Raw genomic sequence first — 122,406 nt, 5'->3', positions numbered from 1 at the left:
TGGATTTCTGGTAGTGTCCAAGGCCAGGCTGGATCACGCTGGGATAGGGGAAGGTGTCCCTGCCCATAGCAGAGGGTGAGAACAGGATGAGCTTTAAGATCCCTTCCCACCAACCATTCCCTGCGTCCATGACTTTGTGATTATCCTGCCGGGAAAGCCGCTCTGGGCACTCCGTCTGCTCTCCCGTGGGCACAGCGAGGGATTTCCTGCTTTCCTGTTCCTTTGCCAGCAGGTCCCGTCCCGTCCTGCAGCTTTCCCTGTCACCCCACTCTTCTCCCACAAACCCGAGGCGTTTCCCGGTGCTGTGGGGCAGCATTCCCGCAGGGATGGGGCTCCGGTGCCCAAGCCTTCCTTCTCCCAGTGCCCCTGGGAGCGCTCGGAGCCTGCTCCGATCCGTCCCGTTATACAACCAGCTTTTCACTATGCAAATGAATTCAGCTCTGCCCTCGCTCACCCTCCTGCTTTCCTTCAGCTGCTTTTTTGGAAATCCAGCACTTCCTGTGGGAGTGCAGCCCGAGTCCCTGAAGCCATCTGGAGCCCTCCCAGCCTCGGCTCCGCGGGCAGGGTGAAGCTGGCACCGAATCCCTGCAGCCCCGAGCCTGCCCGGGCAGCGAGTCCACCCTCGCCATGGACCACCAGGGCATCCCAGCATGGGACATCCCACGGCTCCAGGGTCCGGGAGCACAATCCCTGCCAGGAGCAGCAACAAGGGTGGCTCCAGTATCACCTGTGTCACTGTGTGTCCCAGCCATGGCATCGACCCTAACCCTGATCCTGATCCTGAACCTGACCCTAAACCTAATCCTTCCCGAATCCTATCCCTAATCCCAATCCTAATCCCAATCCTAATCCCAATCCCAATCCCAATACCAATCCTAATCCTAATCCTAATCCTAATCCTAATCCTAATCCCGATCCTAATCCTAATCCTAATCCCAATCCTAATCCTAATCCTAATCCCAATCCCAATCCTAATCCCAATCCCAATCCCAATCCCAATCCCCATCCCGATCCCAATCCCAATCCCAATCCTAATACCAATCCTAATCCCGATCTTAATCTTAATCTTAATCTTAATCTTAATCTTAATCTTAATCTTAATCTTAATCTTAATCTTAATCTTAATCCTGATCCCGATCCCGATCCCGATCCCGATCCCGATCCTAATCCTAATCTTAATCCTAATACTAATCCTAATCCTAATCCCACAGCCGTGTGATCCTGCTTGTGTTTGGTGGTCCAGGGCGACCTGCATGGGGGGTTCTGAGCCAGAGCCCCCCAGTGTGCAGAACTCACCTGAGCTCATGCTGGGCTGGCAAACACCTACGGGGAAAGACATGGGGCACACGTGGAGTACGTATGGGGCACACGTGGGGTGCATGTGGGGCACAAATGGCACACCACAGTCTTCACCCATGACCCCATCCCCCAGCCCAGGGACCCCTGGGACCCCATCCGGCAGCAGAACTGAGGGACAGGTCAGGTGTCAATGTCCCCCAGGCCACCAGAGCCCCACGTGCTGGCCAGCAGGGTCCCAGCTGTCCTGAGCAGGAGGTGTCTGTCCCTCTGGGGCTCTCCTGGGGCTGGCTGTTGCTGCCCACAGCCCCTGTCCCGGGGTCTCTGCCAGCTGCCCCTCAGGGCACTCTGCAGCCCAGCTGGGCACAGGCTCCACGTGTCCCTGTCTGTGGCCAGTGCCTCTGCATGCACGGCGCAGTGCCAAGGGGTAGTGCCAAGGCTCCTGGGCACACCCAGAGCCCCTCCCCCTGGGAGAGCTCTGCAGGCCAAAAGAAATCTCAACACAGCCGGAGTTGAGACAGCAGGAGTTTAACCAAGAACCCACCCAGCTACTCACATCGGACTGTCACCGTGGTGCCACATGGAGGGGCATGAGGAGTAAAGTCCCACAGATTCCCAGCACCCTCCTGTGCCAGGTTCAGTGTCAGTGGTGCCGGGGCTGTGTCAGTGGTGCCAGGTTTGGTGTCGGTGATGCCAGGTTCAGTGTCAGTGATACCAGGCTCGGTGTCAGTGGTGCTGGGTTTGGTGTCAGTGGTGCTGGGTTTGGTGTCAGTGGTGGCGGGATCAGTGTCAGTGGTACCAGGGCAGTGTCAGTGGTGCCCAGTTCGGTGTCAGTGGTGCCAAGATTGGTGTCAGTGGTGCCGGGATCAGTGTCAGTGGTACCAGGGCAGTGTCAGTGGTGCCCAGTTTGGTGTCAGTGGTGCTGGGTTTGGTGTCAGTGGTGCTGGGTTTGGTGTCAGTGGTGGCGGGATCAGTGTCAGTGGTACCAGGGCAGTGTCAGTGGTGCCCGGTTCGGTGTCAGTGGTGCCAGGTTCGGTGTCAGTGGTGGCGGGATTAGTGTCAGTGGTACCAGGGCAGTGTCAGTGGTGCCCAGTTCGGTGTCAGTGGTGCTGGGGCTGTGTCAGTGGTGCCGGGATCGGTGTCAGTGGTGCTGGGGCTGTGTCAGTGGTGCCGGGATTGGTGTCAGTGGTGCCGGGATCAGTGTCAGTGGTACCAGGGCAGTGTCAGTGGTGCCCGGTTCGGTGTCAGTGGTGCCCGGTTCGGTGTCAGTGGTGCTGGGATTGGTGTCAGTGGTGCCGGGATCGGTGTCAGTGGTGCCCGGTTCGGTGTCAGTGGTGCTGGGATTGGTGTCAGTGGTGCCGGGATCGGTGTCAGTGGTACCAGGGCAGTGTCAGTGGTGCCCGGTTCGGTGTCAGTGGTGCCCGGTTCGGTGTCAGTGGTGCTGGGATTGGTGTCAGTGGTGCCGGGATCAGAGTCAGTGGTGCCCGGTTCGGTGTCAGCGGTGCCCGGTTCAGTGTCAGTGGCGCCGGGGCTGTGTCAGTGGTGCCAGGTTTGGTGTCGGTGATGCCAGGTTCAGTGTCAGTGATACCAGGCTCGGTGTCAGTGGTGCCAGGTTCGGTGTCAGTGGTGCTGGGTTTGGTGTCAGTGGTGCCGGGATCGGAGTCAGTGGTGCTGGGATTGGTGTCAGTGGTGCCGGGATCGGTGTCAGTGGTACCAGGGCAGTGTCAGTGGTGCCCGGTTCGGTGTCAGCGGTGCCCGGTTCAGTGTCAGTGGCGCCGGGGCTGTGTCAGTGGTGCCAGGTTTGGTGTCGGTGATGCCAGGTTCAGTGTCAGTGATACCAGGCTCGGTGTCAGTGGTGCCAGGTTCGGTGTCAGTGGTGGCGGGATCAGTGTCAGTGGTACCAGGGCAGTGTCAGTGATACCAGGCTCGGTGTCAGTGGTGCCAGGTTCGGTGTCAGTGGTGCTGGGGCTGTGTCAGTGGTGCCGGGATTGGTGTCAGTGGTGCCAGGTTCGGTGTCAGTGGTGCTGGGATCGGTGTCAGCGGTGCCCGGTTCAGTGTCAGTGGTGCCGGGGCTGTGTCAGTGGTGCTGGGGCCGGGTCTTCTCCAGCTGGGGGCCAGTGCTGATGGTGGTGGTGATGGTGATCCTGTTCACCGTCAGTCCTCCCGAGGGGTAGGTGTCCAGACACGCCTCCCGCCTGTACTCGGAGACCTGCCGGGAGGACAGCAGCTCCCACACCGACACCCTGCGCTCCTGGCACGGCCCGAACGTGATGTAGGAGCCCTCGGAGCGCAGGAGATCCATGGTGTGCTCGGGAAGAGCCCTGAAGTGCTTCTCGAGGCTGTCACTGGCCAGGCTACTGGTGGTGCTGAGCAGCTTCTGGATGGGCAGTGTCCCCCCACGGTACAGCTCCAGCAGCTCCTGCCGCTTCTCCTCGGGGATGTAGCGGGAGAAGAGCAGGTCCCACAGGGACACCTGCCTGCCCTGGAACTCCCCCACTGACACCTCGGTTCTGGTGGCCTTCAGGGTCTCTTCCCAGGCCCTATCCCCGTGCAGGGGGCTGGGCTCAGCCTCTGTGGCCACTGGCTCTGTCCTGAGGTCACTCACAGGCACTGCTGGCTCTGTCCTGGGACCACTCACAGGCACTGCTGGCTCTGCCCTCGCTGCTGCTGCTGCTGCTGCTGCCCTGGTCACAATGGTGCTCACCACAGTCTTGACCTGCTCCAGGGTCAGCTCACCTGCCTGATACAGCTCCAGCAGCTCCCTCCTGTTCTCCTCAGGGATGTACCGGGAGTGGAGCAGGTCCCAGAGTGAGACTTTGTGGCCCCGAAACTCTGCAGCCTCTACATCGACCATTGTGGTTTTTAAGGTTGTTTCCCATGGTTCTTCTTTGGGGGGGTTGTCACCCTCCTGTCCAGCTGTCACAGCGTCCTGGTTGGAGCTCTTGACTGCAATGTGGAATTTCCTTCCTGTTGATTCTTTTTTCTTAATGAGAGTGCTGACAACAAGTATTAACTGCTCCAAGGGCAGTGTCCCCCCACGGTACAGCTCCAGCAGCTCCTGCTGCTTCTCCTCGGGGATGTAGCGGGAGAAGAGCAGGTCCCACAGGGACACCTGCCTGCCCTGGAACTCCCCCACTGACACCTCGGTTCTGGTGGCCTTCAGGGTCTCTTCCCAGGCCCTATCCCCGTGCAGGGGGCTGGGCTCAGCCTCTGTGGCCACTGGCTCTGTCCTGGGACCACTCACAGGCACTGCTGGCTCTGCCCTCGCTGCTGCTGCTGCTGCCCTGGTCACAATGGTGCTCACCACAGTCTTGACCTGCTCCAGGGTCAGCTCACCTGCCTGATACAGCTCCAGCAGCTCCCTCCTGTTCTCCTCAGGGATGTACCGGGAGTGGAGCAGGTCCCAGAGTGAGACTTTGTGGCCCCGAAACTCTGCAGCCTCTACATCGACCATTGTGGTTTTTAAGGTTGTTTCCCATGGTTCTTCTTTGGGGGGGTTGTCACCCTCCTGTCCAGCTGTCACAGCGTCCTGGTTGGAGCTCTTGACTGCAATGTGGAATTTCCTGCCTGTTGATTCTTTTTTCTTAATGAGAGTGCTGACAACAGTTGTCATCATCTCCAGAGTTAATAACCTCTCACGGTACAGCTCCAGCAGCTCCTGCCGCTTCTCCTCGGGGATGTAGCGGGAGAAGAGCAGGTCCCACAGGGACACCTGCCTGCCCTGCAGCTCCCCAGCTGGCACATCCATGGTTGTGGACTTCAAGGCATCATCCAGGTGTGCTGAACCATCCTCCTCATCCTCCCCTGCCGCCGCCTCTACCCTGTGGGGGCTCCTGGCATTGGCCACGAGCGCAGTGTTGGCAGCCTCTGTTCGGTTCACCATGGTGGTGAGCACAGTGGCCACCTGCTCTGTGCTCAGTATCCCTGCCCTGTACAGCTCCAGCAGCTCCTGACGCTTCCCCTGAGGGACGTACCTGGAGAAGAGCAGGTCCAGCACAGAGATGTTTTGTCCCTGGAACTCCCCAGCAGTGACACGGACGCTTGCAGACTTTAAGGATTTTCTCAGCTGCTGCTCCTGGGCCTGCATGTCCTGGGCTGGGGGTGATGCCCTCACCTCCTTGCAGGGTTTGGCTGTGGATGAGCCCAGAGCCCCATTCTCCCTTTCTGCCCCCACGATGGTGGCCGTGAGGAGGTTCATCATCTGCTGGACAGTCACTGCCCCCGCCTTGAATTTCCTCAGCAGCTCCTGGCGCTGGTGCTCAGGGATGTAGCGGGAGAAGAGGAGCTCCCAGACGGTGACGCTCTGGCCCTGGAAGAGCCCCGGAGCCAGCGTGGTGCGGGCGGCCTGCAGGGCTTTGCGGGCATCCTCGGTCAGCTGGTAGAGCACGGAGCCCTTGTCCATCAGCTGCAGCATGAGCAGCCCCGTGTCGGGGTCAGGCACGCAGCGGCGCAGCAGCTGCAGGTACGTCAGGTTCTCGTGGGTGTTGGGGTCGAAGCAGGTCCTCGTTTGGTTCTCGGGGTTCGAAAGGAACTGGCTCATCTCCTGGTCAAAGTAGCCACGCTCATAGGCCACCTCCACGGGCACACGGTGGCCATGCTCGGGGTCGATGATGCCGCCGGTGGCGATCTGGGCCTGGAGCAGGCGGATGCCGTGGTCCCTGACAAGGAATTCCTTCCTCATGGCCTGGAACAGGGAGATCCTGTGCCCGGTGTAGGGCTCTGTGTACCCTGCCACGGCTCCCTCTGCTGAGAGCAGCTTCTCGTAGAAGTCCCGGCCGATGAGTCCCCGGGCCAGTGCCTCCTTCACCGAGAGCTGCTCGTTCCTCACGGGGTCCGTGAGCAGCCCCGAGGCAGCCTGTGCCTCCAGCAGCACCAGCGCCGTGCCCGGACTCAGCAGCCCCCTCATCATGGCCTCGTAGATGCTCAATTTCTTGTTCTTGGCCTGGATGAAGACTCCGGCGATGAAGGTACCCCCAGCCCCACCCATCCCTTTGTGTTCACCTGCAGCCAGGTGACTCCCTGAGGATTTGCTGTTCTGGGACCATCCACTCATCTTCTCCGTCGTCTCTGGGGAAGAATCCTGCTCCTGTGGGGCGCTGAGTGTGTCTGAGGAGGGAGGAACAAACAAAGCCAGTGGTAAGACACGAATCCGTGTGCGGTTTTCCCGGTGGGTGTGGGGGAAGCCTCTCCCTGGATGTGAAGCAGGGAGTGGCATCTGGAGCTTTGCTGCTCCCTCAGAGCAATCCCAGGGCCAGGGTGCCGCTGTGGGGACGCAGATCTCCAAGGGCAGGTGACAGGTTAGTGACAGCACGGACACCTTGGCCTCCCGGACCCCCAGGACCCGCCTGCTCCCTCAGACCCTGACACTGCCTCAGACCTGTGGCCTCAACCACTTCTTTCGTCTTCTGCCCCTGGCTGACGCAATCACCACTTTTTTACTTTTGGACTGATGCCACGGGGTGCCAGCATGAGACACGACCGCTGCTCCTGATGCCTGAAGCTGCAACTTTCATATTTTTCAGATTCTGTGCTGCATTAGGGTATAACCCTGAATTTCGTAGAGTGTCAGCAAGTTCTCCTCACAGCTCAGTCACACAAAATAAACCTTTTCCAGCCCCAGAACAAAGACACCGTCCCAGCTTCAAGCCCCAGATAATATAAACAACAGCAAATTGAGGAGACCAGTCTGGGAGGATGGGACTGCATGGACTGGAGCTGGAATTGGACAAATGACCCCAATACAGAAATGGGACAAAACTTATAAAAATGTGAAAACTTGTGACTCAGAGTCCATTTTAGGTCTATTTTGGGTCCTTGGGTGTAGCCTCAGCCGGACTCTTGGCACTGTCAAAGGTGAATCCTTTGAAGGCCTTTTAATAAATCCCTGCTTAATTCTTTAACATTGTCCAGCCTCTCTTCCAGGGAGCCTCTCCAGGCATCATCCCCTCACCCCCTGCTGCTCACCCCCTACTCCCTCCCTGCTCAACCCCTGCTCCCTCCCTGCTCCATCCCTGCTCCCTCCTTGCTCCAATCCTGCTCCATCCCACCCTGCTCCCTCCCTGCCCCATCCCTGCTCCAAATCCCTGCTCCAATCCCTGCTCCAAATCCCTGCTCCATCCCTGCTCCAATCCCTGCTCCATCCCTGCTCCCTCCCTGCCCCATCCCTGCTCCAAATCCCTGCTCCAATTTTTGCTCCATCCCTGCTCCCTCCCTGCCCCATCCCTGCTCCAAATCCCTGCTCCAATCTTTGCTCCATCCCCTGTTCCATCCCTGCTCCCTCCTCCCTGCTCCATCCCTGCTCCAATCCTGCTCCATCCCACCCTGTTCCATCCCTGCCCCATCCCTACTCCAAATCCCTGCTCCAATCCCTGCTCCAAATCCCTGCTCCAATCCCTGCTCCAAATCCCTGCTCCAATCCCTGCTCCAATCTTTGCTCCATCCCCTGCTCCATCCCTGCTCCCTCCTCCCTGCTCCATCCCTGCTCCCTCCCTGCTCCATCCCTCCTCCATCCCTGCTCCCTCCCTGCTCCCTCCCTCCTCCATCCCTGCTTCCTCCCTGCTCCAATCCCTGCTCCATCCACTGCTCCATCCCTGCTCCCTCCCTGCTCCCTCCCTCCTCCATCCCTGCTCCCTCCCTGCTCCAATCCCTGCTCCAATCCCTGCTCCAATCCCTGCTCCATCCACTGCTCCATCCCTACTCCCCGGACCTGTCCTGGGACACCCGGTTTTCTCTGGTGACCTCTTCCCAAGCTCAGGTCATGCCAAGAGGCAGCAGCATCCTCCCGACACGACACCACAGTTTCACAGAGCTGCTGCCTGGTGCTGCCTGTGATTTTCTGCCCTCTGAGATGGTCACCCTGGCTGACCCTGTGCTGGTCACAGACTGGCCGTGAGCATGGTGGGACACAGGGTGACAGGCACAGCATGTGGCTGTCTGTGTGACCCCACAGAACCCTGGCAGTCCACAGGACACGGGAATGGTTTCGGGGATGGAGGAGTGGTTGTTCAGATCCAGGGGCAGCAGAGAGATGAGCTTTCCTTTCCTCCAGCTGTGGTGCTGCTGCAGCTGGGGTGGGTTTCTGGGTGCTCTGGGTTGTTCTGAGGTCACTGGGTGGGCAGAGACCCCAAACCCTGTCCCTGTCACCCTCCTGTCCTGCAAAACTGGGCTCTGGATTGTTTAATATACTAATCACAGATGCATCATGGAATCTCAGGATAGTTTGGGTGGGACGAGACCTTAAAACTCATCTCGTTCCAACCCCTGCCACAGGCAGGGATGCCACCCACTCCCAGGATGTCTCACGTTGTCACCTGGTCCCCTTGGGAAGCCCTGTAAACAAACTTTCAGCATCTCCAGCATTGTGCAGCGATGAGGCCACAGTCTTGTAAAAGCAGCAGAATAGAAACCCAGAGCATCTCCTTGGGAACTCCCATCTCCCGTAATCTCCGGTGACTGGCACTAATGACACCTTTAACTCATTATCAGGGACAGAGCTTCAGTCTCCGGCTGTTTACTTAACAGAAAGACTCTGAGTCATTGCTTTTGATCCATTTAAATATCGGATTGATGCTGCTGCAGATATATCACGATAGGGAAGAGATTTATCGCAGCACTCCCAGCCCAGCCCCTGCTCCCCGGGGACCCTGCCCGTGCCTCTGTCCCATCTTGTGCCTCCAGCCCCTGGCAGCAGCTTCTGTCTGGATGCAGCCGGGAGGTGCTGGGCTGGTTGTGCTGCCTGCTGGGGTGGCACCGGAGCGCGGTGTCACACCCTGGAGCCAGCGACAGCTTTGTAGGACACGGATGTCGTGTGAACACCCAGCACTGCGAAGCCGTTTCCCAACTGCAGCCTGTCATTAGCCGGTCTCTAATCAACCTCCTGATGCCGGGGCTGGGCTGCACATGCAGCTCCCGGGGCAGGGGGTGGCTCTGCGGGCTGTGGCAGCAGCCCAGCCCAGGAGGTTCCAGTAGAAGCGATTTTCCAGCTGGAGCGAGCCGGGGTGGTCCCGCAGCGAGGGGGACCCCAGCCCTGCCCACGCCCCGGGGTGGGAAATCACACCAAATTTCCCGGGGAAGGAAATCACTCCAAATTTCCTGGGATGGGAAATCACACCAGTGCCCTCAGCCCAGCCACCGCTCGCAGCCTCCTGCCCGGGCTCCTGGCCAAGCCCCAGGGCTCCAGCCACGGACCCTGGTCCCGCAGACCCAGCGAGCTCCACCGCGCTAGCCACAGCCTCACCGTGATAGCCACAGGCCCTGGATCCCAGCGATCCCCACCTCTCCATCCCCTGATCCCAGCGATCCCCACCGCTCCATCCCCTGATCCCAGCGATCCCCACCGCTCCATCCCCTGATCCCAGCGATCCCCACCGCTCCATCCCCTATTCCCAGCGATCCCCACCGCTCCATCCCCTGTTCCCAGCGATCCCCACCTCTCCATCCCCTGATCCCAGCGATCCCCACCGCTCCATCCCCTGTTCCCAGCGATCCCCACCGCTCCATCCCCTGTTCCCAGCGATCCCCACCGCTCCATCCCCTGTTCCCAGCGATCTCCACCGCTCCAGCCGATCCCCATCGCTCCAGCCCCGCCTGCCGGAGGGCTCAGGCGGGTCCCGCAGCTCCGGCTCTTTCCCTCCCGCATCCCCGTTCACCTGAAGTACTGGCGGCACAAAACATCCTACACAGAGCAGCAGCCCCGGTCAGCCCTGGTGCTCCTCGGTCACTTTGTCCCTTCCCAAGAATGGCCAGGTTCTGCCTGGACATCTCCCACTCACCAGTCCCGGGAGTTTCAACAGTCTCCCCCTCCCCACGCTGGAGTTTGGGATAGAAGTGAGGTCCCCGTTTCCCCTGCAGGTCCCCTGTGGTGGCCTCGGTGACCCGCAGGTGGGCCCTGCCTACCTCCTGGACGTATATCCAGAGCGGCTGGATGGCCGGCAGGCTCCGATCCTCTTCCTCCCCTCTTCCTCCTCCTCCTGCCGCCGACTCCCAGCCAGGTGAGCAGAGGTGCCCAATTTAAATCCTTACTTCCCCCGCCCCTGGGGACAGCAGGGAGGCCCTGCCCTGCTCTGGCACACGGGAGCACACCTGGAGTACCTGGAGTGAGTGCGGAACCCAAGCCCAGGAGCCCCGGGGCGATCGGGAGCAGCCCAAGGGCAAGACCTGGGACTCGTCTCTCACCATGAGGACTCGGCCACCACTTTTTGGGGTGGCACAGCTGCCTGTGGGACAGCGCTGCCCTGGGTCCCAGCTGCCACGGGGGTCTACATGAATCTGGGTTTGTTGGGTCTGCCATTGAGAGCTGCAGCCACCCCCTGCAGCCACCACCCCACAGCTGTCCCTGCACCCGGCCAGGACAGAGACTAAGCCTGGCCAAGTGGCCATCCCTGGGCCAGTGCTGGCCATGGGTCTGCATGGGGACATGTGAGACAGTGTCAGTTGTCACTGTCAACTGTGACAATGTCAACAATGCTCCTGTCAGCCTGCACAGGTGTCTGTGCCTCGGTGTGTGTGTGACAGCGTGGGCTCCTGTGGGACTGTGTGTGCCTGGAACCGTGTGGGGTCCTGTGTGACTTTGTGTGACTGTGTGTGTGACTGTGTGTGACTACGTGTGTGATTGTGTGTGATTGTGTGTGGGTTCCTGAGTGTCTCTGTGTCACTGTGTGGTCTCTGGTGTGATCCCCGTGTCCTACACACACGGGACAATTCGTGTGCAGGGTGTGGTTGACTCCTGTGAGTGGAGACCTGTGTGACACGTGGAAAGATGTGCCACAGCCAGGTGTGTGACTGTGTCCTGAGGGTGACTCGGTGCCCACAGCCAGGTGTGTGACCGTGTCCCATGGGTCACTCGGTGCCCACATCCAGGTGTGTGACCGTGTCCCGAGGGTCACTCGGTGCCCACATCCAGGTGTGTGACCGTGTCCTAAGGGTCACTCGGTGCCCACATCCAGGTGTGTGACCGTGTCCCGAGGGTCACTCGGTGCCCACAGCCAGGTGTGTGACCATGTCCCATGGGTCACTCAGTGCCCCGTGTGCAGGAGGGGCTGCCTGCCCCAGCCCTGCCTGTCCCAGCCCTGCCCACCCCGGCCCTGCCTTTCCTGGATGTCCTGCTCTGGGAGCACATTCCTGCTCTGCTGGCGTGGGCGCTGCCAGACTGGCTGATCTGCACACCCAGAGCTTTTCCCTCTGACTCATCGTGGGGGTTTGGCTCCAGGGGCACACCTGGGCAGGAGGTCCCCTGTCCTTGGGGCAGAGGTGGCTGCATGACCCAGTCCTGGTGTCTCTGCTCCCTTCTCAAACCCTTCACTGCCTGTTCTGCTCTCAACCTGCCTGATGCTGTGCTTGGTGATTGCCGCATAACTGGAACTTCACTAATTGCATTTCTCTTTTCATGGGAAGAGAATGACAGGACAAGGGGTGGAGTGGGGGGAGGAAGGGAGCAGGTTTTGACTGAAACAGGGGGGATTTATTTAGAGGTGGTGTTGGGAAGAAATCCTTCCTTGTGAGGGTGGTGGTGAGGCCCTGGCACAGGGTGCCAGGGAAGCTGTGGCTGCCTCTGGATCCCTGGAAGTGTCCGAGGCCAGGTTGGACAGGGTTTAGCAGAAGGAGTCCCCCCCATGGCAGGGCTGGGACTGGATGAGCTGTGGGGACACTTCAGCCCAAACCACTCTGTGAGTCTGTGGTGATTTTGTGATTTCACTGCAGGTTCAGGGCTGCAGCAATGCTTCCTCCTAGGTCCCAGCCTCAGCAGGACAGAGTCTAAGGGGTGCAGGGGTTCCCTGGCCTTCTTGGGCAGGAGGATTCCCCCTCTCTGCTCACTCAGCTCTGCTCAGTTCAGCCCAGGCTCTGTGCACAGACAGGGCACAACAAGAGCAGCACCACCGAGTCACTCAAGTCAGTCTCTTCTCCTTGGACACGGCCACAACCATGCAGGACACTCCTCCAAAGTGTGCCAAGGCCCTGGAGCACCCTCTGGAGTGGGCACAGCTCATTTAGATGCCTCTGAATTGGCAGCATTTGGCAGCTTCCCTCGGAGGTTTCTTTGGCCCTGACAGATGAGCTGTGGTTTGTGTCCCCCAGAGCTGTCCCATGGCACCGGAGCCCTGGTCCCCTCACAGCTGTGACACCCTCCAGAGCCCAGGGCACAACTCCTCTGACCACTGCCACATGTGGCATGTGTCGGGTGCCCGAAGCAGCTGGGGGGACACCCGCAGTGAGTCGGTGTGAGCGTCACCTCCATAACCTCGGAGCAGGCCCACCACCCTCACAGGCACCTGGGGCTTCGAATAGAGCTGGGCTATGTGGAAATTCTGCTGCCCCTCCCAGATCATCCCCTCTTCCATGGAGAACCAAACAAACCCTTCCCTGAGGACTGAGGGATTAATCCTGAGTTTCTGGAAAGAGCTTGGATGGGTTGTCAGCTGTGCAGTCCAGAGCTCCTAGAAAGCTTGGAGAACCAAGGAGGATGGGCTGTCAGCTGGTCATCCCGTGTGCAAGCGGCTCCTTAGGCTGCTCCCACTCTGTGCCAGGTCATGGAGGATTCCTGAGGAGAGATGGGGCAGGGGTGCCAAGGAAGGCTGTGCTGATGTGGATGATGATATGGATGATGTGAATGATGATGGTGATGATGTGGATGATGATGGTGATGATGATGATGATGGTGATGGTGATGTGGATGATGATGTGGTGGATGATGATGATGATGATGATGATGATGATGATGATGTGGATGATGATCATGATGTGGATGATGATGATGATGATGTGGATGATGATGTGGATGATGATGATGATGATGTGGCTGGGGCAGCAGCTGCTGTTTGGGTTTTCCAACACATTTGACTTTCCTGGAAGTGCCAGGATTGGGATATTAGCATGGACACAAACACACTGTCCTGGGCTGTCTCCAGGAGAACACTGATTTATCACTTTGCTCCAGGCATGGGGGGGTCATGGACCTGCAGAGGCTCCAGCTCTCCCCTTCCCGGGGCATCTGGCCATCCCCAGAGACATCCTGGGGCTTCCCAGGGCCCTGTGGCTCTGTGCGAGGTGGCACCACAGTGACCACACGTCCTGTGCTCAGCAGGAGGCAGGGAGGGGACAGCATCACAGCTGGGGACAGCTCAGGTCACTTCAGGAGGGACCTTCTCGCTCTCCACAGGAGGGTTCAGCCAGATGGAGGCTGGGCTCTGCTCCCAGGAAACAATGGACAGGAGAGGACAAAATGGCCTGAAGTTATTAGGAATTATTAATCTATAGAACACATTATTACTATTATTATTATTATTGTTGTTGTTGTTGTTCAATATACTATCTATTATACTATATACTATATACTATATACTATATACTATATACTATATAATATATAATATATTATACATTGTATATTATATATTATGATATTATGATTGCTATTCTTAAATATTATATATAATATTTCTATTCTATTCTATATATTATAGTATATTATGTCATACATATTATATATTTTATAAAGATATTATTGTTGTTGTTATTGTTATATATTATATACAATATATATTATTATTAATAATAATAATAATAATAATAATAATAATAATAATAATAATAATAATAATAATAATTTGAGGTTTTGGGAAAATACCTTTCTGGAAAAGGGCTCTCCAGCCCTGGCACGGCTGCCCAGGGCAGCGGTAGAGTCCCCACCCCGGGAGGATTTAACTGTGACGTGGATGTGGCACTTGGGGACACGGGACGGGGTGGCCTTGGCAGCGCTGGGCTCGGGGGTGATTCCAGGGATCGCCGATGCTGCCCCGCCCCCCTCACCTGTGCCCAAGCGGGCTCGAAGCTCTCAGCTGTTCAAAGGGGCCGACGATTTTTATACTGAAATGCAGCAGCAGGTGAGGGCAGGGCTGGGGGAGCCTCTGGAACATTTGTGTGCTGCCCCCACGCCTGCAGCCGCTCCTCACTGCAGCTCCGTGGGGCACGGAGAGGGGCACGGACCCCCGGGATGCCCCTCAGTGCAGTTCCATGGGCCACGGACCCCCGGGATGCCCCTCAGCGCAGTTCCATGGGCCACGGACCCCCGGGATGCCCCTCAGTGCAGTTCCATGGGGCACAGATCCCCGGGATGCCCCCCCAGTGCAGTTCCATGGGGCACAGATCCCCGGGATGCCCCTCAGTGCAGTTCCATGGGCCACAGCCCCCCGGGATGCCCCTCAGTGCAGTTCCATGGGGCACGGACCCCCGGGATGCCCCTCAGTGCAGTTCCATGGGGCACAGATCCCCGGGATGCCCCCCCAGTGCAGTTCCATGGGGCACAGATCCCCGGGATGCCCCCCCAGTGCAGTTCCATGGGGCACAGATCCCCGGGATGCCCCTCAGTGCAGTTCCATGGGCCACAGCCCCCCGGGATGCCCCTCAGTGCAGTTCCATGGGGCACGGACCCCCGGGATGCCCCTCAGTGCAGTTCCATGGGGCACAGACCCCCGGGATGCCCCTGCTGGTCCTGCAGCTCCCCGGGGAGCCTGGCACGGACACACCTGAGCTCAGGCATCCCCAGCCCTGCGGCCTCACCTGCCGGAAGGTGTGGGAGTCTGGGCTGAACCACATCACAGGGTGGGAGATGCCTTTCCCAGGGAGGTTTCAGAGCTGGGGTGTTTGGGGAGGGTTTTCCTTCAGGGATTGGTTTGGGAAATCTCAAGTGCTGACACCGGTCCCGGCTCCCTTCCAGCTGGTCCTGGGGGTGTTTGTCCCTGAACCCCTGGAGCTGCGGCTGCTGGGGATGAAAGGAAAGGAAAGGAAAGGAAAGGAAAGGAAAGGAAAGGAAAGGAAAGGAAAGGAAAGGAAAGGAAAGGAAAGGAAAGGAAAGGAAAGGAAAGGAAAGGAAAGGAAAGGAAAGGAAAGGAAAGGAAAGGAAAGGAAAAAGATAAAATGAAAGGAAGAAAGAAAGAAAGAAAATGGAAGAAAGAAATGGAAGAAAGGAAGGAATAAAGGAAGAAAAGATAAAAGTAGCTAATGAGAGGAAAGGTGTCAGCACGCGCTACCCATCCATGGGGGGTGGGGGCCCACAAAACCAGAATCCAGAGGGTTAATTTACATTCAGAGCCAGGAGGGGTGTCCGGGTATTCTCCTCATTTTACAGTGCGGGATGCAGCGCTCTGAATCCTGCACCATCATCCTCTGGAGGAAGGCTCCAAAATGAACCGGGGGATGTCTCGGGACTCTTTGGGGGTCTCTGATGGTTCCTGGCCTCCTCTATTGCCGTGATTCTGCTTTCCCTGCTCCTCGTGCTCGTCCTTCAGTCGGCGGTGCCTCATCAGAAGGAATCTTTACCCGAGGATCTGCTCCTGAGCGGCGTTTTCCCTTTCTGTCCAAAATCAGCTGGATTGAGGCAGCAGCCGCACGGGATGGGGGGAACCCGGAGCGCAGGGCTCGGCCAGTTTGTCCCACGGACTTCGATCTGTTTGACACCGCTGAGCGGAGAAATCCGGCAGCGCCCGGTGCCCCCGTGCCTGGCCCGACCCACGGTGGAGCTCGTGTGCCGAAAATGCCGGGCACGGAGCAGCTCCGTGTGCCGAAAATGCCGGGCAGGGAGCAGCTCCGTGTGCCGAAAATCCCGGGCACGGAGCAGTTTCATGTGCCGAAAATCCCGGGCAAGGAGCAGCTCCAGTGCCGGGAGTAGGCTCGGGAACTGCGGGGGGACTTGGAATAATGCCTTGGGTTTTAGCTTTTACATTTTTCAGACTCTCTGCTGCTTGGTGTGTAACTCTGAAACTTCATGTTAGGTGTTAGTGAGTTCTCTTTACGGGGTAGTTAGACAAAACAATTTTTTCTAGCTAGAGAATCAAGGACAACTGGTACTCCAAAACCAGAAACAGCAGCGAGGGAAAGGGAAAAGCCAGGCGGCTGACAATGGGAAAAGCCTGGGGCTCTGGGTGGATAATTTACCCCAATATATAGATGAACCAAAACTTATAAAACTCGTGACCAGGATCCACCTTGGATTTGATTTGGGTGTAGCCCCGGCAGTGCTCTTGCACTGCCCAAGGTATTTCCTTTCAATAAATTCCTGTTTTATCCCATTTACTCTGCCTAGTCTCGGTTCCAGCTCAGCCTTTCCAGGCAACACCTGCAGGGCTGCGGGAGCCAGCAGAGCTGGAGCCGAGGGGGAACATCCACCTGGAAGTGTGGGACCCTGGAAGTGTGGGACCCTGGAAGCATGAAACCCTGGAATTCTGGGACCCTGGAATTGTGGAACCCCAGAATTATGGGACTCTGGAAGTGTGGCCCTCTGGAAGTGTGGGACCCTGGAATTGTGGGACTAAGGAAGTGTGGGACCCTGGGCAGTGAGGGGTCCCTCTCTGGAAGAGAGATGAACCTTCTGCTGTCTGGATATCTGATTCCTATTGTTTAGTTTTGGTTTTGCCCCGTTATTTCTGACTTGTGTGTTCTCCCTGAACCATCAGTAAATATCGTGACAGCCTTTAGGGGCACTTTCCTTAATAACGGGTTTTTCCCTGAAATTTAATTTTTGTTACAACAACCTGTGGCTTGGAAAATGAATAGAACAAGCATCTTAACAGTGCAATTTGTAAATATTTTGATTTTTTTGAAGCCAAATCAGAATACCCTTTCTTTAAATGCGGATAAATCACAGTAACATTTTGATTTGCTATGCAAACAATCTTACTCCGGCTGTGATTATAATCTGATTATAATCTATGATATCTATAGATTGTATAGATTATATTGATTATAATCCGACCCGTCATTTCCATGGCTGTGAATATTGTTTTTGAGGACCTGTAAAATAAAAAAAAGATCCGTTCAATGCGGGCAGGGAGGGCCCCTCCGCGGCGCTCCTGTCACCTGCCCGGCAGGTACCGCCACCCCTGCTCCGCCTCTCCCCGCCCAGGGCTGGCGCCTCGGCAGGAAAAAATAACAAAAATGTTCCCTCTCAAAAGCCGCAGGGAGCCAGTCCAGCCCCGCGCCCGGGGGACGGGCACGGGCAGACACGGACACGGACAAAAATGCTCTTTATTCTGCCTGGGAGAGATTGCACAACCGATCTCTGTGGGAAAGGGACTATCAAGTATCTACCACTTGTACTCGTGATTCCTGGGAAAAAGGGATGGGCCAGGCTTTTCCTGGTGTTCAGGGCACCTGGCCAGCGGCAGGGTCCGGGAGGGGGATAATCTGGGGGTGCTGGGGTGGTGCCAGGGGTGCCAGGGTGGTGCCAGAACTGCAGGGATGGTGCCAGGGTCTCTGGGGTGGTGCCAGGGGTGCACCACAGCTGCAACTGTTCCCCACACTCCTCCCAGGGAACTTTTTTATCATTTTGGCTTCCTGGCAGCCGAGTTTCCCTCGTCAGCTCTGGAGAAGGATCACTGGCCCAAAGCTGTCTCAGATTGCCTCCAGACAATTCCTGGTGTCCCCTGAGGCACACTGGGACAGGGCACAGGTATGGACAGAGCTCTACTCGTTCAGTGCCTGCTCCAGGGGAGCCCCAAACCTCCGGGCTTGCCAGAGCCTCAGCCGTGGAGGCATCTCCAGAGCTCTCCTTGGCCACTGCAGGAAGTGCGGATCAGACTGGAGCTGGTGGGTTCTGCCCAGCTGGCCAAAGCTGGAACTCCACCGTCCTTCTCCGAGGGTCAGGGTCTGCCATCTGTGCCACCCCCCAGTCCCAGGACACAGGGAACAGGTGACTGGTGCAGGGAGAACACCCTGCTGGGAGCAGGCAGGGGAAATTTTGCCCCAGAGATCATCACTTGATAGCTGCCCCCCTCACCCCCATAACGTGGCTGCTGTGCCCGGGGTGGCTGAGCCTTCGTGGTGGCCCATGGGGTGCCTGGCCACCAACACCTTCAGGAGGACAGTGCCACACACGTGGCCACTGTGGCCAGGCCAGATGTGGGCAGTGGCCTCTGGGGACCTGCAGCCCTGTGCCAATTGTGGCAGCTCGTGGTGCTTGGCCAAGCACTCTCAAAATGTGCCCTCGAGGGCTGCACACAGAGCAAAGGCAGCAAAAGCACAGAGCCTCTGCCAGGAGTTCAGGAGTCAGGGAATCAGGGAATGGTTGGGATGGGAAGGAAATTTAAAGCTCATCCGGTTCCAACCTCCAATGCCAGGGGCAGGGACATCTTCTGCTAACTCAGGTTGCTCCAAGCTCCATCCAGCCTGGCCTTGGACACTTCCAGGGATCCGGGGGCAGCCACAGCTTCTCTGGGCACCTTGTGCCAGGGCCTCACCAGCCTCACAGGGAGGAATCCCTTCCCAATAGCCAGGAATGCAGGAAGTGCTCTGGAACACAGGGTTTGCTGTGCTGTGGAGAGCTGGAGCACAGGATATTCCAACTGCACCCCAGTAAAAGGGACCAGGGCTGAGCTTTGGACTGCAGGGAGTGGGAGAGCTGAGCCACTCTCTGTGCCTCAGCACTGCCTTCAGTTCTTGTGTTTTCAGCCTTGCCAGCAGCTGATCCTCAAATGTGCCCCCGGGCACAGAGGGGCTGTGGGTTGGATCAGGTCTAGTGGGGTTACAAAATCCCAGACTCACAGAATCCCAGGATGGGTCAGGCTGGAAGGACCCACGGTCCTCAGGAAGGGTCATCACAGAGCACATGGCACAGGATTGTGTCCAGAGGGCTCTGGAATATCTCTGGTGAAGGACACTCCACACCCTCTCTGCTCTCTGTTCCAGTGCTCATTCACTGCACAGGGAAAAAGTTCTTCCTCATGTTCAGGTGGAACTTGCTGGGCATCACCTCCTGCCTGTTGCCTCATGTCCTAGTGGTTGGCAGCAGGGAGCAAAACCTGGTTTGACACCTCCCTTCACTGCTCAGCTCTCCTCTCAGTTCTCTCCTCAGAGCTGCCCAGCCCAGCTCCCCCAGCCCATCCCTCAGAGATGCTCCAGTCTCTCACCTCCCCAGCCCCAGCGCTGCCAGGGATGGGAATGGAGCTGGGAAAGGGTCTGGAGCCCCAGGAAAGGCTCAGAGAGCTGGGAAAAAAGGCTCGGCCTGGAGAAACGGGGGATCAGGGGGACCTTGTGGCTCTGCACAACTCCCTGACAGGAGGGGACAGTCAGAGGGGTCAGGCTCTGCTCCCAGGGAACATGGACAGGAGGAGAGGGAACAGCCCCATGCTGGGCTAGGGGAAGTTTAGAAGGGATCTTGTGAAAATTCCTCCTGGAAAGGCCTGTCCAGCCCTGGCCCAGCTGCCCTGGGCAGTGGTGGAGTCCCCACACCTGGCAGAGTTCAATAAACACATGGATGTGACTTTTGGGGACACGGGTTATAAGTGGCCTTGCTTGTGCTGGGGGAGCAGTTGGGCCTTCCCAACCCAAACCATTCCATGACTGTCAGGCTTGGGAAGGAAGGAAGGAAGGAAGGAAGGAAGGAAGGAAGGAAGGAAGGTGAGGGGGCAAGGGAGGAGGCAGTGGCACAGAGGACAAAGTCCACGGGCCCCACAGGCAGCCAGGGGCTGGCACTCCTGCCTGGGACCAGTGTTTAATATCCTGGAGGCCTCTGCTCAGCACCAGCTCTGGGTGCTGCCAGAGCCCAGGGTGGCTCGTGCCCTGCCCTGGAGAGTGTCCCAAAGTGTGTCCCAGTGCAGCAGCTGCAGGACCACCGTGCTGGCACAGTACAGTGGGATGGTACAGACACAGCCAAGTGACCCCACACTGGCTGCTCCTGTTTGCCTCTGTGGAAGGGAGAATTGGATTTCTAGGATGAGAAGACTCTTGGGAGTTGTTGTGGCTTTCCAGTAGCTAAAGGGGGCTATAAGGGAGCTGGAGAGGGATTTGGGACAAAGGCCTGCAGTGACAGGACAAGGGGGAATGGCTTCAAATTGGAAGGTGTAGCTTAGATATTGGAAGGAATTGTTCCCTGGGAGGGTGGGCATAGACCCTGGCACAGGGTGCCCAGAGAAGCTGTGGCTGCTCCTGGATCCCTGGAAGTGTCCAAGGCCAGGTTGGAGGGGGCTTAGAGCAACCTGGGATAGGGGAAGTTGTCCCTGTCCATGGCAGGAGGTGGGAGGAGAAGGCCCCTTCCCACCCAAACCATTCCCTGATTCTGTGACTTCTCTCCCATTAATTTCTCCCATCACTTTCTGAGCCCGTGCCATTCTCTGGGCTCCATGGCTGCTCACGCTGAGGAGTCCCATAGCTCCTCTACATCTGCTCCCAAAAGTCCATTTTCCAGGACATTACCGGGTTAATTAAGGCAAACAGCCCAAGGCAACACATTTAAGAGGGGTAAGGTGCCTTCCATTAAATAGCAGTAGAATTATTCATCCCTGAGTGGCTCCCTCCGGGGCTGTTCCTCTCCTGGAGCGTGGCACGTGGGTTGAGTCAGCTCGGGACACGAGAGGGCAGAAGGAGCAGGAGGGAACGGAGGCTGCACTGTGGATGGAGAGACTGAAAGTACAGGAGAGCCCTGTCCACTCCTAATCCTGGGAGGATCCATCCCCACAGAGGCTTTGTGGAGGGAGGGAAAGCACAAGGAGAGACCCAACCGCCCTGGGCTGACGCTGTTTTAACTCTAGACTTCCAGGAAAAGCAGGACAGGCTGGGGCATGGAAAGCAAACACAGATGATGCATCCCACGCCAGTGACACCCAGCTCCAGCCTGGAATCCAGCCCACGTGGGAATCTGCTCTCCACAGGCTTGAAAACCTGCAACCTGAATATCGGCCTGCTAAGCTTCTGGGGAAAATAGCTGGCATATGCAAGAAAACGGAGGCAGAGAATAAAAATACCAGTCACAACAACACCCATACGGAACAAAGAACTGCACTTAAAAGTGTGAGAGAAAAATGAGGAAAATAAGGATGACACACTTCACCAGAATGACCTGACATAACCGAGGCTGGCTCCTCTGCTCCTGAAAGGTGAACAAAGAAACAGGAACAATGCAATGAAAAAAAACTGCTAAGGGAAGGCACTTCAAACCTGCATCTGATGAGGGTGGGTGGAGGCAAAGAAGACAGACCATGAAAGAAATTCACTGTCGGGGATAATAAATGGCAAAAAACTATTTAGAAAAAGAAAGACAACACCAGGAGCAAAGGAATTATCCACAATAGCAACATTTGTTCCCAAGGCAAAAAAAAAAAAAGAAGGAAAAAAGCAAAAGATTTTACAACTATTTTCTGAAAATATTAAGGAAATAAAGCCCCGTGTCGGGGTCAGGCACGCAGCGGCGCAGCAGCTGCAGGTACGTCAGGTTCTCGTGGGTGTTGGGGTCGAAGAAGCCCTTGGTGTCATCGCTGGGGTTGGACAGTGTCTGGCTCATCTCCTGGTCAAAGTAGCCACGCTTGTAGGCCACCTCCACGGGCAGGCGGTGGCTGTGCACGGGGTCGATGATGCCGCCGGTGGCGATCTGGGCCTCGAGCAGGCGGATGCCGTGGTCCCTGACGATCAGCTCCTTCTTCATGGCCTGGAACAGGGAGATTTTGTCGCCCGTGTAGGGGTCAGAGTAGCCCGTCACGGCCCGCTCGGCCGACAGCAGCTTCTCATGCAGCTCGCTGCCCACCAGGCCGGAGGACACGGCCTCGTCCACGGAGAGCTTCTGGTTCTTGACGGGGTCGATGATGAAGCCGGTGGCCGCCTGCGCCTCCAGCAGCACCAGCGCCGTGCCCTGCCTCAGGATGCCCTTCCACATGGCCTGGTAGATGCTCATCTTCTCCGTCCTGCCAGGCTCAGCCTTGGAGGGCACCAGCACGCCAGCGATGACACCCGTGCCGTCCAGGTAGCGCTTGACCGAGGCCATTTGCGTCACCTCCTGCACCGTCCTGGAGCCCTGCACCAGCTCGGCCAGCGTGCCCGTGTCGATGATGCCCGAGTCCAGCAGGTCCGAGGCGCTCACCTGCCTCCTGAGGCCCGTGAATTTCACGCTGCTGCTGCGCTGCGCCGCCTCCTCCACCAGCAGGGTGAGGAGCGTGGCCAGCTCGGCCAGCGCCAGGCTCCCGGTCCGCAACTGCCCCAGCAGCTCCCCACGCTTGGCCTCTGACACGAACTTGGAGAAGAGCAGCTCCCACAGGGACACCTTCCTGCCGTGGAAGCCGCCTGCCGAGACCTCGACCGTGTGGGACTTGAGGGACCGCTCCAGCTCCAGCTCCCGCTCCTGCTCCTGCTTCTTTTCCAGTTCCTTCTGGGAGTTTGAGGCACTGTTGTTCTGCATGGGGTCAGGCAGGTCCTCCCTCTCGGCGGCCTTGGGGGCCACATTGGCACTGTGGCCGTGGGCCTCGGCCCTGGTGATGATGGCCGTGAGGAGCTCGATCAGCTGTGCAATGGTGACCGTCCCCGCCTTGTACTGGCGCAGGAGCTCCTGGCGCCGGTGCTCAGGGATGTAGCGGGAGAAGAGGAGCTCCCAGACGGTGACGCTCTGGCCCTGGAAGAGCCCCGGAGCCAGCGTGGTGCGGGCGGCCTGCAGGGCTTTGCGGGCATCCTCGGTCAGCTGGTAGAGCACGGAGCCCTTGTCCATCAGCTGCAGCATGAGCAGCCCCGTGTCGGGGTCAGGCACGCAGCGGCGCAGCAGCTGCAGGTACGTCAGGTTCTCGTGGGTGTTGGGGTCGAAGAAGCCCTTGGTGTCATCGCTGGGGTTGGACAGTGTCTGGCTCATCTCCTGGTCAAAGTAGCCACGCTTGTAGGCCACCTCCACGGGCAGGCGGTGGCTGTGCACGGGGTCGATGATGCCGCCGGTGGCGATCTGGGCCTCGAGCAGGCGGATGCCGTGGTCCCTGACGATCAGCTCCTTCTTCATGGCCTGGAACAGGGAGATTTTGTCGCCCGTGTAGGGGTCAGAGTAGCCCGTCACGGCCCGCTCGGCCGACAGCAGCTTCTCATGCAGCTCGCTGCCCACCAGGCCGGAGGACACGGCCTCGTCCACGGAGAGCTTCTGGTTCTTGACGGGGTCGATGATGAAGCCGGTGGCCGCCTGCGCCTCCAGCAGCACCAGCGCCGTGCCCTGCCTCAGGATGCCCTTCCACATGGCCTGGTAGATGCTCATCTTCTCCGTCCTGCCAGGCTCAGCCTTGGAGGGCACCAGCACGCCAGCGATGACACCCGTGCCGTCCAGGTAGCGCTTGACCGAGGCCATTTGCGTCACCTCCTGCACCGTCCTGGAGCCCTGCACCAGCTCGGCCAGCGTGCCCGTGTCGATGATGCCCGAGTCCAGCAGGTCCGAGGCGCTCACCTGCCTCCTGAGGCCCGTGAATTTCACGCTGCTGCTGCGCTGCGCCGCCTCCTCCACCAGCAGGGTGAGGAGCGTGGCCAGCTCGACCAGCGCCAGGCTCCCGGTCCGCAACTGCCCCAGCAGCTCCCCACGCTTGGCCTCTGACACGAACTTGGAGAAGAGCAGCTCCCACAGGGACACCTTCCTGCCGTGGAAGCCGCCTGCCGAGACCTCGACCGTGTGGGACTTGAGGGACCGCTCCAGCTCCAGCTCCCGCTCCTGCTCCTGCTTCTTTTCCAGTTCCTTCTGGGAGTTTGAGGCACTGTTGTTCTGCATGGGGTCAGGCAGGTCCTCCCTCTCGGTGGCCTTGGGGGCCACATTGGCACTGTGGCCGTGGGCCTCGGCCCTGGTGATGATGGCCGTGAGGAGCTCGATCAGCTGTGCAATGGTGACCGTCCCCGCCTTGTACTGGCGCAGGAGCTCCTGGCGCCGGTGCTCAGGGATGTAGCGGGAGAAGAGGAGCTCCCAGACGGTGACGCTCTGGCCCTGGAAGAGCCCCGGAGCCAGCGTGGTGCGGGCGGCCTGCAGGGCTTTGCGGGCATCCTCGGTCAGCTGGTAGAGCACGGAGCCCTTGTCCATCAGCTGCAGCATGAGCAGCCCCGTGTCGGGGTCAGGCACGCAGCGGCGCAGCAGCTGCAGGTACGTCAGGTTCTCGTGGGTGTTGGGGTCGAAGAAGCCCTTGGTGTCATCGCTGGGGTCGGACAGGATCTGGCTCATCTCCTGGTCAAAGTAGCCACGCTTGTAGGCCACCTCCACGGGCAGGCGGTGGCTGTGCACGGGGTCGATGATGCCGCCGGTGGCGATCTGGGCCTCGAGCAGGCGGATGCCGTGGTCCCTGACGATCAGCTCCTTCTTCATGGCCTGGAACAGGGAGATTTTGTCGCCCGTGTAGGGGTCAGAGTAGCCCGTCACGGCCCGCTCGGCCGACAGCAGCTTCTCATGCAGCTCGCTGCCCACCAGGCCGGAGGACACGGCCTCGTCCACGGAGAGCTTCTGGTTCTTGACGGGGTCGATGATGAAGCCGGTGGCCGCCTGCGCCTCCAGCAGCACCAGCGCCGTGCCCTGCCTCAGGATGCCCTTCCACATGGCCTGGTAGATGCTCATCTTCTCCGTCCTGCCAGGCTCAGCCTTGGAGGGCACCAGCACGCCAGCGATGACACCCGTGCCGTCCAGGTAGCGCTTGACCGAGGCCATTTGCGTCACCTCCTGCACCGTCCTGGAGCCCTGCACCAGCTCGGCCAGCGTGCCCGTGTCGATGATGCCCGAGTCCAGCAGGTCCGAGGCGCTCACCTGCCTCCTGAGGCCCGTGAATTTCACGCTGCTGCTGCGCTGCGCCGCCTCCTCCACCAGCAGGGTGAGGAGCGTGGCCAGCTCGGCCAGCGCCAGGCTCCCGGTCCGCAACTGCCCCAGCAGCTCCCCACGCTTGGCCTCTGACACGAACTTGGAGAAGAGCAGCTCCCACAGGGACACCTTCCTGCCGTGGAAGCCGCCTGCCGAGACCTCGACCGTGTGGGACTTGAGGGACCGCTCCAGCTCCAGCTCCCGCTCCTGCTCCTGCTTCTTTTCCAGTTCCTTCTGGGAGTTTGAGGCACTGTTGTTCTGCATGGGGTCAGGCAGGTCCTCCCTCTCGGTGGCCTTGGGGGCCACATTGGCACTGTGTCCGTGGGCCTCGGCCCTGGTGACGATGGCCGTGAGGAGCTCGATCAGCTGTGCAATGGTGACCGTCCCCGCCTTGTACTGGCGCAGGAGCTCCTGGCGCCGGTGCTCAGGGATGTAGCGGGAGAAGAGGAGCTCCCAGACGGTGACGCTCTGGCCCTGGAAGAGCCCCGGAGCCAGCGTGGTGCGGGCGGCCTGCAGGGCTTTGCGGGCATCCTCGGTCAGCTGGTAGAGCACGGAGCCCTTGTCCATCAGCTGCAGCATGAGCAGCCCCGTGTCGGGGTCAGGCACGCAGCGGCGCAGCAGCTGCAGGTACGTCAGGTTCTCGTGGGTGTTGGGGTCGAAGAAGCCCTTGGTGTCATCGCTGGGGTTGGACAGTGTCTGGCTCATCTCCTGGTCAAAGTAGCCACGCTTGTAGGCCACCTCCACGGGCAGGCGGTGGCTGTGCACGGGGTCGATGATGCCGCCGGTGGCGATCTGGGCCTCGAGCAGGCGGATGCCGTGGTCCCTGACGATCAGCTCCTTCTTCATGGCCTGGAACAGGGAGATTTTGTCGCCCGTGTAGGGGTCAGAGTAGCCCGTCACGGCCCGCTCGGCCGACAGCAGCTTCTCATGCAGCTCGCTGCCCACCAGGCCGGAGGACACGGCCTCGTCCACGGAGAGCTTCTGGTTCTTGACGGGGTCGATGATGAAGCCGGTGGCCGCCTGCGCCTCCAGCAGCACCAGCGCCGTGCCCTGCCTCAGGATGCCCTTCCACATGGCCTGGTAGATGCTCATCTTCTCCGTCCTGCCAGGCTCAGCCTTGGAGGGCACCAGCACGCCAGCGATGACACCCGTGCCGTCCAGGTAGCGCTTGACCGAGGCCATTTGTGTCACCTCCTGCACCGTCCTGGAGCCCTGCACCAGCTCGGCCAGCGTGCCCGTGTCGATGATGCCCGAGTCCAGCAGGTCCGAGGCGCTCACCTGCCTCCTGAGGCCCGTGAATTTCACGCTGCTGCTGCGCTGCGCCGCCTCCTCCACCAGCAGGGTGAGGAGCGTGGCCAGCTCGGCCAGCGCCAGGCTCCCGGTCCGCAACTGCCCCAGCAGCTCCCCACGCTTGGCCTCTGACACGAACTTGGAGAAGAGCAGCTCCCACAGGGACACCTTCCTGCCGTGGAAGCCGCCTGCCGAGACCTCGACCGTGTGGGACTTGAGGGACCGCTCCAGCTCCAGCTCCCGCTCCTGCTCCTGCTTCTTTTCCAGTTCCTTCTGGGAGTTTGAGGCACTGTTGTTCTGCATGGGGTCAGGCAGGTCCTCCCTCTCGGTGGCCTTGGGGGCCACATTGGCACTGTGTCCGTGGGCCTCGGCCCTGGTGACGATGGCCGTGAGGAGCTCGATCAGCTGTGCAATGGTGACCGTCCCCGCCTTGTACTGGCGCAGGAGCTCCTGGCGCCGGTGCTCAGGGATGTAGCGGGAGAAGAGGAGCTCCCAGACGGTGACGCTCTGGCCCTGGAAGAGCCCCGGAGCCAGCGTGGTGCGGGCGGCCTGCAGGGCTTTGCGGGCATCCTCGGTCAGCTGGTAGAGCACGGAGCCCTTGTCCATCAGCTGCAGCATGAGCAGCCCCGTGTCGGGGTCAGGCACGCAGCGGCGCAGCAGCTGCAGGTATGTCAGGTTCTCGTGTGTGTTGGGGTCGAAGAAGCCCTTGGTGTCATCGCTGGGGTTGGACAGTGTCTGGCTCATCTCCTGGTCAAAGTAGCCACGCTTGTAGGCCACCTCCACGGGCAGGCGGTGGCTGTGCACGGGGTCGATGATGCCGCCGGTGGCGATCTGGGCCTCGAGCAGGCGGATGCCGTGGTCCCTGACGATCAGCTCCTTCTTCATGGCCTGGAACAGGGACATTTTTTGTCCTGTGTAGGGGTGGTTGTAGCCTGTAACAGCTCTCTCGGCACTGAGAAGTTTGTTTTTTAGTTCACTGCCCACCAGGCCGGAGGACACGGCCTCGTCCACGGAGAGCTTCTGGTTCTTGACGGGGTCGATGATGAAGCCGGTGGCCGCCTGCGCCTCCAGCAGCACCAGCGCCGTGCCCTGCCTCAGGATGCCCTTCCACATGGCCTGGTAGATGCTCATTTTCTCCATCTTGCCGGACTGGGCCTTGGAGGGCACCAGCACGCCAGCAATGCTTCCCGTTCCCTCTAGGTACCTCCTCACACTCTCCAGTTGTGCTATTCCTTGGGCTGTCTCTTTTCCTTCTTGAAGTTTTTCCATTGTTTCCTCTGTAATTATTTGTGCACTGAGCAGCTCCGATGCTGTAATTTGCTGTCGGATTCCCTGGAACCAGACATCACTTCTGTCCTCTTCTTTTTCTCTAATGATCTTTAGTATTGTCTCAATGATTCCTTGCACAATGTGTTGGGACTCCACTTTGTATTTTTTCACCAGTTCTTTTCTTTTCTCCTCTGTGATGTACTCAGAGCAGAGAAGTTCCCACAACGATAACACTTGTCCCTTGTATTTTCCCACAGGCACCTGGACCTTTGTACACAGCAGGGCGTTTTTTGTTTGCTCATCGATGTAGAAATATTCGCCCTCCTTCTCCAGGACCTGCAGCAGGTACAAGCCGCTCTCCCTGTCCTTGGCACACCTCTGCTGGAGCTGGCTGTAACTGATCTTCTCATGAGTGTTTGGATCTATAAATCCCTTGCTGCCGTGGTCTGGATCTGAAAGCAGCAGGAACATGCTCTCATCCAGGTGTCCACGCTTGTAGGCCACCTCCACAGGCAGACGGTGGCCATGGTCGGGGTCGATGATGCCACCAGTGGCAAGCTGCGCCTCGAGCAGGCGGAGGCCATGATCCCTGACTATTATCTTCTGTCTTACAGCCTGGAAGAGAGATATTTTACTTCCTGTTTGAGGGTCTGTGTATCCCTTCACGGCTTTCTCTGCCAACAGCAGTGGCTCACGGAGCTCGCTGCCCACCAGCCCAGACAAGAGGGCCTCGTCCACAGAGAGCTTCTGGTTGTTCTGGGGGTCAAGGAGGAATCCGGTGGCTGCCTGTGCCTCCAGCAGCCCCAGTGCACACTGCTCTGTGAGGAGCCCTTTCTTCAGTGCCTGGTAGATGCTCATCACCTCTTTCCTCAGCGGGAGGAGAACCCCAGAGATGCACCCAGTGCCGTCCAGGTACCTTTGGATGGTTTCCCTCTTCATGAGGCTGGCAAGTGTGAGACTCCCATCTTGCAGCTGATCCAGAGTTTTCTTGTCAATTATCTCAGAGTTGAACAATTCTGACACTGACACCTCCCCTCGCAGTCCTTTGACCTTGAGGGCTTCTCCTCTTTGCTCTGTGTCCTTGATAATTTTTAAGATGAGGGATATCAGGTCTTCCAGCATTAGGGTTTTGCTTTTGTACTGCATCACCAGCTCTTTCCTCTTCTGCTCTGAGATGTAGTGAGAGCAGAGTACTTCCCAGACAGAAACTGTTTGGTCCTTAAACTTCCCAACTCTCACCTGGAGGGGCTTTGAGCGCAGAATCTGCTTTGTGGACTCATCAATATAGAAGTACTTCCCTCCCTCCTTTACAACTTGCAGCATGTACAACCCAGTCTCTGGGTCTTGGACACATCTTTCCAGTAGTTGCATGTATGTCAGGTTCTCGTGGGTGTTGGGGTCAAAGAAGCCCTTGGTGTCATCAGTGGGGTCAGACAGGATCTGGTTCATCTCCTGGTTGAAGTAGCCACGCTTGTAGGCCACCTCCACGGGCAGGCGGTGGCTGTGCACGGGGTCGATGATGCCGCCGGTGGCGATCTGGGCCTCGAGCAGGCGGATGCCATGGCTCTTCACAATCAGCCCTTGATTCATGGCTTCAAACAGGGACATTGGGGCTTTGGTGTAGGGGTCAGTGTAGCCCGTCACAGCTCTCTCTGCAGAGAGCAGCTTCTCAAAAATCTCCCCTCCAATCAGCCCCACCTCTAACGCTTCCTCCACTGAAAACTTCTTGTTTTTCTCAGGGTCGATGATATAGCCAGTGGCTGCCTGTGCCTCCAGCAGCACCAGGGCAGTCCCTGGCCTCAGGATGCCCTTCCACATGGCTTGGTAGATGCTCATCTTCTCATTGCTTGGCTGGATAAGGACGCCTGCTATGAAATTGCTGCCCTCCAGGTACCTGCGGACAGACTCCATTTCAGTAACTTCTTTGACGGTTTTCTTCCCTTGGTTGAGCTCGTCGAGGGTTTTTTTGTCTATCAGCTGGGACTGGAAGAGGTCACTGGCGGACACTCTTTTCCGCAGGCCCTTGAATGCAAACTTCTTGCCTTGTGCCTCGGTCTCTTGGATGATTGTGGTGATAACTGTTGTGATTTCCTGTAGCACTTCAGCCTTCTCATCTTTGTACTTCTGCACCAGCTCTCTTCTCTTGCTGTCTGAGAAGTATTCAGAGTTGAGGAGGTCCCAGACAGATACAGTCTGTCCTTTGAACCGCCCCACATTGACACAAACAGTCACAGATTTCAGCACCTTCATGGTCTGCTCATCCACACAGAACATTGCGTTTTCTGACAGAGGCAGGAGCCACAGACCCGACTCAGCCTCACGAACGCACCGGTCTTTCAGCTGCTGGTAGGTCACGTTGTCCTTGGTGTTTGGGTCAAAAAAGATCTTGGTGTTGTCATCGAGCTGAGAGAGGGTTTGGTTCAGGTCCTCGTCGTAGAAGCCATACCTGCAGGCAGCCTGGAGCGGCAGGTGAAGGTGGTGGATAGGATCCACAACCCCTCCCGTGGCCAGCTGGGCCTCCAGCAAGGGCACAGCCTCTGCCAGGGGGATGAGCTCTTTCCTGAGCGCTTGGCACAGGGAGATGGAGCTCCCGGTGTAGGGGTCTGTGTAGCCTGTGACAGCCCTCTCGGCCAGGAGGAGTTTCTCAGTAAGCTCTTCTCCAACAAGAGCCGCTCTCACAGCGTCCCTCACACTGAGCCTCCGGTTTGTAGCAGGGTCAGTCAGGTATCCTGTGGCTGCCTGGGCCTCAAGCAGCCTCAGAGCAGCCCCAGGAAGGAGCAGATTGTTTTTCATGGCGTCATAGAAGCTCATCTTCTGTTTGGATGCCTCTATGAAGACCCCAGCAATGCTGCCTGTGCCCTTCAAGTACCTCTTTACGCTCTCCATTGCAGCTACTTCTTCAGGAGTTCTCACACCCTGAGCCAGTTCTTCAAATGTCTTCTCAGAAATTATGCCCGTGTCCAGCAGCCAGACCACTGGGACACTACCCCTCAGGCCTTCCAGGGAGATCTGGGTCTTGGCTTTCATCTCCATCTCTCCCACCAGCCTGAGCACAAGAGCAACCAGCTGCTCCAGTGACAGCTCCTCTGAGCGGAACCTCTCCGTGAAGCTGCTCCTCTGCTCCTCAGTGAAATACCCCAAGTGCACGAGCTCCCAGAGGGAGACTCCTTTTTCCTTCACTATAGTTTCCTTGAAGATCCGTTGGATTTGATCATCGGTGTAGGCAGGAGTGGCTGTCTGTGCCAGAGGCAGCAAGTGGAAGCCAGAGGCGTCATCTTTCTGGCAGCGCTGGATGAGCTCAGCATAGGTCAAACTCTCTTTGCTCTCCGGGAGGCAGAAGACTCTGTGGTCGTCACTGGGCTTGGAAAGGGCCTTGCTTGTGTCCTCATCCAGGCAGCCTCTCTGCTGGGCCGACTCAAGCGGGATATAGTGGCCACACGTTGGGTCAATGATTCCTCCCGTGGCCATCTGCACCTCCATGAGCTGCATGGCCTGCTTATCTGTGATCAGGCCCTTCTTCATCGCCTGGAAAAGGGGGATCTTCTTGCCTGTGAAAGGGTCTTTGTAGCCTGTCACAGCCCCTTCGGCGTGCTGCAGCTTCTCGTGGACATCTGGCCCAATGACTCCCTCCTTGACGGCCTCATCCACGCGGAGCTTCTGGTTGTTCACAGGGTCAATAATGAAGCCTGTAGCAGCCTGGGCCTCCAACAGGGGCAGGGCTACTCCTGGCACCATGATGTTCTGCTTCATGGCCTCATAAATGCTCATCCTCCGGTTGGATGGCTGGAGCACAATGCCCCCGATGCTGCCCGAGCCATAGAGGTACTTCCTGACTGAGTCCATGTGCAGGACTTGTTCTGGGCTGACGGATCCCTCCAGCACCTGCTCAAACAGGGCCCTGTTGATGACACCGGTTTCCATCAGGTGATAAGCACTGACATTGCCTCTCATGGCCGGGAACTTGATGGGAACCCATTTCTTCACTTCCTCCTCCAACATGAGTCGGATTTGCTCCAGGCTGATCTTCTTCAGCTGGAAGTGGTTGAAAATCTCCCGGCGCCTCCCCTCGCTGAAGTACTCGGAGTTCAGCAGGTCCCACATGGAGACCTTCTCCCCACGTAAGCGCCCAAACCTGACAGGCAGCCAGGAGTTCCTGAACACCTGCCTGGTGGCCTCATCGATGAACTGCCGCTTCCTGCTGTTCAGGGGGAGGAGGCAGAGCCCAGTGGAGGGCTCGGTGATGCATTTCTCCTTTAGCTGCAGGTATGTCAGGTTCTCGTGTGTGTTGGGGTCGAAGAAGCCCTTGGTGTCATCGCTGGGGTCAGAGAGGACCAAATTCATCTTCTTGTCGAAGTAGCCACGCTTGTAGGCCACCTCCACAGGGATGCGGTGGCTGTTGACGGGGTCGATGATGCCGCCGGTGGCGATCTGGGCCTCGAGCAGGCGGATGCCGTGGTCCCTGACGATCAGCTCCTTCTGCATGGCCTGGAATAGGGAGATCTTCCCCCCTGAGTAAGGATCTCTGTAGCCAGTGACAGATTTCTCCGCAGCCAGCAGCTTGTCGTAAACGTCCGGGCCGATAACATTTGCTCGTAAAGCCTCATCCACGGAATACCTCTTGTTGGCAGCTGGGTCGATGACAAACCCTGTGGCAGCCTGGGCCTCCAGGAGAATCAGAGATGTTCCTGGCCTTAGAAGTCCCTTCCGCTTTGCCTGGTAGATGCTGATCTTCTCCTGGGAGTCGGGCAGCAGCAGGCCCCCAATGCTCCCTGTGCCCTGCAGGTACTTCCTGACAGTGTCCATGCTGACGACTTCTTTGGCTGATGTTTCTCCCTCCTTGAGCTTCTTAAACAAGTCTTTATTGATAATTTCTGAGCTCAGGAGCTGGTCAGCTGTCACCTGGTCCCTCAGGCCCTTGAAGGTGACATTAGCAGTGGCAGCCTTTTCCTCAACAGCGACTCTGACGGCCTCTCCCAGTCCTTGCAGGGAGAGCATTCCTGCCAGGAGCTGCTGGGCGAGCTCAGCTCTTTGCTCACCCTGGATGTAGTCAGAGAAGAGCAGTTTCCAGAGAGACACCGACTTGCCCTTGAATTTGCCTGAAGCAATAGGCACCTCTGTGTTCTCCAGAGCTGTCTGCATCCTGTGGTCAAAGAAGCTGAGTGTTCCCTGGGAACCTTCCCTGCTGTCCCCAGCGAGGGGCAGCAGCAGGAGCCCTGTGCTGGGATTGGTGACGCAGCGCTGGAGGAGCTCTGCATAGCTCAGCTTCTCATTGGAGCCAGGGTGGAAGAACCCCTTCGTGTCATCAGGGGGGCTGGAGAGGAGCTGCCTGGTGGCCTCATCCAGGTACCCCCACTCACAGGCTGTCTCCATGGGGACACGGAGGTGCCTGCCAGGGGCAATGACACCTCCCGTGGCCACCTGAGCTTCCAGAAGGCAAAGGCCGTGATCCCTGGGAACAAAGCCCTTGCTGATGGCTTGGAACAGGGAGAGCATTTCCCCAGTGGAGGGATCCCTGTACCCAGTGATGGCTTTCTCAGCTGAAGACAGTTTCTCATAAAGCTCTGGGCCAACAAGACCGACCCTGACAGCCTCATCCACTGAGTAGCTTTGGTTCTTGAGAGGGTCTGTCAGGCTGCCGGTGGAGGCCTGGACTTGCAGGAGCATGAGAGCAGTGCCAGGCACCAGGAGATGCTCCCTCAGTGCCTGGTAAAGGCTTTTCTGCTCCCCGGAGGGCAGAACAACACCAGCCACGCTCCTGGTACCATGCAGAAAGTTTTGAACGATGTCATTCTCTGCCACCTCCTGGGCAGAAATCTTTCCCTCTTCAAGGCCTCGGAACACATCGGGGCTGATGATACCAGAGTCCATCAGGTCCCTGCTGCTCACCCTCCCTCCCAGCCCTGGGAATGTGATTTGCAGCGGCAGGAGGAGGAAGCCTGAGGCTGGATCCACGACACACCTCTTCCTGAGCTCCGAGTAAGTGACCTTCTCCATGGTGCTAGGGTCAAGGAATGCCCTGCTGTCCTCATTGCTGGGGTCAGAGATGAGCTGGCTCATCTCTTCATCCAAATATCCTCTCTCACAGGCCACACCTGGTGGGAGCCGGCCACCAGTGGTTGGGTCGATGACGCCTCCAGTTGCTATCTGGGCCTGGAGCAGGCGGATGCCTTGCTCCCTCCCCACCAGCTCCTTCTGGATCGCCTGGTACAGGGAGATTTTCTCCTCTGTATATGGGTCCACAAAGCCAGTAGCAGCTCTGTCTGCCGAGAGCAGCCTCTCCTTCAGCTCCAGCCCCACCAGCCCCATCCGCACAGCTTCTGCCACGGACACACGACGGTTCCCCACCGGATCGGGGATGGAGCCTGTGGCTGCCTGGGCCTCCAGGAGGCATAGGGCGGAATCCAGGCTCAGCAGATGCTCTCTGGTGGCCTCATAAAAGCTCATGATCCTCTTTGAAGCCTCTACGAACACTCCTGCAATGCTGCCCGCTGTGTCCGGGGGCTCCCTGGGAGCACCCACGTTCCCACCAGCTGCTCTCTGATGCTTGCACGGCATCATGTCCTGGCACAGGTGGTTTGTCCCTGACATGTCCTCCCCAGGAGAGCAGGGAACAGCGTGGCCATTCACTGCTGGCTGGCTCTCCATCCTCCCACTGCACGCCTTGCACAGCTCCCAGGACTCTGGAGAGAGAGGGGAAAGCTCGGTGAGAAATCGACTCTTTCATGGTTTGCATGTCAAATATAGGGAAATCAGGAACATAAATATTCTCAGGCAGGAGGAAGTGGCAGCCAAAGGCTGAGCGTGTCTCAACCTGATGTGCCACCCTGAGGAATCTGGTCAAACTCAAGGAGTCAGTGGATGAGAAACTCCACATGCCCTGTCCACATGCACTGGAACTCCCAAAACCCCTGTGCTGGGCTGATCCCCCAGAGTAGGCAGCAGGGCACGGGGGATTCTGCCCCTGTGCTCAGATGAGACCCCACCTGCAGAGCTGCCCCAGCCCTGGGCTCCAGCAGCACAAGGAGCTGGAGCTGCTGGAGAGAGCCCAGAGGAACCACGGAGCTGCTGCAGGGCTGGACCCACTCTGGAGCCAGGCTGGGAGAGCTGGGGGTGCTCACCTGGAGAGGAAGAAGCTCTGGAGAGAGCTCAGAGCCCCTTGCAGGGCCTGAAGGGGCTCCAGGAGAGCTGGAGAGGCACTGGGGACAAGGCATGAGGGGACAGGACACAGAAAATGGCTTCCCATTGACAAAGTGCAGGATTAGATGAGATTTTGGGACAAAATCCTTCCCTGTGAGGGTGGTGAGGCCCTGGCACAGGGTGCCCAGAGAAGCTGTGGCTGCCCTGTGCCTGGAAGTTTTCCAGGCCAGGCTGGATGGGGTTTGGAGAAACCTGGTCCCATGGAGAAAAGGAGACTCAGAGGTGACCGTATCACTCTCTACATCTCCCTGAAAGGTGGTGGTGGTCAGGTGGGGTTGGTGTCCTCTCAGGCAGCATTGACAGAACCAGAGGACACAGACTCAAGCTGTGTTGGATATTAGGAGAATATCCAGGTTGGATATTAGGAGAAAGTTTTCCATGGAAAGAATAATAAACTATTGGAATGTTTTGCCTGGGGAGGTGGTGGAGTCACCATCACTGGATGTGTTTAAAAAAAGCCTGGATGTCTAGTTGAGGTGTTGGGCTGGGTTGGACTTGATGGTCTTGGAGGTCTCTTCCAACCTGGTGACTCTGTGATTCTGTGAGATTCTGTGTGATTCTGTGTGATTCTGTGATTATCTGTGTGATTCTGTGATTCTGTATTTCTATGTTGTTCTGGTGGTGTCCCTGCTCACATCACAGGGTGGGACCGGATGGGCTTTAAGGTCCCTCTCCACCCAAACCATTCCATGATTCTGTGGTTTCAGGGCTGCTGCAGGTTGATGTACTCCCACACACCTGTTGCAGGAACCTCCCCATCCTTCCCTTCTCACCCTGCCCAAGCCATGCAGGAAGGCAGAGGCTCCATCCCAGTGAGCAGTGGCCACCAGGGAAAGAGCCCCCAGGACTACCTCAGGGTGAGCTTGCACCCAACCCAAACCTTCCCTCCTGCTTGCAAGGCTGCCGGGTGCACTTGTGTCAGGGACTGAAATAGGTTTTTGCCTCAAACATCAATATAAAATTCTGCTCATTGAAGCCCACCCCTCCTTAAAGAATGCCTGACTGGAACTTTGGACTGAAATTCCAACTGCTGAGATTAGATAAAGGGAAATCCATTCTCCAGGGGAGAAGTAAACAAGTAAACAAGGAAAGGAATGTGAGCCAGACCCAGCAGCCGTGCTAAGAATCATCTCTGGCTGGCTTCAGCGGGCCAGGCCGTAGCCCCCAGACGCATTTGCTGGGAGTAGGTTTGCACAGATTTCCCAGGGTGTGGGGAGGAATTTTGGCTGTGTTGTAACCTCTGGTTGCCTGGGAACCCACCTTCCCCTACACAAACTGCCCATGGAACTCCCAGTCCCAGGGAACATTCACCCACATCCAGGGGACATTCACTGAGGGGCAGCTGAGGGGGTGCCCTCATCCATCAGGCACCCCCGGGTGTCCCACAGAGTCATTCCTGCAGCCTGGCCCCTCAGGACTGCGTGTGACAAACCTGGAATCTGTGGTAGGAGACCATGACAAGCACCCCCACGCCCCCGGGGGTGTTTCCTACCTGGCTGAGCCCATATTAACCCATCCCATTTCCAGGGGGACCTTCACCACCAAGACCAGCTGGAGAGGGGATCAGTGGAGCATCCTTGGGGCCCACACACGTTGATATTTTCTCTATTCTATCTATGCCACTCTTCTTCTGTCCCCCACCCCTGTTTTCTTTCTCCCTCTCTCTCACATGTTTACCATCAAATAAAACCCATATAATTTTGCATATGGTCTCGTTTGCACCTTAATTCGGGCAGAGGAATTCCTAATAACTCAAATAACTGGATCCTGGCCACTTGGACCTGCCACAGCCGCGGCACCGGGCCGTGAACGCTGCGAGGCTGAAGGCTGCTTGCGATGCCGCAGGGGCGTGCCGGGCTCCGGGAGCAGCGGTCAGCCACGGCCTCCGGGCTGTGGCCACGGGGCTCTCCCTGCCCGCAGCCACCGCAGCTTCTGTGACAGCACCCTTCGGGAGAACGTCCTGGAGCAGGAGGCTGCGGGGCTGGAGCAGGTTTGAGGAGCGACGGGGCAGCTCCGGTGGTTTATTCCCTTGTGAACGCCATCCCCTAAGGCGGAGCCCCAGCTCCGGGGACGAGCGGGGCTGTCAGGGCTGTGCTGGCCCTGCAGGGGCGGGTGAGGCCACGGGCCAAGCACGAAGGGCTCTGGAGGATCGAGGAGATGAGCCTGCCCGAGCAGGGGGGGTCACGGCGCTGCCCACCGCGATCTCCGGGAGCCGGACACAGCCCGGACAGGGACCAGAGGACAGAGAGAGCCCCAGGGAGAGCCGGTGCCGCAGTGACCCTCCCGCAGAGGAGTGCGGACAGCCCGGGGCAGCTCCGTGCCACTGCCTGCGGCTCACAGACCCATCTCCTCCCCGGCTCCACCCGTGCAAACAAGGGCTGGCAGCGAGAAGCTCCCTGGCGATGCCGGTGCTGTGCCCACCCCAGGAACAGCCTCTCCGTGCCCCTCGCCCTCGTCCCCACGTGTCCCCCCTGCTCATTCCGTGCCCCTCGGCCACGCCAGCTCCTTTTCCTTTCGCTCTGAACTCCATCCCAGCCCTGCCCTGGATCTCACCGGGGCCAGCTCCCTCCGCCCGGTGATGTCAGCGCGGCTCGGGTCTGCCCAGGCAATGTTGTTTGTGTTTGCACGATCGCGATCGCGCCCGGCCCCGGCGCCGAGAGGTGTGGACGGGCGGGAGGCCCCGGGGCTGCGCCTGCCGCTGGGAAGGAGCGGGATAGGGGAGGAGAACTCGGGGGTCTCTGCCTGCGGGGAAGGGGGAGTCCAGCTGCTGGCTGAGAGCCGGGACAGCTGCTCTGTGAGCGGGCAGCGAGGGGTTTCCGCACCTCGCAGGGCTGTCTCCTCTATCCCACGGGCTCACGGCGGCTGCCCACGCCCGCACGGGCATCCCTGTACCATACACATGCAAAACACCTGCGGGGCTGGCAGCACCTCCCTCCAGCTCTGCCCGCCCCACTCCTGGGGCCGGGAGAGCTGCTGCAGGTCCCGCAGCCCTTTACTGGACGAGGGAGAGGTGCCGGGCAGGACGGCACCGGCTGTGCTGCCCTCGGAACGAGCTGGGCTCGGCCCAGCCCTGACGTGAGCCACCGGTGTGGCTGCGGTGTCTGGAGAACCCCAGGCAGGTCCCCGCATGTCCCAGGGCTGAGACGGCCCCGGACACCAGCACCGGTGCGACTGCAGTGCCCGGACAGCTCCAGGCAGGTCCCCACACGTTCCCAAAACCAAAGGGCACCGGATGGAATTTGGGCATCGCTGCCCATAACTGTGGAAGTTTGAAAGCCTGGGCGGCGGGGGAATCAATCAGAGGGTCGAGGTGTTGCCCTCCGCCCCTCCCCGGGCAGCACGGGGAGGGCTCCGCTCCCTTTCGTCAGGAGGCGTCAGCCCTGTCGGAAACTTTGAGTAAGCGCCTTTGCCGACGAAGGCAGGGAATTCCTGGCAGAGGTGTTGGCACCTGCCACCCTCCCCGGGGCCACGGTCTCTCCCCGACGCGGGCATCGCTCCCTGGCAGCCGCAACCGCTGCTCTGCGGCTTTGGCTCCCGGCTGCGCCACCGAAGGCACCGGCACCCACCGGAGCCCCTGGCACCCACGGGAGTCCTCGCAGGGCCCTTCCTCGCCCACTCGCCGCTGCCCCACGTCCCGCGGGACAATCCGCACGTCTGCACCCGCAGGGAGCACCTGAGGACTGGCACCGGCTGGGGAGGGAGAGGCCGCCGGGGGCCCTGGGGAGGGACCGGGAGAAGGGACAGGTTTTACTGGCAGAGTGCGGGACACGGTGTCGGGAGAGGGTGGCGGAGGAGTTGTTTGCTGGGGCAGGGACTGCAGGGAGAGGCTGGGGGTGGGGGTGGGAACTTGGCGGGGCCGGGGAGATCTGCAGGGTGGTGTCTCGTGGGACAGGCTGGGGCGGGCGGCGTTTCGGGGGAGGGAGAGCAATAGGGAATTTTTTGGGGGCACCGATGGGAACACGGAGGGCAGCTGGGGCGCGTTTTGGGGGGCTGTGCTCTGAGCGGGCTGGGGGCAGCTCAGAACCCCTTCCTAGGCAGTGCTGCCCTGCCCGGTGCCCAAAGGGGACTGCTGTCCACAGGGACACCCCCCGCACCCTGGAGCCACCTCACCGGGTACTGCGAGGGTGCTGCCAGTCCCCCGCCCGCCCCGTCCCGCTGCTCGCCCACCCTCCGAGCCCGCCCGTGCCACCGGAGCCTCGAGGCACCACGGGCATTTCCCGGGAGCCATCCTGCCCGGGCAACCATCACCTCCTGTCCTGCTCCGGGGAGGTGCCGGGTTCAGGGACCGCCATCCTCGCACTGTGCTCCAGGACGTGCCCAGGGTGCCACGGCCCCGTGCGGCCGCTGCCCTTCGCCCGCGGTCCCGCCCCGGCCCCGGCAGCGCTGCTGCCGCATTCCTCTCGTACCGGGGGTGGCGAGGGCGCTTCTGTGCCTGCAGCCCGGCTCGCAGTGCCCAGCCAGGCTCCTGTCCTCCCGAGCTCTCCTACCTGCGCACGGCACTCACACCACGGGCTCCCCTGGCAGGTGCCCGGAGATCCACGGCTCTGCCGCTGCTTCCTGCCCGGGACCAGAGCGCGTTTAAATCCTGGGCCTTCCCCGCCCCTGGGGATGACACACCGGCCCAGCCCTTGCAGAAACTCGCGGGCCAACCCTCGCCAAGGCTCCCTCTGGGAGTTGGGGTCCCTCCTTGCAGAGGGGCACTGATCCCAAAGTGGCTACAGTGCAGGAGGGACCTAATCCTAACCCTGTCCCGTTGGGCTGTGTCCTCCACAGAGGAGGTGAGAGCAAAGGGCAGAGACCTTCCTCCCCAAGGTCAGCACTGCCTTTGTCCCCAGCAGCTCCTCATCCCTCTCTCCATCACTCCCCAAACCCTCCCCACTGCCAGCAGTGCCCCTGTGCCTCGCTGCAATGCCCAGACCCCAGGCTGCAGGTGCAGGGCTGACAGAACCCCAGTGTGGGCCTAACCCTGACACTACAGCAGCCGGGGTGTAGAGGGGGCCCCTTCCCTGCTCGCCCCAGCCTTGCCCACACCCCTGGATGTGTTTGAAGCCTGAATTGCCCAAAACATGCCCAAACCATCCTGTTGCTGCTTGAGTCACCCAAACACCCCTGCCCTGCCTCCGTCACCAGCTCCACACCCTCTCTCCAGACCCTGCAGCCAGCCCCACAACCTGCTCCTGCTCCCCCCTAAGCACCCTGAGCCCTCTCCCCAGTGCCACAGGTACTTGGTGGGCCCAGTAAGAGCAGTAGGTATCACACAGGCCAAAGAGGGCCCCTGGGGCAGGGGGGTCGTGCCACAGCCTCCTCTGCCACCAGCCAGCAGGGCGAGGTGCAGGGGGAAGGATGCGGCGCTTGGGCAAGGTGTTTATGGTGTGTGGGAGTGTGTTGTCTGGAGAGGTGCCGGTATCCAGGCAGGCTGGGTGAGCCCACGGTGCAGCACGACACGGGCCAGTGCCCTGGTGCCTGCTGTGGGTGCAGGCAGTGATGGAGGGGCATTCCTGCTGGAATGGCACTGCCAAACACCTGGGCATGGTGGCCCCCCGGGCAGTGCCAAGCTGGTGGTCCAGAAGGGCAGAGGAACCTGGGCAGGGTCATCTGGAGCACCCAGAGCTGCAGAACCAAGAGAGGCACTGGCTGGTCCTGGGCTTGTGGGGTGATGTCTGAGCAGGGCCAGCACCAGTGGGGCCAGTGAGAGGGGAAGGGGCTGCCTCTGTATCCATCCCTGCTCCTGCAGCCCGTGGAGAGGCAGCTGTGCCCCAGAAACCAGCACAAGTTTCTGACAGCTGCCCAGGAGTCACGGGAGGTGCTGAGAGACTAAATCCACGAGCAAACAGGGATGGGTTTTTGGTGACACCGCTGAGGGCTCAGCTCCAGCACCACCGAAGTCCCTGCTGTGAGGAGCTGACCTGTTCATCCTCCAGCAGGGTGGGGGCCAGCAGAGCCTCCCTGCAGCTCCCCTGTGACCCACACTGGAAGTTCAGACAGTCCCAGGGCTGCAGTGGCACCAGGTGTGGGCATGGTGGCCCCTGACTGGACAGATGGGCACAGTCAGTGGGGGCACAGCTCACCAGGGACTGGCAGGAGGGGTCTCAGGTCCCTGTCAGGGCAGCACAGCTGTGCACACAGGATCCAGTGCACTGTGCTGAGCTGAACTGGGTTGTTCTGGGCCATACTGGGCTGGGCTGAGCCCTGCCACACTCCCCCTGCCAGTGCTGCTGCTGCTGCCCGCAGGGCAGGAAGGGGCCGTGGTGTTAATTAGCCCTAATGAGCAGCTGCAATTTGGGCAAATCCAACCAAAGCACGCGTGGCTTCAACAAAGCTCCTCAGCTGCCGACAGGGAGAGACCAGCCCGGGCACCTCTCCCCTGCCCGTGGGCAGCTGCGGCTCAGGAACCCCGGTGACAGCCCTGCTGTGCCAGCCGAGCCACGGGGCCACTGGGTGTGGGGCAGGGGAGCCCTGGGGCACTGCGGTACGGTCACTCTGAGTTGGAGGTGTTGTCCTACAGCAGAAACCCCTCGTGGGTGGGCTGGTGGCCGTCCAATCTGGGTGCCATGGGTGCACTGGCAGAGTTGCCGTGCCCGGCTGCTGGCAGGGGCCGTGGGGAGGGCGCTGGGTCTGAGCAGGAGCTCGGGCTGAGCTGGCAGAGCCAAGAGGGGTGCCAGCATCAGCCACCCCCCCCCAGTACAAAGAGCTTCCACTGGCTGAGCTCCCACATGTGGGGACATCCTCTCCAGTGCCACCAGTGCAGCCCTTGGCGCTCGTCCTCGCTGCCCGGCAGGCAGCACATGTCCCCTGTGCTGTGTCTGTCTGTCCCAGCTGCTGTCAGTCCAGGCTCATGGGCAGCCCAAGGGCACAGGCCTCAGCTCTGGGGGGGCTGCTGGTGGCACTGGGCTGGGCTGGCTTGGCTGTGAGTAGCCACACGTCCCATCCCTGAGGGAGGTTACTGGGGAAGGGCCGAGGCAGAACAGGAGCGCAGCCAGCACCGGGGCTGGGGTCAGACACTGAGCTCAGCACTGGGAGGTGTCCACTGGGGCTCTGCTGCCCAGGATGGTGCCCGCAGCCTTGCGCACAGGTAAGCTCAGGTGTTCACGCCAGTGGCTCCGTGCTCATGTGCCTGTGCTTGGGCACGTGCTGGCCCCAGCCGGGGATCAGAGCTGGTGTCGATGCCGATCCACGCAGCATTGAGGCCTCCAGCCCTGCCAGCCTCCATTGTGGATGTGACACTGTCCCAGCCCTGTGCCCGCATGGGGGACCTGAGGGCTCCAGCCTGTGGCTCTTGTCTCTTCTTGTCCCCAAGACCCAGACCACCAAGGTGCTGGGCAAAGGCTCCAGCCAGGACGTGGGTGACAGTGGCAGGCAGGAGAGCCCAGGGCCTGTGGGTGGGAGATGGAGCAGCTGGGATACAGCTGTGCTGAGGGCAGGAAAGCCAGGAGCAGAGGCAGTTCTCTTCACACCCCAGAGAGAGGACAGGAGGTGTCTGGGCAGGCCTGAGCACTCTCCCCTTTGCCAGTCCCCAGCCCTGGGGCATGGCCACCCACCCCAAGCTCCACTGGGTGGGAGGAAGCAAGGGGCTCCAGCCAGCTCTGGGGGGGGCTGTGTGGGGTCAGGCAGGCCACGTTCCCCTCCCAGGGCTCCCACAGCCAGGGTGAGTGCTGGAGTGGGTTGGGCAAGAGGGCAGCACTCAACTCTGGCTTCTGTGGTGGGGTCAGCCAGCTCTGGGACAGCTGCCCTGACCCATGAACGGGGCTGTGGGACAAGGGGGGGTCTCAGACTGATGGGGCTGATGGTCCTACCTGGGTCCAAGCCAGCAGCCCCACTCCCCACTGCTGCCACCTGCTCACCTGCTGCCCTGGCAGGGTGATCCCTCAAACTCCAACCACGCACAGCCACAGGGGCTCTGCCAGGGCATCCCTGCTCCCCACCTCATCTCCCTGAGGCCGGTGAAGTTCCTGTGTGCCCATTCCTGTGCCCTGTGTGGATGTGTCTGTCCCTTGTTCCACTGCCAGCCTTGCTGCATCCCCGGGGCTGCGCCGCAGCAAAAATACAGAACACTTTGGTGTGGGCCCAGCTTGCTGTCTGTGCTTCCCAAGCCAGCGCCGTTGCCTGGGGCTCAGGAAGCAGCTGACACAAGCCGTGGTGCTGGTGATGCCAGTGGTGCCGGGCACGTTGCCCCAGCTGGGAGTGGTAGGTGAGATTTCCATGGGCACAGGAATGTGCGGTGCAATCTTACCAGCTCTTCCAGCCTGTGCTGAGATGGGCTGGCAGATGTGCCACAGAGAGCCAGGCCCAGCCCTGCTCTTGGCAAGGGCTCCTGACCTGTGCCAGGGCATTCGTGGGGCTTCTTCTGGGTCAGGGATGTGCCCAGCATAGGCACATTTCTGGACCCTTTGGGTCTGTGCTTATTCAGAGAAGAAATTAGTGGAGAGAGGGTTTTAGGGTGAAACAGTGCAAAAACAGAACTGGAAGCCACAAGGTGACCAAGAGGGCCAGGACTGGGAGGGGACAGCAGGCAGTGGTGGGGGTGGGTCAAAGGGAACAGCCACGGCCCTGGTGTGTGGGATTTGGGACAGCCCCAAGGCAGGGAGGTGCCGGGCAAGGGTTGAGGTGCTGCAGGGCCTGAGGACAGTCCCCATGGTCCAGGTGTCCCCCAGCTCTGGGGGTGGGGACACACCCAGTGCTTCCAGATACCCCATCCCATCCTGGCAGGCAGCTGGGCCCATCCCATGGGACGAGACATGCAGATGATGGATGCACAGCTGCCAGGACCGTGCTGGCTGGGCACCACAGAGACATTCCTGGTGCCCTCAGGGCTGAGGGGTGCCCAAAAAGCAGCCAGCATCCAGGGACGGGGATGTGGCCTCTCCCCTGCTGACCACCCTGGGTGCTGGTGCTGGGAACAGCAGGAATGCCAGCAATGCCTTCCTTGGAAGGGAGGGGATGCGGCACTGTGCCTGCTGGCACCGCTGCAGCGCCTGGGGCTCGCCAGGCTGCGGCGCCAGGCGGCTCTGCTGGTGGCACCGGCTGGGGCACACCCAGCCGTGCCCAGCCACCTGTGTCACCGCGCTGGTGGGCACCTGCCCCGGTGATGTGACATCCTGTGCCCTGACAGCACAGTGAGGGGAGGGACAGAGCGACAGACTGACGGAGAGATGCCCTTTGTCCTGAGCACAGACTGATGGACTGACAGACTGACTGCAGCCCCTTGTCCTGAGTACAGACTGACAGATTGACGGACTGCAGCCCCTTGTCCTGAGTCCAGACTGACAGACTGATGGACTGGCAGACTGATGGACTGCAGCCCCTTGTCCTGAGCAGATGGACAGAATGATACCCCTTATCATGAGCAGAAAGACAGACCAACGGACTGATGGACTGTAGCCCCTTGTCCTGAGCACTGACTGACAGACTGAGACCCCTTGTCCTGAGCAGACAGACAGAATGACACCCCTCATCCTGAGCAGAAAGACAGACTGACGGACTGACAGACTGACAGACTGCAGCTCCCCATCCTGACCATGGGGTGAGCACACTGACAGACAGAGTGCAGCCTCCTGCCCCGAGCAGACAGACAGACAGACAGACCGACAGACCCCTGCTTCGGCAGAGGGGCGAGCAGGCCGATGGAGGGATCAAGCCCCTCGCCGGGCAGACAGACAGACGGATGGACAGACTGGGTGCTTGTAGGAAAAGGAACCTCACTACAGTTTATTGTGGCGGCGGGTGGGCCCAGCCAGGGTTACATTCAGCTCTACTGCTGTCCGGTTAGCAGGGTGGCACGGCATGGTGGCACGGCACGGTGGCACGGCACGGCGGCATGGCAGCATGGTGGCATGGCGGCACGGTGGCACGAGCATGCGTCAGCAGGGCGGGGGTCCCGCTGCCCACCAGCGCCGCCGGCAGGAGGAGGGGTACAGCCCCACGGACCCCCGCCCGTGGCAGGGAGGGGGCGGCCGGAGCTGGAGGGGGGGCCCGTGCACACACACCGAAGGCTGAGGGGTGAGGGTTAGCACCAGAAACGGGGGCTCGGCATCTGGCCGGGGGTGCCGGTGCCCAGGTACCAAGCCCGGCCACCTCCCAGCAAGATGGGGAGCCCCATCAGCAACGCCAGATGCTGGGGGCACTGCGGCCACCCTGAGCTGAGGGCACGGGACAAGGGCAGGGCCCGGCTGGTCCCACAGCCCCGGGCACTCGGAACGGGGCACCGGGCCTCGGAGAGCCCCGCGCTGCCCGCTGGAGCTGTGGGGAGGGAGAGCAGAACCCGGGGGCTCGGTGAGAGTCGGGAGATGTTTGCATATCCTCTGGAACGGGCCCCGGGGTCAGACGGACAGACAGCTCAGCCCCACTCGGGGGGCGCAGCGCCAGGCCCGAGACCCGCGGGGGGCGCGGCCGCGGCTTCGCCGCCCTCCAGCCTCGTGGAGGAGGGTCCTGAGTGGGGCCGGCCGAGGGTGTTGGGCGCAGGGTGGGCTCGGGGGTCAGCGGCAGGGGCTGCAGCGCTCCGGCGGGGACCCTTCGGGCGGCTCTGCGAGGGGCACGGAGGGGCTTAAGCCGGGAGCTCTCCTGTCCCCCTGGGATGGGGTGACAGCCCCGCTGCCCTACCCGCAGCACACACCGACCCCGGCCCCCCTGAGCCCCCCAGCTCTCACCTGGCGGTGCCACAGGCAGGCTCTCCTCAGCCGAACTGAACTGCAGCTCGGCTCCGTCGGGCAGCCCCGAGCCCCGGGAGCGCGGACAGCGGTCCCCGGAGCGCGTCCTCCGCAACACAGACTGGGGAGGGTTAGGGATACTCAGTGTCTGCGTCTGGTGGCTTGGGGGATTTCGGGGGGGCTCCGTGGCCCTTACCTTCCTGGCCAGGGGGCTGCTGGGGGCCGAGGCGCTGCTGTAGAGGCTGAGGCTGGAGTTGGAGCGGCTCGGGGACAGCACTTTGGAGGACGCGGCCGACTGGGTCCCAGCACACCTGGTGGCAGCGGCGGCGGCTCCGAAGACGTCTGAGGACAGGTACTTCTCGTTGATCTTCAGATTGGTCCTGCCCTTCACTGGGGACAAGGGAGGCAGCGAGGGGGCGAGTGATGGGGGTCCTACGGCCCCCACTGACCCACAAGGCCCCATACCAAGCACCGGGAGCCCACGGCAGCAGTGCCCGGTGTGAGACCCCCACACCCACCTCTGCAGGGGTCATTCTTCACCAGGAACTCGTCCAGGGCAATCCAGCCCCCACCCACCCGCACCATGAGGGTGCTGCGCAGGATCCTCACCATCCGCAGCTGCTGTGACTCCCCGAACTGCAGCGAGAGGGACATTGGGGCGAGGGGTGGGCTTTGGCAGGGCTGGGCTTTGGGAAGGGGTGCCAGAGCAGGTGGCAGCACCCAGACCCACCCCACCCTCCAGCCCCATTGGCACTGCCCTCCCACAGGGACCAGGGCTCCTCAGAGTTCCTCCAGAGATGTGCCCCCTCCCCACCCTGGCACACAGGCACGGCAGGACCCCTGCCCAGGCGTCAGAGCGAGCCCGGTGCCCGCGGCAGTGCCAGGGCTCGGCACTTACCCGGTACCTGTTGGCGCTGATCTGCTCCACCTGGAAGCGCTTGGCGCAGTTGCACTGGGCCACTTGCCTGTTCACCTGTGGGGACACGCTCAGCTCAGCCCTGAGACCCCCACCCTTCCAGACACCCCCTTGCCACTCTCCCACCCCACACCTCGTCCTGGATCTGGTCAGCATCGGCGGAACGACGCAGCGGGTCCCGATTGGGGTGCAGGGCACTGACGAACTCGTAGTAGTCAATGAAGCCGTCGCCGTTCATGTCAAAGATGGTGGCCACGGCATTCATCTCCAGGACGTTGGTGGGGAATTCTGTGGGGGGACGGGGACCCTTAGCCCCCCCAGTGCCAGCCCCCTCAGCCTACTCCAGTCCCCCCAGCACCCACTGGAGGCGAGGACGCTCTCAATGAATTCCCGCTGCGTGATACGCCCGTCCTGGTCCCTGTCGATGCCGCGAAAAACGTCCAGGACTCGGGATTTCATCTGGCTGATCCACTGCATGTAGCGCTTCCTCCAGACCCCGAAGTCAAAGTGTGCGAACTCCTCCAGCTGGGAGGGGCACACAGAGTGATTAACACGACAGCAGGACCCCCTCATGCCCCCCACACTGACCACGCTGTGCCCACGTTCAGTCTCAGCTTGGCTGCTCCCAGCCCTGGCCTTGCCAAGGCTGCAAAGGGAGAGGGGGTGTCTCTGCCCAGGACCCCCGACTCTGTGGTCCACAGGGGGGCCTTGGGCTCCAGCAGCCACCGGGGGATGTCAAAGAGCACACATGGGGTGTCAGGGCAGGGTCTGGGACTGCTGCTGACCCCATCTGCATCCCCCTGGGTCGGGGAGGGTCTCTGGGTAGAAGATGAGAGGAGCTACTCAGGACCTCCAGGGCAGTGGGGGGGTCCCTGGGGTGCCCCTACCTCCCGCAGGCGCTGCAGGGCGGTCTCCAGCCGGTACTGCCGGTCCAGGGCCAGCAGCCAGAGCTGCTGCCAGCGGTGCAGGAGCTGGGCCATGAGCGGGGTCTGGGGCTCCAGCCCCCCAAGCGGCACCGCTGCCGTGCCCTGTGCCTTCCCGCTGCTGCGGCGACCTGTCGAGAGGGGGGTCAGGGGCAAACGGGGATCCGGCCAGTGCTGGGGGGGCCATGACGGGGGTCCTTACGTGTGGCCAGTCGCCGGGTGGCCGGGGGTCCCAGATCCACCGCCAGCTTCCGCTTGCAGCTCTTGGTGACCTTCTCCACGTCGGGCTGCTTGAGGTTCAGCTCCTCCATGAACACCTGTGGTGGAGCGCAGGCGCTGAGCCCCCCAGTGCTCCACAGGACCCCCCCAGTGCTCCACAGGACCCCCCAGTGCTCCCCAGGATCCCCCAATGCTCCACAGCCACTCCAGTGCTCCACAGCCCCACCATCCTCCTCAGCCCCCGCCATGCTCCACAGCCCCGGGGACTGCAGGCTGCCCCCCACGTCCCCCTCCCGGGACCCTCCCAGGACCCTCCCGAAGCAGCAGCAGTGCACATGGTGGGCTCACACAAAAGCGAGCACCGGTCATGAGCCCAGCCCAGTGCTCCCCAAAGCTCCCAAGTGCCTGGCCAGAGCTGGACAGGGTGTGAGGGTCCCCAGGGAGAGGTGGGTTTGGGGTCCCTCACCGCGTGCTGGGCACTGAGCTCCTCCAGCTGCTCGACCTCCTCCGGCAGCGGCTCCTGGTCCCGCAGCCCCAGCGCCTCCTCGGCCGCCGTGATCCAGTCCAGCAGCCTCGCAGTCTCCTCCCGCTCGGCCGCCAGCGCGGCCGCCTGTGCCCGCAGCCGCTCGCCCTGCTGCTGTGCCCAGCTCAGCACCTGCAGGGCAGCCGGGCCCGGTGGGGCACGGGGGGATCAGTGGTGCCACCCCACTGCCCACCCCAAGGCCTCCCGTTGGGACCAGATGGCACCAGGCCATCGCTTTGGGGACAAAAAGGTGGCATCGGGAGCCATGGCCAACTCCGGCTGTTGGACAGGGTCAAGGACCCCCAGAACTGCCCCAGGAATGGGGGAAGCCCACAGCCCACCATGACTGTGGGGCAGGGACAGGTACCCCTGGGCAGCAGCTGTAGGAAATGTAGGGCAGGGACGTGGGGACAGGGACATGGGGACAGGGATGTGGGAATGGGGACATGGGGACAGGGACATGGGGACAGGACCTGGCTCCTGCTGGGAGCTGGGGCAGGGCTGGGGGTGCTGCCCCCAGTGTGCTGAGGGTCCCCAGGTCAGTGCTGTGGGGATGTGCCGGCTGCCCTCCCATTTTGGGGTGAATAGGGTAAGTGGGGCAGCCCCAGGGCAGATCCAGAGCAGATCCCGCAGGTCTCTGCTCAATGAGGGCTTTGTGTGGGATTGGCTGAACTTGCCAGACCAGTCCCAGGAGTGCCAGGAGACTCTTACCTGCAAACCCACAGCCCAGGGAGGCTCTGGGCTGCTGTGGGAGCACGGTCTGGGCTGAGGGTCCCCAGGACACCGCTCCCAGGTTTTCCTGCCTCAGCTGTGGGGTGGCTGCCATTGCACAGGGCTGAGCCACCACCATCCAAGGGGGCTGCGGGGCCCCAGGTGACCCCATGAGGCCACAGGATGGGGGAGCATGGGGTGACACTGGCAAGGCCAAGACCCTCTGGGGCTGAGCACCCCCAGATCTCTGCAATCCCCCTGCATCCCAAGGGGGATGCACCAAGCAGTGGGAAGGAGGACAGGTATGGGGCTGTGCTTTCCCCAGGTGTGGGATTGTGGGAGAGGTGTGGTCTTGTGGGACAGGTATGGGGTGGTGGGGCAAGTGTGGGGCCATGCTTTCCCCAGGTGTGGGGCTATGGGACAGGTGTGTGGCCCTGCTTTCCCCAGGTGTGGGGCTGTGGGACATGTGTGAGGCTGTGCTTTCCCCAGGTTGGGGCTGTAGGACAGGTGTGAGGTTGTGGGACAGATGTGGGGTTGTAGCACAGGTATGGGGCCTGCTTTCCCCTGGTGTGGGGCTGTGGGACAGGTATGGGGCTGTGCTCTCCCCAGGTGTGGAGCTGTGCTTTCCCCAGGTGTGGGGCTGTGGTTTCCCTACATGTGGGTGCCACTCTACTCCCCCGGGCAGGGATGGGAACGGGGCACCTCTCTCACCTCCTGGAAGCGGCTCTTGGCGACCGTGACCCAGGATTTGATGGTGATGATGGAGTCGGGATGGCAGGTGCTGAGGATCTCCTCCCCTAGAGAGGTGATGCACTCCAGCTCCAGCTGCTGGCACTGCAGGGACTGCATCAGCTCCTGGGGGCACAGGGACCACGGTTCTGTCAGGGCTCAGCCCTCCAGACACCAGCCCTGGCACCACGAGGATGGGTGGGTTGGGCTGGGGGTGCCCAAACCTCCCCACCCCAGCGCATTTGGAGCCCCAAACCCCGCGTTCTTGATGTGCTGGGACTGAACATCCCACATCTGCCACCCAAACATCCTGTGCCTTGCTGTGGGGATTCCACAGCCCAGCAGGGTCTGCCTGACCCCAGTGATGGGGGTCCTGGGGCGAAGCTGGAGCCAGGCTGAGGCTGCTGGGGGTGCTGGGGGCTGGCACCCACCTGCAGCTGGGCCTGGCACTCCTGCACAGCCGCCTCCTCCTCGGGGAACACTCCATACTTGAGGGTCTTCTCCGACTCGGTCAGGCGCCCCAGGAAGGAGTGCACCAGGGTGTGGAACTCCTCTGCCTGCCACGACAGTGGGGGACCTGCTCAGCAGCCACCCTGCAGCCCCTGAATCCCCTGGACAGACCCTGAGCCCTGTGCTGGATGGACAAACCCCTGGCACAGGCACTGGCAGCGCGCTGTGCCGAGGGAGAGCTGCTGCCAACATCTCCAACCCCGCAGAGGGATCGAGGGGACACCCTGCACACAGCTCCACACCTGGACACAATTTCCTCTGACCCCACAGTGGGACTGAGGGACCCCCTGCACACAGCTCCACACCTGGACACAATTTCCTCTGACCCCCCAATGGGATTGAGGGACCCCCTGCACACAGCTCCACACCTGGACACAATTTCCTCTGACCACCCAGTACCTCCCTGTGCCACCCAGCCACCTGCCCCAGGCCCTGTACACACATTCACACCTGGAACAGGTACCCCAGGCTGGCACCTGGCCATGGCACCTTGCAACACAGCACCTCACAGCCCCACGCAGCGCCACACACTGAGCCCATGAATCCCACAGAGAGCCCCAAAAGGCACAGCCCCCACACCACCCAGGTAGTCACAAAGATTGCCCCAAATGCACAGCCACCCACCAAGCCTGGGCACCCCACACCCCCCAAAGCAGCACCCTGCACCCCACACCCCACAGAGCATGCCCAAATCACCACCCCAGCACCCCACACCCCCCAAATCACCATCCCAGCACCCCACACCACCCAAATCACCACCCCAGCACCCCACACCCCACAGAGCACCCCCAAATCACCACTCCACACCCCCAGCACCCCACAGTCCACAGAGCACTCCCAAAACGCCACCCCCAAATCACCACCCAGCACTCCACAGCCCCCGAAGCACGACTCCAGATCCCCCAAAACACCACCCTACCCCCCCACCCCCATCCCAGCCTTCCCACGTGGGTGCAGCAGCCACAGACCCCAACTTAAGGGGGTTCCCCTGCTGCCCCCCCAGCCCGGGGGACTTCTCCTGCTGTCCCCCCGACCTGGGGGTTTCTGCAGACCCCAGCAGAGGGGTGTTCCCCGGCTGCCCCCAACTCCACCCCAGGGGTATTCCCCCTTCCCCTGTGACCCCCACCCCAGGGGGGGTTCCCTGTGCCCCCCCACTCCAGGGGGGTTCCCTGTGCCCCCCCTCACCTGCCGCAGCGCCGCCTCCAGCCGGGCCTGCTTGCCCAGGGACATTTTGCAGACCAGGTCCCAGCGGGTGCTGAGCTCCTCCACCTGCTGCTGCAGCCACTGCGAGTCCACGCTGCTGCTGCCGCGCGTCAGGTCCCGCACCGAGCGCTTCAGAGTCTTGATGCAGCTGGCACGTTTGCCCAGCTCCTTCTGGAACACCTGCAGGAAGGGTGGGAGGGTGGGATGGGGGCTCACCTGGACCCCACTGCTGTGCAGGGCTCCCCTGAACCCCCACATCCTCATAGCAGTGGGCACGGGGCTCTCCTGCACCCCAAACCCTCACAGCAATGGGCACAGGGCTCTCCTGCACCCCAAAATCTTATCAGCTCTGGGGTACATGTGGGGCATAAGCAGAGGTCAAGCCGGTGCCACTGCAGTAGCCAATGTCCCATCCAGGGGCCAATGTCCCATCCAGTGGCCAATGCCCCCTCCCATGGGCAATGCCCCATTTCATGCCTGGCTCTGGTCCTCTCCCAGATGGACCTGGGCACACCCTGGTGGCCAGCACTGGCCAGGGCCCCCCTGCTTGCCCCCAGCCACTCACCTTGTGCTTGTCCATGAGGTCCCCAACCAGGTCGCGGTCGCCACCGACGGGTGCGTCCTCGCAGAGCTGCGGCTCGGCGCGGTACAGCCAGTCCATGAGGGCCTGCAGCGCATCCGTGAACTTGCCCGAGAACAGCAGGCTCTCCTCCAGCTTGTGCTGCCTGCCGGGGGGCATGGGGGCACGGGGGTCATGAGGGGCACAGGGGGCACTGAGCTGCTGGGGGCACGGGGCTGGAGGGAATGGGGTTGGAGGCACATGGATGGGGGTGCATGGGGCTGGGGGGCACCCCGTGGAGCCACCCCTCAGGACTGGCAGTGCTGTTATGGACAGGACAGGTCCTGGCAGCACCTTTATGGATAGGGATGGGTCCTGGCAGTGCCCTTGTGGGCAGGGACAAGTCCTGGCAGTGTCATTATGAATATTTTCATCCCATACCATTTCCATCCCTATTCCTATTCCTATTCCATCCCACGGATCCCATCCCAAATCCCACCTCTCCGTGGCCTGGCTGTACATCCCATCCCATCCCATCCCATCCCATCCCATCCCATCCCATCCCATCCCATCCCATCCCATCCCATCCCATCCCATCCCATCCCATCCCATCCCATCCCATCCCATCCCATCCCATCTCCCATCCCATCTCCCATCCCATCTCCCATCCCATCTCCCATCCCATCTCCCATCCCATCTCCCATCCCATGGATCCCATCCCATTCCCACCTCTCCGCGGCCTGGCTGCACAGTGCATCCCAGCGCTCCTTCAGCTCCCCCAGCAGCTCCTCCAGGGGCTGCAGGTCCTGGGGGAGCCGTGCCCCCTCCCTCAGCGCCCGCCCGCTCCGCAGCGTGGCCTCGTACACCGGGCGCTTGGCCCGCAGAACCTTCTGGAATGCCTGCAGGGCCCCCCACACCCCACAGGTGGGTGTTGGGTCCCCCAGATGGGGTGGGGGGAGAGGAGGCTCCCTCCTCCCCCAAAAGCTCTGGGGGGCTTGGGATGCCAACACCCTTTGGCCCAGGTCTGCCACCCAGATCTCCCAGCTCTGCAGAATGGACCTGGGGCATCCATTCCCTGTCCAACCCCCTCTGGAGCTGGGGATGCCCCCATCTGCAGCCCCCAGAACCCCAGTTCTGCACTCCCTGCACCAAGGAGCCAAGCCCCACCTTGTGCTCAGCCAGCTGGCACTTGATCTCCTCCTGGCCGGTGGCCGCGTCCTGCGGCACTTCCAGGGTCTGCTCCACCTCATCCATCCAGTCCAGAAGCAGCCGCCGGGACTCGCTGAACTGCAGGGGAGAGAGGGGAGAGCTGAGGGGGCGGTGGGGGCTGCAGGGAGCTGTGGGGGGACACACAGGGGCAAAGCGGATCTGGGGCAACCCAAACAGGAGCTGTGGAGCAACACAAGGGAGCGGCACAACCTGGGCACCACCATGGGGCAATCCATGGGCCAGTACAGCCCAGTGACGGCACAGCAGGGCCCAGGTCATGGAATCAACAGTCCTGGGATGGTTTGGGTTGGAAGGACCTTAAAGCCCATCCAAATCCACCCCTGCCATGGCAGGGACACCACTGTCCCAGGCTGCCCCAACCCCTGTCCAATCTGGTCTTGGACACTTGCAGGGATGGGGCAGCCACAGTGTCTCCAGGAAACCACCTTCATAGGGAAGAATTCCTTCCCAAAATCCGGCAGTGGGAAGCCATTCGCAGCGTCCTGTCCCTCCAGGCCTGTGTCCAAAGCCAGCCAAGGGGCAGAGCCCCCTCCCCAGCCTGTAGCTATGTCCTGGTGTACTGGATTGTGCCCTGGTGTACTGGGCAGTGTCCCAGTACCTGCTTGCTGCGTTTTCGGGCCTCCTCCAGCACAGCCCCGCGCTCAGCTGCCCGCTGCAGGACCTTGCCCAGGCGCTCCCGGGCTGCCAGCACCAGGTTCTGGATGACAGCCCCGTCCTGCTTCCGACTGAAATCCTTGAGGCGCGCAGCCACGGACTCCAGGCTGGCCAGCTTCTCCCCGTGGGCATTTGCCTCCTTCACCAGGGCCTGCGGGGAGGGGGTAGCTGAAGGCAGGGGGTCCTGGGACAGGTGAGGAACCCCCAGGCACAGCCCTTGCCAGGATGGGACAGGGAGAACTGGGAACCCGTGCCAGGATGGGACAGGGAGCACCAGGCACATGCCGGGCATGGCACAGAGCACAGTCTCTCCCCTGCTGTGGGGACAGAATTCCCACTTCCAGAAACCCCGGGGTGATCCCTGCAGGTGCCACTCAGCACCCCATGGGCAGATCCAGGCACCGTGCCCGCCCTTGCCTTGTGCTCCTGGATCTGGGCGGTGACGGTGTCCAGGACGAAGCTGGGGGGCGCGGGGGACCCCAGCATCTCCTCGGCCTGGGCCACCCAGCGCAGCAGCTCCTGTGCCGAGCCGTGGAACTCGGTGCTGACCGTCAGCCCCTCGGCCAGGCGCTCCTGCGGGCAGGGCCAGGTGCTGCTGGGGATGGGCTCACGCCGCTCCCGAGCCCCTCCGGTCACGGAGAGCCCCCCGGGGGTCACAGCCCCCCCATCCCGCACACCTTCCTCTCCTGGGCCTCGGCCTGGACGCTCTCCCATTTCTGCTCCAGCAGGCGCAGGCTGTGCTCGGTGCTGCAGGGCCGGCCGGCACAGCACGAGTCCAGCAGGCGCTGCAGCCGCTCCCGCAGACCCCGGTATGGAACGGCCCGAGCCTCCAGCTCCCGGCACAGCTCCTGGGGGACACAGGGACAGTGGGACACAGGGACAGAGAGAGAGTGAGACAAAGGGACAGCTCCCGCCATCACCGCCATCAGCATCCGGACACGGAGTGGGAGAAGGAACGGACAGGGATTGGAACGGGGATGGGAACAGGGGTGGGAACAGCGATGGGGATGTGGAGGGGTCAGGTAAAGTAGCCAGGGGACAGGGATGGGGACAAGGGAGACAGCCACAGTGAACAGTGAGAAGGGATGAAGACAGCGATGCGGGTGGGGACAGGAACAGGTTCAGGGCAAGGAACAAGGACAAAGACATGTCCTGCTCTGTCTTACAGAGCTAGAGCAGATGAGGGAGGGGTAGCAGGCTCTGCCTGGCTGGGGAGAGGAGGCAGCAGAGGCCCAGCAGTGTGGAGAAGGGCGGATCTGGGGCACACATCCCCCCAAGAGATCAACAGGTCCTGCAGCAGGGCCCAGGCTGGCACTGGCTCTCACCAGGTGTGCGTTGAGCTTCTCTTTGGTGGCATCTGGGTGGCCCCAGGCCGGCTTGGAGCAGAAGAGCTGCAGCTCCACCTGCTCCAGCCACTGCAGCAGCTCGGTGATCTCCAGGGTGATGTCCTGCACCTGGGGGCGAGGCGGGGTTCAGCGCCGGCCCCGCGGTTCTGCAGCCCCGCGGCTGCCTCGGCCGTACCTGGCTGAGGTTGTTCTCCAGCTCCAGCTGCCGGCTCTCAGTCTCGCTGAGCACCAGCTCCCAGTGCTGCCCCAGCTGCTGCAGGCTGCGCTGCAGCCCCTCCACGCTGTCCCCCAGGCTGGAGAGCAGCAGCCCCTGCCCGGCCTCGGTCACCGACTGCACCGTGCGGGCGTGGGACATCACATCGGTCCGCAGCACCTGGGGTGGAGGGGGGGGTCACGGCGGAGAACCCACACCCCACACCCCACGGTGTGCACCATGCAGAGCTCCTCACCCCAAGACACCTCTGCTGCCCGCAGCACCCCTGGCACCGCAGCACTGGGGATTTGGGGTGTCCCCCTGGGCAAGGATGGAACCCGTGAGTGCCCCCAGCTGGGGGACACCCAGCAGACGCGTGGCCTGGACAGCCACAGAGGGGACAGGTAGCCCTTGCACGGCCCCCCCTTGCCCGGCCCTCGCAGCCTCGCCCGCATCAGGCACGTCAGGAGCGTGCCCGGGCAAGGGGCTGTGGCACAACTCATTCCTGCCGTGATGGCACCGCGGGAGGAGACGCATCCCCGAGCTGCAGCCTGCCCAGCCCGGCTGCCGCAGCACCCGAGGAGGGGCCGGGCAGTGCCCTGTGGCCAGCGCACCCACCCTAGGGTGCCACCACAGCCAGAACCCCCGGCACACCCACCCAGGGGTGTCACCACAGCCAGAGGGACAATGTTGGGGAGGGGTGGGGGAGGGGCAATAAGGGGGGTGGGGGAGGGGCTAGTGGTCAGTGGTCACTCAGGGTCACTCAGGGGTCATTCAGTGGTCACTGGTCACTCATTGGTCACTCAGGGTTCAGTGGTCATTCAGGGTCACTCAGTGGTCACTCAGGGGTCATTTGGGGTCACTCGGGGGTCATTCAGGGGCCACTCAGGGTCACTCAGTGGTCAGTACTCTGGACCACCCAGCACACCCCCCCGTCAGCGTGGCTGTGGCCATGGCCCTGTGGCCACTCGGGGCCCCCTCACCCTGTGCTTGGCCAGCTCGATCTCGCAGCTCTGCAGGTCGGGCCGCAGCGGGGCCGGCTCCTGCAGCTGCTCCGCGGTTCGGCGCAGCCACTGCAGCAGCTCCCGGAGCTGGTGCTGGAACTGCCCCAGCCCCAGCAGCGCCGCCTCCAGCTGGTGCTGTCGGGAGAGAGAGGAGAGACCCAGCTGTGAGCTCAGAGAGTGCCCAGTGCCATCCCAGTACACTTCCAGTACCACCCAGTGCCATCCCAATGGAACTGCCCCAGCCCCGGCAGCGCCGCCTCCAGCTGGTGCTGCCCGGAGAGAGAGGAGAGACCCGGCTGTGAGCTCAGAGAGTGTCCAGTGCCATCCCAGTACACTCCCTGTGCCATCCCAATGTCATCCCAGTGCTATCCCAGTGTTCAGAGAGCACGCAGTGTCCACCCAGTGCCATCCCAGTACCAGCCCAATGCTCAGAGAGCACCCAGTGCCACCCAGTGCCATCCCAGTGCTCACCCAGTGCCCACACGGTCCTGGGAACTCCCCCAGCACCCCCCCAGTGCCCACATGGCCTTGTGTACCCATCCAATGCCCGCCCAGAACCCACCCAGTGCCCATGCCGCACCCTCCCAGTGCCCACCCAGTGCCCTCCCAGTGCCCACTCAATGCCCACAGCCCTGGGAACCCACCCAGCACCCCTCCAATGCCCACCCAGCACCCACCTAGCACCCTCCCACCACCTTCCCAGTGCTCACTCAGTGCCCTCCCAGTGCCCACACGGCCATGGGAACCTACCCAACACTCCCCAGTGCCCACCCAGAATCCCTCACGTTGAGCCAGCACCCCCAGGACATGCCCACCCAGCACCATCACATGTGCTGCCAGCTGTGCCCTGTGCCCACGTGCCCCCTCCCCACCTGTCGGCTGACGATCTCCTCCTCGAGGTGGTCCCAGCGCTGGCGGAAGTCGCTGAGCGTGCCCGGGGGGTCCCCGTGCCCCGTACCCCCTTGGTGCCGCAGGCTCTCCACATCCACCTTGCACTGGTACAGCTCCCGCTTGAACTCCTGGGTGGTGCCACCGCTTGGTGACCCTGGCCCCACACACCAGGACGGGGTCTGCCTGACCCCACGGCCACCCCCATGGCACCCCATGGCCACCCTATGGTAACACGTGGCACCACATGGCCACCCCATCACACCCCACAGCACCCCTAGACACTCCATGGCACCCCACAGCACCCCATGGCACCTCTTGGCACTCCATGGCACCCCTTGGAACCCCATGGCACCCCTAGACATCCCTTGGCACTCCATGGCACCCCACAGCACCCCTTGGCACCCCACGGGGCCCCATGGAGCCCCACGGCCCCACCTGACACCCCATGGCACCCCTTGGCACCCCATAGCCTCCCCTGACACCCCACGGCACTGGGCCCTGAGCTGCTCCTGTGGGGGTGCCCAACCCACCCAGGGACTTGTGCGGGACAGGACTTGGCCACCCAGCACCCAGCACTTGGCCACCTTCCACAGCACTGGGGCACTGGCACTGCCCAACCTCCATCCCACCTGTGCCTGGAGCCCTCCCTGCCCCTGCCAACCCCCAGAGACAGGGGCAGGACGTGGCACAGCCAGCGTGGCACACCGTGGCACCTTGAGCTCCGCCAGCTGCTGCTGCACCATGTCCAGGTCCCCTCCGAGCAGGAACTCCTCGGCCATTCGCAGCTCGGCCGCATCCAGCCACTCCAGCAGCCTCTGGGGACAGGGAGGACAGGGGGGTTGGGGACCCCATGTGGCCCCATGGTCCCTCACACCCCGGAGCGGGCACAGGAAGATGGCACAGCTCCCTCCATGGGGGATGTGCCCGATGCACCCACCTGCATGGTGTCCTGGTAGCTGAGGGCAGCCTGGAGCTGCTCCTCGAGGCGCCCGTTCCGCTCCGTCCACACCCGGCTCAGGCTGTGCCAGGACGAGTAGAGCTGCAGGTACAGCGGTCAGTGGTGCCACGGCAGGGCCAGGGCATGGGGGGACACGATGTGGGGGTCAGGGTGGGCAGGGGGTCAGCAGTGCCATGGGGGTGCAGGGTGTGGGGGGCACTAGGGCCAGGGAGGTGGCTGGGGCACAGGGGTGGCACCGCATGGACCTGGGTGTCAGAGACACTGTGTCAGTGCCTGGGCACAGGGGTGGCACTGCAGGGACATCCAGAGATGGGGATCAGGGACACCCTGGGAGTGTCTGGGCAAAAGGGTGCCACAGGGGTGGCACTGTGGCAGTGCCGGGGCACAGGAACAGTGCAGTTGTGTGGGGTCAGTGGCTCTGCTGGGCACTGGGGACACGCCAACCCCTCAAGCAGCACCTCCAGGACCCTGCCCCTGTCTGAAGCCAGCCCAGGGTCACTCACATCGTCCAGGCTCTTGGTGACATCCGGCTTGTCGGGATCACCGCAGGAGGCCATTAGCTCCACGCCCAGGCTGCCCAGCGTGTCCAGCTCGCCCTGCAGCGCGTCGATGTCCTCCCGCAGCGCCTGGGCAGGGCAGGGGGCTCAGGGCACTGCCCACCCCAGGGGCTGTCCATACCAGGGCACTGCCCACCAAGCCCCTGCACAGCCGTACCTGCATGGTGCGCAGCCGCGTGCGGATGGCCTCGGGCTCGCCACCGGTCTCCTCCAGCCCCAGCACCAGCTGCTGGGTGTCACTGAGTGCCACGGCCAGCTCAGACAGGCCATGCCAGAAGCGCTCGGCCAGTGCCAGCAGCTCCCGGAGCCATCGTTCCCGCTCCTGGCAGCGGCCACGCAGGCAGTCCCACTGTGACAGCAGCTGTGCCGTGCGCTCCTGGATCCCTGCGGGGCGCAGCGGGCCTGGGGTCAGGGTGCTCATGAGGGTACCAAGGGCCCTGGCACCCATACACAGCCCCACAGGGACATGGATCTCCTGCCAGTCAGGCCGTGCCCACCCCTCCATGCCAGTACCTCTGGCTGCGGCGTCAGAGCTGACCGCCTGCATGGTGGCCAGCAGCTCCTCGCCCTGTGCACGGATGCCCTCCAGGGCCACCCCGAGCTTCTCCAGCTCAGCCAGGGCCAGGCTGTTCTCCCGGATCTGTTCCCTCAAGTGCGCTGCGTCACCACGGACGGGGGGCTGGCTCTGCAGCCGGCTCTGCAGCCGCTCCAGGCACTCCAGCAGCAGATCCATGCGTTCCGACAGCTGAGGAGCAGCCCAGTGACTCGAGGGCACGGCCCTGGGGATGTGCCCCAGCCGGGCAGTGCCAGCCCCGTACCTGGCTGTACCGCGGCAGGGCGTCCTCCAGCAGAGCTGCGGCCTGGCGCACGCGCTCACGGATGTGGCCGTACTGCTCCTCCAGCTCCTGCCAGCGCCGCTGGAACGGGGCTCCCTGCTCCGGGCTCAGCTCCAGCAGCTGTCCTGACACACGCTGCAGCTTCCCCACCAGTGGTCGGTGCTCGGCAATGGCCTCGCGCAGGCTCTGGTGGCAAGGAGGAGCCGTGGGGGTGCATTGGGGTGGGATGTCCCCCATGGGGGGCACCCACAGGGATGCATCCCAGATGATTCCCGTTTGTTGGGTGCCCCAGCCCAGTGGTCCCTGTGATGATACCACCCTTGTCCCATCACCTCTCCACTTCCAACCTGTGGGGTGACCGAGCGAGTCCCTCTTGCCCCTGCCCTGCCCACACCTGCAGCAGCGCCTGCTGCTCCTTGAAGGCCTCGTAGCTGATGGCGTTGGGGGAGAGCTGCACCCCCAGGGCCTGCGTCTCCTCCAGCCAGGGCAGCAGCTCCTCAAGGGCCTCGGAGAACTGGGTGAGCAGGGACTGGGCGTGCTCCAGCTGCACGGCACAGGCACCACTGCGCAGGGACAGCTGCTCCGTGTGCTCCCTCAGCGCCTGCACCGATGGCTGCGGAGAGCAGGAGTCACCGCGTGGGCGGGGGACACTGGGCACGGCCATCCCTGGGTGCTGGCCGTGTCCCCCCAGCTCCCTTCCAGCTCACCTGGAGGCGCTGCCGCAGGGGCTCAGGGCAGCAGCGCAGCAGCGGCTCCGAGAATCCCAGCAGGCGCTCAGCCAGGCCCCGGCAGTGCAGGATCTCGGCGGAGAGCAGCTGAAATGGAGCAGCAGGTGGATGCCAGGTCCTGGCAGGAGCTGGCAGGATGGGGATGCCAAGCCAGCGCCCCCGGGACCCCTGGGCAGTGCTGCAGACCCACCTTCTGCTCAGAGAGCTGCGAGCGGAGAGCCTCGGCATCCAGCTGCACGCGGCCGATCTCCTCCAGCCGCTCACCCAGCCCAGCCACACGGGCGAGCTGGGACTCAAGCACCTGCTCAAACTGCAGCAGAGGGACAGGCGTGAGCCAGGGAGGCTGTGAATGCACCGGGACAGCTGCCTGGGTATGTGCAGCACATGCCACGGGACTGTGCCACAACCCGGCCTGTCCCATCCAGACCGAACTGCCCCAGACAGCGGTGCTGGGAATGGGGAGGGGCTCAGCGTCCCACACCTTCTCCCTGTCACTGGCAGTGACTGAGGGCTCCTGGCCATCCTGCTGGCTCTCCAGCTCGCCCAGTTCCTTCTCCATGCGGCTCAGCCACAGTGCCAGGTCCTCAGGGGCCGTGCCCAGGCGAGATGAGGCCTCCAGGGTCTGCCCCAGCCGGTGTGCAGTGTCAGCGCTGCTCTGGCCCACGATCAGGTACCGCATCCTCAGTGACTCCATCTTCTCCTGCGTCAGCTGGGCCTCCTCCCCTGTGGCAGCGTGACACTGGCATCACTGCCACCGCACTGGCATCCCTGGACATGGAACTGAGCACACCGACAGCTTCCAAACACGTGACCATCACTCTGTCCTGACCTTTCCCCTCTGCTACCCCTACTGCTGCTGCTCCCAGGCCCAGCTCTGGCCAGTGACACCCAGCTCTGGCCAGTGACACCTAGCTCCCCAGCTGCACCTCACCACCACTGAAGCGTGTCCCACCCTGGCCCCTCTGCATCCCATGGGGTGCTGTCTGCCCCCTCACATCAGGCCACGGCTCCTGCTGGGGAGCAGCACACCCCAAGGACACCCAGGGGTCCCCTTGTTGGCTGCTGGCCACTGTCTGTGCTCATCCCATCCCAAGTCCCACGGTCCTGACCCTGTGGCCACCACTCCCAGCCGTTGCCACTCGCCTGTCACCATCTCCAGGACCCGCTGCCCGCTCTCCAGGGCGCCATCCAGCTCTCCCAGCCGCCCACGGATCTCCTCACAGAGGGCCTGTAGCAGTGACCAGCGATGACACGGATGCCCGTGCCACCCTGTGCCCACCTCATACCCAACCTGTGCCCACCTGGGTCTTCTGGTGGGCATCCTGCACACGGCCCACACAGCCGTCAGCGCGCCAGAGCTGGGCCAGCTGCCGCTCTGTGGCACCGAGCCACTCCTGGAAGGTGTCTACGGCCTCCTGGAAGCCCTGGGCTGCGGGCAGGATGCGCTCCAGGCAGCCGTACCTGCACCAGGAGGGCTGAGTGAGGTGGGCACCAACAGTCCCCGAGACAGACGTGCCAGCCAGCAAAGCCCCTCTGCCCCACACCAGGGTGCTCATGCCCCCAAACTGCCGTGAAGGGACGCAGCAAGGCCGATGTCCCCACAGAAGGGCTGGACCCTGTGCAGCCCTGAGCCCGCTGCTCCTGTGCAGCCCCAGCGATGCCATGGGGATGATCCCTCCATCGGGATGGCTCCAGTGGCAGAGGGGCAGAGCACAGGGAGATCAGGGTGTCGCAGGGACTCCATGTGGGGGACATCAGCGGGCAGAAGTTGTGCCAGCAGGACGGGGATGCCAGCCTGGCGATGAGGGCCTGGCCCCTGACCCACCTGGCTTCAGCCTCCTGCATCAGCTTGTCCCACCTCTCCCCGAGGCTGAAGAGGCCGGCGCTGCCCTCGGGGGTCACCGTGCCAGAGCCCTGTGCCGTCAGTCTGTCCTGCAGGACGAGCTCCACACGCGGCCTCCGTTCCTCCAGCAGGCGTTTCAGGAGCTGCAGGGACGGGGACACCGCGCTGTGCTGGGGACTCCAGTGCCCCCCTCCCACCTCGGCACAGCCCTGGGCTGTGGCCACTTGAATCCCGGCCCCCTAATCCCCTGCCAGGGCACGTGTGGGCAGGACATGCCCTGCTGACCTTCTGCTCCTCCAGCTGCGCCTTCACCACCTTGGCCTCCGCTGATGGCGGCTTCTGGTTGCTCACCAGCTCCTCCATATCGGCCACCCAGGCCAGCAGCCTCTCCAGCGTCTCCTGGCCCCGGTCCGTTGCCTCCTCTGGGAGAGGGACAGCTCGTGAGGACACCTGTGGGGAGAAGTGGCTGAGCCACGCCTGTGCCTGTGTGGGCAGCCATGGGGCTGGGCAGCAGCCCCCACACCATCATGCCCTCTCCCTGAGGTGACACCGGCGACTGTGGGACCCTGTCCAGCTTGCAGGGTCCTCCCTGGCATCCTTCAGGGGGCTCCCCAAAGCAGGGGCTGCACACGTTGTGCCATTGGTAATCCCTCCAGGCCCATGGCCCCCACCAGCCAAAGCTGAGGGGAGGGAGCTGGGTGCCAGGGAACCAGGCTGGGTGCCCGGCACGAGGGGTGCCACCAGCCCAGCCCACACCAGGGCATGGACGGTGACTCCACACGAGCCCTGGCCAAGGCACGTGAAGGTTAAGACTCGCTGTGGAGAAAACCATGCTGGAGGGCAGCCCTGTGGCACAGGGACTGACACGGTGTCCTCTCAGCAAGGGTCTCTGCCCGGCGGTCACCTCAGTGGCATCCATGTGTCCGGCACAGCCAGCAGCAGCGAGCTCCCCCACGCACTCCGTCAGCACGGTGACCGTCCGGGTGACCACGGGCTCGCCACCCTTCTCACCCGCCGGGTACTCTGTCACCTCCACAATCTCCGTCACGATGGTCTCCGTCACCTCCGTCACCTCCGTCACCTCCCGCGTGGTGACAGGTTTCCAGGACCAGGTGCTGCGGGGAGCGCTGGCTCTGGGAGGGGTCCAGGCTGCGCCCCCCACCTGCCCCCTCACCGGAACTCCAGCTGCACCCCCGTTCTGCACCGCCACCTCGGACTGGCTGCGCCTCAGCACCGGGCTGCCCGGCCGGCTGCGGACGGCACCGGGCCCCGGGCTCCAGCCGTTCTCCACCGGCACCGGCGCCTTCTCCGGCAGCCCCGGCCATGCCTCCGTGACGCTTTCGGCGGATGGCTGCCCCGCGTCCAGCCCGGGCTCCCGCAGGAGCTCCTCTGGCCGCCGGCTCTTCTCGCCCAGGCAGCTGGGCCGACTCACCGAGTTCCCCATGGCGTGGGCGCGGAGCCCCCACCTCAAATCCCGGCCTGTAATGAGCCAGGGGATGTGCGTTACCGGGACCACCGCGGGGCCCCCAGATCGACCCCCTCACCCCTCTGCACTGCCGGTGCTGGGGGTCCTGGCCCCCCGGCAAAGGGCTGCTAAGAGCCAGGGTACCGGGACAGGGAGACGGGACACCGCCTGTCACCGGGGCCTGGCAGAGGGAGGGGACCCCCCGGCAGTGCCCAGAGTGCCTGTCCCACGCGTCTCGGCAGCAACGCCAGGCACTGGGGAGAGGCAGATGCTCCCGCCCGGCGTCGCCTTGTGCCGTTGGATTAAGGAGGAGCCTCGAGAGAGGAGCATCTGCCCGGGGGGACGGGGGGGGGCTGAGGGCGGTGGGGGGCGACGGGGGCACCAACCGGGGGCGGGCAGGGGACAGGCAGGTGGCCACCCCCAGCCTGCAAGCCTTGCCGCAGCCATAAATCCCCGGCATGACCCGGCAGGACCCTCCCCTGGCAGACAGCCCCCCCACCTCAAGCCGCAGCCGCAGTGCTGCTACCCCCGGCCTCACACCCGGCCCTGGGCACGTGTGTACACACAAACACACGTGTGTACACACAAACACACGTGTGCAAACACTCACACGCACCCCTGCTGGGGTGGGAGGCCAGCGACAGGACCCTGCCCCAGCCGTGACAGGACACACACCTGTAGCAGCCCCTCACACGAGGGGGGAGCGCACACGCACCCCACACGCACTCACCGCGGCCGTGTCCCTGGCGTGGGTATCCCCGAGCCCCCCACGAACGGCCCGTGGAACGCGCCGTGGGCACGACCCCCGCACACCCATCCCCAGCACGCCTGTGGGTGCAGCCCCGCGGGGCACCGCGCTCCCACCGCACCCCTCCCCGCGTGTCGGGGTCCCGCGGGGCTGCACGGGCGGGTGGGCGCCCGAGAGGCGACCTGGTGAGACCCCGAGCCGCGCCACCCGCCCCGGGGGGGGGGGCAGAGAACCGCGGGACGCGGACCCCGCCCGGCACCGCGCACACCGCAGCCCCGGACCCGCGCGGAGCCCCCGCCCCGCACTCACCCCTCGGCGACTTCGGGCGTCCATGGGGCCGGGCCGGGGGCGCCGACGCCGCCGTTACCGTTCCGGGGGGGCCCGGCCTGTTCGGGGGAGCGGAGGCGGCGGGGGGAGACCCGGTCCCCGGTACCGCCGCCCCGGCCCCGCCGCCTTTGTGCGCCGCGCCCGCTGCGCGGGGGGGAGCGCGGGGCGCACCGGGCGGAGACCCCCGCACCGGCAGCGGCTCGGCGGGGCTGGTCTGACCCCGGACACACCGCCGCCCCCGTTAACCCTCCGGGAGCCGATCGCCGCCGTTACCGGGGAAACCCCCGGGGCCCCGCAGCCATCCCGCGGGGGAGGGGCGGCGCCGGCCCACCGCCCGCCCCGCGCCGCCCGGGGGGGGGGGGCGACAGCCCGCACCCCGCACTGGCCCCGGCACCGACACCTGTACCGACACCGACACCGGCGCCGGTACTTACACCGGCGCTAACACCGGCACCTGCTCCGGCTCCGAGCTCTCACCGGCACCTGCTGCTGCCCCTGCACCTGCCTCAGCACCTGCACCGGCACCAGAGCAGGCTGAGCTGCCTCACACCGAGCCCCGGGACAGCACAGCCCCACGGGGTCACAGCCCCACAGCCCCTCCAGCTCTGGGTTGGACCCCCCACCTCGGCTCTGGCCCCTCAGGCAATGGATGCTGTGGTCACTGAGGGGCTTGGCCCTGTTCCCTGGGGCTCTTTGGTTGCGGGGGGGCCCCAGCCAGTGGCCCGGGGGGGCTCAATGGAGCAGGGCTGGGCTGGGCTGGGGGGGGTCAAGCCAGGCTGCTAAGATGCTAAAGTGAAGCCCACCCCGAGAGTCAGGGTGCTGCAGGCCTGGGTCTCCAGAACCCCCTTGCTGTCACCCCGGGTGTTGGAGGGACCAGGGGGCAGCCGGGGGCTGCTCCTGCCCATGGGGTGAGCCCCATCCCCACCCTGCCCCAGTACTGAGGCCCCCCAGCCACTGAGAGCCCCCCAGGGCGGGGGTCCTGCCCCACAGAGCCGCATGGGTGCCCCTTGCTGGGCCCCGGGAGCCGTGGGGCCGCTGCAGGCGCGTCGGCCACGCTGATGGATGGGGCTCCCTGGGGTCTCCTGGGAGCGGCGGGCGGCGGGGCCGGGGGCTTTGTCTGCTGCCAGAGACGCTGCCGGGAATTAGCATCTGCCAGGGCCTCGGCGGCTCCGCACCGTCCTGCAGCAGCTCTGCATCACCCTCCCCGCACGGCTCCGGAGCCTTCCACTGCCGGCACCCGGCACCCAGCCCGGGTGTGAGCCCCAAGGTGCCCCGGGCACCCCAGAGCACCCACAGAACCCTGCCAGGCCGAAGCTGGGCAGGGGGTGAGGATGCAGCTCTTTCTCCAGAGCCACTCACCACCTCCATCCCCCGCGGCCGCCGGCAGCTCGCCCGGCACGCTCCGCAGCCCCAGGTACCGGGCTCGGGGTGGCACGGGCGCCCCGGGCAGAGGAGCCCGGCGCGGGGCACCGGGCGGGAGCGGTCGGCTGGAATCCACAGCCTCAGATCCCAGGAGCTGGGTGGGTTTCTGTGCGGCCCCGGCTTTGTCTGCGCCGGGGCCGGGATGAATGGCCCTTTCAGTTTGTGCCGTCATGTGTGCCGAGGGAGCCCGTGTGCCGGCCAGGCCTCGAACAAAAGGAGCCGGCGAGGGGCTGCGCGCGGGGCGGCGAGGAGGGGGCTACCGGCAGCCCCCGGTGCGCTGCTCCCGCTGCGGCTCCGAGCCCGGGCAGGGGGCACAGCAGCACACGGCGGCACGGGCAGTGCGTGGGCACACATCTGACTTATCTATCCTGCCCTGACAAGGGCACACCCCCTGTGCTTGGCTCTCCACCCTCACACAGCCACACACCCACCCTGCCCGGCTCTGCACCCAGGACAGGGCTGCACACTCCCTGTGCCCGGCTCTATGACCCTCACAATCCCCTCACACTCTTCACACAACTGCACACCCCTTGTGCACAGCTGCATGCACAGCCACACATCCCTTGTGCCAAGTTCTACACGCCCTGTGCTCAGCTCCACACCCCTCACACAGCCACACATCCGCTGTGCTCAGATCTGCACCCCTCACACAGCTCCACACCCCCTGTGCCCAGCTCCACACCCCCTGTGCCTGGCTCTTCACCCTCACACACCCCTCACACAGCTCCACACCCCGTGTACCCGGCTATACACCCCTCCCACAGCCACACACACGCTCTGCCTGGCTCTGCACCCCCTGTGCCCTGCTCTGCACCCTCACACACCCCTCACACCTCTGATATTTGGCCACTCTGTCCGTGCCCAGGCAGCATTGCCAAGAGCTGTGGCTGAGCCTGGTGCAGGTGGCGGCCCTGTGGCCAGCAGGGCTCCGTGGCAGTGGTACCACGAGTACCGTCAGGGCTGTGGGGCTCCCAGCCAGCGGCACCGTTGGGCTGGGGAGCTGGAGACAGGAGACCTGACACTGGAGGGTTCCAGGACTGGGCTGAAGGCCCACACCTGTGGCCAGATGCTTTCCTCCCTTCCAAGGATCAAGACCTCACCAGCCTCGGTGCAGGTGTAGGCTGGTCCTGCCCGGTTCTGTATGGCCCAGTCACACCCCAGGGCTGGACGTTACCTGCAGGGCCGTGCCGGGCTCTGGCAGCGCCAGGAGCCGCTTCTCCACGGCGTCCAGCCAGTGCCGCAGGGCAAGCAGCTGCTCCTGCACCTCCAGTCTCTGCTCTGACTGCAGACAGGCTCTGGGGAGGGAGCAGAGACACGCCAGGCTGTCCCCCCAGAGACACGCGGCCACTGTCCCCCCCTGCCCGCACTGCCCTGAGCTCCAGGCTTGCTGCCCACCTGCACCGAGAGCGTCACAGCCACCCACACCTGTGCTCACGGCTGTGCTCACTTCCACCCTGCTCGCCCCAGCACAGACAACCCACGCCCTCCCCACCCCAGCGCTGGCCCCTGAGCTGTGTCAGGTTCACCAGCTCCCCCGGCAGGGTGCCAACACCCAGGTGCACCCGCAGCTCCCAACATGGCTCATCTGGCGGTGCCCAGCTGTGCCCATACCTCTCTGTCTCCTCCCTGTCCACTGGCGACCCCTCCACGCTCTCTCCAGCGAGCCCGGTGTCCCCCGCAGCACAGTGCACCTGCAGTAGAGCAGAGGGACGGTGGGAACAGGACCCCGGGTCCTGGCAGGGGACAAGGCTCTACATTGCCCTGGCATACCCGTGTGGAGGTTTAGAGTGCTGCTGTCTCCCCAGGGATAGCCCATCCCCACCAGCTGGGACAGAGCTCCCCTGGCCAGGATCCCCCACTGTGCTCCAGCCATCACCAGTACCTGAGGCTTTGGCTCCAGCTCCTCTGAATTCCTGTGGTACACCCTGATTTCTCAGCCTTTTCCAGCTGGGATCACTCCCAGACCTCAGCCTGCTGTCTCCTGGTGTAAATCTGGTCTCCGGTGTCCCTACACCTGCTCTGTGCACTGCAGAGCCACGGCCCAGCCCCTGGGCCAGCCCACACTGACCCACAGCAAAAAAATGACCCACAGCAAAAAAATGACCAACAGCAAACTGACCCATGGAAACCCCACTGCACTGGCATGGGGCAGTGGTGTGTCTCGGATGCTCCTCAAGCTGCCAGTGCAGACACTTTGCCACAACACACCAGAAAAAAATACCAGGTAAACACCAAGATGTACAAACCAGCAATGCCCTGGCACAGGCATGGACACAGGGTATGAGCAGGCAGCAGTAACTTTGTGCCCCAGTGGAGAGTGGGACTGACAGAAGGGATCACACCAAACCTTCACCCAAAGGCTGAGGGTGATGCTGCTCCCACAGCCTGGGAGCCCTGTAATTAACTGTTTGCTAACCCTGGTGATTAAATCAAGTCACCTGGCTGAGAACAAGGAGGGGGAGACACTGCTGCATCCTCTGGGAAATGAGGCACAGCCAAAATGATGCGACAAAGATGGCAAATGGCCCAAGACCTAAACAAGGACACGACCATATTGCTAAGATGTATCAGGGGAAAGAGCCGGGGAATGTGGGCTGGATAAACGGGAGATAAGTGTGGGCTGGATTAACGGGGGATAAAACCTTCGTGGTGCAGGTGTGACACGGTGCTGCTGCCGTGGATGGACCCGGAGAAGGTGACATAAGGCAGCTGAGCAGGAGCAGCAGCACGAGGGGGCTGGGAGTGCCTGGGAAATGTGTACTGCAGAAAAAAATCCTCAGCCAGGCTCTGGTCAGGAATCCCAGCAGGAGCAGCGGTGAATTCCCTGGACAAGAGGAAGAGGCAGCAGGCAGGTGCTGGGTGCCGGTGCTGCAGCAGTTCCTCGTGGCCAGCAGAGCTCAGTCCCATCGGAGACGCTCTGGGGACACTGCTGTCACCAGCAGGGCCCCAACCAACCCACCCAGGGACCCACAGCGTGGCCACCTGCCCCAGCACTGGCACCAATGCCACCCAAACTGGATAAGCCACCAGCAGTGCCTTGCTTCCTCCAGCCCAGGGCCAGCTCGGTGTCCAGGGAGGGAACAAGGATGGCACAGCTGGGGCCACCGAGGCTCGTGGCAGCTGCAGTGCAGTCACAGGTGGTCCCACAGCCAGTGGTCCCTGGTCCTGTGTGAGCCCTCACGCCAGGGCAAGACTGCAGGGCTACAGTGCCAGCCCTGCTGCCAGAGCCGGGCACAGGGAACCAGGCAGGTGGGGGATGCCACCGCAGGTGGGCAGAAGGTAACAGCGTCTGCACTGGGAAACGCTCTCGCAGCTCAAACCCAGCCTGGGCTGCTGGGGCTGGGCTGGAGCTGCGATGATCGCTGCCAGCCTGTCCCACACACGGTGCCACGTCAGGACGTGCCGAGAGACGCGAGACCACGAGGAGCAGCGACCCCAAATGGGAGCTGGGACTGTTCACACTCCTGGGAGGGTCCCACAGTCGCCCCCTGCCCCGGGACGCTGCGGGCTCGGTCCAGAGCAACCCCCAGCTCCCGCTCGGCCACCGGACACCTCGGGCTGCCCGCGCACCAGGGGACGTGACAGCCGGGACAAACAGACCCGGAGCTGCCTGATAGGACCTGCACCGCCATCCGCGCTGTACCAGCCTGGCACTGCGCTCTGGTGCCCGGCAGGATGTGGCACTGGGGCAGCACCGTCCTCGCCCGCGCCGCGCTTCGCACGACTCACAGCCGTCCTTGGCCGGTGCAGCCGGGCTCCGAGCCTCAGCCGCACGGCCGGGGGGGTCTCGGGGTCCCTGGCCATGCAGAGGTTCAGCGCCCCAGCGAGGGGGGGGCGTGGGAGAGGCCGGTCGGTCTTTGTGGAGGAGCTGTACAGAGCGTTCCCGGCACGGCGAGGGCCGAGCCAGCAGCGCCTGGGGCGGTGGGCACAGGGAGCTGGCAGCTGCTCGGTGCCAGCAGGGCCAGGCCACGCTTGGGACAGGGGCCACGGGTCCCACACGACGGAGCAGGGCCAGGACGGGGCGGTGCTGCCACTCACACCCCGAGGGGCGGTCGGGAAACAGGCACGGAGCCAGGGAACCCCCGGGGTGTTCAGCACTCAGGTGCCGCCGCAGAGCTGAGGGATGGTTTTGATGCCTTGGGTTTTAGCTTTTATATTTTTCAGACTCTCTGCTGCTTGGTGTGTAACTCTGAAACTTCATGTTAGGTGTTAGTGAGTTCTCTTCACAGGGGGGGTTGGACAAAACAATTTTTTCTAGCTAGAGAATCAAGGACAACTGGTACCCAAAAAGCAGAAACAGCAGCGAGGGAAAGGGAAAAGCCAGGCGGCTGAGAGTTCATAGCCTGGGACTGTGGTTGGATAATTTACCCCAATATGTAGATGAACCAAAACTTAAAAAAGTGTAAAACTCATGACCAGGATCCATTTTGGGTTTGATTTGGGTGTAGCCCTGGCCGGGCTCTTGCACTGCCCAAGGTGAATCCTTTCACTAAATTCCTATTTTATCCCTTTTACTCTGCCTAGTTTCTGTTGCAGGTCAGCCTTTCCAGGCAATAGTTCAGCTCGGGGGGCGGGGAGTGTTAGCCCCAGCCCCCGCAGCAGCAGGGCAGGATGACATGCAGGGCATTAAAATGGGGAACATCATGGAGTTCTCCATGGTGACGAGTTCGGCCCAGTCACTCCCAGCTGAAGGGGCTTTGGGAGGGACAGTGGGCAGGAGGGTGGCATGGAGCAATGCACGATGATGAAGAGTGTCCGTGGACAAGGGACACCCACTGCATGGGGGAGGAGGCAGGCTCACCCCAGGAGCAGCCTGGATCTCAGGGCATCTCCCCTCCTCACCCTCCTGTGCCCCTTTGCCAGCCACTGTGAGGGAATCCTACTGCCTCAGGCACACCAGGGAGGGTCCCCGTGCCAGCAGTGTGGGGAATAGGGTCACCCCGGCACCTGGATGTGAGTCCCATGGCCTGGGAGCAGGGGGGGCTTCTCACCAAGAAACAGAACTGGACCCCACCAGTGTCAGGGGGAGTGGGGCGTGAGACATGGGACTGGGCCCATGGGGTCAGAGGGGTCTTGGTGGTCTCATGAGCTTTAGGAGAGGTTAGCGGCCTTGGAGAGGAGTCAGGAAGTTGGGGAGTAAGCAAGGAATATCTGGGGGAGCAGGGAACGCCTGGGGAAATATCTGGGGTGCCAGTGAGGTGGGGCAGGGCCCAAGCAGCTTGTGTCACCTGGAGAGTGTCTTGCTGTTCTGGGATCTCTCCTGAGCCTCCCAGTGCCTGCAGCAGCCTGTGACCCCCCCTGATGAGTCCCCCTGGCCCTAACGGCCACATCCCACTGCCGGTGGGGACAGACAGACGCTGCGGTTAATTGCTGATGGACAATGCAATTAACGTCCCACACAGCCACTACCATCTGTCCTGGCCAGCTCAGCCTCCCCACCCGGGGCTGCTGACATGCTTGGCTGGTCCTGGCACAGTCGAGACCCCACCAGCCCCTGGACATTGCAGGGGTCCTGCAAGGTCCTCACAGCTCTGGCACTCCTGGCACAGTGCCTGGGGCTCATGGCACTGCTTTGGGGTGACCTTTCTGCCTGGGGAGTCCCAGCCTAGGCTGTGTGCTGGCACCTGTCTCACTGGGCTGGACAGACCCCTTGAGCCACCTGTGCCAGTGGCTGCACCACTGTCCCCAGCTCTGTCAGGCTTTCTCTTCTGAATGCTGCTGCCCTACCAGCCAGGCCAGGCCTTCACATCCCAAACCATTCTGAAACCCCCAAGCCCCTCAGCCTCACTGCCATCCACCCACAACTGCCCAGAAAGGGAGTGCCCAGAGCACAGCCCCCACCGGGCAGAGGCCACAGTGCTGGCAGGCCTCGCAGTGGTGGCAGCACACATGGGAACAGTACCATGGAGGACAGTGTCCCTGCCCAGTCCAGAGCCCTGCTAGTGAAGGGACAGGTCTGTCCTCATACAAGCAATGCTCAGAAGCCCCCACAGCACCAGCAGCACCCACTCCCCAAAACTAGGGGTCCACTGGCCCAGTGCTGCACCCACACTGACCTCCCAGCAGCATAGGGCAGCTCTGGGGACGACCCCATGGCCCTGCTCTGTGCCTGGCAGCACCCAGGGTACACCCAGGCCCAGCACAACACCTGCACCAGGAGTTGGTCAGACCCCTGGCACCCCGACCCACTTCACCACAACCTGTGGCAGCCCACACAGCCCACGGCACGAAGCTGCAGGAGGCAATGGGGGCCCATGGCCACGGTGGCAAGGCCAAGGGGCGAACAGACCACGCAGAGCTGCCAGCTGGTTTCAGAGGATTCTCCTTTACTGCCCTTGCAGGCGAGCCCTGGGTCCGCGCTGCTCCTTTTACAGACACTTCGCGGTATGTACAAGTTTAGTGTTTTGCCCCCAAAAAGAGATGTGTTTGGGTAATTGATGGACTCCCACTGTCCCGATGAGTGATGGTCGGGGTGCAGGGGGCCCCAGGAGTGGGGACTGTCCTGGGGCCGCATGCAGTAGCACCTCATGCAAAGCCAAACGGGGTAATGAAAGCAATAATGACACCAGAGGCGGAGGGTAACATGACTGGATTTACAGGTGGCAGATGAGAGCAGGTGGGAAGGAGGAGATGTTTTGGAGATCCGCAGTGAGCCCGACACCACACTAAGAGGCCATCCCCGGGGAGGAGGGAGCGTGTGGGGCAACTGGGGGCCAGGTGACCCTGTGGGTGCTTCTTGGGCCATTGGCTGTTCAGGCACTGTGGCCCCAGTCTCTGGCTGGGGACCCTGGCAAGTGCAAAGGATGAGGGAGAACGTCCCTGTGTCCTCAGGTGTGGTCCCACCGGCCTCAGGGAGGGGGATGGGCTCCATGGCGGCGATGAGGGGAAGTGGTATGGACATCCAGCCACACTACAACAAAGCGAATAGAAAAGATGGGATGAGACAGGGAGAACAATCCATGAAATGAAGCTCGGCCATCAGTGCCGCGCACCGCTGTGGGACCAGGACAGACTGGGGAGCTCGGCGTTACCTGTGCCGGTGAGCACAGCCGAACTGCTGCCACCTCCAGGGCTCCTCTCGAGCCTGTCCACGACCTTCTGATGTCGGAGACCCAGCTCAGGAGCTCGCTCAGCGGCAATGGGAGGTCTTTGTTGGGACTGGAAAAAGATGTCTGCCAGAGAGAGAGCGCGTTAGCGCTGGCACAGGGGAGAGCCAGGGGATGGAATTACCGTGAAGAAGGAAAAGGAGGCTGGTTTTACTGAAATCTGCCTATTTCTAACAAGAGCACGTGCCAGGCTGCTACAGCATCCCATGGCCCACCCTGTGCTGCAGGGGTCCCGTGGCCCTCATGCCCTTTGTGAGGGTCAAGAAAACCCCCACGGCTCTGGGGAGTTCTGGGTGCAGGAGCTGCGCAGACCCATGCTGGGGAGCAGGCTCTGGCAGACACCTCGCAACGGGTCATGGAGTGTGAGGAAATCAACCTCGAGCAGAAGCACTTCCCAGATACACGGAGAGACAGACAGACAGACCAGCCGGCCGCAGTGGGCGCGTCCCGGAGGACGGGTGAGCGGGTGGGCTGGCGGAGGCAGGCACGCAGCGAAGCCCCTCGGCAGGCGCAGTGGTGAGCGGAGGCAGGCTCCCCCCGCGTGGCGCGGAAGCACCAGGCAGCGCCAGCGCGGCACTTACGGTCGGGGCACCGGCTCCGTGGCGTGGTGGTGGGGACGTGCCAGGAGGCCGAGGCAGGGAGATGGGGCAGCTCGGGGGCTGGGGTGCAGAGCACCCTCCTCGCTGCACCGAGGAAGGGGTCCAGGCAGCAGCTTCAGGGCTGGTGTGGTGTGGCTGGCTGTCCAGTGCTGAGGAGCCCACAATGTCCTCCTCTGGCACATCGGCTGCAGTAAGGTGGGTGCACCACAGGGCCAAGGCAGTCTCCTCCTTTGGGGTGCAGGGGCTGAAGCCGGCAGGTTAATTACAAAAGACTGCTAAGTGGTTAGATCCAAACAGGGAACTGTTTTCCTGGTTTCCGGCTCGGCCGCACCGTGTGCGAGCAGCAGCGGGATTGGCACGGCCAGGAGCAGGAACGGTGTCCGGCTCCCGGGGCGCAGGGTTGGGAGGGTAGTGTGTATTCTCTCTTGTCTCTTAATATACAAACACTGTCAGCACATTCGCATATATTAATTTATTAGTCTTGTCTTTTTGGTTAAACTTGAGGCACTGCTTTGGGAGAAGAGTGGAGGTTCAAAATTTAAAAAAAATACTAGTGATTAGCCAGCAGCATTGCCACATGCGGAGCGGGTGAGGTGGCGCCTTGGGGGGCTGGCAGTTCTCAGGCCACATGGAGCAGGGGCCTGCACATCCCGGGACACTCCCTGCTCGCCTCCCACCCGCAGCTGCTGGATGCGGCCAGGGCAAGGGCAAGGGCAGCCACCTCCACGGTGCCCTGGGTACCCCCCGCGTATCTGCGCCCGAAACTCGAGGAGGAGTAGGAGGAGGAAGAGAAGGTCATGGAGAAGCCGGAGCCAGTGGCATCGAAGCTGCCGCGCCGGGAGCCTGCACGGGAGCCGGTGCGGGAGCCCGATCGTGATCCAGAGGTGGAGCCGGCACTGCTGATGTTATAGGGACTGTAGTAGCCCTTGCTGGACTGGGAGGAGGCCTCCAGCAGTCGGAGGCCGGTCCCATCCTCGATCATGCTCCGGTCCATGGCGTCCTTGTAGGAGATCTTGAGCTTGGTCTTGGGGCAGGTGAGGTACTTGGAATAGGTGTTGACATCGCGCAGCTTCTGGGCAGTCCGTGTGTCAATGGTGCCCTTCTGCAGCGCCTCATCCAGGGAGACACGGCCTGGGGCGTCTGGCTCAATCAGACCCCCTGTCAAATACTGCACTTCCAGGAACCGCTGCCCGGCCTCGTAGTACAGCCAGCCCTTCTTCAGCGCCTGCGCCGCCGACATCTTCGTCTTGGTCCGCGGGTCCTCAAAGCCATAGAAGGCCTTCTGCGCCAGGTTGATGCGGTCCACCATGATCTTGTCAACCAGGCCCTTGGCGACCGCGTCGGCGACGGTGCATTTGTCACCAGTGTTGGGGTCGATGATGCCGCCGGTGCAGGCCTGAGCCTCCAGCAGCCGCTGCCCTGTGATGTTGTCCACCAGGTTGCGGCGCATTGCCTCCGTGATGGACACCTTCTCCAGAGTGTCTGTGTCCAGGATGCCGGCCACTGGCCCGGTCTCTTCGGTTGGGTCAGTCCACATGGAGATCTGGGTCCGTGACAGGGCTGGGCTGACAGTGTAGGAGGAGGAGGATCCAACTGAGGATGATCGTGACCGGAAGCCACCCATGTTGCCGGAGAGCATGTCAGCAAACTCAGTGATGGAGAGGGTGCCCGAGCGGTACTGGTCCAGGGCTGACTGGTCAATCAGCCCCTTGCCAATGGCATCATCGATGTCATACTGGCGCCCCGAGCGCCTGTCGATGATCATTGACTTCACCACGCCATCGGAGGAGGAGGTGGTGATTTCCTCCCACTCGCACTCCTGCTCTGACAGCTCCAGGTAAGTCTGGTGGTCAATGAGGCCCTTGCGATAGGCTTCATACACAGACATCTCCTTGCCAGTCTCTGGGTCAACGATCACCACCCGACGCTTGCGGACAGAGGACTTGGACGAGGTCTTCCTCTCCCGCTTTTTCTCCTTCAGAGGCAAGAGGCAGAGGCCAGTCTCTGGGTCCGTGATGCACCGCTCCATGAGCTGCAGATAGGTGAGGTTCTCCTCCGTGTTGGGGTCGAAGAAGCCCTTGGTGTCATCACTGGGGTCCAGCAGGATCTCGTTCATCTCCTCGTCAAAGAGGCCCCTCTTGTAGGCCACCTCCACAGGCAGGCGGTGGCTCTCCTCGGGATCAATGATGCCTCCGGTGGCAATCTGTGCCTCCAGCAAGCGGATTCCATGGTCCTTCAGGATCAGACCCTTCTTCATAGCCTGGAAGAGCGAGATGAGCTTTCCGGTGTAGGGGTCCCGGTAGCCAGTGACGGCCCTCTCGGCAGAGAGCAGTTTGTCCTTGAACTCGGGGCCCACGATGCCCATACGCACAGCTTCCTCCACCGTCAGCTTGAGGCCCTTGATGGGATCAATCACGTAGCCTGTGGCCGCCTGCGCCTCCAGGAGCTCAAAGGCAGTGCCAGGCCGGATGATCCCCTTCTTCATGGCCTGGTAGATGGACAGACGCTCCTTTGTGGAGTCCACAAAGACGCCAGCGATGCAGCTGGTGCCCTCCAGGAACTTCTTCAGATCCTTAGAGACCTCCTCGATAGAGGTGAGGCCCTCCTGGAGGCGCTGGGCTGTGGCTTCATCCATCACCTGTGAAAGGACCAGCTCCTCCACGGTGATCTGCTTCCTCAGCCCCCGGAAGGTGAGCTTCCGTGTGTCGCAGAGTGGGAGCAGGAGGAGCCTGGAGTTCTCGTCCTTCCGGCAGCGCTTCAGCAGCTGTGTGTAGCTGAGCTTCTCATCTGTGGAGGGGTCCACATAGCTGCGCACCTCACTGGGCTCCGACAGCATGTCATACGTCTCCTTGTTGATGAATCCCCGCTGGTAGGCCACCTCCAGGGGCAGGTGGAAGCCCAAGTGTGGGTCAATTACGCCACCGGTGGCAATCTGGGCATCCAGGAGCTTGAGAGCCTCTTCGCTGGGAATGAGATCCTTCTTCATGGCCTGGAAGAGGGAAATCTTCTGTTCGCTGTATGGGTCTCTGTAGCCGGTCACAGCCCTTTCTGCGGACAGGAGCCGGTCATGGATCTCTGGCCCCACCACGCCCTTCCTGACTGCCTCATCAACGGTCAACATTTCATTCTTCATGGGGTCGATCATGAAGCCGGTGGCTGCCTGGGCCTCCAGGAGGGAGCGGGCCACTTCGGGGTTGATCAGCCCCTTCTTCAGCGCCTGGTAGACACTGAGTGTCTGCTTGGAGGAGGGGATGTAGATGCCAGCCACGCAGCCCGACCCATAAAGGTACTTCCAGACAGTCTCCACATCCAGGAGCTCCCGGAAAGTTTTGGAACCCTGTTTCAGCAGGTTGTAGATCTCCTGTGAGATAATCCTGGCCTCGTAGAGGTCCTCAGCTGTGATGCGGCGCCGGATGTAGTCATAGGATGTGAGATTCTGCTGCCGGATGATCTCAGTCTTCTCAATGATCTCAATGATAATGATGATCATGCGCTCCTTGGACACGCGGCCTGACTGGAACTCCTCCATGAGATGTTTACGCTGCTCTTCAGGCAGCAGGTCTGAGTGCATGATCTCCCACAGAGACATAGAGGAGCCTGCCCGGCTGCCCACAGGGATGTCCACCTGTGTCTCCTCAAACACCTTCCGTGTCTCTGCTTCTGTGTACATGTGAGTGGTTTCCACCACTTTCGGCTTCTCAGGCTCCCGCAGAGGCAGCAGGTACAAGCCCGTCTCGGGATCCTCGATGCACCTCTCCTTCAGCTGCACGTAGGTGAGGTTCTCCTGAGTGTTGGGGTCAAAGAAGCCCTTGGTGTCATCAGTGGGGTCAGAGAGGGTCCGGTTCATTTCCTCATCCAAGTAGCCACGCTTGTAGGCCACCTCCACGGGCAGGCGGTGGCTGTGCACGGGGTCGATGATGCCGCCGGTGGCGATCTGGGCCTCGAGCAGGCGGATGCCGTGCTCCCTGACGATCAGCCCTTTCTTCATGGCCTGGAACAGGGAGATGGTATCTCCTGAGTAGGGATCCTTGTACCCGGTGACAGCCTTCTCAGCTGACAGCAGCTTCTCGTGCAGCTCAGGTCCGACAATGCCAGCCTTCACCGCCTCATTGACGTACAGCTTACGGTTCTTAACGGGGTCGATCAAGAACCCAGTGGCTGCCTGGGCTTCCAGGAGGACCACGGCAGTGCTGGGCCTCAGCAGGTTCCTCTTCATAGCCTCATAGATGTTCAGCTTCTCCTTAGTGGCCTCCACATAGACACCGGCAATGCAGTCACTGCCATGCAGGAATCTCCTCACTGCATCAGTCTCAGAGAGGTCCTTCACTGATTTCTTGCCTTCCTTCAGCTGTTCAAACTGGCTTTTGCTGATGATGCAGGACTCTAGAAGCTCGCTGGCTGGCACTGGTGCCCGCAGACCACTGAATGTCAGTTTCTCCTGCTTTTTGGTCTCTGCCTCCTCAATGATGGTGATCACAATCTTGATGATCTTCTCAATTGTCACTTTGCCGGTCTTGTACTGTCGGAGCAGCTCCCGCCTGTGCTCCTCAGTGAAGTATTCAGAGTGGATCAGTTCCCAGATGGTCATTGTCTGGCCCTTCATGCTGCCCACCGGGACCTCTATGGTGGCTTTGTCGAAGCATTCCTTGGCCTGGCTGTCAGTGTAGACCTCCTCCTGCTGGGACTGGATTGCTTTGTCGGACAGAGGCAGCAGGCACAGACCAGTCTGCTTGTCACGGTGGCAAGTCTTCTGCAGCTGAGCATAGGCGAGGTGTTCCTGGGTGTTGGGACAGTAGAAAGCCTTGGCATCGTCTCGGAAATCAGCCAGAGCCTTGTTTATCTCTGGGTCGAAGTAGCCGCGCTTGTAGGCAACCTCAAGTGGGAGCCGGTGGCTGTTGACAGGGTCAATGATGCCACCAGTGGCAAGCTGGACGTCCAGCAGCCGGAGCCCGGTGTCGCTGGGGATGAGGCCCTTCTGGAGTGCTTGGTAGAGGGAAACCGTCTGACCTGTGTAGGGATCCTTGTAGCCAGTCACTGCCTTCTCTGCTGACAGCAGCTTCTCGTGGAACTCTGGCCCCACCACCTCAGCCTTCACTGCCTCATCCACAGAGAAGAGCTTGTTACCCACAGGGTCAATGATGTAGCCAGTGGCAGCTTGTGCCTCCAGCAGGGAAAGGGCAACCTCTGGCTTCAGCAGGTTTCTCTTCAGGGCCTCGTAAAAGGTGAGCTTCTGGCCTGTAGACTCCACCAGGACACCGGCGATGGCATCCGTGCCCTTCAGGTACTGCCGTACAGACTCCATCTCTGCCACATCCTTTATGGACTTCTTGCCCTGGTGCAGCTGGTTGTAGAGGTCCTTGTTGATGATCTTGCTCTCGAGCAGTTCAGCAGCAGGCACAGGGCCCCGCAGGCCCTCAAAGCACATCTGGCTCTTTTTCTCACTTTCCTCCACAACTGTGATGACGATCTTGATGATCTTCTCTACTGTGATCTTGCCAGTCCTGTACTGCTGGATCAGGTCCCGCCTTTGGTCCTCAGTGAAGTATTCAGAGTTGATGAGCTCCCAGATGGTCATCGTCTTCCCCTGGAACTTGCCAAACGGCGCTGTAACTGTGGCCTTCTTGAAGACATCCTTGGCTTCCTTGTCGGTGTAGACCAGCTCTCCAGCTTTGGCTGCTTGGTCAGTGAGTGGCAGGAGGCACAGCCCGGTGTCCTGGTCAGTCACACACCGCTCCATGAGCTGCAGGTAGGTGAGGTTCTCCTGAGTGTTGGGGTCGAAAAAGCCCTTGGTGTCATCAGTGGGGTCAGACAGGACCTGATTCATTTCCTCATCAAAGTAGCCACGCTTGTAGGCGGCTTCCACGGGCAGGCGGTGGCTGTTCACAGGATCGATGATGCCGCCGGTGGCGATCTGGGCCTCTAGCAGGCGGATGCCATGGTCCCTGACAATGAGATCCTTCTGCATGGCCTGGAACAGGGAGATCTTGTCACCTGTGTACGGATCCTTATAGCCGGTGACAGCGCGCTCAGCCGACAGCATCTTGTTGTGCAGCTCCGGCCCGATCACTCCCTCCCGCACCGCCTCGTTCACTGAGAGCCTTGCATTCTGCACGGGGTCGATGATGAAGCCAGAAGCAGCCTGTGCCTCCAGGAGCACCAGTGCTGTGCCTGGGCTGAGCAGCTTCTTCTTCATGGCTTCATAGATGCTCATCTTCTGGTTGGAGGGTTTGATCAACAAACCGGCAATGCTGCTTTTGCCCTGCAGGTACTTCTTGACGTCCTCTCTCTGAGAGAGCTCGCCCACACTCACAACACCCTGCGCCAACTTGTCTAAGTTCTCCCTGCTCAGAATGCCAGCATCAGCCAGCTTCTCTGCTGACACCTTCTGCCGGATGCCGTCAAAGGCAAACTCCGGCTCCCCATTCTGGGCTAAGCCGTCCATTGCATCCCGGCCGTTGGGCACAGACTTGATGTCCAGCAGCTGCGTTGTCGTAACCGCCTCCCCAGGCAGGTCATCTGTCTGGATCATGATCTCCCGTCTCTGGGCCAGGGCAGCCTTGTACTCCTCCTGCATCTGCTCCAGCCTCTCCCTCAGCTTCTTGTTCTCTTCTTCCAGAAGTTTCTCCTGCTGCTGCCGCTGCCTCTCCAGCTGCTGTAGTTCCTCCTGCTTGTGCCGGACATTTTCCTCAGCTTCCTTCTGATGCTTCTTGGCTTCATCTAACATAGCTTTCAACTGCTGCTTCTCCTGCTCCATCTCCTGCTGCTGCCGCTCCTGCTCTGCCTTCAGGGTCTGGGCTTTGTTCACCTCATCCTTAAAGAGCTTCTCCAGCTTTGATTTCTCCTCTTCAATGAACTTCTCCTTCTGTAGCAGGGCATCTTTCTCCGTCAGGAAGCTCTGTTGGAGGAGCTGCGTCTCCTGACGGAGCTGAGCCTGCTGGGCCACCTGCATCTGGGGTGGGAGAGAGAACAGTGCAGTCAGACACCCAGGGGGGCAGTGGGGGACTGAGGGTGGGCTGAGCCAGGGGGACAGGCAGCAGGGGTGGCACGGAGGCACAGTCACCCACACACTCCCTACATCAGGTAAGAGTTAAGGAGCAGAGCCAGGGTTAGGGAGCCACACACAACACAGGGCAGGATGAGCAGGGGAAGGACACAAGGGAACCCCCGGCACTAAGGCTGGGTGCTGGGCACAGAGAGGAGCATGGCAGGACGTGTCACGGGGGGGAAGAGCGGTGGAGATCCCACCTCCACAGCTCCAGGGATTCGGGGTCCTGCTCCAACGCTGCCTGAGGGGTTTGCTCCACTGCCCCCAAGTCTACGCACATCCCTGACCTGCACAGGGGGTCCTGCCGCACCATCCCCAGTGCTGGTCCTTGGGGACCTGCCCAGGGATGGTGTGGGCTGGCTGGGAAGAGGGACGGCCTCCCTGTGCACCACCACCACTAAAGGGGACCCACAGCCCAGTACCTCCTCTGCCTTCTGCTGCAGCAGCGCCGCCTCCTGCTTCAGCTTCTCCTTCTCCTTCTCCAGGTCAGCGATGGCCTTCCGCAGCTTTTCTGCGTCCTCATCGCTTTGGTGCCGCTGGATCTCCAGGGTGTGCACCATCGTCATCTTCTCCTGTGTGGCCAGCTCAGTCTCATGCAACCTCTCACTGATCTCCTCTGCCTGCTTCTTGAACCGCTTGGCTTCCTCCTCAGCCTTGGCCTGGGCCATGCTCATCTCGGCCACTTGCAGCTTGAGGCGCTCGGCCTCAGCTGTGATGTCCAGCTGCCGCCGGCGCTCGGCCTCCAGTGTCTTCTGGAAGCCCTCAGTCTCCTCAGCCAGGCGCTGCTGCATCTGCTCCTTGTCCTCCTGCAGCTTCTTGGCGTGTTCCTGCGCCAAATCCTTCTGCTTCTGCAGCATTTCAGCTTCAGCCCGCAGCCGTGTGGCCTCCTGCACCGCCTGCATCTTCTCCTTCAGCATCTTCTCTGCCAGTGCCCGCTGCTGTGCCAGGTCGTCCTCGGCCAGCTGCCGCATGCGGGCGGCCTCCTGCGCCTCCACGCTCAGCCGGGCCACCTCCTCTGCCACCTGCTTCATCTTCTCTGCCTCCTCCGCCAGGAACTTCTGCGTGTTGTCTTTGTCCTTCAGGATCAGCGCCTTGTTCTCTTCCTCGATGCGGCTCTTCAGCTTGGCCAGCTCCTCCATCTGCACCCGGACCTTGAAGAGTTCCTCCTCCACTTGGGCCTTCTGCCGGACGGCGTCTGTCACCTCCTCCTTCAGCCGCTGCAGCTCCTCATCCAGGATGCCCTTCTGGTGGTCTGTCTCATCCAGCTGCAACTTCACCTTGGTCAGCTCCTGCTCCACCTGTGCCTTCTGCCGCAGTGTCTGCTCGGCAAACTTCTTGTGTTTCTCCATCTCAGCATCAGCCAGCTGCTTCTGCCGCAGGGCTGCCTGTTCGGCCTGCGCCCGTTTGGCGGCCTCCAGCTCGGCCTCCTTCCGCAGCTTCTCTGCGTCCGCCTGTGCCTGTGCCTTGGCCTGCGCCTCCTCCTCTGCCCGCTGTTTCAGCCGCTCTGCCTCCTCCACGCGCTGCCGGGACAAGCTGGCATCCTGCTCGGCCTTGCCACGGGCAAACTCGGCCTCCTCAGCTGCCCGCCGGGCCCGCTCGGCCTCCTCCCGCAGCCGGTCCAGGAGGCTCTGCTCCTGCTGGCGTGTCTGCAGCAGCTCCTGCTCCTTCTGCTGCACGGCAGCCAGGTGCGCCTTCTCCTCCGCTGCAATCCGCTTCTGCGCCGCCTCCCGCGCCAGCTGGATCTGACGCTCTGACTCCTTCTCCGCCAGCTCCTTCTGCCGCCGCGCCTCCTCCACCATGGCCCGCAGCCGCTCCACCTCCTCCAGGGCCAGCCGCCGCTGCCGCCCGGCCTCCTCCTCGGCTGCCAGGATGGCCTGCACCTTCTCTTCGGCCTCACGCCGCCGGCCCTCCTCCTCCAGTGCCAGCGCCCGCTGCCGCTCAGCCTCCCGCTCCGCCTGCTCCCGGCTGCGCTGCACCTCCTCTGCCTCCCCACGGATGCGGTTCAGCTCCCGCTCTAGCTCACTCTTGCCAGCTGAGGCCCTCTCAAAGCTGGCCTTGAGGGCGCGGATTTCCTCCTCCACTTGTCGCCGCTGCCGCAGGGTGTCCTCCACAAGCCCCTTCTGCCTCTCCAGCTCACTCTCTGAGGAGCGCTTCAGCAGCGCGATCTTCTCCTCGATGTCCTGCTTGTGTTGGGCCGCCTGCTCCTCCAGCAGCTTGCGCTGGTAGGCCTCGTCCTCCGCCAGCCGCCGCAGCCGCTCGTTCTCCGCCTCCTTCTCCTTTAGCGCGATCTCCGCCTCCGCCTTCAGCCGTGAAGCCTCGTTGATGGCAGCCAGCTTCTCCTTCAGGATGCGCTCGGCCTCGGCCCGTTGCCGGCTGGCCTCGTCCTCTGCTAGCTGCCGCTGCCGTTTGGCCTCCTCGGAGAGGGCGCGCAGGCGAGCGGCCTCTTCAGCCAGTTCCCGCAGCTTGTTGGCCTCTGCCTCCAGCCGCTGCTTGGACTTTTCACTGCTGGAGCGTGACTCCTCCTCTGTCTTGGCCTTGCTCTCCAGCAGGACCTCCATCTCTGCCCGCAGCTTGGCCAGCTCCTCCTCTAGCTCTTTCCTCCTCTGGATGGCCTCATTTACCTCTCCCTTCAACCGCGAGAGCTCTTCCTCCAGGAGCAGGCGCTGCTGCTCCCCGTTCTCCATCTCCGCCTTCAGCCGGATCAGTTCCTGCTCGGCCGCCAGCTTCTGCTGGGCTGTGCCCTCTGCCAGCTCCCGCTGCTTTTCCAGTTCTTCCTCCGCCAGCTCCTTCTGCCGCAGGGCCGCCTCCTCTGCCTTGGCGCGCTTGCGGGCCTCGCGCTCCGCATCCTCTTTCTGCTTCTCGGCCTCCTCCTGTGCCAGCGATTTCTTGTGAGCCACCTCTTCGGCCTGCAATCGCAGGCGCAGCGCCTCGTTGGCCTTCTGCCGCCAGCGCTCCAGCTCCTTCTCAGCCTCCTCCCGCGAGCGCTCAGCCTCCAGCTGCTGCCTCTTCAGTCGCTCTGCCTCTTCCTGCAGCTGGGCCACCACATCGTGCTCCTGCTGCAGCGACAGCTCCAGCTGCGCCGTCTTCTCGGCAAAAGAGAGCCTCTTGCTCTGCAGCTCGGCCTCAGCGCTGCGCTGGGCCACCTCCTGGGCCACCTGGATCTGCCTGTCCTTCTCAGCCTCTGCCTGCCGCATGCGTCGCTCAGCCTCCTCCGCCTGCAGCCGCAGCTGCTCCAGGTCTGCCACCGCTTTCTGCTTCTCCCGTGCCGCTTCGCGCTCGGCCTGCACCTTGCGCTTCAGCTCCTCCTCTGCCTCCCGCTTCTTCTGGCTCTCCTCCTTCACCTGCCGGCGCAGACGCTCAGCCTCCTCCTGCGCCTGCCGCTTCTGCCGCTCAGCCTCTTCGGCACGTGCCCGCAGCTCCTGCAGCTCTGTCTCAGCACCCTCCCGCTGCTTCTCGGTGCTCTCCAGCTGCAGGCGGATGAGGCGGATCTCCTCCTCCACTTTCTTGCGGTTGTATTCAGCCTCCTCGATCAGCTTCACCTTGGCCTTGATCTGGTGGTCAGAGTTCTGCCGCAGCTGCATCAGCTCTTGCTGGATGTTCTGCTTCTGCTGCTCGGCATCCACGGCCACCACCTCCCGCCGGGTGACCTCCTCCTGCATGCGGAGCTGCAGCTCCCGCGCCTCCGCCTCTGCCTGCGCCTTGGCTTTGGCGTGGGCCTCGGCCAGCTGCCGCTGCTTCTCCAGCTGCGCCTCCACCTCCGCCAGCCGCTTCCTCTCCTCCTCTTTCAGCTTCTCGGCGGCTTTCTGGAGGGAAAGAGGGTGCAGGGGACAGAGAGGGGAGAGAGAGACAAATCACAAGGGATGCGATCGCGCCGTGGAATCGATGCTGGCCCAGCCACGCAACCACCAAGACAGTGGAGGGGTGGCAGATGCGTGTGGAATGGCTTCGGCCCCTGGGCCACCGCACGAGCTGGTGACACCAGCTTCCAGAAGATGTGTGGCACGACAGGGGACATACGACAGCACAGGCAGACAGGCAACAGGAGCCAGACAGCAGCGCAGGAAGCCACGTTCCAGAGAGAAGGGACAGAGAGAGAGCGGAGCCCAAGCGATGACGACGATGCGAGCAGCGTGCACATCACCACCATGGCTCCTGCTGCCAGGGGGCTGGCACAGACAGCCCCTGCCGTGGGCAAAGGAGAGAGATAGCCAGAGCACCAGGAGCAGAGCAGAGGGGAGCGGTGTGAGGGCGGTGTCAGCAGAGCCTTCCCTGCCGGGAAAACCTCAACAGGAGAGAGCAGTTCAGCCGGTTCTAACCCCTCCCAGCCCTCTCCAGGCAGCTGGGAGCAGGGTCTGCCAAAGGACAAACACAGCTGGTGCCTGGCTTGGGGATGTGCCACATGCACCGTGAGCAAGGCAGCTGCACGCTCCGCGGGGCCCGGGCACAGGCAGCACATGCAGGGGAGCTGGACCCCACACCAGACCCCTGGCCCCAGGGCAGCACAGATGAAGAGGAGGCCGAGGAGAGGGTGAGCCGTGGGGGAGGCAGAGGGTGCCGCGGGGAGAAGGCATGCGCAGAGTGAGTACCTGGTGCACGGCTGCCAGAGTCATCCTGGTTTTTTTACCCTCCATTAGATTCCCACCAATACAAATATTCCCCAAGAAAAAGCACTGGCAAAGCAGCTCCAAGGGCAGAAACCAAGAGTTAGAGAGGTTACCCCACGCCAGACCCCACGGGCCAGCGCCCAGAACAGCAGCATGCGCAGGCAGGTGCTGACTGCACTACGTGTATCTGGGAAGTGCCTCCTACCACCAGTCACACCAGAGCCCCCGGTGCCCAGAGCCAGCCTGGCTCAGACACCCACAGTACACAGAGCCAGCAGCCTTGCCCCCAGGAGCCCAGCAGGGAGCAGGAGCTAGGGGCCATGGGCCAGTGTTAGTGATAGGGCCGAAGTCATGGCCATGGGCCAATGTTAGTCATGGATCTGGAGTCGTGGTCATGGGCCAGTGTTAGTCATGGGTCCGGAGTCAGAGCCATGGGCCAGTGTTAGTCATGGAGCCAGGGCTGGAGTCAGAGCCATGGGCCACTGTCAGTGATGGGGCTGGAGCCATGGCCATGGGCTGGTGTTAGTGATGAGGTCAGGGCTGGAGTCAGAGGCATGGGCCACTGTCAGTGACACGGCTGGAGCCATGGCCATGGGCTGGCGTTAGTGATGGGGACAGTTCAGACCCCATGAACCACGTTCCTTATGGTTGCACTCCCGGCCATGCCACCCTGTACCCCTCCCTACCTCCTCATCCTCCAGCCGCCGCAGCGTCTCGGTGATGAACTTGATGTACTGGGTGGTGAGTGTGGTCAGCTCACTGAACTGTGTCCGCACATCCACGTACTGTGGAGACAGGGGGTCAGCAGGAGAGAGGGGAGCCCGCCTGTGGCCCGCCGCCACCCCAGCAGTGATGGGGCTGCACTCCCAAGTCCACCCCTTCAGTGAGCACCCATGCCCCAGGAGCTGCAGGACATCCTGGGCCCCATCCCAGGGACAGAGAGACCCCTCCCCTCACCTCCTGGATGATGCTGTCAGATGCTGACTGCACTTTGGGCTTCTTGGCCGGTGATGCCATCGGCTCCACCTGTGCCTTGAAGCTCACCAGCTGCAGCTCGTAGTCCTGACGAAGAGAGAGAGTGATCAGAGCTCTGCTACAACCCAGGAGCCCCCTGGCCACTGTGCTGTGACCCCACCCCCTGCATGACACTGTGCTGCCTCCCCAGCCCCACACCAAGCCCAGTCCCCAGGCTGTGGGCACACCTTGATGGCATCGATGTACTGCTTGGCATAGCGCTGGCACTCCTCCACCTTCTCCTTGTGCTGCTCACACTCCTCCAGCAGTTTCTGGGGAGACACGTGGGGGTGAGCCCAGGCATCCCATGGCCACCTAAGGGCACACCTCACCCCATCATGACCAGGAGCACCCCTCACCCTGCCATGGATAAAAATGGCCAGAAGCACCGCTCACCCTGCTGCAGCCAAAAATGGCCAGGTGCATCCCTCATCCCACTGAGGATGGCTGAGAGCACGCACCAGGCGCCATAGCCAGGGATGCTCCCTCTCCTGCTACAGCCACCCAAGAGCAACACTCAGTGTGCCGTGACTGCCCCTCACTCAGCCACAGACAGAGATGGACAGGAGCACCCCTTGCCCCATTGGGGATGGCCAGGAGCACCCCTCACCTTCCTGGAGATGCCCAGGTGCACCCCTTGCTCATTTGGGATGCTCAGACACACCCCTCACCCTGCTGGGATGCCCAGGAGCCGCCCTTGCCCCAGGGCCAGCAGTACCTTCTCCTGCAGCAGCTGCTCGCGTACGGCCTGGCTGTCGGTGATGGGCACAGCCTGGATGGCCTCCTGGCGCTGCCGGGCATCGCGGATCCACTGGCGCAGCGCGTCGCAGCTCTGCCGGTAGTAGCGCAGCTGGCGGCCCAGCTGGTCCAGCTCGCGCTGGCGCAGGTCAGCCTGGCCCAGCACGGCCTGCCAGCGCTCCAGCAGCTGCTGCACGCGCTCCCGGTACCGCTCCAGGTCCACGTCGCGCTCGCTGTGCCCGCGCACCATGCGCTCGTTGACGTCCTTGGCCTTGCCGAGGTCGGTCTCCAGCGTGCTGAAGAAGGGCTGGTGGCTCTCGGCCTGTGCCCGCAGCCGCTGGGGCAGATGGGCACTGGTCAGGGCCGGCCACGGTGTCCCCAACCACCCGCCCTGGCTCCCCTTGGCACCCCCAGAGCCACTGGTACCTTCAGCTCAGCCTTGCTGGCCTCCAGCTCAGCCAGGTCAGCTGGCACCGCCTGCACGTCCTTCAGCTGCTCCTCGTACTTTCGGAGCAGCTCCTCAGCCCCCTGCGTGCTGCGGATCACCAGCCCAATGGTCTTCAGCCTGTGGCACAGGGATGGCGTCAGCCAGGAGCAAGAGTGGGATGGGAGCAGGAGTGGGATAGGAGCAGGAGTGTGAGCAGGAGCAGAAATGGGATGGGAGCAGGAGTGGGATGGGAGCAGAAGTAGAATGGGAGCAGGATGGCAGTGGGATGGGATGGGATGGGATGGGATGGGATGGGATGGGATGGGATGGGATGGGATGGGATGGGATGGGATGGGATGGGATGGGAGCAGGAATGGGATGGGAGCAGGAATGGGATAAGAGTGGGATAAGAGTGGGATAGGAGCAGGAGTGTGAGCAGAAGTGGGAGTGGGATGGGAGTGGGATGGGAGTGGGATGGGAGTGGAATAGGAGCAGGAGTGGAACGGGACCAGGAATGGGACAGGAGCAGGATGGGAGAAGGAGTGGGATGGGAGCAGGATAGATTAGCTGGGAGCAGGATGGGAGTGGGACAGGAACAGGAGCGGAATATGAGTGGGATAGGAGTGGGATGGATTAGCCGGGATGGGAGAGGGACAGGAGCAGGAGAGGAGGGGAACGGGAGCAGGGTGGGAGCAGGATGGGAGCGGGACTGGATCAGGACGGATTAGCCGTGAGCAGGAGTGGGATGGGAGCGGGATGGGAGCAGGGCTGGGATCAGGAGTGGGATGGGAGCGGGATGGGAGTGGGATGGGAGCAGGATGGGAGCAGGACAGCTCAGCCAGAGCAGCACAACAGACCCAGCAGGGAAGGGAAAGGGGAAATGGAAAAAAAAAAGCAAAAAGTGGAACAAAAGGAAGAAGAGAAGAGGGAAAGAGAAGAAAGGGAAAGTCATGCTGGCTCTCCCCAGACTCCCCACGGCCTCCCAGCTGCCCAGGCTCATTGCCAGCCCAGGGGCAAGGAAGTGCCGGTGCCAGGGTCACTCACTTCTCCAGGTAGATGCTGGAGAGGCTGTACACCTGCTCCATCTTCCGCAGGGTCACCTCCAGCTCGGAGCGCAGCACAGGTGCTGAGCCTGCCTGCTCTGGCTGTGCCAGCACCTGCTCCGTCTTCTCGCTGACTTTGTTCAGGTTCTTCTGGATGCCCTCCAGCTCCAGGTGTGTTTGCTGCAGGGAAGGAATCCCTCAGTCCTTGCTTCCTGTGGGTCAGGGCCAACCCCGACCGAATGCTCGCTGCTCCTGGAGCCCAGGAGGGGCAGAGCAGGGGAAGGCTCTGCAGCCCATCGGTGCAGGGGAACAGGGGAAGTTTAGGAGTGATACAGGGAAAACTCCTCCTGGAAAGGGTCGTCCAGCCCTGGTGCAGCTGCTCAGGGCAAGGTGGAGTGCCACCCTTGGGGAGGTTTTACAGGGGTGCGGACGTGGCACCTGGGGACACGTTCAGGGGTGGCTTTGGCAATGCTGGGGGAGTGGATGGACTCAATGGGCTCTGAGGGCTTTTCCAACCCAAACCATTCCCCCAGGTCCATCCTGGCACTGAGATCCCCATCTGTGCGCACTGTCACAGGTGTGTCACACATGTCACACACCTGCTGCTCAGCCTGGCGCTGGGCACACTCGCGCAGGGCGTCAGCCTCGAGAGGTAGGCGCAGGCGATGCACGGTGCGGCTCTCACAGCTCTCCAGCTGCAGCCGGATGTCCTTCAGCTGCGAGATGTAGCTCTTGCACAGAGACTCATCCTGCTCTCCTGTGGGGACAGGGGGATGGCTCAGTGCCCTGGGACACCGCAAGGGCACGATGGGGACACAAGAGGGACACCAGGATGGTTCAGCACCCTGGGGACATCCCAGGGACCCACAGCAGGGAGAGGGGACACAGGGATGGCTCAGCACCCTTGGAAACTATGGGGACAGCATGGGGACCCATGGTGGGGAGGGGGGATGCAGGGATGGCTCAGTGCCTTGGGATGCCACAGGGACACCACAGGGATCTGCAGGGACATGAGGTTGGCTCAGTACCATGGGGACACACCGGGAACCAATATGAGGAGTAAGAACACTGTGGGGACAGCTCAGGACCATTCTGATACCCCAGGGACACCATGGGGACACCGTAACAGCTCAGGATCGTGGTGATTCCCCAGGGACACCATGGGGACAGCTCAGGACTGTGGCGATACCCCAGGGACACTGTGGGGACACCGGGACAGCTCAGCACCTGGGGACACCCTGGGGACAGCCCCCCTTCAGAGAAGGCACGGAGGGGACACCCACCTTTCTCCTGGCTACGCAGCAGCAGCTCGTATTTGTGGGTGCAGGCATTGTAGTCGCGCTCCACCTGCAGCCGGTCGTCGGGCTGGAAGCTCTGGGAGTCCTGGCTGTCCCGCAGGAACTCCTGGTAGTGGCTCTCCAGGCTGCACAGCACCTGGCGCACCTCCTCGGCCGGCAGCGTGCGGAACTGGGATGGGCACGGCCACGTCAGCCCCCGTTGGGACCCCTGGGACCCCCGTGCCACGCTGGGATCCCCCCAGGAACTCACCGTGACGTGCGTCCAGGACTGGATCTGCTGGATGTCCCGGGTCAGGTACTGCCAGGCGCGGAGGCTGCGCAGGTCCTGGTGCAGCTGCTGCCATAACACCTGCAGCTGCTGGTGGGTGGTCTCCAGCCTGTGGGGATGTGGAGTCAGATGGGGGTCATGGGGGAGCCCGGGGGGGGGGGGTGCAGGGACACCGTCCTCACCTGTGCACGGCGTCCAGAGCCTCTTTGTTGGGGGGTGGCAGGAGGAAGCAGACCGAGGGCACCACGGCCTCGGTGCCAGCAGCGCTCTGCACCCGCCACTGCTGCGGCTGCGCGTGGTTCAGCAGGGCACAGGTGTCGTTTTTGTGCACTGTCACCTGCGGGGTGCAGGGGGGCCCTTGTGTCCACCTGGACCTCTCCCACATTCCCCAGTGTCCCCCCCATTCCCCACTGTCCCCCCCATACTCCCCAGTGTCCCTCCACATTCCTCACTGTCCCCTCACCTTCCCCACTGTTCCCCCACCTTCCCCACTGTCCCCGGTGTGGTCTCAGTCTGGCTGCGGGGCCCTTTGTGTCCCTCCTTGTTTCCTCCCTTTTGTCCCCTCAAGGCACTGGGGCAGCATGAGAGAAGGGTGGGAGGTCCCCCATGTCTGCCCTTGTCCCCCAGGATGGTGTCAGAACAAAGGGGGGATCCTCCTGTGTCCCCCCCATGGGGCTGGGGCAGCATCAGCCTGGGGTGCTGGGCCCACGATGGCTCCCCACATTTCCCCACATCCCCCCAGGGGAACCAGCCCCGATCCAAGCCCCGTGTCCCTCCCACCTCCATTTGTTTGTAGTCGCAGACAGCCTGGATGGGGGGACGGCCCTGCAGAGGGGTCGAGGGGCTGCGGGGCTTCAGCTGCACGATGGTCCTGGCACGGCGGGAAAGACCCCCCAGCTGCGCCCCCATCTCCGCCAGCTGCTCCTTCTGCTCCTGTGGGGGCACATTTGGGGTGCCTCAGGATTTTGGGGTGTGCCATGGTGTGTTGAGGAGCATCAGAATTTTAGGGAGATAGCAGTTTTCTTGAGAGAGCTCAGAAATATCAGGAGGTCCCCAAAGGTTTTGGGAGCTCTTGAGATTTTGGGGGGGGGGGGGGGGGGGGGGGGGGTCCCAGGAGTTTGGTGAGGGGTCAGGAATATGAGGAAGGGGGGTCACCCCAATCTGCATCAGCAGCATGTTGGGGTCACCCTAGGGGCTGCAGTGGGGGAGGCACCCCAGCACTCTGCAGCTGGACCCTTCAGGGGCTGCTGTGGGACTGATTTTGGGGGTCACCCTGGGGGCTGCAGGGGTCTGGGGTCACCTGCAGGGGGCTGGGTTCACCTGCAAGGGGCCGGGGTCACCCTGGAGGTGTCACCCTGGGGGCTGCAGGGGTCTGGGGTCACCCTGGAGACAGGGTCACCCTGGAGGTGTCATCCTGAGGACCTTGGGGGGCTCCACTTGGGCAACCCCCCTGGGCTCCCGCTTGCCCTCGCTACAAGATCATGCAGCAGGGTCACCCTGGAGAGAAATCCCCAGAGTCTGGGGGTCACTGTGGAAGTCCCCCCGGGGTCTGGGGGGGTTTTCCTGGGGGTCTCAGGGGTGTCCTCACAGCCAGGTCCTGCAGGAGGTCCTCCAGGCGCGTGGCCGTGGTGCCGCGGTCGCAGCCGAACTTGCGCCGCATCGTCTCCTCCGTCTTGCGCAGCAGCTCCTCGGCCTCCCGCACCTCGGCGAAGAACTGGCGGGGCCGGGGGGTCAGCGTGGGGGGTCACGCCCTCCCCCCACCGGTTCCAGCCCCTCCCTGGCACCCCCATACCTGGAAGTAGTTGGTGTTCTCCTTCAGGTGGGTCTCGATGCAGCAGCACAGCTGGAGCATCCAGGTCCACTGGGTCTGCAGCGCAGCCAGGAACGCCTGGGGGGAGCAGAGGGAGCACTGGGGCTGGCACCGAGGGCACCTGCACAGGTAGGGGTGCCCGCATCTGCACCCACACCTGAACTGCGCCCACACCTGAACTGCGCCCACACCTCAACTGCGCCCACACCTGAACTGGCCCCACACCTGCACCCACACCTGAATGGCACCCACACCTGAACTGCACCCACACCTCAACTGCGCCCACACCTGAACTGGCCGCACACCTGCACTCACACCTGAATGGCACCCACACCTGAACTGCACCCACACCTGAACTGGCCCCACACCTGTGCCCACACCTGAATGGCACCCACACCTGAATGGCACCCACACCTGAACTGCACCCACACCTGAACTGCACCCACACCTGAAACTGGGCCAACACCTGAATGGCACCCACACCTGAACTGTGCCCACACCTGAACTGGCCCCACACCTGAACTGCACCCATACCTGCACCCACACCTGAACTGCGCCCACACCTGCACTGGTACAGGCACCCCATAGCAGTGACCCCCAGTGCCCCCCACACCCCACACCACGCATGCCCCCCATGCCCAGACCCTCCTGAACCCCCTTCCCAACCCACCAGGACCCCAAGGTGCCCCTCAAATTATCCCAGCCCCTTCAGATACCCCAAGGTCATTGAGACCCCCCAGGCCACACCCAGACCCCTCATCCCTGCAGCCCCCAGACCCCTGCAGCCCCCCACCCACCTCCAGGGTCTGTGCCCCGGGGTGCTCCTCCCGCAGCAGCCGCTCCCCCGAGCTCCGCAGCTCCTGGATCCGCCGCTCCCGCAGCTCCAGCTCCCGCATCAGAGCCTGGGGGGGGAAGGGGTCACACAGGTGTGCAGGGATGGGGGAGGGGGGGCAGGGCTCACACAGGTGTGCAGGGACCATGTCTGTGTCTGTGCCCATCCCTGTGCCCGTGTCATGTCCTTGTCCATCCCCATCCCTGTGTCCACATCTGTGCCCATCCCTGTGTCCACCCCTGTGCCCATCCCCATGTCCGTGCCCATCCCTGTGTTGTGTCCATCCCTGTGCCCCCTGTCGTGTCCGTGTCCATCCCTGTGCCCATCCCCACGTCCGTGCCCATCCCCGTGGCCATATCCATCCCTGTGCCCATCCCCGTGTCCATCCCTGTGCCCATCCCCGTGTCCATCCCTGTGCCCCATGTCAATCCCTGTGTCCTTGTCCGTGCCCATCCCCGTGGCCGTGTCCATCCCTGTGCCCATCCCAATCCCTGTGTCCTTGTCCGTGCCCATCCCCGTGGCCGTGTCCATCCCTGTGCCCATCCCCGCGTCCATCCCTGTGTCCCATGTCAATCCCTGTGTCCTTGTCCGTGCCCATCCCCGTGGTCACGTGCCACACGCTGTGCCCGTACCGAGTAACTCTCCTTCTTGGCAGCCATGGCGGGGTTGTTGTGGCTCCAATCGAAGGCCACCTCCTCCTCCTCGCGCTCGCTCAGCCACAGCAGCTCCTTGGTGGCGGCACTGACGAAGCCGTGCAGGCTCTCCAGGTGCCGCAGCCGAGACTTGGAAGAGTTCTGGGTGGGCACAGGGGTTGGTTTGCTGTGTTCTCACCCTGCACCCACACCCTGAACCGTCACCCCCACAGGACTGCCCCCTCCACGCCCTCTATCCCCCCTTATCCCCCTCCCCTCTTCCCCCCATGTCCTGCATCCTCCTCCCCACGGCCCCCCCACACTCACCCCCAGCACAACTCCCCACCACTTGTCCCCCACTCCTGTCCCCCTCTCCTCCCTCCACCCGCTCCCTCCCATGTCACAACCCCCACCCCACCAGATCCCCCCATGAGCCCCCCAATTCCTGCCCACGCCCCCAGCCCTCACCAGCAGCTTGGCGTACTGCAGCTCCAGCTTGCCCAGGCCCTCACGGTACGCGCCCACGGGGCCGGGAGACAGCTGGGTCTGGGGGAGACACACCATCAGTGCCAGGACCCCCACCCCAGCTGCCCCCTGCACCCCGAAAGGGGAGTGACAGCGGGGACTCTTGTGGGGAGGGCAGTGCAGGGGTCAGGGGGATGCCCTTGGGGCACGGTGTCCCCCCACCCTCCCAGGGCACCCAAAGGAAGGGCACAGCCGGGGGGGGAGGGCTGTGGGGGCCAAACTCTCCCCAAATCACCCTCCCACAGCCCCAGGAGCAGAGGTGGGTGAGCTCTGGGGGTCTTGGGGACTCCCAAGAGCAGAAAGAGGGGCAGCCATGGTGCTCCAGGGATAGAGCAAAGGCAGCCCCACAGGAAATGCTCAGGAACAGGGGAGGGGACAGCACCATGGGACCCCTTGAAGCAGAGTGAGAACAGCTCCAGAGGAACCCCAGGACCTGGGGATCCCCAGCACCCTGCAGAGTCTCACCTCGTCAGCCCGTGCCCGCTCCACCTTGGCACGGAACTCCTCGATGGCGCGGTGCAGCCCGCGGTGGGCACCCAGGTGGGTCTCCACGGTGGGCAGGTCCGCGCCCCACTCGGCTGTGGCCACTCGCCGCTGGTTCTCCTCCACCCAGGCCAGCAGCTCCTGCAGGTACCGCAGGGGAGCCTCGTCCGGCTCCGGCCGCCGCTGTCCCGACGTCACGGACATGGCTGTCACCGCTGTCACCGGCGCCCCCGACTTGAGGCGGAGGTTGTACTCGGTGCGGATGGACACCAGGCGCTCGTGCAGGCGGTACACGCTGCGGGGAGGGAAGTGTCAGTGGGGGGCACAGGGGGACTTCGGGGTCATGAGGAGCTTTGGGGTGTACAGGGATCACAGTGGGCACAGGAAGCATGGAGAGCTTGGGGACATGGGAGGCTTTGGGGTCACAAAAAACTTTGGAGTGTACAGGGGTCACAGGGAGCATGGGGAGTTTGGGGTCAGAGGAGCTCTGGGGTCGCAAGAAACTTTGGGGTGTACAGGGGTCACAGGGGGTACAGGGAGCATGGGGAGCTTTGGGGGTCACAAGGAGCTTTGGGGTGTACAGGGGTCACAGGGGAGTGCAGGGTGGAGAGTTTGGGGACATGGGAGGCTTTGGGGTCACAAGAAACTGGGGTGTATAGGGGTTGCAGGGGGTTGCAGAGGGGTACAGGGAGCATGGAGACCTTGGGGACATGGGAGGCTTTGGGGGCATGAGGAGTTTTGGGGTGTACAGGGGTCACAGGGAGCATGGAGAGTTCGGGGACATGGGAGGCTTGGGGGTCACGAGGAGCTTTGGGGTCACAAAGAGCTTTGGGGTGTACAGGGGTCACAGGGGATACAGGGAGCATGGGGAGTTTGGGGTCAGTAAGAACTTTGGGGTCACAAGGAGTTTTGGGGCATACAGTGGTCACAGGGAGCATGAAGAGTTTGGGGACATGGGAGGCTTTGGGGTCACGAGGAGCTTTGGGGTATACAGAGGTCACAGGGGGGTACAGGGAGCATGGGGAGTTTGGGGTCACGAGGAACTTTGGGGTGTACAGGGGTCACAGGGGGCTTTTGGGGGCCACAGAGAGTATGGGGGGGCTTCGAGGGGTACAGGGGACATGCAGGGCATGGGGGTCACAGGAGGCTTTGCAGGGCTTTGGGGAGCACAGGGGACATGGGGGTGGTTGGGGGTGCAAGGAGCACGGGGGCACAGGGGACACGAAGGGCTTTGGGGGGCACAAGGAAGGACAAGGAGGACACGGAGGGCTCTGGGGGCCACGGGGACAAGTCATGGGGACCCCCACAGTGGCCGTACCGACGGTACATCTGCTCGCCCTGGGGATGCCGCCCGTCCTTGAGGCTCTGGACATCATTGAAGAGCAGCCGGATCATGGCATCCGCCTTGTCCAGGTCCCGCTCCACCTCTGCCGCCTTCTGCGGAGCCTTCCCGGCCGCCAGCAGCCGCACGTCCTGCGGGGGGAGGGACAAGTGAGGACACGGCCAGGGAGGGGCAGGGCCGGGGTTGATGCCATCCCCGCCCCGGTGGCCCCGGCACTCACTGCCTGCAAAAGAGCATCCGCCTGGTTCAGCTGCTCCTCGCACAGCCCTGACTCCATCTGCAGCTTGGTGACCACGCGCTGCAGCCGCTCCAGCCTGCGGGGAAAGGGGAACACGGGGGGATAAGGTCAGCACAGGTCGGGTCCTGCGTAGGGGGCAGCTGTCCTGTCCCGTGCTGCATCCTGTTCCCTGTCCTGCTCCTCATCCTGCTCCCAATCCCCCTGCCCAGTCCCCATCTCGCTTTTCCCATCCCCATTCCCATCCTGCCCCCCATCCCACTTCCAATCTCAACCCCAATGCCTCCCATCCCATCCCATCCCATCCCATCCCATCCCATCCCATCCCATCCCATCCCATCCCATCCCATCCCATCCCATCCCATCCCATCCCATCCCATCCCATCCCCCATCCTGCCCCCCCCCCACCTCCTATTCCCAATCCCGCCCATCCCAGCTCTTATCCCCATCCCACCCCCATCCCCAGTGTCCCGGATCCTGTCCCCATCCCTCTCCAGCCGTGCCGTGCCGTGCCCGCAGAGCTTTCACAGCAGGATCGGTGACTCACAGCCCTGTAGTTCCCCCTCGGGGGGGCCGGGACACCCCACCCCGGCCCAGCCCCGCGGTTTGGCAGCTGCAGGGGGGTGTGGATCCTGCCCAGCCCCCCTTACTCGCCTCTCGAACTCTGCCCGCAGCAGCTTCTCCCGCTCCAGCACAGCGACGTGCAGCCGCCCCCACTCCTTCTCCACGTCCAGCGGGTGGTACCCGGGGGGCACCTTCAGCTGTCCCGACTGCACCGCGCCCTGCGCACCCCGAATGTCACACACTGCCCGCAGGGACCCTCCGCACCCCTTGAGACCCACCCCAAACCCCCCTGACACCCTACAGCCCCTAGGACCACCATCCTCTTGGGACTCACCCAGCCCTGTAGGATTATCACCCCCTTGGGACACATCCCCAGCTTCTCCAGACCCCTGGCTACTCAAACCCCCGAGATCTCCAGGGACTCCTCCTCGGGGAACACACCCCTTGGGATCCCAAGCACCCAGGACCCACACCACCCCTCAGGACCCGCACCCCCAAGCCCCACCCCGGTACCTCCAGTGCCTGGAAGATGGCTTTGGAGCGGTTCTTGTCGGCCTCCCGAGCCGGCAGCTCCGTCTCCTTGAACTTGAGGAACTGGCGCCACAGGATCTGCCGGGGTGGGGAGCACAGCTGAGCGGGGACCCCCCCAGCCGCTGCTGCCCCCTCCCCAAGCATCCTCCCTCCCCCCCCTGCAATTTTCCATGTGTGCAGAGCCAGCCAGGAAGGAAGTGGCCGTGCCGGGCTTTGCCAGCGGTGACTCACGGCAAAGCCAGGGACGGTGAGTCAGAGGGGTCTCCCCTCCTGGGACACCCGGTTCTGGCATGGCTCCGAGAGCCCAAACCCTGCAGACCCCCACACTGGCACCGGTGGGGTTCAGTCCCACAGCCACGCCCAGGTCTCACAGTGACCCACGGCATGGCTGCCATGGGGGCTGCCACACTGGACGAGCCACCCAGGGTGGGGCTGCTGCCAGCTGGCACCCCTCACGGGGCATGAGCCACCCACAGCGGGGCCACAGCACAGCCAGGATTCTGCCACATGCTGCCCCAGCTACCCGTGGCTCGCAGGGTTGGTCATTCCTGTGCGAGCACCATCCCTGTCCCTCTGTCCATCCCTGTGCCCGTGCCAGGCCAGCAGCACTGTCCCTGTCCCTGTGTCCATCCCTGTGTCCACCCCCAGGTCAATCCAGCAGCACTGTCCCTGTCCCTGTGTCCATCCCTGTGTCCACCCCCAGGTCAATCCAGCAGCACTGTCCCTGTCCCTGTGTCCATCCCTGTGTCCACCCCCAGGTCAATCCAGCAGCACTGTCCCTGTCCCTGTGCTCATCCCTATGTCCATCCCCAGCCAGCAGCACTGTCCCTGTGTCCATCCCTGTCCCCACACCCATGCCAGTGGCCTCACCTCAATCTCCTCATAGCTGGCAGGGAGACGACGCTCCTCGAAGAGCGCCGAGTGCTGCCGGCTCCACTGCAGCAGCCCCGTCACCACCTCGTAGTACTCCTGCCAGCGCAACTGCAGCTCCTGAGGAGGGAGGGGACACGTGTGGGGCTGGCAGTGACACTGCAAGGGGGTGGCAGCAGCCGTGACCCCCGGCACCCCAACTCACGTTGGCCTTGACGCCGTCCTGCACCTCGGGCACGCGCGGCATGGCATCGTACAGCGAGGACACGTAGGTGATGATGGACTTCTCATCTGGCTGCGCCACGTCCACGTCTGCAGGGAGGGATGGGGTCAGGTGGGAGACCCCGCGGTGGGGAGGGATGGGGCTCTGTAGAGGGACCCCCCCAGTTCACCCCGGCCCATACCTTCGGGGTCCAGCAGCCGTGTCACCCCCAGATCCCGCTCGGCCACGGTGAAGGCCTGGTCCAGGTTCTCCAGGTTGCTCTGGCGGTAAACCCGGCTCATGTCGATCAGCATTGGCCTGTGAGTGGGGAAAAGCAGAGGTCAGTGGGGCTGTGGGGACCCCCAAACCTTCCTGAGCTGCTTTCCTGGCCACCCCACACCCCACACCAGGGAGCAGGGGAGACCCCGACAGCCAGCACAGGGACAGGAGGAGCTGGGGACACACACAGTCCCCAGCAGGAACACTGGCACAGCCAGAGCCCCCGTGTCCTGTGAACTGGGAACTCCAACCCAGCATGGGGCTGACACCCCAATCCTCCGAGGGGCTGACACCCCAGTGCCCTGTGGGGCTGACATCCCAATCCTGCATGGGGCTGACACCCCAATCCTCTGTGGGGCTGACACCCCACTCCTGCATGGGGCTGACACCCCAATTCCCTGTGGGGCTGACACCCCAATCCTCCACGGGGCTGACACCCCAATTCCCTGTGGGGCTGACACCCCAATCCTCTGTGGGGCTCCACGGTGGGGCCAAGACCAGCGTGGGAGTGCCTTGGTGCGGAGCTTGGCACAGCTGTGACATGGCACAGTGCAGGGGACTCCCCACACCTGGCACAGGCCTGCACACATTTGCTCTCCCCAAAAACACGCAGCGGTCCCAGCAGGACCCGTGGGGACCTGCCTGCCACTGCCCCAGCACGCCAACAGTGGGCACAGCACTGCCAGCACAGGCTGATGGGCTGGGACTCGTCAGGAGCATGTGTTCACATGGCCCTGAGCAGGATGGGGACAGGCACACAGTGAGCACAGGATGGAGACAGCCACCAGAGTGGGCACAGAATGGGCACAGCCACCACAGTGAGCACAGGATGGGCATGGCCACTCCATGAGCACAGGATTGGCACGGCCACCCCACGGACACAGGATCAGCATGCCCCACACACAGCCACCCCCCGAGCCTGCCCATGGATCACACGGCACCACCATGGCACCCACCTGTGCCGGTGGATGATGGCATTGAAGAGGCGCCCATCCCGCCAGCTGGTGGTGAAGTTGTCACAGCGGAGGCCCTGGTAATCCTCAACCATCCGCTGTGACCACAGCAGCAGCTTCTCCTTGGCTGTCATGTCCTCCGACTGCCCCGTCACCTGGATGTCTGAGATCTGCCAGGACACAGCTGTTACTCTGGAGATTGGCACAGGCACTGGCACAGGACACTCTGGGCATGGCAGCTGCCAGTGACACCGCTCCTGCCCCACTGGGGACCCCCAGCACCTCGGAATCCTGGCCCCTCGATGCTGCTATCCTATTCCCCACCCCAGGGCTCACCTGGAAGTGGAGGATGATGGTCCAGATGAGCCCCAGCGTCAGCTTGGGGTTGCCGTCGGCGATGTCATCGTTCCGGATGTTCACCAGCTTCACCTGCAGCACGGGACACAGCGGCTCAGGGATGGGGGAGGGCGGCACAGCCCCGGGGTTATGGGTTACGTCCCAAATGGGTTCCCACGCCTTCTCACCTGCCGATGCTTCAGGTAGTTGAGGGCAATCTGGACATTCTGCAGCTTATGGAAGCGCATCCGGCCCTTCTCCCGGGGCTGGGGGAGAGAGAGGAGGGCGGTGAGTGCGGTCACACTGGGCACAGCCCTGCTGTGTCCTGCCACCGCAGCCACCCTCCCCGCACGGCCGCGATGCCACCACACCTTCCTGCCATCCCGGCCGCCCCCAGCCCGGCACCATCCGGCCCCTCCCAGCACATGCCGATGGCACCCGCCCTCGCACTTTGCCCCTGCAGGGGTGGGGACGCTCCCCATGCTCCCCCCGCCGCGAACCCGCCGGCACAGGCTGTTCCCACGGCAGCACCGGGACCAGCACATCATCCCGAGGGCAGCCGAGTCCCTGACGTGTGGCCAAGGCAGCCACAACAGGACTGGGGCTGGCCTCGGTGCACGTGTGGCCACCACGGTCCCTTGTCATGCAGCTCCCCAGTGTCCTCTCAGCAGGACCAGGAACTGCCAAGCTGGGTGAGCCCCCCAGACTTGTGGGTCCCAGTCAGGGTCCCCTGGGTCTTGCCCAAACAGACCCCCCCACACACGTTCCTGCCCCACGGCAACGCCAACGTTCCACCAGCTAAGCCCAGGCTGCTGGGAGAGCTGGGGACTCTATGAACCCCCTTGTGCCACTCAGACACGGAGCAGGGTCACTCCTGTCCCACAGAAAGGGACCAACATGGACCTGCAGCCGCTCAAGGCCAGGGCCAGCCCTAGAGTGAGACCCAGGGAGTTGGTGGCCACATGCCACCCTCTTGCCAGCCACCCCACAGAGCCAGCAGCACATCCTGCTGTGGTGCCAGGAGCCGCAGTCCAGCTCCAGCACGGTGGGATCACTCCCAGAGATGCTGCTTGTGGAAGATAACTTCTCTCTCACTGCTGCCACTGAGTTCTGGTCCAGGGAAACCCACCACCCACAGCTCTCAGCATCAGGACAGGCAAAGCATGCAGGCAGAGCATGGGGATGGCACTGGGACAGGCATGGCACACGGCCGGACCACTGGGACAGGCATGGCACACGGCACATGGCACATGGCACACGGCACATGGCACACAGCATGCAGAGAGTCCCAGGACATGCTCAGCACTGCTCCGTGCCGCTGTGATGGCGCCGGTGGCCGTGCTGGGCCATGCCAAGAGCCGACGGCAGAACCACTCACCAACCGCAAGGTCCGGAGGACGTCGCGCTCCCGGGGCTGCCCCGGCCGAGCCGAGCCGAGCGGAGAGGAGCAGAGAGAGGAAGGAGGAGGAGGAGGAGGCAAAGGCGGCGGTGGGCCGGGGGCCGGGGCCGGCGCCAGGAAGCAGAGAGGGCACCAAAGCAAAGAGAGGTTAGAGGCGGGGGCGGGGGGCGCGGGCACTCCGGGGTCACTGGGACAGACCGACGGCCAAGCAGGAAGAGAAGGAACAGAGGCAGGCAGCGAGGGTGAGGACGAGGACGGCCGGCAGAGGGGTGCCGGCGCGTGGCGGGGATGGGGGGACCAGTGCGGGGAGGAACAGCGAGGCACCTACCAGGGTGTCACCTGACAGCACTTCCAGCAGCGAGATGAGGTTGTGCCCGTCCCGCAGGTCCTCGTACAGGTCGTTGACATGGCGCTGCGCCTGTGGGGAAAGCGATGGTGTCGGGGGGAAGCTGAGCATCCCCCACCCCTGCCAGACAACACCGGGGTGGGTGCTCAGTGACCCCACAGCGCAGCGCAGCTTGCACACAGCCCCAAGTGCAGCTGGTGTGCCCGGTGCCACGATCCCCCCCAGACACACAGAGCAGCTCCCCCTGTGCCAGGATGGATCCAGCAGCACTCCAGCATCACTCTGGCATGCACAGAGACCCACTGTGAAGGGGTCAGACCCACTGCCCACCATGGAGGGGTCAGAGCCACCACGGAGGGGTCAGAGCCACCATGGAGGGGTCAGACCTACTGCCCACCGTGAAGGGGTCAGACCCATCGTGAAGGGGTCAGACCCACCACCCAGCACAGCAGCAGCCCCAGGGTTCCCCCCCCCCCCCCCAGCACGGGGAAAGGAGGGTGTGCAAAGAGGAGGAGCGCAGTGGGACACAGAGAGAGGAAGGACCTACCTCTGGTCGCCAGTGCTGCGCAGGGCAGAGAGAAGAGAGCAGTTAGGAGAGAACAGAGAGGGGACCCAGGATGGGCAGAGCGTGGTGGCACCACGATGGCACTGCAGGGTCAGGGACATGTGGAGACACAATGGGGGGTCTGGGCTATGTCCCAGTGTGTGCCAGGTGCCAAAGTGGGGCTTCTGCTTGTGGCAATGGGTGCCAGCCCATTGGCAGGGAGTGGGGACTGGGAGGATTGGGACACGACCGAGGGCATCAAAGCACAGGACACATCCCCAGGTGCCAGGGGCACCGTTCCCTCCTGGCGTATGTGGGAGGGCAGACGCTGTCTGGAGGGCAGACCCCACCGTTGAGGCAGCTGAGAGGCCTTGACCACAGGTGTGGCACCGGCACCAGGGACTGCCTGTCCTCAGCTGTACCAGCACACGGGGTTGGGGCTGGGGGTGATTTGGGGCCGGGGGTGATTTGGGGCCAGGGGCTGTGGACTGCTGGGGCAGCGGTGCCCGCCAGACTGGCAGTGCCCATACCTTGATAAGGTGCTTGTTGACCCATTTCGTGAAGGTTTTCTTCTGGACACGATCTCGCTCATCTGCAAGAGAGGAGAGGGACAGGTGAGCCAGTGGCACCAGGGTTGTGGCACAGCAAAAACCAGGCCCCGCCGGTGGCACCGCAGGGCATGGTTGGTGCAGGAAGCGATGAGCCAACTGTTCTGGGGAACCACGGTGAGTCACGGGGTGTGGGGAAAGGAAACAGCTAACGGGGACCGGCCCCAGCGTGCCAACACCATGGCAGCACCCAGCAGCACCCAGCATTGAGATTAGATCAGTTGGCCACAGCACGGTGCTAAAAACTCCAGAGCTTCTCCAACCGCAATATGGAGAAATTATGAGATGTGGATTGGTGATCCTTGTGGAACTCCTTCCAGCTCAGAATATTCTGCGCTTCTGTGACTGCTCGGAGCAGGAGGTGCCCACCCAGCCCTGAGCCCTCTGGCACTGCCACGAGGAGCCCCAGCACTGCCCTGGGCTCAGCGGGCACGGACTGAGCGGGATGGGCACGCTACTGAGACAAGGCCATGGTGTGTTTGTCCTGGTACCAGCCTGGCACAGTTCCAGCCCCGCAGGCAGGGTTCTGGTGGGACACGTATGGGATTGAGACGAGCCCACGCAGCGTCCGCACTGCCAGTGCCATGGGACACCCCAGGACACCCCGCACCCCCAGGACACCCTTCTGTGCGGGCACAGGGCCAAGCAGGGCTGCAGTGAGTCACGGCACTCCCTGCCCGCTGCCCTGTCATTAGGGGATGGCATGGGAACGGTGACACATTGGGATGGGGACCCGGGATGCCACAGGACCCACCCCCCCCAGCACCCAGTGCTCTACACCCCGCTAACCCCCTCCGAGCACCCCGTGTCCCTCTGCCTCTCCTGTCCCCCCCTGGGTCCCCAGTGTCACCAACGGTGCCAGACCCAGCCTGATGCCCGAGAGGGCTCGGAGGCCACCACTAACACCCCACGCACACGGGGCGATGGCACCGGTACCGCAGCAGCCACAACGCCCCCCTGCCCTCACCGTGGCGAGCCGGGCGCTACGTGCCGGGTCTTGCCCTGCTGAAGCGTGCCGGGATCTGCCCATGCGGCACCCAGCACCCCACAGCCAACACTCCCCGCCCGGGAGAGCACCCGGGGATGCTGCAGAGCCCGAACCGCCCCGCGGGCCCACGGGCGCTCAGCGGCACAGCCAGGGCGTGCCGGGCCGGGAGCGGCCACTGTACGAGAGGAAGGGAGGAAGGAAGGAAGGAAACGTGGGGCACACTGCTCGCCGAGCGGGGGGCGCCGACACCGTACCCCGGCACCCGCGCCCACAACATTAACACCCAAGGGGTCCCCGGAGCGGCGCCCACCCCGCGGCGAAGGCGGCACAAGGAGAGCCACGGCCAGGCCGGAGCGGCCAGCAGGGCGTGGCAGGAAGCGACCGCGGGCACCGGGGATGGAGCTGGGCGGTGGCGTGGGGTCTGCTGCAGTCTGCCCCACAGACACCGCCCCAGCATGGGGGTCTGCCCCACAGCCTGGCCGGAGTATCGCCCGGGCGCGGGATCAAACCCACAGCCTGCCCTGGGTGCACCAACCCAGGGACACCGCCCAGGTGTGCGGGGCTACCCCAGGGACACCGCTCCGGTGTGCTGGGCTGTTCCGGGGACACCGCTCCGGTGTGCGGGGCTACCCCAGGGACACCGCTCCGGTGTGCTGGGCTGTTCCGGGGACACCGCTCCGGTGTGCGGGGCTACCCCAGGGACACCGCTCCGGTGTGCGGGGCTGTTCCGGGGACACCGCCCAGGTGTGCGGGGCTACCTCGGGGACACCACTCAGGTGTGCGGGGCTGTTCCGGGGACACCGCCCGGTGTGCGGGGCTACCCCACGGCCTGCCTGGGAGCCCACAGCCCCGGGGACACGGACCCAGCATGGGGGTGTCCCCCAGGGACCCCGCCCTGGTACGGGGGTCTGCCCCGCAGCCTGGCCCGGGGACACCGCCCCAGGTGGGGATGCGGTGCTGGGACGGGCCCCCTCCCCGCTCCCATTGCGGTACCTTTGCGGCCCTCGGCCGCCCGCAGCACGGCCAGGTACAGGTTGTCCTCAGAGCCCGTTCTGGCGGCCATCGCCGGAGCGTCCTCCGAGCTGCGCCGCGGCCGGGACATGCTGAGCCCGACACCGCTGCTCTCCCTTCCCGCTCCGCCGCCGGTCCCGCCGCGAGTGGGGCGGCCCGGGGAGGAGACGGGGCTCTCTCTCCCCCCCCCCCCCGCCCCACGCCCCACGGCCCGACCCTGCCCACAGGAAACTCCCGAGCTTTAACCCTTCCCTCGCTGCGCCTGCAGGAGGGATGGGACACGGACCCACGGGGCACTCCAAGGGGAACCGGCACTCCCAGTCCCACACACGGGACCGTGAGACCCCCGAGTCTGCAAGCGCGGGGAGCGGGACCCTCGTTCCTGAAGATCGGGGTGCTCAGAAACCCCTCACCCCACACCCAGGGCGTGCCCCACACTTAGGGGTCTTGGGACCCTCAGGTCCATAAGTCCAGGAGGGGTGGGACGCACAGTCTGGGGCTGTTGGACCCTCAGTCACCACACCTCAGGACCACCAGGTGTCCAATCTCCGGAGGTTCCAGACCCTCCTTGCCCCACACAGAGGGTCCCCAGAGCCCCTCAGGCCCCATGGTCAGGAGCTGCCCAGCACCCCAGCCCCCAGCTGGGATCTTCAGTCCCTGTGGGAGTTTTGTCACCACCTGGTCCCAGAGCCCAGGGACCACCCCACAACCCCCAGCACATGCCCTGGTGCTTTAGGACTCGTGCTCCCCTCACTTGGGGCTCAAGAACCCCCAGGTTCACCAGCCCCGGTCCCAGGTCCCACATCTGAGAAGCTCAGATCCCTGGGGCCCATCTTGAGGGGTTCAGGGTCACAATCCCCCTGCCTGCAGGATCCTCAGGATGTGGGACTGAGCCCCACAGACTCCCCCGGCACCCCCATGCACACACGAGCCCCAACAGCACTGTAGGAATCCCCCCACCCCCAAAGGGTGACAACTGAGGGGACCACAGGCTAAATTCAGGGGTTATGCCCCACCAGGTGCTGCAGCCCCCTGGGATGTCCCTCGCTGGGGCACTCGGTGTTGGGGACCCCCGGGGTGGCACAGGCTGAGAATTGCCAGCCCCTCGGGGTGACAGGGAGCTGGCAGCCCTGCCCATGGCAGCACCCATGTCACCAACGTCACCCACGTCATCCACCGCCGGGGTGGCAGCTGCTGGGGAAAGGGCAGCTGAGGGTGCCCTGGGCGCTGCCAGCCTGGCACGCCCCAATACCCAGGTCTGTACCCCGACATATGCATCAGTGCCCTAAGGTCACATCCTGCGCCCCAATATCCGTGTCTGCACCATAACACCCGTGTCTGCACCGCAACACCCCTGTCTAGCACCCAAACACCGATTTCTGCACCCCAACAACCATTCCTGCACCCCAACACCCCGTGTCTGCACCTCAATATCCATGTCTGCACCCCAGAACTCCGTGTCTGCACCCCATCACCCATGTCTTCACCACAACATCCATGTCTGCACCCCAACACCCGCGTCTGCACCCTAACACCCCCGTTCTGCAGCGGTGGCCATTGCCCCTCCTCAGTGTGGAGTCCAAGGACACGGAGCCGCGGCCGAGTCCTGCCGTGACTCACGGTCCAAACGCGCGCCCGCGGCGCCTCGGGGAGCCCCGCCGGCCCCCGCCCACGCGGGACACCCACCCGGGACACCCACCCGTGACACCCTGTGGGTGCGGGGGGCCGTCAGGGAGCGGCAGCCGCGGCCGGGCCGATGCCCGCTGGGACGGAGCCAGCGCGGCCGCCGCGGAATGCGGGCGGCACCGGCCCGGCCCCAGCCCCGGCACGCACATTTTTCCGCCGAGAGCGCATCTGGCACAGGCACATCTGGCACAGGCACATCTGGCGCCCCGAGCTCGGTGGGAGCCCTGCTGACGCACGTCGGGGGGAAGCAGGGACACCCCGGAGCCGCGGCTACCGCGACTCGGCCGAAGATGCCACCGGACGAGAGAGGGACACGGCCGTGACACGGCCAGGGAGGTGACAAGGGTGGCACCGCTGTGGTCTGGCACTGAGTTCACACGGACCGAACCGGGACCGGGGCCGGCGGGTTCTGAGAGGCGACCGAGAGCCTGGGATCGCTCCGGTGCGAGGGGTGGAACGGCAACACCACTCCGGCACCCCCCGGCACCGGTACCCCCCGGCACTGGTACCCCCCAGCACCGGCACCCCCGCTCGGGCGGGCACCGACCGGGAGGACGCGGCGGCGTCAGAGCGGGCGCTTTGAAGACCTGACGGGGCGGCTCCTGGCACCGGCCCCGGCGGCTCCCGGGGCAGGCGGCTCCCGGCCCTGGCAGCTCCCGGCTCCGGCGGCTCCCGGGCCAGCCGGGCCGGCCGGGCAGGAGCTCCTCAGCCTCGCCCGGGGCTACCGACGCCACCGGGCCGGCCCGGCTCCCTCCCACGGCGTCTCGGGGCTCCGAGGGAACCCCCGGGACCCGCCGAGCCGTCCCCACCTCGACACCGCACCGGGCACGGAACGGGCGCTGCCGGCACCGGGGCTGTACGCAGCGCTCTTGGTGACACCCAGGTGACATCGCCACGCACCAGGCCGCGACAGCGGGGCAGCAAAAAGCACTGCGGGGGCTCTGGGCACCGGCCCGGGGACCCGGCAGCACCGGGGTCGGGGCAGACGTCGAGCACCACGCCAGGGAGGGCCAGGAGGAGTCGGGGTCTGCGGGAGCCGGCAGCGAGCGGGGATTGGCACAGGGGGGAGTGTCAGGGCCTGGGGGCATGGGGACAACATTGGGGAGAGGGTCAGGTCCGGGGGGACACGAGCAGGGGGACCTGATGTGGCAGGAGGGGCACACGGGGCACTGGGGCCCACAGGGGTCCCACAAGGTGTGGGAACACACCAGGACGGGTGGGCACGGGGGAGCTGAGCTGAGACAGACACACGGACACACAGACACACGGACATGCACACACGTGTGCACGCATACAGAGAACACATCTGTGTGACACCGCCTGTGACACATTCATACACACACACCTGCACCAGGACATCGTGTGTGCAAAAACACACACAAAAACATACAGAACACATCCGTGCACCTCTGCATACCTGCACTAGGACATCGTGTGTGCAAATACACACACAAAAACATACAGAGCACACCTGTGTGACATATTTGGGAACACACACCTGCACCAGGGCATCCTGTGTGCAAACACACACACAAAAAAAACCCATTCAGAACACATCTGTGCACCTCTGCACAGATGCACCAGGACATTGTGTGTGCAAATACACACACAAAAACATACACAACACACCTGTGTGCCACCTTGTGTGACATATTTATGAACACACACCTGCACCAGGACATCCTGTGTGCAAACACACAGATAACACACCTATGTGTCACTGCACACCTGCACCAGGACATCCTGTGTGCAAACACACAGAGAATACATCTGTGTGTCACTGCACACCTGCACTAAGACATCGCATGTGCAAATACACACACAAAAACATACAAAGCACACCGGTGTGACACCTTGTGTGATATATTTGTGAACACACACGCCTGCACCAGGACATCGTGTGTGCAAATAAACACAACAAAACATAGAGGAAACATCTGTGTGCCACTGTGTGTGACACATTTGTGCATCACTGCGCATCTGCAGCAGGACATCCTGTGTGCAAACGCACACAAAAAAAACCCATACAGAACACATCTGTGCACCTCTGCACACCTGCACCAGGACACCGTGTGTGCAAACACACACACACACAGAGAAACACACAGAACACACCTGTGTGTCACCACACGTGACCCATTTGTGCACACACACACACCTGCACCAGGACACCGTGCGTGCAAACACACACACACACACACACACACGTGCACACTGAGACATGCACTGGCCCGCACAAGTGTGCACATTCTGACGCACACCTGTGTGCACTGGCACATACATGTGTGAAAACACAAACATAAACACATTTACACAATCACCTCCTCCCAGCTCAGCCCTCCCCAAACTCAGCTCAGCTCAGCCTGGCCCTGAGGGCGGGGTCACAGAGGGGGCGTTGCTCAAGGGGGGGGGGGGGGGGGGAATCCGAACATACCCCGCCCTTCCCTGTGTCCCCCCCGTCCCGCCGCGACCCCTCCGTGCTCCCCTTCCCCTCCCCGGGATCCCCCCGCTCCCTCCCCCGCGTCCCTTCGCGTCCCCCTCGGTCACCGGTGCAGCAGAGCCGGGCGCTCAGGTACCGCCGCCGCTCGGGCCCGGAGCCGCCGCTCAGCCAGTCCCCACCGGGACCGGGAGACGACATGGCCACGCCGCTCCACCGGACGGGACTGGACGGGACCCACCATCCACCGAGCGACCGGCGGACCCACGGCCGGGACCGACCGGAGGCACCGGGAGGACGGGACGGGCGGAGAGGAGAGGGGGGGAAACGAGAGGGACCCGCCCCGCTCCGCCCCGCCCTCCCCGGCTGCGCCACCGCCCGCAGCGCCCGGGGAAACCGGAGGGAACCGGGGGGGACGGGGACACCCCGTCCCTGCAATCCGGGGGTACCCGAGGGGAAAGTTCATCCCACGCCCCGGGGCGAGCTCCGGACGGGACACCCCATCCTGCAGTCGGGACCTTCGTGCACACCCCACAGAGCCCCACCCGCACCACTCCAGAGCCCCCCAGGACCACCCAGTACTGGGGTCACGGGGCACCCCGACATCTGCAGCACCCGGGGGTGGGGGCAGTTCGTGCCCCCCAGCACGAAACGCTCACTCCAGCACTCATTCCTCCCGGAATTCCCTACCCCACAGACCCCACAGGGGTCCCTGTGCCAAGGGGAGCCTTCAGCGTATTTTCCGCTGCGTCCCCACCGATGCCCACCCCCAAGCTGCCGGTACCCCCCGTGCCCATTGCCCCCTCCCCGCGGTCGGACGAGCCCGCCAGCATACCCTGATTGTTCTGGGAAGGGGCGTGCGGCAGGAACGGGGGTCCTGGGGGGATGCTACGGCATCCCGATTCCCCCCCCCCCCCAACCCCCCTGGCCCGCAGGTCACCTTCTCCTGGCCCACAGCAGCAGCAGCAGCAGAGCGAGAAGCCCATCGCGCGTCCCGCTAGCCCGGCGCCCCCCGCCCCGCTCAAAGCCCGGCCGCGTCTGGTGGGAGTGCAGCGGAATCCGCGCCCGGAGCGCGGCCAGAGCTCGGCCAGTGACTCACACAGCCCACGGCCCCCGCCAGCCCGGCTCCTCCTGCTCCTGGGCAGCGTGGAGCCCAACCCCGGCCGCTCTGCTGGGACCCCCCGGTCCCCAGCACGGCTGTGGGCAGAGAGCGGCTGGGACAAAGCTGGAGGGGCTCGAACCGCAGGGCACGGACGCAGGAATGGCACGGGCATGGCACGGCACAGGATCCCCGGTCAGGGAGGCGCTGGAGTGGTTTGAGGTCCACAGCCCGTGCCAGCACCCTGGGTACTGAGGGGGCTGCAGGAGCGAGGCACATCCCTGCGTGTCTCGGGGGTCTCAGGGGGTTCTCTCGGGGGGCTTAGAGGGGGTTGTTGTGTTAAAACCCAACACGGCACAAGGCAGCCAGGATGAACCAGGTCGGCAGCAAGGCCCAGGAGTGGGGGCTGGGCACGGCACGGCACGGCATGGCACGGTGCCGACCCACGGCTCAGCCCCACGGCAGCGGCAGCGTCCCAGCTGTGCTGCGGAGATAAGGAGCCGGGGAGGGGGGAGCGGGATAGGGGGGGCCAAGCCGAAGCGATAGCAGCCGGTGAGCGGGGAACACCGCCTGGAACGGGACACGTGTCCCGTGGGATGCGCCTGCCACGCTTCCCGCACGCTCCCACAGCCCCGCCACGCTTCCCACGGCTCCGGGACCCTTCCCACGGCTTCGGGACCCTTCCCACGACTCCGGGACACGGGACAGTGACGGGAAGAGCTTCCCCATGGCTGCCAGAGGCAGTGCCGGGGATGCCGGTGGTTGCCAACCATGGCCCCTCGAGGCCGGTGAGTCATTGCTGCGGCCAGAAGCGGCATCCAGAAACCCTCCCGGCTCGGCACAGCCAGAACCGCCAGCGCCGTGGAAAAGCTGAGTGGAACGGAAAGGGGGACACGGCGGGGGGGGTTCCCAAACCTCTGGGGCCCCCACCCGCCCGCTGCCGCCACGTCTCTGGCAGCCTTGGAAACGGGAGCGGGGCCAAACAAACAGCGGCATCCTGCTGCCAAAACCAGCCGGCGCCGCCACCAGGCTGCCAAGCTCTGCCTCACCCGCCCGAGCTTCCCCAGCCCCGGTGCCCCCCCAGCCCCGCGGGCGCGGAGGTGCAGACACGGACAGGAGTTCCGGCTGGGCTGTGGTGTCCCCCGAAAACACCTGCCCTGGCACTGGGACACAAATGACACCTGGAGCAGCAGGTACAGCCCCTGATGGGCACCAGGAAACCCACCGTGGGTACCGGGCACCCCCTTTCCCCCAGGAAGGTTTCATGAACACTTCTCAAAAACCAAACCCACCGCCCCGGCGTGGCACAGACGAGCACGGGGACCACCGGGGGCACCCCAGAGCCCCCCAAGGGACCCCAGAACCTCCACCGATGCTGCCGGAGCTCCCAGCTCCCAGCGGGATGATGGGCCCGGGCAGGTGCGACCTTGGGGGTGTCCTTCGGACTGGACCGGAGCCAGGGACAGTGCCCACCCCCCCGGGGGCTCCGGCCCGGCCAAGGTGCCCTGCCCGCCTTATCTGGCAGCGGCACCGGCAGCGGCCGCGGGCCCGGCGGTGAATTCCCAGCGGGAATGTGGCCATCCCGGAGCGGGGGCAGCCGCGTGACGGTGGCCAGTGCCGCACACAGACCGACGGAAACCGCAGCCAACGCCCTGGAAAGTGCCAGAGGGGAGGGCCCGGGCCTCCGGCAGCGCCCCGGCAGATCGGATGCAGGTGGCTGCGGCCACGCTGGGGATGGGTGTGTGCGGGGGTCTCATAGGAACCCCCCTCCCCAGACACCGGCATCCTTCCTGGCAGCCCTGTGTCATCAGATACCCGTCCCCAAAAATATTTGGCAGCTTCACGCCTCGGAATGGGGATGCTGAGGGAGGGTTGGGGCAGCCAGGTCAGTGCCAGAAGCTGCTGCGGGACCTCCACTCGTGAAAGTGTCAGAGTGGGGAGAGAGGGGCGGCATTGGGGGGGCCACCCTGTGTCAGTGCTGAGTCACCCTTGGGTACTACCACTCCCACCACTCGGGTACCACTCCCACCGGGATGCTCCCCCATGACAGGTGAAGCCCCCCCGAACCCAGGTCAGCACGTCTCTCCCTTGACCCCACCCACCCCACATCGGGTGGGTCCCCTTTAAGTCTCCCGAGGACCCCCCCCCCCCCCCCACCCACTCGGGGCTACAGGTATCGTGTGGCTCCCCCCTTCCCCAGGCAGGTGGGCGGGGCGAGGGGCCGAGCCGAGCGAAGCGCGGGGGAGCCGAGCGGAGCCGAACTCACCGGTGCCCCCCGGCTCGTCCCGCTGCCGCCGCCAGTACCAGACCAGGGCGAGGGATGCTGCGTGTCCCGCCGCCACCAGCGACGGGAACAGGGACCCGGTGTCCTCCATGAGGGACACGGGACGGGCTCGGCACCGGCGGGTCAGGGACGAACCAGCGCCCGCCCCCACGGGGCAGCGCCCGCTCCGCCTTAACCCCTCCCGAACCGCGGCGTGGAGACTCCTCCTGCCCGCCGCACCGGCAGGGCAGCCCCCCCTCCCCTGCCGTGTCCCCCCCACATGCCGTGTCCCCCCCCCCCCCCCGCCCGCCCCCGGAGTGTCCCCTTCATCCCGGCTTTTTATATCCCGGGACAACGCGCCCCGGCGGCGCCAGCCCCCCCTTCCCCCCTCCCCGGTCCCCGTCCTTTCCGCAGCATCCCCCCCCCCCCCCGGTCTCACCCACCCGGTACGACCTTCATGGGCAGGCAGGGTGCGGGCAGGTGCGGGACACAGGTGGGGAGCGCGGAGCGAGGGCGCAGCGCGGCTCCGCCGGTGGCGGCGGGGGCTGGGGAGAGGGGGGGGCGGGCGCCGATAAAAATAACCGGGGCCTGTCACCGAGCCCGAGTTAGAACATGACACGGGCGGGGGCGGGACGGGGCGACCGTGGCGGCGCCCCAGGACCCCCGGACCCCCCGGCATCGGGGCGGGTCGCCAGGCCGTCACCTCGGGGGTCGCCGTGACATCAGGATTAAGAGCCCCGTCACGGCCCCGCCACCGCAGGAGGCTGGGCCCCCAGGCAGGGGGGGAAATGGGGTCTCTGGGGGACACAGGGATCCCCTCCGCCCGGCGGGGACCCCGGAATCCCCCGCTACCACCGCGACCCCGTCCCCGCAAGCCGTGATTCCAGGTCGGGTTTTCCGGCAGCGGCTCCCGGGGCGGAGGGAAAACCCGGAGCCGGATTCACTGGCACGGAGGGACTGGACGGGACGGCCGGGGCTCCGCAATCGCGTCCCAAGCGAGGATCGGGCAGCGACCGCAGCCCCGGAGCCCAGCGAGAGACGTGACCCCCGGGCTCAGAGCTCGGGGGAACCCTCCTGTCCCACGGGACGTGGGTGCTGCCCCCGCAGGACCCGCACCCACGGGGCAGCAGCGCCGCGGGCTCGGCCCCTCCCGCCGGCCGGTGACTCACGGCGCTGGCAGGGACCGGGCTCGGCGCCTCCAGGCTGGAAACTTGGACCGGAGGCGGCTGCCCACGGCCACGGGCTGACTCACAGCCCGCGGGGATCGGGGGGCCCTCACCGCCGCCTCGGAGCGACACCACAGCTGCCCCGCCCGGGGGGAGGGTGGGACACCGGACGCCCCGCACCCCCGCCGGGCCCAGCTGCCGCCGATCGTGTGTCGGGATCGCGTGTCGCCGGGAAGGCGGGGTTGGGGACCCCCCCCCCCCCCCCCCCGGCCGGCGGTCGCAGCCCCCTCCCCACCAGCGCTGCCCTTCCCAGCTGCCGCCGTCTGTCTGACCCACCCTGGGCCCAGCGGGGACCTCGGGGTGTAAAATCGCTGTGGAACGCCTCCCCCACCCACCGTGACCCCCTAAGGCACCTCTCTCCACGGCACGGACACCCCACAGCACGGCACAGCTTCCCCATGACCTCCCCACCGTGGTGCAGCCCTGGAGGGTGGCAGCAATGTCACCTCTGCAGCTCTCCAGGTCCCATCACCCCAACGGCCTCTTGGGGACCCCGGGAAGCCACCACAGCCCCCGTGATTCTGCAGGGACCCCTCCAGAACAGAGGGTCCCCGTGGGGTCAGGGGGGCATGGTGAGGAGCTCCCCCAGCGCCCTCCTCCCTGCCCAGATAACACAGGGGCCTGCAGGGACCCCCCCACCACCCCATCCTTGACTAGGAATCCTGGGGGAGTTGGGGAAACTTCAGGACTTTTCCCGTGAGAAAAGAGGGACTCGAGTGCCTCCCCCACCCACGGGGGGCTGACCCTGTACCTGTGGCCGGGCTGGGCTGGGGGGGCGGCTGGGACACCCCCTGCCCTGCGCTGACGGCGATGGGCTCCACGTGCCGCTCGCCCTCGTCCATCCTGCGGTAGAGCCGCTCACCGCCAGCCGGACGTGCCCGCTGGGTGCCAGCGGCGCGGCGGAGCTCGGGCCGGGGGGCTGCGGGGCGCGGGACGCGCTGCAGGGAGCGCGGGACGACGTCGGGCGGCAGCCGCAGGTACTGGCGCAGGTGAGCGACGCCGGCGTCCGTCAGGTACCAGTAGAGGTGTCGCCAGGCCGCCGTTTGCCGCACGAGGCCGCGGGAGCGCAGCGAGGCCATGGCACGCCGAACCTCCACGTTGGCCACGCCGGGCAACTGCGGGTGGGTGCGTCGGGGACACCCATCCCTCTCCCCGACCAGAACACCCTCGCGAAACAGCAGCTCCAGGATGGAGCGGAGCCGCTCCAGCGGCATCAGCATCCCCGCCACCATGGTGCGGGCAGCACGGCTCGGGGCACGGAGCAGGGCACGGGCAGCAGGGCTCGGTTACGTCTCACCCAGCACAGCTCAGCTGAGCCCAGCGCCGCTCCGTATGGCACAGCCCAGGCTGGTCCAACACAGCCCAGTAAGGCCCGGCCCAGCCCAGTACGGCCCAGCACAGCCCAGCTCAATGTGGTCCGGCACAGCCCAGTAAGTTCCAACGCGGCTCCGTGCGGTCCAGCCCAGCCCAGTACGGTCCGACTCGGCTCGGCACGGAGTGAAGCAGCCCAGTGCAGTCCAGTACAGCCCAGTATGGCCCGGCACGTCCCGGCGCGATCCGACACGGCGCGGCGCTGGCTGCCGGCACGGCGGGAGCGGCTGCAGCTCCACCCCCGGTCGGGGGGGGTCGGGGGGGCCCCAGGCCCAGCCCTGACTCACCACCGGCCCCTCCCCGGCCCCGGCTCCCGCCCGGGGGGAGCGCGGCCGGACCCGCCTCCCCCTTCCCCGCCCCCCCTCGGCCCGACCCACCCGGCCGGTTCCTGCGTGGGAACCCCCGCGGGTCCCGCCCCACCCCCGCCCCGGGACCGGCCCCACGGAATGCCCGGGGGGGGGGGGGGGTCCTTGAGCTGGTGGGGGGGATAGGGGTCTTGGGATTGGAGGGGATCCTGGAGCCCAGGGGGAGGGGGACACTGAGCTGTGGGGGTCTCTGAGCTTGGGAGGGACACCCAGAACCTGGGGAGGGACCCTGAGCTCGGGACAGGAGCGTGATCCCCGGGGTCCCTGAGAGGGGGGAGGCCCTGAGCTGGGCACGGCACCCCCACACTCGCCCAGGACTGCGGGCAGAGCCACGGGCGGGGGTCGCGCCGGGGGACGAGCAGGTGCACGGGCACGGGAGCGGGCACGGCTCGGAAAGCCACATCCTGCCACGTCAATATTTGCTCTGCTCCTGCCCCTGTTTACCCCGGTGTCTCCAGGGGGACCCCACGTCTCCCCCAGTGCCCGGCAGTGGCACAGCCGCGGCCGTGCCACAGCTGTGCCACACCACGCCCTCCAGCTGGCAGGTGGGGACGAGGCAGCTGCCACTCCCGGGCACCGAGAACCGCCCAAAAACCCGTACTGGGACCGCGGTGAGCCCAGCACGGCCCGCGGGACCCCCGGCACCGGGGACATTCCCCCCCCCTCCATGGGGTCACCCACGTTCAGTGTGAGGGGTGGCACCCACACCATGGAGCAGGAGGAGTTGTGTGGGATAAACTGGGGTGTCCCCCCACCCTGGGGCCTGCCTCATCCCAGGCCCACAGACTCCAAAACGGGGAGAAGGAGGAACCTCCCCCCCAAAGCTCCCTCAGTACCCCCCGCCAAGCGCAAGTGAGGTCGGGACACAGGGATGCTGCAAGGCTGCAACCTTGGAGGAATGGAGGGACACCCCCCAACACCCCAGTCCCTGCCCATGGCACTACTGGGAGTGACAGTGGGGTTTACTGGGATTTACTGGTGGGGAGCAGTGACCCAGGCATGGGGGAGCCCCTGCCTGTGGGGTGCCCACCCCAGAGCCGCCAGGCCCGGGGGATCCCAAACCCGCGGGGGCTGATGTGAATGCACTGGCGTCCCCGAGGGCCCCACCAGGACTTGCCCAACTTCCCCATCCTGCCATCCCGGAGGGCAGAGGGGGGCGGCCGAGCAGGGCTCCCCGTTCCCAGAATACCCAGCACAGAAGGTGCAGGGGCGCTGGGAGCACTGAGGTGCCCAGAGCCCCTCAAAGGCAATCCCTTGGGAGAGCATCAATTACCTGAGCCCCACCTCAGCGTGTTCCACGCACGGAGCCCCACAGCAGGGTGGGACAGACGGCAGGAGAGAGGGGGGCTGGGGGTAGAGGGAGGGGGAATGATGGGGGGCAGGGATGAGAAACGATGGGGAGCAGCACCGAGGGAGTGACGGAGGAAGCAATGGGGTCAGCAGAAGCGCGTCCCTCCCCAGCCGCGGCCCCGCACCCCCCAGCCCGCAGCGGGGTCACGGCCGCGCCGGCGGCTCCCTCCGGGAAGTGCCGCGTCAGCGCCCGCCGCCCGCCGTGATCCAACGCGATGTGACAGCGGAGCCATGGCCAGCGTCCCTCCGCCGCCCCGTGCTGGGCAGGGCGCCGGCATCATCCCCTAACTCCGCACCCACCGGGGCAGAGCCTTCCCGCACCGGTCCCGCAGCTCCGCTCACGGCGCCGCATCTCGGGGCGGACCGGCCGCCAGCACGTGGGGCTGGGGGCACCCCCTAAACCCGGTCCTGAGCACCCCATGCACCCCTCACCCCTACGAGGCATGGAACCCTCGAGCAGCCCCCCGAATTTGGGGTGGGCAGCGCTGGTGGCAGCGGCTCCTGGCCACGGGCCCGGCGCTGCCGTCCTGGCGCCGGTGCCAGCGCCGGTGCCGGTGCCAGTGCTGGGGTCTGGCGGGGCCGCGGGGCTCCCCGTGCCCAGCAGAACAAAGCCGCGGCTGTTTGAGGAGGGCACCGCGGCCAGAGGCCGGCTCATAATGAGGTCGGTGCCGGCAGGGGTCCCGGCGCCGGTGGGAGTCGCGGTGCTGCCAGGCGATCCCGGTATTGGGACGCTTTTCACCCTAAAACAGCCTCGCTGCAACCCGGGGTCCCTTCTCTGGGGCCTGTGGCATCGCCACAGCTGCTGGCCACCCTGACCCTGCCAGGGCTCATCCCGGACCTTGCCGGGATCGTCTCCAGCCGCCCGAGGTCCACCCCATCCCTACCCACCCGAGGTCCATCACGACCCTCACCTTGTCCATCCCACCCCGACCCTCGCTGACTTCACTCTGAGACTCCCGGGGTCCATCCCGACTTTCCCGGTGTCCATGCCATCTCTCGCCGGGTACATGCCGGGGCTCCGTTCCAGCCCGCCCCCTGCCCGGTGGCTCTCTGCGGTGCCGGGCCCCGCGGTGGCTCTCTGCCCGCTGCGGTGACACAGGGCCCGGTGGCCGCCAGCAGCCCCGTGACCGGCATCCGCCGGCACCCGTTACTCACGGCCGAGCGCGCCGGCTCCGCAGCACGGCTCGGTAACGGGAGCCTGGCAGGGGCCTGGTGACACCGAGCAGCTCCGGGTGATGCCGGAGCGTTCCCGGTGACCCCCGCCTTCCTTCCTGCGCTGCGACACCGGCACGGGAGGGATGCGGAGCGGCCGGAGCTCCCCGGGACGCGGCCCCCCCTCCCCCGGGACGCGAACTTGCCGCCGGTCCCCGTGGGCCTGGCCCCGGAACCCCTTCCCCCCGGTACCTTTGAGGGAGGCGATCTCGTGGTGGATGCCCCTCGCCCCCTCCATGGCCGCCCGCGCTCCCGCACGCTGCCGGCCGGTCCCGCAGCCCCGGGGCGGGTCCGTCCCGCCCCCCCCGGCTGCGGTCCCGCCCCTCCCCGCCCCACAGCCGCAGACCCCCGCCCCTGCGGCACAGACACCACCCCCCCACCACCGCTACCAACACCACCAGCGGCTGGGACCGGCCCCGCAGCCCCCCGGCACGGCACGGCACGGCACGGCACGGCACGGCACGGCACGGCACGGCACGGCGTGCCAGCAGCACGGCCCTCGCCTGCCCCCGCTGCAGCAGAGACCCCCTCCCCGCCATCAACAACAACGCAGTCCCCCCGCCCCCACAGCAAAGGCCCCCTGCTCCCCACAAGAGCAGCACAGCCCCTCCAGCAATGTGAGCCCACACAGCATCCAGATCGCCCTACGGCATGGACCCCACCCCACACAGCATCCAGACCCCCCCACGGCATGGACCCCACCCCACACAGCATCCAGACCCCCCCACGGCATGGACCCCTCCCCACACAGCATCCAGACCCCCCCACGGCATGGACCCCACCCCACACAGCATCCAGACCCCCCCACGGCATGGACCCCACCCCACACAGCATCCAGACCCCCCCACGGCATGGACCCCTCCCCACACAGCATCCAGACCCCCCCACGGCATGGACCCCACCCCACACAGCATCCAGACCCCCCCACGGCATGGACCCCACCCCACACAGCATCCAGACGCCCCCTGCGGCATGGACCCCACCCCACACAGCATCCAGACCCCCCCTGCGGCATGGACCCCACCCCACACAGCATCCAGACCCCCCCACGGCATGGACCCCCCTAGCATCCAGACGACGCCCCCCAGAACGGACCCCCCTTCCCCCCCAATGGGGCCTCATCCATTCTCTCTGTCCCTGGCGGGGGGGGAAGGGGAGCCCCCCAGATGCCCCTGGCACCACCAGGGGGGCTAGCAGGAGCCCCCAGCTCGGTGCCAGCCAGTGGTGCCAGGCCTCAGCCTCAGCTCCATGTGGCCACACCAGCCCCAAATCCAGCCAGGAATGGCCACTGCACTGCGGCCACTGAGGCCACCAGGAAGGACTGTGGCATGGCCACCACACCGTGGCCACCAGCCAGCCCTGGGAATATTGGGAGGGACTCAGCACAGCCCCTCCACCACAGTCATTGGCCAAGCTCTGAGCCCCAGGGACAACAGGAGAGACCCAGCAGAGCCAGCGGCCACTGCAGTCACTGGTCACACGTCACAGCCATCCCCAGAGCCCTGGGGACACCGAGAAGGACCCTGACACTGCCACCACACCTTAATCACTGTAGCCACCACTCAGCCTCTGAGGAGAGATTGTGGAACAGCCACCACACCATGGCCACTGGCCAGCCCTAGGGGCCACCACACTGTAGCCACCATAGCCACTGGCCACCACACTCAGGACACCGGCCAGCCTCCAAGCCCCAGGGACATCAGGAGGGACTCCAGCATAGTCGCTGCACTGCGGCCACTGTGGCCAGCAGCCACTCCCAGGTCCCCAGGGACATCAGGAGGGACTCCATCATACTCACTGCACTGCAGCCACCATGGCCACTGTGGCCAGCAGTCACTCCCAGGTCCCCAGGGACACCAGGAGGGGTCCCAGCATGGACACCAGCCAGCACCCAAACCCCAGGGAGACCAGCAGGGACACGTGGCAGCCACCGGGCCACTGTCCACTCCCAGGGACACTGCGAGGGACACTGCCCCGTGACCACTGTGACCACCAGCCATCTGCAGGGACGGTGGAAGGGACCCTGGCACAGCCCTGGTGAAGGGCTGGGGTGTCCCAGGGGCCCAGCTGTCCCCTCCCACCGGTGACAGTGGATGAACACTGTGCCAAGCCTGGGGCCCAGCTGCCACAGTGACAGTGGCATTGGTGATGGTGGCAGTGCAGACGGTTCCTCTAACCTGTCTTCAGAGCCCACGGGGCCCCGTGCCACAGCAATGGCTCTAATGGAGAAGGCACAAGGTACCCGGCACCCCTCTCACCTGTGCATCCCTTAGCACCCAACCCCGTGCCAGGACCACCAGCAGCTCTGCCAGCCCCTGCCCCATGCACGGCAGAGCCCCTGGCAGGGCAGCTGTTGGGTCCCCTGGGCTCTGAGCCTCGGGGATGGCACATGCCAGCCGTGCTGGCAGGGATCCCCAGCTCTGACGGGCTCCGTGCCCGCCACCGCTGTGTCACCCTTCCCGCCTGCCCTGGCTTGTGACGCTTCCCGGCTGTGCTGGCTCAGCCCTGACATCATCTCCTCTCCAGACCAACTGTCCTCTGGCCACTCAGCCACTGGGCATCCATGCCCACCCTATGGGCCAGGAAACCAAACCCTGGACTGCATGGTGTCACCAAACCCTGGCACCCAGTGACAGAGTGGTGACACCAAACCCTGGCACCCAGTGACAGAATGGTGACACCAAGCCCTGGCACCCAGCAAGGTGGCACAATGCGGTGACACCAAACCCTGGCACCCAATGAGGTGGCACAGTGTGGTGACACCAAAACCTGGCACGCAGTGACTTCCTGGGGACACCAAACCCTGGCACCCAATGACTGTGTGGTGACACCAAACCCAGCCAGGTCCAACAGCACCAAACCCTGAGCACCAAGCAAGGTGGGATCACGTGGTGTTACCAAACTGGCCAGCACCTGATGAGGTGAGGTGACACGGTGGCACCAAACACCTGCCCCAGGACCTACAGCACTGCACCTGCCAGGACCCGGCGAGGTGGCACCACAATGTGACACTGAACCTGCTGACAGCACGGTGACAATGAACACCTGCCAGCACCTGCCACTGTGACACTGAACCCACCAGGCAAGTCACACCAACCCAGCTGAGGGACAGCAGCTGCCAGACCGTGTGCCATCCCTGCCGGTGGTGACATCCGCCGGGCTCAGACGTGTCGGGCTGCTCCTGACAGCACCAGGGTCCCTCAGCCAGGGAACACCGGGACTGTGGCACAGCTGCTGGTGGCACCAAGCAGGGGTTGTTTCCATCGCGCTGACAACAGGGTCCTGCCCTGATGGAGCCCCAGAACCTCTCAGAGGGGACGGCTGAGACCCCCGGTGTGGGGACAGGGGGGGCTCCCCCCGCAGGCAGCGCCCGCTCCCATGTAAGGGCATGGCCGCGGCTGCTGCCGGTCCCACGCCGCGACACCGGGGCGCCCACGGCCACGCACGGGCACCGCGGAGAGCACCGGGGTCAGACCCACCAGACCCACCCGAGATGATGCCACCGATGTCACCGATGTCACAGCCCAGCCCCGGAGCTCCGCTGCCCCCCCACCCTCGCCCCCTCCCCAGCCACCCGGCAGCTCTTCTGTCCCCAGGACACTCGGAGCGACCCCTCCCCGCTCCACCAAGCCACCACCGGACCCCCCAGTGGCTACTGGGGGGCGCAGGCACAACCTTCCCACCCCCCCCATCCCCCCCCACCTATCCGCGGGCACCGAGCCCCGTTGGGGGCAGCGGCCCGGGGGTCTCCCCGCGGGGTCCGCGGTGTCTGGCCGTGTCCCCCGGCCCCCCCTCCCCCCCAGGCCGGCCCCCCCCCGGCCGTGCCGGGGCTGGCGGTGCCCGCCGTGCCCAATTATGGGAATGAGCGGCCGCGCTCCCCCCGCGCTCCCCCCGCGGGAGCCGGAGCCCCACTGCGCCCCCCGGCCGGCCCGCGGTGGGGCGGGGGTCCCGTACCCTTGTAGCGCTCCCGCACGTCCTCGTAGGCCTGGATGAAGTCCTGCTCTTCGGGTGCGGGAGGGGGGCCGGTGGCGGCCATGGCGGCGGAGGGCGGGGGTGGGGGGCGAGGTGGGGGGGCCGGGGTCCGGTGTGCCCGGCGTGTCCGGCGTGTCCAGCGGCTCGGCGGCCCCGCACCCCGCGGCTGGGCAGGGGCACGGGACAGGGGACGGGACAGGGGACGGGACAGGGGACGGGACGTGCCCCCGCCCAGCCCTTTAAAGGAACCGCCGGACACCGCCCCGAGGCACGCCGTGACTCACGGACACGGCACTCACGGACACGGCACCCTGTGGGGCACGGACACTTCGCGGGGCAAGGGGCAAGTGAAATCTTCTAGCCCCCCCACTCCCCCCCCCAAAACGGGTCACACGGTGCTGGGGATGTGGCACTGCCCGAACCCTGGTAGTGCTGGCCCGGTCCGTGGGGAGCCCACAGGTGCCCAGAAGAGCGCGAGGGGTGCTTGATAAGGGACAGGGACCGCAGGTGATCGGGGACAGTGTGGAGCGGGGGGCGCAGGTGATCAAGGATGGGGTATGGGGGGGTGCCTGGCGCACGGATCCCCCCGATTCGCACCCTGACCTCCCCACCCTCGCTCGAGGGGCGCCCGCCCCCTCCCCTGGCGAACGTTCAGCCCCTCACAGAGACCCCCACCCCGGCTGGTGGCGACAGGTTCATCATGCCCCCCCGGGACTCCCCCAGCAGCACCGAGGGATCTTTAAAGCTCCTCTACCTCAGAGGCACTGAGGGGGCCCCAGTGCGGCCCCCGGAGGCAAATCCCAGCCGTGGGCGAGCTTGGCGGGGGGGGGGGGGGGGGGGGGGAACACACACACCAGCCCCACGGGATGGGGCATCGTCATCCCTAAAAATAGACACTTAATGCCCCGAAACTCGAGCGGGGACAGCGACGGGGGTGGGGGGGGGGGGGGGGAGGGAGCGGGGAGGGAGGGAGGGAGGGAGGCGGGGAAGGACAGGGAGGTGTAACGGAAATAGCCGGGGGGGGAGGAGGGTTCTGTGTCGGGGAACGGGTGGGA

General features: G+C 63.6%; 2 protein-coding genes and 1 long non-coding RNA gene across 3 annotated transcripts; all 3 read right to left on the bottom strand.

Moving 5' to 3' along the window:
* Positions 1–3,358: 3,358 nt before the first annotated feature.
* Positions 3,359–37,729, bottom strand: EPPK1 (epiplakin 1). The gene is made up of 11 exons (XM_062515316.1): positions 37,493–37,729; positions 37,154–37,342; positions 36,386–36,545; positions 21,414–34,083; positions 18,065–18,169; positions 17,042–17,079; positions 15,610–15,978; positions 10,068–10,265; positions 9,788–9,952; positions 9,170–9,322; positions 3,359–6,486 (listed from the first exon to the last, which is right to left on the bottom strand). Exons 1-11 carry the CDS (start codon positions 37,727–37,729, stop codon positions 3,374–3,376), a joined length of 17,397 nt encoding a protein of 5,798 aa, XP_062371300.1. The 3' UTR covers positions 3,359–3,373.
* Positions 37,730–44,275: 6,546 nt separating this feature from the next.
* PLEC (plectin) lies at positions 44,276–114,313 on the bottom strand. The gene is made up of 81 exons (XM_062515304.1): positions 113,833–114,313; positions 102,294–102,355; positions 101,202–101,291; positions 99,663–99,740; positions 99,475–99,567; positions 99,142–99,308; positions 98,109–98,224; positions 97,910–98,016; positions 97,705–97,824; positions 96,817–96,912; positions 96,394–96,521; positions 95,725–95,818; positions 95,481–95,635; positions 94,145–94,457; positions 93,623–93,700; positions 93,155–93,316; positions 92,488–92,592; positions 91,673–91,768; positions 91,469–91,594; positions 90,661–90,813; positions 90,063–90,217; positions 89,863–89,989; positions 89,598–89,781; positions 88,914–89,071; positions 88,316–88,494; positions 87,271–87,409; positions 86,825–87,181; positions 86,295–86,378; positions 86,050–86,154; positions 85,779–85,877; positions 80,911–84,291; positions 74,185–80,392; positions 68,698–68,858; positions 67,164–67,429; positions 66,913–67,033; positions 66,682–66,738; positions 65,999–66,111; positions 65,492–65,616; positions 64,771–65,047; positions 64,423–64,716; positions 64,106–64,375; positions 63,852–63,916; positions 63,407–63,787; positions 62,642–63,255; positions 62,062–62,226; positions 61,759–61,919; positions 61,235–61,394; positions 61,077–61,161; positions 60,361–60,656; positions 60,124–60,243; positions 59,913–60,020; positions 59,600–59,818; positions 59,188–59,391; positions 58,883–59,114; positions 58,527–58,753; positions 58,316–58,438; positions 57,792–57,893; positions 57,568–57,669; positions 56,836–56,982; positions 55,943–56,098; positions 54,942–55,139; positions 54,746–54,874; positions 54,098–54,268; positions 53,838–53,993; positions 53,365–53,571; positions 52,704–52,823; positions 52,266–52,435; positions 51,543–51,702; positions 50,960–51,157; positions 49,696–49,821; positions 49,247–49,390; positions 47,768–47,956; positions 47,285–47,399; positions 47,047–47,213; positions 46,522–46,684; positions 46,293–46,447; positions 46,142–46,216; positions 45,762–45,924; positions 45,440–45,633; positions 45,244–45,364; positions 44,276–45,119 (listed from the first exon to the last, which is right to left on the bottom strand). Exons 1-81 carry the CDS (start codon positions 114,311–114,313, stop codon positions 45,073–45,075), a joined length of 22,515 nt encoding a protein of 7,504 aa, XP_062371288.1. The 3' UTR covers positions 44,276–45,072.
* Positions 72,048–73,419, bottom strand: LOC134043897 (uncharacterized). The gene is made up of 2 exons (XR_009933200.1): positions 72,770–73,419; positions 72,048–72,648 (listed from the first exon to the last, which is right to left on the bottom strand). It is a non-coding gene; the product is annotated as an uncharacterized LOC134043897 (long non-coding RNA).
* Positions 114,314–122,406: the final 8,093 nt, after the last annotated feature.

Source organism: Cinclus cinclus, chromosome 1 (genome assembly GCF_963662255.1).
Source record: "Cinclus cinclus chromosome 1, bCinCin1.1, whole genome shotgun sequence".
NCBI classification, from domain to species: Eukaryota; Metazoa; Chordata; class Aves; order Passeriformes; family Cinclidae; genus Cinclus; species Cinclus cinclus.
The sequence above is the reverse complement of the archived record's forward strand: the minus strand, read 5'-3'. Positions and strand labels throughout refer to the sequence as shown.

What these genes read in the sequence shown, in the direction of transcription:
- EPPK1 (XM_062515316.1), bottom strand. Translation starts at nt 37,729, where the DNA reads ATGCGGGGACCTGCCTGGGGTTCTCCAGACACCGCAGCCACACCGGTG. An exon ending in CTTAATATTTTCAGAAAATA is followed by an intron (nt 18,170 to 21,413) that starts GTTGTAAAATCT and finishes GCCTGGCCACAG; the next exon opens with TGGCCACGTGTGTGGCACTG. An exon ending in GCTCAGGAGCAGATCCTCGG is followed by an intron (nt 10,266 to 15,609) that starts GTAAAGATTCCT and finishes AGTCGGCGGCAG; the next exon opens with GAGGAGGAGGAAGAGGGGAG.
- PLEC (XM_062515304.1), bottom strand. Translation starts at nt 114,313, where the DNA reads ATGGTGGCGGGGATGCTGATGCCGCTGGAGCGGCTCCGCTCCATCCTG. An exon ending in ATGCCCACCAGAAGACCCAG is followed by an intron (nt 61,162 to 61,234) that starts GTGGGCACAGGT and finishes TCACTGCTACAG; the next exon opens with GCCCTCTGTGAGGAGATCCG. An exon ending in CCCTGCAGCGCCTGCGGGAG is followed by an intron (nt 46,685 to 47,046) that starts GTAGGGGCACCC and finishes TGCCCCTCCCAG; the next exon opens with CTGGAGGAGTTCGCACACTT.